The 125005-nt window shown below is 39.8% G+C and overlaps 2 protein-coding genes, 1 non-coding gene and 1 pseudogene across 7 annotated transcripts; 1 reads left to right on the top strand and 3 right to left on the bottom strand.

Moving 5' to 3' along the window:
- Positions 1 to 7390: 7390 nt before the first annotated feature.
- Positions 7391 to 38205, bottom strand: CERS5 (ceramide synthase 5). 5 transcript variants are annotated; one of them, XM_045554945.1, is made up of 11 exons: positions 37808 to 38112; positions 18617 to 18722; positions 17877 to 18007; positions 17155 to 17212; positions 14773 to 14823; positions 13958 to 14050; positions 11871 to 11999; positions 11657 to 11763; positions 10737 to 10893; positions 9618 to 9726; positions 7962 to 8284 (listed from the first exon to the last, which is right to left on the bottom strand). In XM_045554945.1, the coding sequence occupies exons 1-11, from the start codon at positions 38002 to 38004 to the stop codon at positions 8277 to 8279; spliced, it is 1146 nt and encodes a 381-aa protein (XP_045410901.1). In that variant the 5' UTR covers positions 38005 to 38112; the 3' UTR covers positions 7962 to 8276. The 5 variants fall into 5 exon arrangements, with proteins under 5 accessions (XP_045410900.1, XP_045410904.1, XP_045410902.1 ...); XM_045554944.1 differs by lacking the exon at positions 9618 to 9726 and having other exon boundaries at positions 7391 to 8284; positions 37808 to 38124; XM_045554948.1 differs by lacking the exons at positions 9618 to 9726; positions 17877 to 18007; positions 37808 to 38112 and adding an exon at positions 38179 to 38205 and having other exon boundaries at positions 7391 to 8284.
- A 3251-nt stretch (positions 38206 to 41456) lies between these two features.
- LIMA1 (LIM domain and actin binding 1) lies at positions 41457 to 122909 on the bottom strand. Its single transcript, XM_045554943.1, has 11 exons — positions 122738 to 122909; positions 94707 to 94848; positions 82575 to 82620; positions 73430 to 73894; positions 65034 to 65118; positions 63066 to 63214; positions 60350 to 60457; positions 56694 to 56751; positions 54928 to 55037; positions 46551 to 46684; positions 41457 to 43813 (listed from the first exon to the last, which is right to left on the bottom strand). The coding sequence occupies exons 2-11, from the start codon at positions 94823 to 94825 to the stop codon at positions 42808 to 42810; spliced, it is 2280 nt and encodes a 759-aa protein (XP_045410899.1). The 5' UTR covers positions 94826 to 94848; positions 122738 to 122909; the 3' UTR covers positions 41457 to 42807.
- Positions 63914 to 64613, bottom strand: LOC123640383 (annotated as a pseudogene).
- On the top strand, positions 106409 to 106470 carry LOC123640898. The gene has a single exon (XR_006736131.1). It is a non-coding gene; the product is annotated as a U7 small nuclear RNA (small nuclear RNA).
- Positions 122910 to 125005: the final 2096 nt, after the last annotated feature.

Genomic DNA, 125005 nt, shown 5'->3' with positions numbered 1-125005 from the left:
TAAGTGGAAGACTAAATACCAAACTGTAGTGATTAGGGTGAATGGGGACATCATGTACTTCCTTACTTGAATTTTTCACAATGAGCATATATAGCTTTTATAGTAAAAAATATTTGAGTTTCAAACATATACAAGCTGAGGAAATAGAAAAAAAAACCCATATACCCACCCCTCAGTTTTAACTGTTGTCAACATATTGACACTCTTCAAAAATAGTTTTTTTTGTTTGTTTCAGAAAAAAAATATATGTTCATTTTCACCACATCTACTAGTCTGTAAGCTTCTTAAGGTCAGGACTCAATATATGGATATATTTTCAATGTAAGATATTAAAAAAATACAGATAAGTAAAAGTGCCCCTTGTCACTCCTCCCTCCTCACCCCTCAATTCCCTTTCCCTACTTAGAAATAACCAGTGTAACCAGTATTCGTCTAGACCATTTTTAATGTGTTTACATGTATATAAAGAAATATCTGTTGGTTTAATTCTCTTTTCTTTGGTATCTTCTATTCAGAGGCCAAAGACTTAAAAAAGGCTGAGTATGGTGGCTTATGCCTGTAAGTAATCCCAGCACTTTGGGAGGCTGAGGTAGGAGGATCACTTAAGCCCAGGAGTTTGAGGTTGCAGTGATCTATGATGATGCCACTGTACTCTAGCCTGGGCGACAGACCCTGTCTCTGAAAAACAAAAAAGCGACTCAAGAAACACTAATGGGCAAGGCCAGGGACACCATGGCTTTCCCCACCCTGTGTAATCAACATCAGCTTTGATGACAGGGTTACAGCTTGTCCTGGGAATGCTACTGGAGGGAGAGGACAGTGAAGGAAAAAGGCCAGGCAGACTACTAAGAGACACAACAAGGAATCCAGACAGTTATCATCTGACAGCAGAGCCATGTTGCTGCCAGAAAGCTTGGTATTGTTTTTGAAATTGCTTTCATAGAGCAGTCATTTGAGTGAAAGCAGATCCCAAATCTGCTTTTTTACTTTTATAGGCCTGAGGCTTGTGGCGAAACTCTTCTTGATGAGACCTGCCCTATGAGAGACCTTACTGAACAAGAAGAAAAAGCAGAACTGTATGCAGATGGCTGAGGTGAAGGTGATATAGATAACCATAACCTTACTATGCATTTATTCTCATACTTCTTCAGACCTTCAAGGAGCCAAATTCATAGACCCCCCTATTTATAAAGTCATTTCTCATCTCTCTCTAAGGTCTAGTCCCAGGTCCTATAATAACCTCCATGACTGTTTTTAGAAGACTCATTTTGCTGCTTTAAATCTTTGAGGGCTCCCTTGACCTGCCAGCTATTGAGCTCTTCAGCATGATATTCAAGGTTCTTCACAATCTAGCCCCAAGCTTCCTTCCTATTATCTCCTGCCACTTTGGTCTGGCTCCAACAGATTACAGTTCCCCCAAAATGCCACATATTTATTTTTACATTTTTTAAACTTTGAAATTATAATTCCAAACTTATTGAAGACCACCAGAAATTAAATATACTATGTACTCATCTTACCCACATTATCTCTCCCCAAAGATGAACAGTGTCCATCCTTAAAGTTGCTATGTGTTTCTATACTTTTACTATAGAAGTACCCTTATTATTATTTTTGGATTAAAAAGTAATGTTAATTGTATCAGATGGGACATATTATTTTGCAACTTGCCTTTTTCAGTCAAGTTTATGTTTCTGATATTTGTCCATTGTGATGGTTAATTTTATATATCAACTTGACTGGATCATGAGGTACCCAGACATTTGGATAACATTATTCTGGGTGTGTCAATGAGAGCGTTTCTGGATGAGATTAACATATGAATTGATAGACTGAGTAAAGCAGATGTGAACGGGCCTACTGAGTAAAGCAGATGTGAACGGGCCTCATCCAATCCATTGAAGAACAGTATGGAACAGAAAGGCTGAATTCTCACTGGGCAGGTGGCTTGTACCTGTAATCCCAGCTACTCATGAGGTGGGAGGATCACTTAAGGCCAGGAGTTGGAGATCAGCTTGAGCAACCTTGCTGAGACCCAATCTCTAAAAATATTTAAAAAATTAGCCGGGCATGTTGGCACACTTGTTTTTATTTTTTCTTTTTATTTTCCTAAGACTTTTCAGAAATAACATGTTGGCACACTTGTGGTCCCAACTGCTTGGGAGGCTGAGATGGGAGGATCACGTGAACCCAGGAGTTGGAGGTTGCAATGAGCTATGATCATCCACTGCATCCAGAGCGAGACCCCCATCTCTTAAGAGAATTCTGTCTTTGAGCTGGAACACTGGTCTTCTGCCTTCTGACTTAGACTAGCACTGGAATTGACATCATCAGCTCTCCTGGGTCTCCAGCTTGCCAATTGCAGATCTGAGACTTCTCAGCCTCAAGAACTGCAGAAGCCAATTGTAAATCTCTTTATCTCTTCTATATATCTTATTGGTTCTGTTTCTCTGGAGAACCCAGACTAATACATCCATATTGACAGGGAAACGTAGTTCTTTTTTTTTTTTTTTTTGACACAAGGTCTCACTTTTGGCTGGGTTAGAGCACAGTGGCATCATCATAGCTCACTGCAACCTCAGACTCCTGGGTTCAAGCAATCTTCCTGCCTCAGCCTTCTGAGTAGCTGGGGCTACGGGTGTGTGCCACCATGCCCACCTTATTTTTTTAGTTTTCGTTAGAGATAAGGTCTCACTATATTGCTCAGGCTGGTCTCGAACTCTTGGCCTCAAGCAATCCTCCTGTCTTGGCCTCCCAAAGTGCTGGGATTACAGGCATGGGCCACTGCACCTGGCCTTCATTCATTTTAATTGTATACTATCCCACTGAATGAGCATATCAATTTATTCCATTCCCCTAGTGAAGGATCATTGGGTTGTTCCCACTTTTTTCCTCTTATAAATAAATAGTAATGGAATGAGTATCTTTGTATGTTTTCTTGGGTCTATGTGTTAGTTTGTCCAAAAGAAGAATTATTACTAATATTTAGCTTTATTAGTTAATTACTTTTCCAGAGAAGGTATGTCAATTTCACTGTCATTGGCATTTCCCTGTTTCGCATGAAGTGGCTTCTATTAATTTTAATTTACATATCATTGATTTCAGCTAAGTTTGAGTACCTTTTTATTGGCCATTATTTATTCACCCTCTGGGAATTGCCTATTCACATCATTTGCTCCTACCTCCCCTTTTTCTTTCTAGTGGGTTCCTTTTCTTTTTTTAAATTGGTAGGCAGTTCCTTATATATTCTAGATACTATTACTATTAATAGTATTTTGTTAGTATATGTGTTGCAGGTTTGACTGAGATAATCTTTTGGAGGGAGGTGTAGAGTTCCATGTTGTCTGCATCATCATGCACACGTCCCTCCAGAGCAATGCTCTGGATAGCTAATCAGACCAATTTTTATGCAAGTTCTTACCTGGGGATTTGGTGGGGGTGGTGATGGACCCCAGGCCACACAGAAAGTATACTCAACAACATGAGGAAGGTTCTTGAAATCACATAAGGTGCAGGTATTCAAACTTCCTTGCTTTCTCCCTTTGCCAACTGGGTGGATTTTTTGAGTTTCCCCTGCTCCACTAAGGCCATTGCTGTTTCAAGGGTCCCAGCTTTAACTGGGGGGTGGGTCTCAGTTCCAGCTTCCCACTTGGAGCTAGTCTCCTCTCTTTTTTGAGCGTTAAAACAGGTTCTTAAGTTTCCCTTATCTCCTCAGTAATTGCATCAGTTGTTTTGCTGTTTGCTCTAGATTTCAATTCCTTTGTGTCTTTTGTCTCTTTCTGGGAAGCTCAGCTATGCATTTTAATTTTTTTTTTTTTTTTTTGAGGCAGAGTCCCACTCTGTTGCCCTGGCTAGAGTGCCATGGCGTCAGCCTAGCTCACAGCAACCTCAAATTCCTGGACTCAAGCAATCCTTCTGCCTCTGCCTCCCAAGTAGCTGGGACTACAGGCATGTGCTAGCATGCCCGGCTAATTTTTTTCTATATATTTTTAGTTGTCCAGCTAATTTCTTTCTTTTTCTTTTTCCTTGTTTTTTTTTTTTTTTTAGTAGAGACGGGGTCTCACTCTTGCTCAGGCTGGTCTCGAACTCCTGAGCTCAAACGATCTGCCCGCCTCGGCCTCCCAGAGTGCTAGGATTACAGGCATGAGCCACTGCGCTCAGCCTCAGCTATGCATTTTAAAAAAACTTAAAAAAAAAAATACTTTATCCACCATTTCTAGGTGTTTGTCTCAGTTTATTTTAGTTTGCATTAAGCCAGAACTGATCTCTTCCATATACTCTCACATCTCTTCTAAACATAATACCCTATCATTTTTTGTCTGGCAAAACTCTACTCTTATTTAATGGCCCAGCTCCACTTTCAAGTTTTTTTCCTCCTTGCCAAGAACGATTTAGACTAGTTATTGTGTTGGGTTATCTTTTCTTTTTTCTTACTGGAGCATGAGCCCTTTGAGGATAGAAACAGATCTTGTACATCTTTGTGTCCTCAGCTTCTGCCACAATGCCTGTAGGCACTTAACAAATGTGTTACTGAACTGATAATATCTCCCTGCACGAAGACTGGATCTTATGTCTGAAGAACCTGGTTTAAATTCAGAGTACTGGGGCCAAATGTGGTGGCACATGCCTGTAATCCCAGCACTTTGGGAGGGCTGAGGCAGGAGGATCCCTTGAGGCCAGGAATTGGAGGCTGCAGTGAGCTATTATTGCACCACTGCACTCCAACTTGGGTGGCAGAGTGGGACCCTGTCTCTAAAAACAGAACAAATCCAGAGTACAGTCATCCACTAACTAAACTCAGATGATTATTTTTAGAATTAGGATGGGCAATCTAAGAGTTTGTGTTTTAAACAACTTCTGTAACTGTTTCTTCTTTGTGGCAGATTGAATTTTTCTAAGATGGCTACAACAATGTCTCCCATTCCACACGCTCTTCAGTGACTTTGCCACTTCTCCATCAAGACGTAGAGTCTATTTCACCACCCCCTTGAATATGGGCAGTCCCTGTGACTCCTTTGATCTCTAGAATACAGTGAAGGTGATGTGTGTCTGTTTAAGTTAACACTCTTAAATGGCCTAGCAACTGGAACTCAGCCACCTGTGCAAGGTCTAAGACAAGGAAGAGGCCATGTCTCCACTGTCTTGGGCTTTGGAGTAGGCACTTTGGTTGACAGCCCTGACTAAGCTCCTAGGGAACAGCCAGCATCAACTGATAGCCAGGCAAGTAAATTATCCTGGATATCAAGCCCAGTTGAGTCTTCAAATGACTCCATTCCCAGCTGCTATCTGACTGTAACCACATGAGATACCTCCAGCTGAGCTCAATCAACCAGCCAAACCATGAGAGAGAATAATAAATTGTCCTTTTATGTTTTAGGGTGGTTTGTTACATAGTAATAGATAAGCATAACACTCATTTATGGAATGGAACAGTAATCCCTACTTTTATGGAAGTGTTTTAAAGTTTAGTTATTGATATATGTGAAGTCACTTTCTAAGCAGTAAAGCACAATACAGACATAAGTTACTTTTCAATAAATAATAAAGTTAAAACCCTTATATAGTAAACAGAAGGGGTAATGCCTTGTTTCTTTTAACAAATACTCCTAGTTCTATGGTAGGGATGATGTGAGTCGGTATCTAACCTATGCTACACCAATTTGAGTCCTTCCTCTCAGGCATGAAACCTTCCCATGGCCAGCTACCAAATTGGCATTATGACAATCTTGCTGTGCTGGTAACACCTTCCAGCTCTGTATTCAACCCCCACCCCCCCCCACCAGGACCCTATCTCTCATTCCACTCCAACCATATACACACAGTTCCTTCTCAGAACAGGATCCTGGTCCTGTAACTGATCCTCATCTCAATTTACTCATCCAAGGGAAACTATAATCAGTCTGTGCCTCTGGCTAAATGTTTCTTCAACATCTGTTCTTCCTCACTATAAAGTCTTGGGAAGTGGTAGTATAGATAGTATAGTGGTTACTATTGTGTATAGTGATAGGACAGTGGTCTGGCTCAGAGGCACACGCCTGTAATCCTAGCACTCTGGGAGGCCGAGGCGGGAGGATCCCTTGAGGTCAGGAGTTTGAGATCAGCCTGAGCAAAAGCAAGACCCTGTCTCGACTAAAAATAGAAAAATTAGCTGGTCGTGGTGCGTGCCCATAATCCCAGCTACTCAGGAGGCTGAGGCAGGAGGATGGCTTGAGCCCAGGGGTTTGAGGTTGCTGTAAAGCTAGGATGACACCATAGCACTCTAGCCCTGGCAACAGAGTGAGCTTCTATCTCAAAACAAAAAACAAAAATATCACCAAACAAAACAAGAATAGAGACAGTGGATTCTCTTTTTGCCTCATCTTTAGCATATGTGTTTAATACAGTGTCTGGCATGTATAATAGCTATATATTTGCTATTTTTTAATTATTATACCACTTGGTTGCATCTTTTGTTAGATTAACTGGGCCAGCCAACCCAGTTTGTATTAACAAGGCAATCTGTCAAATTTCAAAAGGCAAAATACACATGTCATCTGACTTTCAAAAGCATTTTCATTCTTATTTCATAGTGATTAGTCTATTCAACAATATGGCAAGTTGAGGAACTAAATGTAAGGACCTGCCTTGCCTGACTTTTAGCCTTCCTGATTACCTCTGACTAAATGATTACTTAGCACTTAATTTTCCTATGCCCCACAATTGTCTTTTTAAAATCCAGTCTTTTGGTAAAGTAAGTTTAATAGGGTCAATATCCCTACAATGTCAATGAACATCAATTGAGTATGTGATTCTTAGAATACTAACCTATTTCTTTCAATTTTCATCCATCTCCCTGACATGAGGCTCTCTGTATGTCATAATGTACGTACGAGCACTTGGAAATATTCTGATAATATGAATGAATATTCACTAAATGGAAAATTATTCTGGGAGATGAATACTATACTTGGTAATTTTGCCAAGCTTTAAATAGAGAAAAATTTGTATTAGGACTACTGCTTCTCCATGGGCTAAAAGAGAAAACAGAAAACAACTGCTCAGACTCATTTATCACAACCTTAAAGTATTAATTGGCAATCTCTGGATTGAATAAAATGAAAATACAGATATCTAACTAAAGGTGACTTAACTTTTCAACCAAAGCCTTTGTTGGTTTCACTGTATACATCTTTTAATCTGCTCAGTATTGTTCTTGTGATCCACTAAATATGTTTACTTTTTCTTAAAACATAAAGCCCTAAAATGTAGGCATTCTGGCTGACTCTTCCCACCATGAAGAGAGGAAAAAATTTGGTGTCCAGGCCCTCTTGAATCAGACCTGAAAAACCTAATTATTAGCTTATGGATTCAGGGAACTGGGGACAGAGTCACTAAAGAGGTTGAGACAATAGAGGAGGGTTGAAGCACTTTTATTCACAGAAGAGTAAACAATATATAAAACCATTAACAGCTCACCCAGTGGCTGTTGTCCTCCTCCAGCCCTTGGCTCACCCTCTCCCACACTCCCCCCTCCCTGCGTACCATTGAGTAAAAAGCAGGGTATCAGCAGCTATCCCTGTCACTATCAGGTGATAGGAAGAGGATCTAGTGAGGGCCACAGCAATCCTGGCCATCCATCACAGTTCTGTTTCTTTACAACTTCATCTTGTGAAATATTCCAGCTCTGAAAGAGGACCAGTGCAGGAACTAGGAGCTGAACTTGGCAGCTCCATTCAGACGGTCCGGGAGTCTCAAGAGCCATGGGCAAAAAGGAAGGGGATAGTCTGGAGCCAGCATAATTCAAGATGCAGCCAACAAATCTGGGATTGACGTGGGTTCAAAGGCAAGGCCTAATGGCCCCAGTCCAGAATTGTGCCCCAACTCAGGCAATGAAACTCATGCCTATGCACAAACGCACATGCATAAGCACACACACAAACACACACACAGCAAATAACATTACTGAAAGGATCTGGAGGCTATTAAATATAAAATGGCAGCGTTTTTTAAAAAAGTGAAAATATTTGCTTCTTTGAGTCTCCTCAGTGCCTGTAGTCCCCCAGTCACAGGAGAGTAGATGTTGGGAGACCCAAGATGAGTATGTTGCCAGTGGCCCTGTAAGTCCATGTATGCTTAAGTCCCCATACCAACCACCTTACTCTTCAGCCCAGTAGCTGCCTCCCATGTGACCATTTACCCAATTGGCACCATTGCTGGAGCTACTGTCACAGGGGCTTTTTGTGCAGGTGGTCCCATCTTCTTCTTCTGAGCTGCTTTCCACATCACTGCGATCATCCTTAGATACCTGGGTGGGATGGGACCAAAGGCAGGAAAGTGAGGACAGAACTTTTTTAGAGAGAATTATAAGACAGACTAAGCTCAAAGAGTCCATGTTTGGGCACTGTTCCCAATCTGGTCTACTTTCTGGTGACAGCTTACTCAAAGTATTATCTGGACCATGGCTACTATTGTATGTATCTTTTGCCTACTCTCTGGCTTTTTTCTCTTGTCATCTCTGATTCTCTTCTCTATGGAACAGAAGCTGCTTTGGTAGAGGGGTGTATCTTTGAGGACCAGCCTAAGAGAACTAATATCATTCACTAAGACCTGACTGCATTAGGTTTGAGGGAAACTTTAGACACCCTTTGTCTTCTACCTCAAATAGGGAAGGCTGACACAAATAATACCTGTGACTGTCAGCAGTGTGTCTAACTTGGTGGTTGTAGACACTGCATTTATTCATATTTGTTATCCTGAGTTTTGCTTTATCCCCAAAGCTAATCTATAACAGGCCCTTTTTAAAGCAGTTTACTATACCTGAACTCAATTCCCACTACCCACCCTATGACACTGTTTCCCAATCTTTTCCCCTTTCCCAATAGCAAGATCACTTGTGAAACTTCAGCATCCCTAAGATGCACAGTTATGGTGAAAACAAAAATGGATGAGAAAAGAATCCCAGTCCCAATCATGTTACCATCTGTGAATCTTTACCTATTGAGAGCTATTTTGTTTTGTATTTTCAAATGAAGTGTTTGAATTAGAGCAGTGTTTTACACTCTAAATTATCCTGCGTATCAAGCATAGTATTTCAAATTCTTTACCATGGACCATAAAAGTAAAGGACTGAAACCTAGTTCAGACTTCTGACCTCCAGAACTGAAGGATAATAAATGTGTGTGTATGTTGTGTTTTTAAAGTAATGGAATAAAGGGAGTGAACAGGAACAAAGCTATAATAGATGCAGGCAGGGAGGCAGCATTTGCTTTGGATTAGCTGTTTGGATTTGTACTGGATAGCTCTTCTGTAGTTTATTATAGCTGTCGACCTCTGAACTCAGATGACTAATTGATTACCTGATCTTTAGGAAATTTCCACCAGAGGGAAGAGTGTCTCTAGATTCGAGGTGAAGGGAGACACAAAAGAAAAAAAAGAAAAGAAAAAAGTAGACTCAACTCTTGCCTCAATTTAGGAAAAGAATCTGGCAATTCAAGGCCAGTCAACAATAGCCCTGTAAGTTCAGGATAGAGGGCATGCTCTGAGACAAACACAGCGGAATAGAAAGGAGAGCAGGAAGGAAGAGAAATACCTTCAGACAGACATGCTTCACTGAATACTAGAAGAACAGATACACTTACATGCAAGAGATGAAACTGTCCAGCTCCTGCCAGGCACAGAAAAAGAGAAGGAGGTGAGAAAAGAGTGGAGAGTATAGAGTCTGGGTCTAATCCTTCCTGGATAGGTCACCTGTTCAGGAAAGAAAAGCAGGGAAGAACAGAGATGTCTAGTAGCTACAGGATGCACAGTAGGCACACTGAGCAAGTTCTGAAACCAATTGCAGCCATAAGAAACAATGACATAGGAGATCATAAATACTTAGGTTACACTCCATCACAGTTTGTCCTAGCATTAATACCTCCTCTAGCAGAGCCCTTCTCACTTGGGAATTTGTATTACTTTAGGCTGAAATCCCTAGCTCTTGGACTAATCACAGTCTGACTGTTTCAGAACTTATAAAATTCAATTATGAGTTTTTTTTTCTTTTTTTAAATTTGAGATAGGGTCTCACTATGTTGTCCAGCCTGGTCTCAAACTCCTGGGCTCAAGTGATCCTCCCATGTCAGCCTCTCAAGTAGGTGGGATTACAGGTAATTGTCACTGCACCCAACCAATTGTGAGTTTTATCATTAAATGGCACCTTTCTTTGGCTCTTGGTATAATAAGGACATTGGAAACACTACATACCCATTCACTTAGGACCCTTGCCTCATACAACAGTGGGGTGAAGAAGGTATTAGTTCCTTATGTAAATCAAACCTTGAATATCCCAGCATGGTCATCTTGGGGTGGCTTGTGAACTACCATACTGCTCCTAGACAACCTAACAATCTGTTTTACACAATTTATATCTTGGTGCTTTGCATATGATTTCCTTTAACAAAAAAAGGCTCCCATGTTAAAAACAAAAATATGAAATCCACTAATGTAGAAAGGATAGGAAAGGTTGAGGGCATCTCTAAACTCTTAACCCTACTCATTCTTTAACAAAAGCCATTCTTAAGGGACAGGAAAAAGGTAGATCCTTCTTCTTGCATCTAAGTTATGTCTTATAGGAAAGGCAAAAACTCCAGAGCCCTAGGCTTTTTGCTTGGCCTTCTTGTGTAGATGGGGCTCACCAGGCTGGATGGAGAGAGATCTGTTGAGTAATACCCATCTTCCTACACAGCCCAAAGAAAGAAGCCATCTTTCATCCTTACCTTTCCCCGCATCAAGGCTTTGAAAGCAATTCGTGCAATTAGATAGGACCAGATGACATGCAGAACCTGTAGGGTCAGAAGAAGGCCATTGAAGAGCCACCAGGAAGCATAGGGCCCGATCATCTCCCAACTCTCAAAGAGGGTCGTGTTCAGTATCCTAGAAGAGGGAGGCCAATAGTCAGATTGTGGAGTCAAAGCTAGGCGGACAGATGAAACTGAAGTTCCAGGGATATTCATCCATAATGAGAGAAGAACAAAGAAAGGGAGGAGCCTGTGGAGTTTTCTATCTTTAGGGACTGGGGAAGAGAGAGAAATCTTAGGAACTGATGGATTAAGTCACATTATTAATCACTTCAAATATGCAGAGTTTCACAAAATTGGGATGGCACTGATTTTCTCAGACTAAGCAGAATCTCCACCCCAGAGTCACTGACTTTGTACCATAAAGTAGTCAGTGTAGAACTGAAAGGGAGGGTGTGTGTGTGTGTGTGTGTGTGTGTGTGTGTGTGTGTGGGTGTGTGTGTGTGTGTGTGTGTGTGTGGGTGTGTGTGTGTTGATCAGGAATAGAGCAGGAACACAAACAAGAAAGATCCTGAGAATTCTATAAACAGTACAAAAGAAAGCAAAAGGATTACTTAGGCACAAAATGAGGACTGTTCCTCAGAGATGAGTCAGGAAAGCCACAAGCCAAGTGAGTTGGATACTGAGTCTAAATCAGACCTTGCTAGAAATATGGTGTAAGACAGCTGGGAGGTCCTGTGAAACAAAGTCCACAAGGGTCAACTTAGGCCAAGGAAAAAGCAGGGTTATAGGGTTCTTGGTGTTCTATTGGCAAAAATAGAATAGAATAGAAAAATTGAATTGGCAAAAAGGTATCATTAGCTACATAGCTACCACGGCTCTACAGCCCTAGCACTTACCAGAATGGATAGATTCCTAGACGAGTGACCATAAAAACAGCACTGAATATCACAAAAAGGGTGTCACAGAGCCGCTGATACTTGGCATAATTTGCCAGCTTGGCTGCCTGAAGAAAGGAAGATAAGAATTGAGTTGGGAACAAAGTCAGTTCTCACATAGGAAGAAAAGGGGAGAAAAAGAGGAATGATGAAGACAGAGGGGTTGGGTTTTTACCTCCAGCAAGAAGTCTGAGGCGTCATGTAGACACATGATCAGAGTTCCCACTCGAACCATGTTGTTGATGTAGGAGAAGGTGATAAGCCCAATGGTGACCAAGTGATGCATAAACATGATCAGGAAGTCCTAGGAAGGAATGAAAATAGAAGAGGCAAGTAAAGGCAAGGCCACAGAAATGCTAGCCAACTCAATAGCCTGCATTATTCTGAGGCTCTTACCCCACCCCTTATAGGTTCCATTCTGCTTAGGGCATTTAACCCAATATTACCTACATCAGTGACGGACCCATTATCTGTTAATATAGCTCAGAACACAGAAAAGAACAATTTCCTTTGGTAATTGCAGAATATATAGAGCATGGATGCTGAGCTGATACTTGGGAGTAATTTCTCAGTGGGCCTTAGATATCCCTGAGATTCTAAGACTCTTCTGCTTTAATGACAGAAATTTCAACCAAAGGGACCTAACAGAAAGGAGAGGTTTGTGGAAGAAGAGCAAAGCTAAATTCCAAACGTTTCAGAAAAATGCGTATTAGTTAAACCATTTTACTGCAAGCACTTTCTGCTTTCAGATTTAAGGCTCTGATTTCCGCTTGGGTTCAAATGCCAGGGTTAGACCTGGAGAAATCTCCAAATACTTGAGTTATCATATACATCTATTAAATACTTGTCAGCCCACTAAGGCACAAAGGGTGGGAGAAGGCAAGTGAATTTGAGTCAGAGAAACAAGGATGAAAATTCTATGCTCCCCACATACATACAATGGTATTAATGATGTTCTAGTTCTTTAGTTGGGTGATGGGTTCACAAGTATATAGTCTATTATGTTTTAAAACTTATATATGTATTTTAAACTTTTTAATATGTATCACTAAAATAAAATTTTAATAAGGTGATCTGTGTCTCCTGACTATAGGAGAGTGAAAGGCACTGGAATTGAGTATCAAGTTTCTACTTCAGATAACACTAACAACCCAGTTTAGTTTTAATCCATTCCCATAAATGCTAACCCTGTTTTTCCTGTTGACCCTTCTTTTCCTTACCAAAGATAACCCTGATTAGTGGCAGAGTAGGGGTAGAGCTGCTGGAACCACATTGTATCAGGTGGACACCAGTGAAAAGGTAAAGATTCTGTCCTTTCTGTCTGGTTATATAAAACTTTTTTTTTTTTTTTTTTTTTTTTTTTTGAGACAGAGTCTCACTCTGTTGCCCTGGCTAGAGTGAGTGCCGTGGCGTCAGCCTCGCTCACAGCAACCTCAAACTCCTGGGCTTAAGCGATCCTACTGCCTCAGCCTCCCGAGTAGCTGGGACTACAGGCATGCGCCACCATGCCCGGCTAATTTTTTCTATATATATTTTTAGTTGTCCAGATAGTTTATTTCTATTTTTTTTTTTTTAGTAGAGACGGGGTCTCGCTCAGGCTGGTCTCGAACTCCTGACCTCGAGTGATCCACCCGCCTCGGCCTCCCAGACGGCTAGGATTACAGGCGTGAGCCACCGCGCCCGGCCTGGTTATATAAAACTTAAGTCATTTCCAATTCTGTCACTATGTGGGTAAGTCAACTCAATTTTCTCAATCTTTGCTTCCTAAACAATAGCAGGAAGAAAGTAAACTAAATCATCTAAAACCCCTTCTATTTGACATTCTGTAAGTAAATGGGGTAATCAAAGGGAGAACAGAGAGAGAGCGAGCAAGGGTTCCTAATACCACATAAATACCAGATCAAGCTTTTCTGGAATCAAGTGTTCTTTCTGAATCAGACTTTGGTGTCTCCAAGTTCTGACTAGTTTCCTGACATTTAGAGGTGTAAGAACCTTGGAGAAGAATAAGGAAAAAGGTATGCTTCTTAGCTGGTTAACTGTTCTCATCCTAGGGCTTCCCTGAATATCTTAAATATACTTCATCACAGGTTAAGTTTCATTTATGAGAACATTACAATCAGCTAATAGTCCCATCAGACCAACTTTCTCTTTCGTTTGTGGTCCTAGTCAGGGAAGAGAATCCATCATCACAATGGCAGCAATGGAAAGTGGTAGAAAGGAAGATGCAACAAATTAGGGAACTGAGGGAGCCCATGTCCTTACCTTTCTTTTAATGTCTGTAAACTGAGAAAACATAAGAGACCAATAGAAGGCCAATTCCATGATATAATAGTAATAAAGCCCACGTGAGAGAGGCTGGAAGAGAGAAAAAAGTAGTTAGAATACCAGCTAGTCAAAGGTGCATTCCAACTCTGCAGGTTTCTCTGTCTTGGAGGACCAATACCCCAAATTATTAGGTATTTTTCCTTTCCCATTAATTATCTCCCAAGATCTGCAATAGTTAACAGACTTTGGATTGGTGTAGAGACTTAAACCTCTTCCCTCTGTATCTCTGCATACCATCGCCAGCTCTCATCTATTAGAGATAAGATAATACATACTGTAGCACAATCCAACCAGTATGTCTAGAATTGTAGGCAATTAGTGCTTTTCATGGGATGAAATACACAAAGGCCTTCGAGCCTTCCCTTCTTCTACCCCTTTAGCAGTTCCCTGACATTTTTCTAGTATAGATTAGAACCAAGATGTTCTTTAGGGGATTCCAAGTTGCCCTTGATACAAAAAGGACACCTGAACCAGAAAGCACCTCATTAAATGCCAGGAAACTGCTTTTCTCTCTAGCCCAATTAGGGTGAATATAATGGGGAACTTGGAACAAAAAGGTCACTGGGTTTCACTGCTATGGGGGCCTCAGAAATAGAAACCCTGAATATGTGACTCAGAGAGACTCAGCCCCTAAATCCTCAATACCAAGGAAATGTGCCATCTGTCCTGGGACTGGCATTGCACTCTCACCCACCCCATCTTATACCTTATGCACATACAAGGCACCTATCTTGAAACAATTCAGATCCTACCTGAAATGGATAGCCATGCCAGCACTGTCGGATGTCCCAGAACCAAGGTGACTAAAAGAAAACAGATAATCCAGGTCAGCCTTCAGGATTCTCACCTGGCTTCAGGATCTACCCTGTATAATCCCCCTTCTCACTTGGCTGGGGCAAGAGACAAGAAAGGGCTCCCTCTTAACAGGTTTTAGAGATCCCTAAGGGATGAATAAATGGCTAGATTTTTCTTCTACATTAAGAAAGTGTTATAAATAGAAAAACTATGCTTTGAGGTAAGTAAGAGCAGGGAGAGCTCTAGGATAGTTATAGGAAACATCACCACCTGGGATATATATATGGAGGCAGGAAGACAACGATTCTGTTTGATAACCAAGAGCAAGATCTCTGTGTCAGTTCAAAACTCAAAAGTAATCATCTCTAATGGAGTTACAATTATGTCTTTTAAGGACTTTGTTTCACTTATGCCATTGAATTTATTACCTTTATAATTGTTTTATTATCCTTTCAATGTCTATAGGATCTACAGTTACAAGCTCTTATTGATAATTCATATTTTCTTTTTTCTTGGGGTTTATCAATTTTAATCAGACTTTCAAAGTACCAACTTTTGGCATTATTAATTTTATCCATTGTCTAATGCCTATTTCATTATTTTCTGCTTATTCTTTATTATTTCTTTCCTTTAGCTTACTTTGTTCCTTTTCAAGATGCTCAAGTAGAAACTTTTACATCATTGACTTTAAGCCTTTCTTCTTGTCTAACGTAAACATTTAAGGCTATTAATTTCCCTGTAAGTATGCTTTAGCTGCATCCCAGAAATTTTGATATGTTGTATTTTCAGCATCATTTAATTCATAATATTTTCTAATTTCCCATGTGATTTATTTGATCCATGGGTTATTTAGAAGAGTTGTTTAACTTCCAAATATTTTCTATATATCTTATTGACTTCTAATTTAATTCCATTGTAGTCAGATCACACATTCTATAAGATTTCAATATTTTGAAATTACTGAGACTTATTTTATGGCACACCATAATCTATCTTAGTTGATGTTCCAGGCGTATTTGAAAATTATATGTATTCTTCAGCTGTTGGTGTAGTGTTCTATACATGTCAATAAGGTAAAGTTGGTTGACTCTGTTGTTAATATCTTTTACATCCTTAGCGATTTTTTTTTACGTCTAGTGATTTAGTCCATTACTGAGAGAAGAGCATTAAAATCTCTAACTATGGGCCAGGCATGGTAGCTCATACCTGTTATCTTAGTGCTTTGGGAGGCCAAGGAAGGATTGCTGGAGGCCAGGAGTTCTAATGCAGCTTGAACAACATAGGGAGGCCCTGTCTTTACAAAAAAATAGAAAAATCAGCTGGGCATGGTGGTGCATGCCTATAATCCCAGCTACTTGGGAGGCTGAGTCAGGAAGATCCCTTGAACCCAGAAGTTTGAGGTTGCAGAAAGCTATCATGATGCCCCTGTCCTCTAGTTTGGGCAACAAACCAAAAGACTATCTCCTCCCACTCCCCAAAACCAGACAAACAAAAATTTCCAACTGTGACTATGTATTTGTCTATTCCCTTCCTTCAGTCCTACCAGTTTTTGCTTCATCTATTTTGAAGACACAATTATATCATTTAGAGAAAAATAGTGTGAGACAGGGAAAAAAACATGAAATTAGGAGAATCAAAATGCCTGAAATTTTTCTTTTGACTATGACAACTGAAAAGCGAGAATAATACCTATTTTGCCCACTTCTTAAATAAATGAATTGGTTGATTGATTGAGACAGGGTCTCACTCTGGTACCCAGACTGCAGTGCAGTGGTGTGTGATCATAGCTGACTACAGCCTCAAACTCCTGGACTCAAGTGATCCTCTTGCCTCAGCCTCCTGAGTAGCTAGGACTACAGGTGCACACCACCATGCCTGGCTAATTTTTTTATTTTCTTGTAGAGACAGGATCTTGCTATGTTGCCTAGGCTGATCTTGAACTCTTGGCCTCAAAAATCCTCCCACCTCAACCTCCCAAAGTGCTGGGATTATAGGCATGAACCACTATGCCCAGCAGTTTCATCCACCTTAAAGTGCTATTGATTGCCTTGGAGGAACAGGATTTTTGTCAAGTACTTTGTAAGCTACTAAGTACTATGCTGATTTAATTATTACTATTATTATTAGCATTGTTTAGGGGAGAAATAGTAGAGTCATGAGGTTACTGAAGTCAGGCCCCAGACAGAAGACAATCTCTTAGCATATAAACCTGGGCTATGGTTATAACAAAGGAGGAAAACTTAGGGAAAAATAAAGGTCTAAAGGTATTTAACTCTTATCTCTAGAGATCTAGGCACAATTAGAATCCAATCAGAGGACCAGAGAAAGTTCAGACTCACCAACCAGAGAAATCTAATTCCATAGCAGAATATACATAAATAAAAAGTGAATCTCCACCTGGGTGAGCAAAGAGTAGAGGTTAGACAACTGTTTACTCAAACGAAGTCTTCGAGGTTAGGGAAGTCAAAATAGCAGATCTGGGGATAAGACAGTTACTGGTGAGAAACAGGCTAAATTCCCAGAATAGGGACAAATACTATTACCTAAAAAGCCAAAGACAGTCATCTTCCAGCGTCTGTGTAAAACAGATTTCCACAAATGTATACTGCTTTTAATCAACTTTTCTTCCCTATCAGACTCCCTGATGATAGTGCTCTATTTCTAGAGGATAATTAGTAAAAATTCGTGAAATGAAGTGTAGTATTTTCCAGAAGAGGGATGCTTCCCACAAAAATGTCAATTTACAGCAATCTAGTACTGTTTCTGTCAGGGTGTACAAGGGTATGCATATCTACATACCTAAGTGCAGTTATAGGAATTTATTCACAGTCTATTTGGGCAAGGGGGATAAAATGGAACCACACCTAGCTCGGTGGCAAGCATGTCCAAGAAACTCAGGGTGACCAGTCTTCCAGTTCTCTTTCTTCCTACCTATAGTAGACTGAGTTAGCCCTCCACATCCATCAACTGTTGCCCTAACAACAGAAGTGATTTCCAAAAAGTAAACCTCAGTCCAGTTGTATCCCCACCCTCCTCCTCATTCCCTCCCTTGGACACCTACATGCTTTCACAAAATTTAGTGAGCGTTGGGGGCTTGTCCTGATTCCTCCGATGGCGAAACCAGCATTGGATTTTTCGGACATCCCAGTCCAGTTGCTTTGATAGACCCTCCAGCCTTTTCTTATCAGGATACTGTAGGTGTATAACCAGAGTCAGAACACTCCTTTCTTCTCAAACCCATCATTAAATCTCTTTGACTAGCTCAGTGGCAAGGGATGATCACCACAGTGGCTCAAGTGATGTTTATCTTTCCAGGTTTTATCCCAAAGTCATTTTTAGTAAGAAATCCTATCTCGCACGTCAAGGACTTTTACTGCTAACATATACACATTTTTGTTTGGTCTTCTTCCTCCAGCCCAAGCTAGGTAAAAAAGTATATTAAAACCCAAACTGCAAAGACTATCAGTACCTTCCCCATCTTTATCACACAACTAGGTAATGACAGAAACTAAAGCAAGGAAAAACAAAACCAAGATATTATATGGCTCTGTCTAGGGAAAGAGGAGCAGAGGTGGCTGCTGGGCCTAAAACTCAAAGGTGTCTAAATTTGACATACGTAGGGACCCTGGCACAAAGGTTTTCCCTGAGGGGATAAATTCTCCATATAGCTATATGGACTACCCAACGTAAAAGATCATCCCATCCTGTTGTTATCCTTGGAGATAGGTGTTTTCTATCCTCCCTTGTCCCATGGAGCAATACCTCCAATGAATTTTCCTCTCTATTTCTTTGCCCACTTACCTTGGTAATAGATATGAACACCTTTTCAAGGATGGCATTGGGTTGGGCCTGATAAGGACCACTGTCCTCGATGCCAACATGGAGTGCACAAGGTTTGGCAATAAACCTGTAATGGAGAACACCCAAAAGCCAATTCTTTTTTTGTTTTTATTTATAATTGACATATAACAATTGTACATATTTGTGAGGTACAATGTGATTTTTTTTTTTGAGACAGAGTCTTACTCTGTTGCCTGGGCTAGAGTGCTGTGGCATCAGCCTAGCTCACAGCAACCTCAAACTCCTGGGCTTAAGCAATCCTTCTGCTTCAGCCTCCCAAGTAGCTGGGACTACAGCCATGTGCCACGATGCCCAGCTAATTTTTTTTCTATATATTTTTAGTTGTACAGCTAATTTCTTTCTGTTTTTTTAGTAGAGACAGGGTCTCACTCTTGCTTAGGCTGGTCTTGAACTCCTGAACTCAAACGATCTGCCTGCCTTGGCTTCCCAGAGGGCTAGGATTATAGGCGTGAGCTACCACGTCTGGCTACAATGTGATGTTTCAGTGCATGTATACATAGCATAATAATGAAATTGGGGTAATTACCATATCCATCACTTTATTATTATTGTTTTTTAGACCTAGGGTCTTACTCTGTTGCCCAGGCTGGAGTGCAGTGATGCAGTCATAGCTCACTGTAACCTCAAACTCCTGGCCTCAAGCAATCCTCCCGCCTTGGCCTCCCAAAGTGCTGGGGTTATAGGCACAAGCCACTGCGCCTAGCCACAGCCATCACTTTAAACATTTATCATTTCTCTGTGGTGACAACATTGAAAACCTTCTCTTCTAGCTATCTTAAAATATAAAAGACATTGTTATTTGCTATAATCACCCTACTGTGTAATAGAACACCAAATTTTTTCTTCCTAACTGTATCTCTCTGCCCACTGACCAACCCCTCCTGGTGCCCCCGTTCCCAGCCTCTGGTAACCACTATCCTTCTCTCTACTTCTATGAAATCTACTTTTTTAGATTCCACATATGAGTGAGATCATGTGGTGTTTGTCTTTCTGTGCTTGACTTATTTCACTTAGCATGATGTCCTCTGGGTTCCTCCATGTTGCTGAAAATGATAGGATTTCGTTGTGTATATATATACCACATTTTCTTTATCCCCTCATCATTAGATGGGCATTTAGGTTGATTCTGTGTTTTGGATATTATGAATAGTGCTGCAATAAACATGGGTATGCAGATGTCTCTTGACATACTGATTTAATTTCCTCTGGACTTAATCTAAGCCCCCAAACTATGAAACTGCTAGAAGAAAACAGGGAAAATGCTTAATGAAATTGGACGAGGCAAGAATTTTTTGAATAAGACTTCAAAAGCACAGACAGGCTGGGCACAGTGGCTCATGCCTGTAATACCAGCACTTTGGGAGGCCAAAGTGGGAGGATTGCTTGAGGCTAGGAGTTTGAGACCAGACTGGGCAACACAGTGAGACCCCATCTCTAAAAAGAAAAAAAGGCAACCAAAGTAAAAACATACAAATGGGAATAGTTTTCCTTATATCAAAAGGCCAAGAAATTTTTTTTTTTTTTTGGAGATAGAGTCTTACTCTGTCACTCCAGCTTGAGTGCCAGTGGCATTGTCATAACTCACTGCAACTTGAAACTCCTGGGCTCAAGTGATCCTCCTCACTGAACCTCCCGAGTAGCTGGGACTCCAAGGGTGCACCACCATGCCCAGCTAATTTTTTTCTATTTTTAGTAGAGACAGGGTCTCGCTGTTGCTCAGACTGGTCTGGAACTCCCGACCTCAAGTGATCCTCCCACCTCAGCCTCCCAAAGTGCTAGGATTACAGGTGTGAGCTACCGTACCTGGCCTTGTATGTGTTCTTTTGAGAAGAAAACAAGAAGGGCTTAATTGGAGAGGAAAGTAGTACTGGGAGACTGAGCTCTTCCTAAATACAGACATCCTGGGTCATGGTCACATTCCTGCCAGAATTTTCTTGGGCTTGTGCCTGTTATCCCAGCACTTCAGGATGAGGGGAGGATCACTTGAGGCCAGGGGTTTGAGACCAGCCTGGGCAACATAGCAAGACCCCACCTCTACAATAAAATTAAAAAATTAGCTGGGCATGGTGATACATGCCTGTAGTCCCAGCTACTTGGGAGGCTGAGGTGGGAGGATCGCTTAAGCCCAGGAATTCTAGGTTACAATGAGGTATGAGCACACCATTGCAGGTCAGCCTGGGTGATAGAGCAAGACCTTGTCTCTGAGGAAAAGAAAAAGCACTTAAGAACTTTCAGGAGTCCCGATAAAAGCAATTATATGAGATGATTTCTAAGATTTTTTTCTATATCTAAGATTCTATGATGTTATCATTGATTATAATTAATTTCTAATTTTTAGATCTTTGAAAATTGAGGAACTACTGTTTGGTTCTTCAAGAAAGATATCACTCTTCCTTACAACCAGAGATTTTTGTGAGCATCAGCTCTAGGAAAAGTTCTGTACAGCCACTTTCAGGATAAGTCAAAACCAGGTTTAGCCGTCTTAGCATCTCAGGGAGTGCCACAGTGAAAATATTACTGGGAGGTGGAAGATGGAGTGCTCTTGACCTGTTTTCTTGATCTGCATTTGAATCCAGAATTTATTATCTCTAAAGGCAGGATTGAGAATAAGAAACTTCATCTTCCTCTATGAAAACAACTTCTTTTATTCTTATCAACAGAGTTCCTGAGCCATAGGGAAACTTTTATTCCGAGCACAAAGTTAGCCACATCTGTAACCCATTCTCTTTTACACAGATGGTTAAAAAAGTTCCAAAGACCAATGCTAGGACCAGGTGCAATGGCTCACGCCTGTAATTCTAGCACTCTGGGATGCCAAGGTGGGAGTATCGCTTGAGCTCAGGAGTTCAAGAGCAGCCTGAGCAAGAGTGAGAGCCTGTCTCTACAAAAAAATAGAAAAAATTAACCAGATGTGGTGGCGCACGCCTATGGTCCCAGCTACTCTGGAGGCTGAGGCAGGAGGATCGCTAGAGCCCAGGAGTTGGAGATTGCAGTGAGCTAGGATGATGCCACTGTACTCTACCCAGGGTGATGGAGTGAGATTCTTATCTCAAAAAAAAAAAAAAAGCTAGTAGATACCTTAATTTACATTTACTGGTACATTATTCTGTATACCAATAATATCTAAACTCCCAACTCATGTTTAAATTCTTTGTACACACTGACAATAGACTGCTTTTGTATTTACTAAGGTTCCATGCTCAGCAGTTGCTCAGTAACTGACAAGTGATAGGCCTATCGAAACCCATTCTTGCTCTATTGGAGCTCAGTTTGGATCCAGGATTAATCAGCATTCCGAAGTGTAAATAAGGTAGTCATTCTTTGTTGTTGAGTTAGTGCCCTGTCAGAGATAAAAATCACCTAATCATCTCTCTGTCTCCTCCCATGTACATAACTGCATGAGGATACAAAAGCAGAAACAGCCTTTCCAATTCCCACTTATTCTTTTACCCTGGTGGTAAAAAAGTTCCATTCAAAGGCCAGTGCTAGCAGAAACCTTAATTTACATTGACTGGTATATTATGCTGTGTACCAACAGCCCAGGCCCCTTCCCCAATCCAGAGGCAGTCATGTGATTAGAGTTGAGAACCAGAATTAGATTTTACCAGCTGAAAGACCTCATGAATGTCACACACCTATAGAAGAGGGATAATAATATCTACCTTACAGGGTTATTTTAAAAATGAAATGACATGATACATGCCTAGCCCAGTACCTGACACTTATTAAACATTCATTAACAGTTAGCTATTATTATTTTCACTAGAAATATAAAGTGAGGCCGGGCACAGTGAGTCACACCTGTAATCCTAGCACTCTGGGAGGCCAAAGCAGGAGGATTGCTTGAGCTCAGGAGGTCAAGATCAGCCTGGGCAACACAGTGAAACCCCATCTCTACAAAAAATTTAAAAATTAGCTGGGTGTGGTGGTGCATGCCTGTAGTCCCAGCTACTCGGGAGGCTGAGGCAAGAGGATCACTTGAACCCAGGAATTCAAGGTTACAGTGAGCTATGATCATGCCACTGCCTTCATGCCCAGGCAACAAAGCAAGACTCTGTCTCCAAAAATAAAAAGTAAAAAAAACCCAAAAAACAACAAACCAGAAAAGAAATATAAAGTGAGAAGCAAAAGGAAGAGCTGTGTGCTTTTCCATGGTCCTAGCTTGGGAAACTAAGTTGATTCCTTGGGAAACCAAGTAGGGAATAAGAAAATCACTTTTGCAAGTGATAGATGAGTTGAGTTTTGTGTACGCTGAATTTGAAGTATCCACGAGACATTGAAATGAAACTGTCTGGGAGGCAAACAAACTTGGAAAAGGGGCTTGGGTGAGATACATATATAGAGATATATATCTATATCTAGATACATATACACACCCCCACACAGACATAGAGAAAATATGAATATGAATGAACGAGGATTTAAGTGGTAGCTAAATTTGTGGGGGTGGATGTGCTTGCATAAGAAAGGAATAGAAACTCAAAAAAGAACCCTGGGAAACACCAACATAAAAGGTGAATTTAGGGGACAGGAAGACCAGAGGTAGAGTTGTATCAAATAAGGCAGAGATCAGGTAAGACAAAGACTTGAGTATCCACTAGATTTGGCAATTTGGAGATCTGTAGTAACCTTCACCAAAGAAATTCCAATAAAATGGAGACTCTAAAAAGATAGTAGTGAGTTAAAGTAGTGAAAGATATAGGAGAAAGAAAGAAGTGAAAATAACCAAGACCCTCAAGAATCTTGGCTAAGAGAAGGGAATGCTCTCAACCTCCTGCATCAGAACCACTCCATCTAAAACTAATCACATCTAAAACTAATCTTCCTATGCTTTAGCCCCACTCTTTTCCTGATCAGAAATTTCATTCTGTGTATCCCTTTTTTTCTATTCAGTCCTCACTCTCTGCTTGTTTCTTCTCGTCAGACCTTAAACACGCTCAGGTTTTCCCCATCTTAAAACAACTCTCCCTGTCTCTAGCACCCTCTGGCTTCTTCCTACCTCACAACTAAAGTTGTTGAAAAAGTTTTCTCTTAATGACTTCTTTTCCAACTCCCACTCATTCTTCAACTCTCCTCCATCTCTCATCTGACTTCTGCCCCTACACTCCACTGAAGCTGTTCTTGCCAAAGTCATCAGTGATCTCCTTATCGTGAAATCGAATGGATGCTTTCAGTCCTTTATCTTACTTGACCTCTGGGCAGCATTTTACATTATTGACCATGACCTCCCTCTTGAAATGCTCTCTTCTCCTAGCTTCCATATTGCTATACTCTTCCTAGTTTTCTCCCTTGACCTCTGGCAGTAGAACTAAACTGCCTGGTATGCATTGCTAGTGGAATCACCTTGGACAAGTTACTTACTTTCTCTGTGCTTCAGTTTTTCTCATCTGTAAAATGAGGGTAACATTAGTGCCTACCTACCTCATAAAGTTACTGTGAAGATTCAATGTTTAGCACTTAGAACAGTGCCTAGGACAAACAAAACACTTATTAAATACCAGGTATTGATATCACATACTGTATGGCTGTCATTCCTCTATCTCCTTTGAGGTTTATTTTTCCTCTGCCTTTTCTAAAATATGGTGTTTCCTCAGGGTTCACTATACAGGTTCTTTTCTTACTCTACACACTAGTCTCATTCAGTTACAGCAAAGGGTCTCAAAGTATGGTCTACAGACCCTGGGACACTCTCAGGGGCTCTACAAACTCAAAACTATTTTCAAAACAATATTAAAAGATTATTTGCCCTTTTCACTGCATTGACATTTGCAATGATGGTACAAAGCAAGGATAGGTAAAACTTAACGGCACCTTAGTCCAAATCAAGGCAGGGGCACCAAACTGCACAGCTGTGTCATCTCAATTTTAAAAAAGTGCCAGTTTACTGAAGAATGCCTTGATGAAGCAATTCAAATTATTTTATTAAATCTTAACCTTGAGTATATTTTTAAAAAGTATTCTGTGATAAAATGAAAGTACCCACAAAGCTCCATACCAAAGTACTTGATTGTTATGAAAGAAAAGCATTTATGCAACTGTTGTGAGCTAAATGAACAAAATTACTTTTTTCATAGAATACCATATTTACCTGAAAGAATGACAGACAAACTAATGTTATTCAGATATGGGTATTTAGTAAATGTTTTCTCAAAACTGAATTGAGTCTGTCACTTCAAGAAAAGCATTGTTGGCTGGTCCTATGGTAATGTGTTACCAGAACTTACTAACATTAGTGTCACTAAAGTTGGTATACAACCCCCCACAGCTAAATTTGACTGGCTTAAAAAAATTTTTTTTAAGTTAAAAAAAAAAAAAAGCATTGTTATCAATGATAAAATTCAAGTTTTCAAGTGAAAATTACAATTTTAGGAAACATATCTGCCTTTGAGCTTGACAAGTTCCCAATACTCTAAGACTTTTCTGATGAGATTGGTTACGAGATTAACTAATATGATTTAAAAATATTGTATAATGAAATGTATTAACATATGGAAGATCGAGATGTGTATAACCCAGTGTTTTCCAAACGACTGATACATGATGTCCATTCAAAATGTAACATAGACCAATGGATTTTAACAAACGAGAATCAAAAGCTCATCGATATGGTTTCAGATTCTACACTACACAGCAACCAACTTTTAGGAAACTACTCTTGTGTTTTGGTGAAGCATCAAAGAAAAATATCAAATTATCTGAAGGGCTGGCCGGGCGCGGTGGCTCACACCTGTAATCCTAATACTCTGGGAGGCCAAGGAGGGTGGATTGCTCGAGGTCAGGAGTTCGAGACCAGCCTGAGCGAGACCCCGTCTCTACTAAAAATAGAAATAAATTATCTAGACAACTAAAAATATATATAGAAAAAATTAGCCGGGCATGGTGGCGCATGCCTGTAGTCCCAGCTACTCGGGAGGCTGAGGCAGGAGGATCGCTTAAGCCCAGGAGTTTGAGGTTGCTGTGAGCTAGGCTGATGCCATGGCACTCACTCTAGCCCGGGCAACAGAGTGAGACTCCGTCTCAAAAAAAAAAAAAAAATTATCTGAAGGGCTATTAAAATACTTCTACCTTTTCAATAACATATCTGTGTAAGGCTAGCTTTTCTTCATATACTTCAACCAAACAAAATATCACAAGAGATTGAATGCAGAAGCCAGTGAGGAGAATCCAGCTGTGTACTATTAAGCCAGACATTAAAGAGATTTGCAAAAATGTAAAATCAAAAATGTTCTTCTACTAAATATTTTTTCTTTTGGAAAATAATATTTTTCAAAAATAATTTATATTAGCATGTAAATAGATTATTATTTTTAATGAATTAACAAACACATTTCTTAAGTTTCTCAATTAAAAAAAATTTATGGTATATGTAACCCGTATAAACAATAGCTTCCTGGAGTCCTCAATAATTTTTAAGAGTGAAAAATAATCCCAAGAACAAAAAGTTTAAGAATTATTAAATTACTCTAACACCATTTATGTGCAGGTGACTCCCAACTATATATTATATGTTCCCACTGACATATTTATGTCAGTGTATTTTTCTGAGTAAATTCTTAAAAGAAACACATTTCTTGCATGGTCTGTGCTCAGGTAATCTTTGCAGTTTCCTTTGAGGACCATCAAAAAAAAAAAAGGCAAATTTGCTCTTGAAATAAAGCAGAAATAGACAAAAAGCAAAAGGACCTCTATGATCTATACTATCCTAAACCATGATAAGGCACACACTATGGAATTATATCAGACCATCCTTCATTCCTTTCCCCTGTTGTAGCAAAATTATCTACATTTAGACCTATGACCTGGCTGTAAAGAATTAAGGTGACTAATACGTTGTTCAATTTGATGAATGTACTCAGTACTGTGATGAGAAAGATGGATCAGTGTCTTGCTTATACCCATTATAAGGGTACCAAGTTTGTTTTTTTTTTTTCCTTTGGAGACAGGGTCTTGCTTTGTTGCCTGGGCATGAGGGCAGTGGCATGATCATAGCTCACTGCAACCTCAAACTCCTGGGCTCACGCAATCGTCCTGCCTCAACTGCTCAAGTAGCTAGGACTACAGGCACACACCACCATGCCCCACTAATTTTTCAATTTTTTGTAGAAACGGGGTCTCGCTATTTTGCTCAGGTTGGTGTAGTAATAAGCCTTGAGACTTACAATAAGAATTACTGTACTTTGAGTATACAAACAAACGTTAAAATGCTTCAGATAGACACTAATTTAAGACTAACTTGTAGTTTTATTGTACAGTAGCTAGTGAATATTTTACTTTCTGTAGAGCAGCAGTTCTAAAAGTATGGTTGGAGATCAGTTGGGAGTCCCTGAAACTCTTTGAGGATGTTTCTGAAGTCCTCCCTTTTTCACCTATTAGTACATATTACATATACAGGCAGTCCCTAAGTTACCGATGATCAACTTATGGCACTCCATGGTTCCAAAAGGGCTCCTGAGGCTCCCCATAAAGACAATTTAAAATTACATAATTAAATTAATAATTTAGGAACCACTTTCTTCCGCACATGTAAACAAACCCACATGGTATACGCGGTTCGTTGGCACATCTTTACCCGAGAGGCTAGTCTCCTTTATAGTCACGCACAGTATCACTTTCATCTTAATTTTTTTATTCGGTTTTGTGAGTCTGTGTTTACCCTCATGAACATGCCTCCAAAGTGAAAGTCCACTGCAAGTCCAGGTGAGCTGCAGCAAAGAGAAAGGTCATTACAATAGAAACAAAAGTAGAAATAATTAAGTGTTCAGAGAAAGGCCAGACACCCTCATGCTTTCAAGTGACTAAAAGCATTAAGCTTCAGTCACTTGACTATCAGAACAATTATAAAGGCTAAAGTGAGAATAATGGAACATGTGAAAGGTATGCTTCAATGAAAGCATCAATTATTACTAAGCAGCATAGTGGATTAATTATTGAAATGGAAAGGTTATTACTGATTTGGTTAGAAGATCAAAAGAAGTATAAAATTCCGACTAGTCTAGCGATGATGCAACATTAAGAGAATATTAACCTTTAACACTGTTTTTTGAAATTTCTCCTGTCTCCTATCTAAACCTTTTGTATGAGTTTGTTTTTATGTTTGTTTGTTTGAATTAAAAGAGCACAATAGTTTCTGTAACATTATTACAGTACAGAGGTATTATTATTATTATAGTATTATACTGTATTATTATCACATATGAGCCATTACAGTACTATTATTGTTATTATTATCACTATATATGTGCTGTTCATCAGGGATCCGACCTAAAGACGATTTCAGGAACCTTTAACACTCATCTGTAACTCATCTGTATCTCATCTGTAATCCCAGTACCACCTGTATATATATGGCCACATTCTATTAATATATGTGTGTATGAAATATGATCATATATATATGGGCCTAATTATCTTCATGTTCTTCAACCAAAACAACATAATAGAACAGACTAAATGCACAAACAGATATGGGAATCTAGCTGTCTTCTATTAAGTCAGATAATAAAAAGATTTATAAAAGTTTAAACTAATGTCACTTTTTTTTTTGGGGGGGGGACATGTTACCCATGCTAGAGCACAGTGGCATCATCATAGCTCACTGCAACCTCAAACTCCTGAGCTCAAGCCATCCTCTGTGATCCTCCTGCCTCAGCCTCCCAAAGTGCTAGGATTATAGGTGTTAGCCACCACACCTGGGCTTAAATTTTTTTTTTAAAAATTAAGTTACTTTCCATTAAAAGGTTATTTATGTTAATATGTGCTGGGTTTATCATTTTAAAATGACTTAACAAATACATAGTTTTAAAATTTCTCAGTCTTAATTTCCAGTACAGAATTTTTAATTTTTATTTAATTTTTATTTTTTTGAGACAGGTTCTTGCTCTGATACCAGGCTGGAGTGCAGAGGCACAATCAGAGCTCACCATAACCTCAAACTCCTGGGTTCAAGTGATCTTACCACCTGCTTTAAGTGTGCTTATAAGCAGGCCTGTAAATAGCCACTGTACTCCAACCTGGGCAACTAAGCAAGACCTCATTTCTTAAAAAAAAAAAAAAGGAATTACTATACGGGTATCACAGTATCTCAAGTGGAAGTAGGATTCAGAGTCATTTATTCAATGAACACTATGAATAGCTAATATGTACAAAGCAATACATTAGATACACAGTTTTGTGGGGGAAGACAAGCCCAAAAGCAGAGCCCAACCTGAAGGTCATCCCCAAAGAACAGGGCAGTTCAGAATCTACAGTACAACAGTTACATTCAAGATCTCTGAAACTGTTCCGCTCTTGAAATTCCAGCTGTGACCTGACACGTTTCTGACATCATTCACTTTACCTAGCTCCTTGATTTTACAACAAACATACTACGGGGAATCTTAGTAGATGAAGAAAAAGGAATATGGAAATTGCCCAGAAAAAAATTACCAAACCTGAAACAATAACTGAGGTTATCTAGATAGAAGCATAAGAATCTACTATAACATGTTTTTCTCAAGGAGTGTATGTAGATTATATTTTTTGTAAATCCAATCATTCTAATGTACTAGAAGAGTTCTATTGAAAGGAACACTCAAGACTAAAGTGAATTTATGCTGAAGTGGTAGGATAAACCCACTCATTCCTTCATCTTTTTTAAATGGTTGAATAATTACATAACTGAATGCATTTGCTTAAAGTAGAAACACAAACGAATCAATGATAACCACTGATTTTCCTGTTTTCTCCCTGAGGGTATATAAACCATGATTTATTTACCTTTTTATCTTTGGCACATAGTTTAATATCTGACATAGCCAAAGCTTCAATAAATAAATGTTAAAAAATGAACAGATGAACAAATGGGTAAAAACTTCTTAACTAAAAGCGTTTCAAGGAAATGAAATTCGAACTCAGCCTTGTCCTCCTGGGTCATCAGATAGCCTAGCTCTGTGTTTATCAAGTGTAGGTGAAAGTCACTGATTTCTGGAGAATCAGTAGAAATTCAAGTTAACCAATTTCAGTCTATAACTGGAGATTTCCTCAAGAAGAGTTAAACACAAGACCCTCTGTGCCTATAATTGAGACTTCTTACAAATGCTGATACTACTCAAAAGCTAAAGACTACAAAGTACATACCCTTTTAAGAGATCTACCTCTGGAGCCCATTCTTCAAAGCGAAGTATCACAAGAATGGAAAAACAAGCACATGTACTCACCATTAAATTGGTAGTAATTGATCAACACTTAGGTGCACATATGGAAGTAACATTCATTGGGTGTTGGACAGGTGGGAGGAGGGAAGAGGGGATGGGTAAATTCACACCTAACAAGTGTCGTGCACACTGTTCCGGGGTTGGGCAGGCTTGTGGCTCTGACTCAAGCAGTGCAAAGGCATTATATGTAACCAAAGTGTTGGTACCCCTGTAATATTCTGAAATTAAAAAAAAAAAAGAGAGAGAGAGAGAGAAATCCTGGCTTGGCGCAGTGGCTCATGCCTGTAATCCTGGCACTTTGGGAGGCTGAGACAGGAGGATCACTTGAAGTCAGGAATTTGGGACCAGCCTGAGCAACATAGCAAGACCCTTAGCTGGGCATGGTGGCACATGCCTATAGTCCCAGCTACTCGGGAGGCTAAGCCCGGGAGTTTTGAGGTTGCAGCAAGCTATGATGGTGCCACTGCACTTTAGCCCTGGCAACAGAGTGAGACCCGGTATTAAAAAAAAAAAAAAAAAAAAAACAGGCCGGGCGCGGTGGCTCACGCCTGTAATCCTAGCCCTCTGGGACGCTGAGGCCGGTGGATTGCTTGAAGTCAGGAGTTCGAGACCAGCCTGAGCGAGACCCCGTCTCTACTAAAAATAGAAATAAAAAAATTATCTGGACAACGACAAATATATATAGAAAAAATTAGCCGGGCATGGTGGCGCATGCCTGTAGCCCCAGCTACTCGGGAGGCTGAGGCAGTAGGATCGCTTAAGCCCAGCAGTTTGAGGTTGCTGTGAGCTGGGCTGATGCCACGGCACTCACTCTAGCCTGGGCAACAAAGTGAGACTCTGTCTCAACAAAAAAAAAAAAAAAAAAAAAAAAGGAAGGAAGGAAGGAAGGAAGGAAGGAAGGAAGGAAGGAAGGAAGGAAGGAAGGAAGGAAGGAAGGAAGGAAGGAAGGAAGGAAGGAAGGAAGGAAGGAAGGAAGGAAGGAAGGAAGGAAGGAAGGAAGGAAGGAAGGAAGGAAGGAAGGAAGGAAGGAAGGAAGGAAGGAAGGAAGGAAGGAAGGAAGGAAGGAAGGAAGGAAGGAAGGAAGGAAGGAAGGAAGGAAGGAAGGAAGGAAGGAAGGAAGGAAGGAAGGAAGGAAGGAAGGAAGGAAGGAAGGAAGGAAGGAAGGAAGGAAGGAAGGAAGGAAGGAAGGAAGGAAGGAAGGAAGGAAGGAAGGAAGGAAGGAAGGAAGGAAGGAAGGAAGGAAGGAAGGAAGGAAGGAAGGAAGGAAGGAAGGAAGGAAGGAAGGAAGGAAGGAAGGAAGGAAAGAAAGAAAGAAAGAAATTCTGTATTTTCAGAAGAGATATAATACAGTGTCATTATTCTCACTGCTTATCAGGGCTGTACAGCTCCCCATGTACATTTATAATAACTACTTGACAAACTTGTTTGTTTATAGATCATTAACTACTGAGAAGATATATGCAGAAATGCAAAAATAAAGCAATGCTTGGCTAGAAGCCACTGTCAATTGGAGATCACTCAACAGAATATATCAGGAAATAGGCCGGGGCATAGTAACTCACACTTGTAATCCTAGCACTCTGGGAGGCTAAGGCGGGAAGATCGCTCCAGATCAGGAGTTCGAGACCAGCCTGAGCAAGAGTGAGACCCTGTCTCTACTAAAAATAGAAAGAAATTAGCCAGACAACTAAAAATATATAGAAAAAATTAGCCAGGCATGGTGGCGCATGCCTGTAGTCCCAGCTACTCGGGAGGCTGAGGCAAAAGGATTACTTGAGCCCAGGAGTTTGAGGTTGTTGTGAGCTAGGCTGATGCCATGGTACTCTAGCCCAGGCAACAGAGTGAGACTCTGTCTCAAAAAACAAACAAACAAAACAATATATCAGGAAATAATTTACATTTTAAAATCTCACTTTTACTACAATGTTTTAGAAAGACCTGTTGCTTAAAAGCAAGCCTAAGATACTTATATTATCTTTTGGTCCTAAAAACTGTATCAAATGTGAATTTACATTAAAAAAAATCTCTTGGCTGGGCGCGGTGGCTCACGCCTGTAATCCTAGCACTCTGGGAGGCCGAGGCGGGTGGATCGCTCGAGGTCAGGAGTTCGAGACCAGCCTGAGCAAGAGTGAGACCTCATCTCTACTAAAAATAGAAAGAAATTATCTGGCCAACTAAAATATATATAGAAAAAATTAGCTGGGCATGGTGGCGCATGCCTGTAGTCCCAGCTACTCAGGAGGCTGAGGCAGAAGGATTGCTTAAGCCCAGGAGTTTGAGGTTGCTGTGAGCTAGGCTGACGCCATGGCACTCACTCTAGCCAGGGCAACAAAGTGACACTCTGTCTCAAAAAATAAAAAAAATAAAAATAAAAAATAAAAAAAACTCTTCTCAGTTATTAATATTACTTGTTTGAATCACTGTCATCAGCACTGTCCAATAGAAATATAATGGGAGGTCATCCTCCACTTGTAGAGACTGACTAGTTCCACTGTCTCTGGAACTCTATTTTCTATTTTCACTTTGTGTAGCTTCCTTCTGTATCTTCATTCTTTCTTTTATGTGATAAACTGTATTAAAAAAAAGGAAATATAATGTGAATCACATATGTAATTTAAAATTTTTTAATAGCACTTTTAAAAAAGTGAAAAACAGGTGAAATGAATGTTGATAATGTATTTTGTTTATCCTAATAAATTCTTATCTAGCAAAAGTGGTCTTGGATTTTTTTTTTTTTTAAGAAGTGGTTATGGTTAAACTCTTTTTGCAGTAACACCTTAATTAACTTCCCTAAAGATAAAATAGGACTAGATCCAAATACAGAGGCCAAAACTTGGTGGATTCTTTAGAAGACAGCTTTTATTTACCTAAACATACCCTTGGAGAAGAAGACGGAGTCTCGCTGTTTTGCCCAGGCTGGTCTCAAACTCCTGGGCTCAAGCAATCATTCTGCCTCAGCCTCCCAAAGTGCCGAGGTTACAGGTGTCAGCCACCATGCCCGGTCTCATTAATCTCTTTTTTACCCATCTGAGAGACCCTAGTTTTCTGAATCAGCAAGTGGATACAGCAAAAATATCTGACATGTTTCTTCTCAATGATGAATACACTGTCTCCAGAGATAAGTCAGGAACCTGACTTTAGGCATGACAGAACCATCTGTGGAGCATCAACACCCACTATGCAGAAAGGGCCAGGGAAAGAAGTTTTACCAGAGAAAGGAGGGACATAGGAGGCTTCTGACCATCTGGAACTTATTAAGAGAGGTGAGTTCTTAGATAAGGGTAGGGCCATGTGCCTATCTTTTCCAATCTGGCTCTGCTGGATCTGCCAACCTCATTTAATCCTGTGATTTACAATTCAGTAATGCCCAACAGAATACCTTTAGGGATGCAGTGGAATGGGCTGTCTCCCTTACAACTAAGTCAGCAGCTATGGCCATTCTTCCCAAAGCCTCTCTCCCCCAGCTGGAGGACCTACTAATATTGGGTCACAATGCTGTGATATGACATGAATCTGGAAGGACAGCAGCAGGCCTGTCAGGAAAAGGAAAAAAGCTTTTCCTCCACGCAGACAGGAAGTGGGGAGAGGAGGGGAAAAAAAGGCAGTATGCGGCAGAGGTAGCAAGGCTTACATGAGGAAGATGAAATGAATCGTTAAGAAACACGCATAAGAAAATGAGTCACTACTGTTGTCCGTTATGACAGGCCAGCAAGTATGTCTGCTTAGTCCTTAGTGAGAAAGAATGGTATTAAGAAGGCTCTTTAGACAGCCCAGTGAGGTTGCCTTGAAGTAACAAGAGATAAGAGGGGAGTGGAACAATGAATGAGCAGCAGTGAGGGCTCTCATTCTCCTCCTGTATAATTCACAAAATAATTCTTTTCTGACAACATAAAGCTCCTATTACAATATTAAATTCAAAATGGATGAGCCTATATAGATCTGATGGTATCAATATTAAGTCTCAAGCTTCTACTTGATCCCAAGGAAAAAGTACTCAAGAGACTAGATACTAAGTTTCAAACAATTTTAAGATTTAGCTTAAGTCAGACCCAACAGACCTAAATTGGACTACAATTTCCCTCAGGTTTGAATCAGCAACATAAAATAAGCAACAAGTGGAAGGGTTTATCTCAATCTCTCTCTTTTTTTTTTTTGAGACAGGGTCTTGCTCTATCACCCAGGGCTAGAGTGCAGTGGCATCAGCATAGCTCACTGCAATCTCCAACACCTGGGCTCAAGCGATTTCCCTGCCTCAGCCTCCTGAGTAGCTGGGACTACAGATGCGCACCACCATACCTGGCTAATTTTTCCATTTTTTGCAGAAATGGCATGTCATTGAGGCTGGTCCCAAACTCCAGGCCTCAAGTGATTCTCCTGCCTTGGCCTCCCAAAGTTCTAGGATTACAAGCATGAGCCACTGCACCTAGCCTATTTCTTTTGATAGGATACAGGGTGGTAGCGTATGTGTAAGAGGAGAGGAGAAAAAGAGAGAAGCTATAGAAAAGTGCACAACATGCAAATACAGTGTGGTGAAATTTAACTACAGAAACAAATTATAATTTTACCTCTCTTAAAGCAAACATCTCTTTCAGATTAAAGATCTAGATTCTGGGTTACTCCTCAGGGCATCTGAATAGATAAGGGTGGACCCTTCTCAATCATTAAGTATTTACTGACCACACACTACACTTAGGCACTGTGCAAGGGTACAGGCCACCACAATGCGACCAGTTAATAGAGGTCCACAAAGGAAAGCCTCAATTCTTTGGTAGGTAATAATTGCCTCTCTGCAGTTCTTTAGGAAAATAAATAGTTAGCTAGATACAAACACTTATGGCAAATGGCTTTTCAAGTCATCCTCATCAGATAAGGCCGCAGTTCTCTAGGGAATGTGGAAACTTAAAAGATAAATGCTCAGTGTGGTTGAAGAGAAAGGGAAAATGAGGCCTAGTTGTAAAGTCTACATTTATTCTTTGGGAGATTTCTGAAACAAATAGAGACCATTTATCAAGAGGCATAGTGTAAGTCTCATTAAAACATGCAGTAACAATCTGAAACAAATAAAAAATGCAAAATTCAAGTCAAACAAGTTATACTAAATAACCAAGAATAAGATTAGTATGAATTTGTTTTCCAAATCCTAGAATACTAGGAACAGAAGGTTAAATCTTAACACTTGAAAGGGGATTTAAGGAACAGGAAAAAATGGCCATATCACCCAGTGGAAAGAGCACTGGGCTGGGGAAAATGACCTGGATCCTGGTTCTAGCTCCTCCCCCAGGTGAGTATGGAACCTCTGAAAAGCTATAGGATGTTTCTAAGCCTTAGTTTACTGTCTGTAAAAGAAGTAGGAGTTCTAGATCTTAATGTCTATGACTACCACATGAATTGCTTCTACAAACTGAATAGGTGGGATTTGGGAAATGAGAAAACATAGGTAAGACGACTAATTGTCCTGATATTTCCAATATGTCTTTTATTACACTCTGGTTTCTGTTCCCTTTACCGGCACAGTAAGAGAGGAATTGGTAATTCAGCAGTCAATTCTATTACTGAGGTAGTGAGTCTTAAACAGAAACAAAATAGCAAGACTGTTTCTAACCTTTCCCAAGAGCAAACATGAGACAAAACAAGGTACCTGTCCTTACTGGCCAAGAAATAATCACACTAGAATGCTTTCAGCTCAGTATTCCCATCCACTTGCACTCCCTTGACAACTGGGGCACCATAGAAACATTCAGATAGAATTCCCACAGGTAAAGGATCCTTTCCAGCCACTCTGCCAGGAGATATGTAAGACTTCAGCCATCTGGGGGAACCCTCTGGATTCTGAAAAGGTACAAGTTCCTGAGGACCTAGGAAAGGCATTTAGATCTTTGAGTTTCATTTGCTTCAGTGTAAAAGCATCCTTATTTTTGCACTTGAACATCTGGCAAAGCACTTTGATGATAAACACAATGAATAAATGGATGATATGATGATAAACACAATGAATAAATGGATGGGTGAGTGTCTAGCTAAATATAACAAATATTCTGAAAGATTTTTGTGTTAAATATAATAGGTTGGGTGTGGTGGCTCACACATGTAATCCCGAGAGGCCGAGGATCAGTTGTGGCCAGGTTTTGAGACTGGCCTGGGCAACATAGTGAGACTCTGCCTCTACAAAATTTTTTTTTAAAACTTAGCCAGGTGCAGTGGTTCATGCCTGTAGTCCCAGCTACTCTGGAGGCTGAGGCAAGAGGATCACTTGAGCCCAGGGAGGTTGAGGCTGCAGTGAGCAGTGATCACAACACTGCACTCCAGCTTGGGTGAAAAAAAAAAAATATATATATATATATATAGTAGGCAAATCAAAGAAGCAATCTAGCACAGGTAATATTATCTTTTCAGAAAGATACAGATTATTTTATCTGTAACATATTCCCATCCTAGAAAGGTATTCCTGCATTACAATCATTTATGCTCTGGATAAAGGCAAAATGGACAGAAGATACTCACATGCCACCCTCACTACCTGAAACCTGTGCAGAAAGAAGTCTCCTTTCCTGGTCTGAGTGGACTTGATCAAAATCACCCACAGCTATAAGTTCATTATTACAAAATCACCACATCAAATCCTCAGTGAATATCTTTATCTTAGACAGCAGATATTATCCACCCAAAGAAAAGTGAAATCACTTTTACCAAGAGCACATGGTTAGGCAAAGTATGTTGCAATTCTGCTAAACTCACTTAGAAGCTGGCTCAAGGCCGGGCATGGTGGCTCACGCCTGTAAGTAATCCTAGCACTCTGGGAGGCCGAGGCGGGTGGATCGCTCGAGGTCAGGAGTTCGAGACCAGCCTGAGCAAAAGCGACACCCCATCTCTACCAAAAATAGAAAAAGAAATTATCTGGCCAACTAAAATATACATAGAAAAAATTAGCCGGGCATGGTGGGGCATGCCTGTAGTCCCAGCTACTCGGGAGGCTGAGGCAGTAGGATCGCTTAAGCCTAGCAGTTTGAGGTTGCTGTGAGCTAGGCTGATGCCACGGCACTGTGAGTGCCCAGACAATAGAGTGAGACTCTGTCTCAAAAAAAAAAAAAAAAAGAAGCTGGCTCAATACAGGTGTCCTCTAATAAGCCCTACGGCTCTCAGTTCCTTCAAGATGACCACTCCTCCTTCCATCTCAAGCCCTAAGGCCTGTTCTGTAGCTAATCTGACATCTTTCCATATTTTGGAAGCCTCAGGCTCCAGCACACTCTATTCCAACCAGAATACAGAAACAAATTACATCTATTTCAGATTAAAGATCTAGATTCTGGGTTACTCCTCAGGGCATCTTACTAGATGAGGGTGGACCCTTCTCAATCATTATTTACTGACCACAAACAAACGTCCTATCAACAAACAAACGTCCAGAAGTTGACAAAGGCTTAGGGCCTAACTAATCCTGTTCCCCTCAACTCTCAGAAACTAAAGTGTCCTCACAAATCTTGGATTCTGATGAACCCACTCCTTTTGCTTGGAACGTCTGGCTCCTGCGTTGACCTCTCAAGCTTCCATGGCCGCAACTATTTCTGGTTCTCCTGGCCCCTTCCTGTCCCTCGCCTGGGGGTCTCTGCCAGAGCTCACACTCAACTTGTTTCCTCGTCTGTAGGACCCTTGGAGGTTGGGAGGAGGCGTATAAGAAGACCGCAAGCGACCTCAGGGGTCTGGCGTTGAAGGGGCCCAGCGTTCTCACCCTTTCACGTGCCCACGCCCGAACTCCCTGTCTCCACCCAGGTTTCACGACCACCTCGACCACGCTGCGAGCATCACTCGCCACGGCCCAGGCTTCCCCAGCCCAGCTTCCGGGCTTTCCCTTCAGTTCTGCTTCCGGCCCTCGGCCTCTCCCGCCGCGCCGCGCCCCAGGCCGGCGCCCAGCCCTCCGCGCCTGTCGCTCGCGGGCTCTCACCGCTCGAAGAGCAGTCTCACGGAGAAGATGCCCGCCGCCACCGGGAACACCGAGAAGATGTGTTGGGCGCGCGGGTAGCCGTAGCCGTCGCCTGGCCCCTCTAGGTCAGCCCAGCTCACGTTCTGGGGCAGCCAGAAGCGCTCGCTCCACAGCCAGCCCCACAGCAGGCCTAGGAGTCCCGCCGCCGGTGTCGCCATCTTACGCCCGCCCCGCAGCCACCGCCGCTACAGCCTCAGTGGCCGCCACAGCCAACGGAACCCACGGGGAGGAAGCCCCGGGGCGGGGCCGGGCCGGCGGCCACCCTCTTCCGGCCCCTTTTTGTCCCGGCACGGATTCACCGCCCATATCGCCTCCCCGCCCACCTCCCTCACCGCAGCCTCCCGGACCGCCTCCGTGGGACCCAGTCTTTCCAGCCTGGCCACGCCCCTTCCCGAGCCCCCGCCTTGGCCCCTGCCTGGCCCAGAAGCCCCGCCCCTCCTCGCCCCGCCTCTGTGCAGCCCTGGCCCCACCCACCACAGGCCCCTCAAATCTCGCCCCGCCCATTTCTCGCTTATTCTGCCTCGCTTAGCCACCCAGCCACGGCCACGCCCCTTATTTCCGGGCTGGCTGCCTTAGGGGACGCTCCTCTTTCTGAGCCCGGCCGAATCAAATCCGTTCCCGCTCCCAGCCAGGCCATACCTTCGTCGTCTCCACTCCCAGTCTCCCTCAGGCCGGGGCTTATCTTGCCACCTCATTGGCCCCGCCTAGTACTTTCGACCACCAGCATTCTTTTTGCTTCCCATCTTTTCCTCCCTTTGGGCCCCTCCATGATCTCAACTCCCTTTCACTGCTTCATTCCTTAAAAACTATAGTCACTTTTCCTAAGAAAAATGGACTTATAAAAATCCTTTTATTTTTCTCATGGGGAAAAGGAAATGGAAGACAACCAACATGAAAAGGGAGACACCCAAAGGAAAATACACGTAAAGGCAAAAGAAAAATAAATGATGGCCAGTGTTTAAAGGAGGTTTCCTACATGCCAGATACTGCACGGAAACTTTTACACAGATTATTTCCCTCCTTCCCCATGAGGTAGATATTGTCCCCACTATTTTATGGATAAGTAAACTGAAGTCTAGAGGCCAAATAGCTTGCCCAAATTTATATATAAGTAGTGGTAGCCAGAAAGTCTTTAGACTTCAGAACTCTGAGCCCTTTATCCCATAAACCACCTTAATTGTGGATTATCAAACCGAACATTGAACTCTTTTGTGGATCTTCATAAACAGGGACGGGAGCCATAGACAAGGCACCTTCAAAAGGCTAAGCTAAATTGTCCCCCGAGTGCCCAAGAACCCTGAAACCTATGTGCTGTCTGTTAAAACCTGGCTACAAGGTTAATTACTAGAGGCTAACTAGAATGATCTTAAAAAAAGATTAAAATAAGTAAATCTCTACCTCTTATCTGAGGACAGATAAAGTAACTTTATAACTAATAAGGCCTGCTTATGCCAGAATTAAAGGGTTTCCAAGGAAGGAAGAGGGAAAAAACAGCAGTGGCTGGGCGCGGTGGCTCTCGTCTGTAATCCTAGCACTCTGGGAGGCCAAGGCAGGAAGATCCCTTGAGCTCAGGAGTTTGAGACCAGCCTGAGCAAGAACGAGACCTGTCTCTACTAAAAATAAAAAAATTAGCTGGGCATGGTGGCATGCGCCTGTAGTCCCAGCTACTCGGGAAGCTGAGACAGGAGAATCAATCGCTTGAGTGCGCAGGAGTTTGAGGTTGCTGTGAGCTAGGCTGATGCCATGGCACTCTAGCCCAGGTGACAGAGTGAGACTGTCTCAGAAAAAACAACAAAAAAAACAGCTATCCCAAGGAGTAAACTAAAAGGTTTGCTTTAGCTCAGTGCTTCTCAAACTTCAGTGTGCATCAGCTCAGACATTAGCTTGTCCCATCTCCCACGTGGAGAGTTTAAGTTTCCTGGACCCCATCCAGAGAGATTCTTTCCAGAGGTTGGGGGTAAGGCCCATGAATTTACATTTCTCATTTCTAGCAAATTTATAGGTGATACCACTGCTGCTGTTAACCATGGCCTGAGCCATTTTCATCCAAACCCAGCAATATCTTCATGGTATAACTACACTATATTCAAGATATATTTTAAAAGGAAGTAAACTCCCCCTACCCCTGGGTCTCATGAAATTTAGGTCAGAGCCCCCCCAAAGAACAGAGAACATGCTAACTTGGCATGTGCACGATCTTGTTCTGAGACTATTTACAATTCTATCCCCAGAAAAATGCACTTGTACCTACAGTTGTCAACCTCTTGGCTGTTAGAAAACATATTGCTAACAAAATACATAATGAAAGCAAACTTTGTACAGCTTTCACTTTGGCCAGGAGTGATCTGACTGGCATGCTGCTGGAACCAAGTTGGCCTTATAGCAGTCATGAACAGTCTCTTTAATCATCTCAAGTCCCAAGCTGGCCCCTTTTTCTGCTTTACCAACAGAAAATTTCACATCATCCTATTGCCACCACTGACATACCAAATCCAAACAAAGTTGCCTTCATTTAAAGAGCTTAAAGAACAAATGATTAACAGTTTTTGTTTGCCTTAGGGTTTTTTGTTCGTTTTCTAAAAATGTTTATTTAGTATTTAGTATTATCTGGTCCTTTCATTATATTGAATCTAGACCTACTACTTGTTCCTATTCTCTGTACCTAGAATATGTCTTTCTCTGCCTGCATAGTAAGGGTAATCTCAGTCCCCAAGAACCTGATATATGGTGACATACTCAACTTATATCCATAGGCACTCAGACTTTTTTGTGTAAAGTCAGTGCATATAGTACCATGTACAGGTTAGAGTAGCAAAAACCATGTCACACAAACTCAAGCCAGGACTGGATATTTTATAAATGTCAGTAGGGGGGTTTGGGTTAATTGTTCAGTAAACAGGGTTTTTTTAATTTTTTAATTTTTGATTTTTTTTCTTTGTCCAGCAGGCAAGAAGAAGGGATTTCTAAATGACTTCAGTCTGAGGTGGGGGCAGGAGCAGAAAGTAGTATCCTGCCATCAAGTCAGAAGACCAGGCAAGACCCTGGAACACACGGGACCCTGGAAAATCTAACAGATGACTCAAAAAGCACACCTATCTCTCCAAGGAAATCCACATTTCCACCCTACCATAAAAAAACAAAACAAAACAAAAAAACCTTACCAATTGGGGCAGTTACCTCTACTGGCAAGAAAATCAAACAATCAAAAACACATCTTCCCAGAGTGGAAAACAAGTCCATTTTCAGAAGAGGCATTTGGAACTTCCATTTAGCGTGTTAGGTGTGACTGTGAGGTGAATTATTAAATGTTTAGTACAATAAATAAAAACAACCACTGGATTTTGAATTGGTAAAACAAGTAGCTCATTTTGAATACACACTTTAATTCTCTTGCCAAGGTGCTTGCAATTTTCCAGAAAAATGTGTCTCCCTGCAGAATGAAAATTCAAGATTAGCTCAACACCACCACCTAGTGGTAAAATGTATTGATAGCACTTCTCTTCCTAAAACATTACAGTAGTCCCATTTGTCTTTTCTTCCCAAACTGCTCAAGTAGACCCCAGGAGATTGTAATAACGTAAAGAAATAATGGAAAAGGAACATTGAAAAGTTCAAACTTTAATTAAAAGCTTTATTGAATAAAAATGTTTCAGACTAAGCAAGACTATAAGAAAGCAGAATATTTTACATCTCTAAAATATATTAGAGCTAAATCTCTATAAATGCAGTACAAAGAAAAGCCTATAGCTTAAAACACCTCTCCCTCCCATACATACAATTTGGAATATCGATTATGTACAAATGTACTCAAATTTATAATGTTCCAAAGCCTTAATACTAGAAAAACATCCCAAGAAAAAGGCCTATAGTTGGTTTAATTTCACCCTGGGAATACTGTCTACCATAAAAATCAATATATTTCAGAGCTGGTTAAGTATATAATGAAAATGTCCTTAGAAAGGAGACATCAGAAATAGAATCCAGGGTTCAGGGTTCAGCTCAAGTGGTATAAGGCGGTTCTTTCTGTTATTCCTCCTTTTAACTCCTCACACTTTGCTCTAACATGGAGTGTGGGGAACAGTGATCCCAAAGGTCTTACAAACGTTGCAGCTGTCAGTGAGTTATGAGAAGCAATATACCACCAGACAAGAAAGCAATCACTTGGGGTGTAGTCAAACTCATTGGCAAATACCATGGCTTATATGGAAGACAGTGGATCTGGATCTCTTCAAGCACCAAAGCATGTGGGTTGGTTCTTCAATTGCCTCAAAATGTGCTCTGAAAAGATGGCTGTACCATACCTCAATAATTCAGTTCAGGATGTGGTTTAGAGAACAGGATACAAAGCAATAAATTTCCCATATGTATATATCAGAGTAAGAAAATTATCCTAAAAATTTTTTTTTTCTGAGCATTCTTGTTGCTACATAAACTAAAAAATTTTTTAAAAAGACTAAATATTTGATCTCTTAACAAATGAATACTAAAAAAATTAAATTGATATTCATGTAAAAATATACAAACTGTGCCCTTTATACTAAAGTGCATTTAGTCATAATATTTAGGCCTCTAAATCCCTTCTGTATGTTCTCCAATTCAGTATTTGTAGTGTAACAATGTACTACTAATTATCTGTCTACTTTAATATTGCCTTTTGGGAATACAGTGGAATCTGGACTATATCAGTTGGAATATTTCCCCACTTTTAAGACCTTAAAACACTTATGCCTATCTTTCACTGCTAAAATGGAGGATTTAAGTGACATTATCTCTAGCATTTAGATTGGTTATCTTAAGCTGCAGTATGGGCGTTTTTTGGAAGCAGGAACTCTTTTCCAAAGTTACTTCCATATAAATTACATTTCATGCTAAAATACTTGTTTATGTGCATCACACTTGGATAAAGGGCAGTGGCTCACTAACACTAACATGAATTTAAGGCCGAGCACCACTGTAATTTATCATTCTTCATCCTCATCTTCATCGTAGTACCGATTTCTCTTTATCTGTTCTTCCACAGAGAGCTCTTTCACCACTTCTTCCTCCCAGAATCCCACATCCTGGGATTTCTGATTCTGAGTAGTGAATTCTTTAGCTGAAGTGTTGTCTACAAAGCTGGACCAATTTGGAGACTTGGGTTCTAGTGGAGACTGCTGTTTGAGGAAGTTGCTATCATTCTCATCTAAGTTTGCACCATTTTCTACAAGGTTCTCATTCCCCATCTCAAAGCTATGAACCTCCTGACTTCTACCTGCCTCTCCTCCTTTAAATTCCTTGTTTTGCCAGGTTATTTTTCCCACATTCCCATTCTTCTTGGAGGCCTTGGCATTTTCCACTTGTTTCCTCTCTGCTACTATTCCTCCTGCAAACTCCTCACTCTGCTCTGACATGCTCCAGCCTTTCCTCATAGGTGGGGACAAAGTTTTTGGGCTCTTGACAGAAGTGGTTCGAAATGAAGCTGCTACAGTGAACGGGCGGCTTCTTTCCTTCAGTGAGGAAGATCGTCTTAGCTTCTTCAGATCCAGATCTACATCCTCAGGAGTTTCAGGCTTGCTCATTTCATCCTCAGGAGGCCATTTGGGCCTCGATACTTTGATCCCTTCCTCCAAAGTGCTTCCTGAACTGCCAAGTTCAGTTGGGGGAGGCCAGGCAATCCTCAGCTTCTTGGTTTCAGCTGGCTTGTCTTCTTTCTCCTGCTGAGAGGAGGCCTTGGCTTCCATACTTGCAGCCAGCACACCCACCTTGGCAATGGGGGCATCTTCTACCCCTGGGCTCTGAGGGGTCTCCCTTGCATTTGGAAACTGGGCTGGTCTCTCCACAGTTTCTTCATTTTCACTTTTGCTTGCCCACAGATCCTTGTGTGGTCTGTGCCCAAAGCCTTCATCATAGTTGCCTTTAGATTTAAAGAGTTGATTGAAGTGAGGCTTACAATAGATTCTCCCATGTAGAGATGCATATGTTCCTAGACTGTCATTAAAAGAAAAAGAGCATAAAGTTAGCAAATCTTCATACTCTCATTTACACCAGCAGGCTAAAATCTGGCAATTCCAGTATTTTCAGAAGATGCTAAGTGAGAAAAATATCTTTAAAGGCACCTCAGTGACCTAGGATTCCCTATGCACCTTTAAGTACATTAGTTTACTTATTCTTACGCAAAACATGCTCACTTCCAAGACTGAACCTTCACAAGTCATTCTTCCACCTGGAATGTGCTCCCCATTTTCAAATGATTTCCTCTCCTGTGAAATTAAAGAATTTACACTTAAAGTGGTTGGAACTTTATTCGAACCCTTGAGAGGAATGTGGCTATGCAACCTGAGTCACACAGCATGTAGCTGCAACTTTTTTTCCCTATAAATAATTAAGACCAAATGCCATGAGAGATAAGACCCCCTCAGATCACTACCCATCCTTATGGAGTAATAAAGTAATCTTCCTTGGAAGGTAACGATCTGTAGCCAATCAAATTGCCTTGGCACATGCTCTGGTCCTGTATGGAAAAGGTTGTAATCCTGCTAAAATTTCTACATAAATAAAACCTTAACTTCTCCACTTTGAAACGCTGACCCCATTCATTTGGAGTCATTGTTTCCACATGGCCATTCTCAAGCTTTGCACTCAAACTCTATACTTAATCATATTTTTTTTTCAAGCTCGAAAATGAGGTTTATTGAGGAGAGATAGGATTATAGGGCAAGAGCAAGATATAGGTTTACAAAGCATGGTACATACACCATATATGATGACCGAACCCACTGTCGCAGCAAAGGGAGAGCCAAATGAAGGGCACAAAAGGGCTTAATCATATTTTCTGAATCTCATTAAGGTTGACATTCCTCTGTTAAAACTGTTAACAAATTACTTTTTCTGGGAAGTCTTCCCTAGGTAATACTACCTAGCTCTGATCACTCATACCTTTCCTCAGTATTTATAACCTGCAACTACTTATAATAATATTCCTTTGTAAAGCTGAATCATTTCCTCCTAGGTTCCCAGTTGTGTTATGATTTAAAAGCATAACTCTATAGGAATAGGTATGATGCTCTGCAAATGGTTGACACTCAATAGCTACTACTGAGTGAATAAAAGTAAGTTATGGTTAATAGGAGAACAGCAAGGAGTGACCAGGAGGTAGGTCTTCCCTAATGTTAGTGCTGGACAAGACTTTAGGAGATACAGTGTCTCTCAGAAGGTAATACATTTTAAAGAGCGTATAAAATGACAGCATCTCCAAAGAAGAAATAATGTGCTTTAGAGAAAAAATTAACATAGTGGGCAGAAAAACAACTAACGAGTAACAGTTATAGGGGAAATTTTGGCTCAATATAAGGAAAAATTGTCTAGCTAGAGCTATCTAACACTAGAACTAGCTGTAGTGAGGTACTACCCTGCTAGAAGTGTCACACAGATGCCAGGACGTCTTGAAGAGTATTTTAGAAGGGATGCTCTGGAAGGAAAGCTAGAGAAAGTGACTTCTTGGTTACTTCCTTCTGTAAAACTCTGATTAAGATGAGTTAATAGGCCAGGCACGGTGGTTCATACCTATAATCCCAGCACTTTGGGAGGCCAAAGCAGGAGAATTACTTGAGGCCAGGAATTTAAGACTAGCCTGGAAAACATAGCAAGACCCAGTCTCTATGAAGAAAATTTAAAAAATTAGCTGGGCATGGCAGCACATGCTTGTAGTCCCAGCTACTTGGGAGGCTGAGGCAGGAGGATGGCTTGAGCCCAGGAGTTTGAGGCTGCAGTGAGCTATGATTTGTGCCATTGCACTCCAGCTTGGGTGACAGAGAAAGACTGTATCTCAAAAAAAAAAAAGTTAATATGGAATATTTCCCCAGTTTGTCACACTTACATCCATATTTTGAGTTACCTGGGAGAAATGACACATAATTATTTTCTCAGAAACATATAAAATGAGGCAATATAGAGAAAACAACATGTTCTTTGGAGATTATCATTACTGCTATTATTACCGTTTATTCAGAGCTTAGGACATTTTGAAGTAAGGACTTAGGCAAATAACCTTATCATTCTATGATACCAAAGGAAAACATTCTACTAAATTAGGTCCATGGTGGGGGGTAGGGGGGTGGGGAGAGGGGTTTACCTGCAATGGGTATTATTTAAGCTTCAGTCCTAACACATAAATTAACATATCAATGTACCAAGAAGTTTCAAACACCATTATTATTATTATTTTTGAGACATAGTCTCACTCTGTTACCCGGGCTAGAGTGTCGTGGCATCAGCCTAACTCACAGCAACCTCAAACTCCTGGGCTTAAGCAATCCTACTGCCTCAGCCTCCCGAGTAGCTGGGACTACAGGCATGTGCCACCATGCCCGGCTAATTTTTTCCATATATATTTTTCAGTTGTCCAGCTAATTTCTTTCTATTTTTTTAGTAGAGACAGAGTCTCACTCTTGCTCAGGCTGGTCTCGAATTCCTGAGCTCAAACGATCCACCCACCTCGGCCTCCCAGATTGCTAGGATTACAGGCGTGGGCCTCCACGCCCAGCCACAAACACCATTATTATTTGATATGAAAGACTTGTCACTAAATGGTGCTTTTAATTTTATTCAAGAGCCTTCAATAGAACACCAATAGCATACTAACTTTTGATACCAGTGCTCTAAAAGCCGAAGACTCCCTGTGGACGACCAACCATACAGAGAGAGGGCTAGTTTTGGTCTGGCATACCTAAGTTTACTGTTGCAGTAGGAGCAACGGAAGCAGCTGATGTGAAACACCTGCTGGTTGGCCAAGAGACGCTCCATCGGGTAGACTGTCTTCTGACATTCCACGCAGGTCTCTCTTGCAGGTGCCTGAAACTTCTGGGAAAAGGAAAAGAACAACTTTAAGTAGCACAGGCAGTGATGAGTTAGTACTCTGTTGAGACGGGCCCTAGGATTTACTTTATGTAAGGGCTCCCTTAACTAGTGAGTCAATTCTCATAGGAACACTAAACCTGCTACAATTCCATCAGTTGACTCTTGAAAAACAAGAGGCTCTTCTGAATTCCTTTCCCAAATTGTCTGGCTGCCCCAAGTGTAGCAGCCTCTGAAGACAGGTGGAGCTAGGGCTGGATTACAGAGAAAGGCTTAGACAAGCCACCATACACACGAAATATTAGGAGTAGGGGACAAGGAGTAGGGGGAAGGGATTAGGAGAAAATTTCATCACATACAGAGAAAAGACAATTGATTCAAATGCCAAGTAAAAGCAGGACAGACTACTATAAAAACAGATTCTAAAGGAGATAAATTTCTAGGAGAGGAAGTGTATTTGGCTTTGGAAATGAGAAAAAGACATTCAGTAAAGCATCTTTTATTCTCCTCTGCTTATAATCTTGACTTGCTCAATCAACTAGGTATAACATATTTATTTTTATTTATTATTTATCTATTTTGAGACAGAGTCTTGCTCTGTTGTCCAGGCTAGAGTGGCATCATCATAGCTCACTGCAGCCTGAAACTCCTGGGCTCAAGCCATCCCCCTGCCTCAGCCTCCTGAGTATCTGGGACTACAGATGTGCACCACCGTGCCTGGCTAATTTTTTCTATTTTAGTTGCCCGGCCAATTTATTTCTATTTTTAGTAGAGATGGGGTCTCACTCTTGCTCAGGCTGGTCTCGAACTCCTGACCTCAAGTGATCCTCCCACCTTGGCCTTCCTGAGTGCTAGGATTACAGATGTGAACCACCATGCCCAGCCAGTATTTCAAAACAAGTCAAAACTGACACACAAATGGAACAGTTTATGAAACACAAACTATTTTACTAGGACACCAGAAGGAAGCATAGCCCAATAAAGCTATAGGCTCCATAATATTTATAAAAACCAACAGAGAATAAAACTAATGCAATGGAAAAACAAGTTTCTTAATGCATTAATGTCTAGGAATTCATGGACTGCTAAGTATGGAATAACAGTGGGCACAGTGGTTCTACCTGGTAAATTCAATCCTAAAGAATATAAAATTGGTATTCTAGCACTGATAAAAGCCAGAATTCCAAAAATATTATATGCATTTATGTGATAAGAAATGGTCACATGGCTCTAAGGGGTGGGAGTAAGAAGTCAGGAGGCGTGTGTGTGAGTAACCCTTGACTTGCCCCAACACCTCAACAGATACCTCAACCTGTAGGTGCAGGAAGCAGCTTAGGTGGCCAGGAAGCTCTCATTGGCAACTAGGTAGCCCTCTTTGCTGCCAAGACCAGTTTGGACTCTCACCAGAAAACACATGATGAGAAATAATACAAATTAACCCCCAAGGCCAAGGGCCTGAATGGTTAAGTTAAGCCTTCAATGAACCAGGTTATGAGCAAGATAGAATTTTGATTTAAAAACTCAAAATTAGTCCCACAAAAAGTTCAGACTGCTGGTTCACTTGCCACACGATTCACTAGGAAGTAAAGCAAAAAATAGGAATGGTTTTCCAAGTAGATTTGGGCAGGAAATGAGAGCAGAAAATGAGCAGAAAATGGAAGTAAAGGGAAAAATCTGTAAAAGGGAGTTTAATAAAATTAGCAAAGCCTGGGCAACATAGCAAGACCCTATCTGTTCAAAAAATAAAAAATAAAAAAATCAGCTGGGTGCAGTGGCACAACGCCCATATTCCCAGCTACTCAGGAGGCTGAGACAGGAGGATCACTTGAGCCCAGGACTTTGAGGCTGCAGTGAGCTATGATCATGCCACTGCATTCCAGCCTGGGCAACAAAAGAGCAAGACCCTGTCTCAAAAAAAAAAAAAAAAAAAAAGAAAGAAAGAAAGAAAGAAAGAAATTAGTGGTAAACTCCAAATATCACCCAAGGGATTTAAGAATGAAGGAGCAAAACTGAGTGGAAATGGCAATTAACAGCATCCCACTTCATTCTAAAGGTAGAGTCCTTCACCATCAAATTGGTTTCACTGATCATCACCTAAGAGCACATTTAGGAATAACATTAATTGGGTGTCAGGCAAATTGGGGTGGGGAGGGGATGGGTGTATACATACATAATGAGTGCGATACTCACTGTCTAGGGGATGGACACACTTAAAGCTCTGATTGGGGGGGAGCGGGGGCAAGGGCAATATACGTAACCTAAACTTTTGTACCCCCATAATATGCTGGAAAAAAAAATAAAGGTAGAGTCCTAAAAACAAAACAAAACAAACAAAAAACCCAAAAAACAAAAAACGCAGGCTACAACCTAGTTTACCAAGCATACGGATGGTATTAAATGTGACCAAAGGTTATTTTATTGAATGCCATTATAAGTAATTAAGGCCTGACAGTATTTGGAGCTCAGAATTCTTTTCCTCTTATACAGACATTCTAACATGACCTAAATGGAGATGTCTTTGCATGGTTTTAATTAGATTTTCTCTAAAAGGATGGGGTCTTTGTCTAGCAAGCAGGAGATACATTAAAATGCAGAATAAAATCTGGGTGTAATAGTACAAGTGAACCCATTGGACAGAACCTGTGCCAATCACAGTTCACATAATGTAAAAGGACTAAGACAAATGTGTTTATCAGATCGAAAATCTTTTTCAGTTGCAGAGAGGAGATTCTATATTTTTAACACTTGAAATAGATTTAGGAGACTAAGTACTCATTCTGGGCAGGAAAGATGCAGCAGGAGACAGAAACTTCACATGGTGTAAGAGGAAACGGATACTATTCTGCTGAAGGGGCATGGAGGGATACCGAGCACACCTTCACAAACACACCCAGGGAAAGGACACACTGTAGGAGAAGGGTGCAGCCCAGGGGGTGGAAGGAAAGGAGAACCTGAGAGAAAGCTGAAAGTTGAGCTCACATTAGGAGGAAAGTGGAAGGCAGGAGCAGAAATTAGGTACCAGGAGCAGGAAGCAGAAGCTGGAAGAGACAAACAGGAACCTTCAATGAATACACAGCATTTGGCATGCCCTGGAGTGCTTTACTGCAGCTGAGCTGAAACTCAGAGACTCAGAGCCAAGAATAAGACCACATTTTCTTTCATTTTCGAGAAAACTCCGCTGATCCTGGCAAAATCAGCCTCGCTCCTATTCACCTGAGGCTGGAGCATATCCGGCTCAGGCGAGAGGACTTTTATGATCTCTCGTGCACACAAGGAGTGTCTCTTTAGCAATTCTTTAGTGTCTCACTCCCTCCCCACACCTGACCCACAGTGGCTTTCTCTTTCATGGAGCCTTTTACCCTCACCTGTCCTCCTCCTTAACATCAAATTAATGGATGGCTAGTTCAAACAACTGACTCACCCAAAGCCAGACCTATCAGAGGCCCATTATTCCCATTCATTTCTCACACAAACCCTTTTTGATATTATTTAAGGTTTATGCAGCAGCTACCCAATGACCCTTATGGTTTCATAGACACAAGGGGATCCTAACATGGTAATATGCAAGTCACAGCGGCTGTGGCTCTGGCTTCCCTTCATTTCTCCTGTCCTGGGCTCTCAGCCACTTTTCTGTAATTGCCCCCATGTCTATTCAGACAACAGGAAGCATAGTCAGTGCCCAAAAATCTCTACCATTATCATAGGCCTGGCATACATCCTGCCCATGCCTTCATGGCATGCTCAGACTTGGCACAGCCACATTATAAACACTGCTAATATGAGAACGTTAGACCTTTTTTATCTCAACAATATACTTTTTTCAGTTAGTAAGAGAAGACTTTTTTCATTCCCCTTCCCCCACCATTTTGCCCTTGACCACGTAGAAAGTAAAGCACCAGGATCCCAGGTGCCTTATCAAAGTTCACGCAGTTAGAGAATTAGAATGAAAACTCTGCAGGAAACCAGCCTGTTGCATGGCAAGAGTGATGCCATCTTGAAGTGAAACCCCCATGATATGTTTGATTCTTGAAAACCAAGATGTTCCGCAGCAAGGTCTTTAAACAATGCCTGTAGCACAGATAACCCTCTAATCCCTCATAAAGAAGCAATGCCTGTAGCAAAGATAACCCTCATAAAGATGTTTATCTAGCCTCCCCAGTGGTCACGAGTTACATAAGAAAGTCTGAGATGTGACCAGCTGCACACGTTTTACCAAAAACCTTGCTATATAAAGGATATTTTCTGGAGGGTGCAGGGATCCACCATCTCACAGCTTCCCAGACATGGCTTCTGTTCATAAGTCCCCATTCAATGTTTCTTTCTGAGAAACTGGATTTGTCAGCCTCTTTCTTTGGCCTCTCAGCTCCCTTGGCCTTTTGAGGGTAGATTTACATATACCTGCTAACTGCAGAACAAGCTCAGAACTCCTGACTCACAAAGCAATAGAGCATCTTCTAAATTGTCCTGGAATGTTAAACTTCCATAACTAAAAGAAACTCTGGGGGAAGAGAGCAGATGCTAACCCAAATGAAAATAATCTCACTATAGCACTTTGAACAAACTAGTCTTCACTTTGTTTCAAATTAAAATATATAGATAATGTCTTCAGGATATTCTGGAATGAATGAGATAATATGTAAATAATTGATGTTCATAAACACTATCTTTCCCACATGAGGGATATCATAGACCCTCTGTTGATAGCATATACTTAAAGTTATTTTCCCAATAAATGTGCATGGCTTTATCTACATTCTTGTACCCTCTTGTCTTACATATATTTTTTAGTCTAATAAAGGCCCCAGTTGGGATATATATGTGTGAGGGGTTGGGGGGAACAGCAGCTGGCGATAGGTAGTGAAGTTAACTAGCTTTTAGACATAGTGAAATCAGAAGAAAATTCTATATTGATGTGAAGCCTCCATTCCTCAGATAGAACACCACAAAAGCCTTTCATTTCCTCCTTCCAATTTGTACAAAATATATAGGTAATGAAACTGAAATTCCTCACCACACAGTAAATGGTCGGGCCAGCTCTCTGCAGCCTTAACTCTTCCCCTGGCTTACTGTGAAACTCTTTGTAAAAGCATTTTGGGGAATATTCATATTTTAAATAGACTGCTCTACATGTAGAAGAAAGGTTAGTGCTCTGAGGAAGCAATAATAAGTAGATAAGTTAGAAAAAAATTCTAGATGCCTCTCTAGGATAATTCTGATAGCTCTGCAAAACAGCATAAAACTTCCTACCCTGTCCACAGGGGGAGGGACAGCTGGTGGGCACTGAGAGGGACATTGTAATATGTGCCCTCTAATGCAGTCTGCCATGTTTTCTCCTAACATCCGTCAGAAGGAGCAGCCAAGGAAGCCTAGAATCGGGCTGTCCTGGACATAGTGGGGATAAGCTGGTGTTCCCTAGGGCCACCTCCTTGCCTTTTCCTCCCCTAGCCTCTCCTCTGGAAACATTTAGGGAATGACTTCTTTCAAATGGGAGGGCATAAAGCTTAAGAGATCTTTGAGTCTCTCTCTTCCTCCCCACCCTTTTTCCAACTTTACTGAGGTATATAGTTGGCAATCAAAAACCTCAGAATTGCCAGGCATGGTGGCAATTCTGTAGTCCTATCTACTTGGGCAGCTGAGGCAGGAGGATCACTTAAGCCCAGGAGTTTGAGGCTACAGTGAGCCATGATTGTGCCACTACATTCCAGCCTGGGTAACAGAGTGAGACCCTGTCTCTAAAAAAAAAAAAACAAACCCCAAAACAATGCCTCAGTCTCTTGAAGTAGTAGAAAGGGCCTGATCCTTCTCACAGGGTCCACTGAGCTCCGCTCTCAGAACACCCTTTTTGATAACAAACCTACAACTTTAACTTCATTAGCACCAAGTCTCAGCAACTGAGCTCTGTGGCCAGTGTCCAAAGCATGCAAAAATCCTTACTTTTAAAGATCTTTTTTATTTTTTTACTTGATTAAGCTAAAATTTGAAATGATTTGAGTCTCTACCTTAGATGTCCTATCTTCAATAACAGACATACAGGCACTAAGGAACAGTTTTTTCCAGGATGTGTGGGATCTAAAAAATCTATTCTGAGTGAACAAGTTTATTCTTAGCTGTATGTAATTTCCCAAAGTGGAGAAACAACTTCTGTGGCACAGTCTATAGCCATGAGACCAGCCATCAGGGCTTCCTATAAACATCTACTAAAGTATCTATGTAGTCGCCTGCAGACTGTAAAGGGCAATTAGAGGACGAGCAAACAAATTGCCCTGAAATAAAAGTGGAGATGTAAGTGGGTCCCTCCACGCTCCGTACATCGTGACCATTTGAACTTAGGACCACAGGCAAACATGGGGAACTTACTCCAGTCCAATTTACCCAGGCTCATTTACTCCAGTCTTTAAATAACACTCAAAACCTAAGCTGCACGTCTGTGATGGCAGCGCTGTCTGCATTCTACTGCTGAGTGACCAGGCCCAAAGGAGCAGGAGTGGGTCTGAGGAAGGTGCAGAGGGGGCTTTACCTCCATCTCTTCTCCCTGGTGCCAAGGAAGACCTAAGTGAGGTATGTTCCTTCACACACCACTCATCAGCCCAGACCCTGGAGTCTGAACCAGGACCAGGAGGGATCCCAACCCAGTACAAGGAGGTTTGGCCTAGCAGCTGAGGGAGGAAAACAAGACTGCATTGAGAATTCAAATATTCTTTAGAATTCAGATAGTCCTAAGAAAAGATCTGAGTTCTTAGATTAGCCTGGAAACTTCTCCAGGTCCCTTGGTCACACAGAAATCATGACCAAGTCAGATCCGCTAGCCGTTCTTGATCCAGAACCACAACCCGAGCACTCACATCTGGGCAGGATGGCTGCTGGACAGGAAAGGAGCCCCGTGGCTTTTGCTATCTTCGTGGGACTCCAGATACTGGAAAATAAAAAGTGCTGCTGGCAGCACTAGCAGATCTTCAAGGCCAGAAGGGCATTATGCTGCCTACATGTGCAGATTCAACCACCATGACTCCGTTCTTTCTTCTCAGACTTGCTTTCTCTTGCTACTTTCTTCACCTTTTGTTCCTTTTCAATAAACCTTACTCTCCTCACAAATCTCTGCTTCCTTTAAAATTTTCATGTTTATCTTCTTCATCTGCCCCCCCTCCGACCTTTTTAATCCATCCTTTAAATCCTGGATTCCCTTTTCCTTTTTGTTCTAAACCCTTTTCTGTGTCTTCTTCTCAACCTTTTTGTGCACTAAAACTTTCAAAGACCAATTATGCACCTAGTTAAGAGATACATACAAGCATGGCAGATATGCACATGAGATTGGAGCATCATACATCACCTTAAAACTAATTCTACCTATTGAGTTTCTCTCCAATGCTAAAACTTTTGAAACACAACTCAGCTACTTAAAGAGAACACCAGAGGAGAAAGACACCAGAGAAGTGTGGGTATGTTTGGTTATTAATCCAAATAGGTGAAGCAGCATTACATTAGCAAAGTAGTTAATTAAAATAAGGCAGTTAACAAGCCTAAAATAAGTTTTGGAATTTAAAAAAACATTCTTTTGGTTTATTTTTATGGGAATATATGTTTGCTCATAGAAAGGGAAAAGACAGGTGATTTTTTTTAAATTGGGGAATAAAAGCACATCATAGATTGAGAAACCTAGTAAAATTTTAGCATATAAAAAATCTGTACACTCCTTAATATTTCATATACCCTAGTATAAGTGTTGCTTGAATGCCAATTTTTACAAAAAATGGGCTGGCCAAACCCCCATTCCAGTGGATACATTCTTCCTTTAAAAATGCTAACTACCAATCGGGTTATGGTTAAGCTCCTCAGAGCAGAGAATCATTATCTTTAAGGTGACATTGCACATCTCCGTCTAATGTGCTGATTTTAGTTTAACGGATTTCTCATATTTCTCATTTTGTGGGCTTTCCCCCATTCACAGATTTATGAATTTGAACATTTTTTAAAAATCACGTTACTAACTTCAGGTTTTTAAAAAAATCTTTCATAAGTTTTCCAGATTCCAAACCAAGAGTCATTAGTGAGCCTTCCTCCTGCTGGCCCAAACACCTGAGCAGAAAAGAAGCAAGATTCCAGGGAAAATGATTGGCTTTAGTGTGCCCTTATTTCGCATTATCATCCCTAGGAAAGCAAAAACAGGTTATAACCAACATAATAATAAAAAGTGCAACCAGCTCTACCAGTAAACCAGCGTCAAAAAGCTCAGAGACAAGTTGCCATCATACCTTCACTGCTTTGGGAGGAGAACTTTCAGAAAGGCTGGAGTCTCTAGCATCTGGACTCAGCGGCTTGGGATGAACAGGCCGTTGGAGCTCACTCTTAACCTGGGAGTTACCTGTGTGAGTCACAAAAGGACGACATTTTATAGTGTCTCATGGGAAGTCTCAGAAAGGGTTCTTTTGAAAAGCAAAATCTGGGCACTTTCTGCCAACAGTAGGTCCTCCAGGAAAAACATAGCTTTTCTGCTGAAGAAGATTCCAGCACTAAAGGCTATGCTCCTTAGGTTTCCTCAGGTCCTCTCACAAATCAGGTTCTTGGTGAGGAGGCTTTCTCACCCCTTGCCACACATAGCAGAAATCCAAACCACGACATAAAAATAACTTTTTCCCCCTGTACCATTTGTAATTTTTAAAGGCTGTTTATAGACATTGATGTTTTTTCAGTAGTTAGTACTCCTAATAACTTCTGGGGTGCTTCAACTGAAGTGGGGAAAATGGGGGTACATAAGGGCAGAAATTTCATACCACGTGTGCACATATGCGTGTGTGCATGTGTGTATGTGTAACCTGACACTGTCTTTTCCGTCAGTCCTGCAGATGATTATGTAAAAGGGCTCTATTAAGTTTTTTTCATAATCACTGAAGTGCCAACTGCATGAGTTAATTTCCTGCCAGTGTATTCATCCCATGGAACTCAGAAGAGGCAGAGAAAAATCACTTACGCAGCCACTAAAGAACCACAAAAGAATTCCTTAAAATCTAGAGTTGAGTCAACAACATACTAAAAGACTAAGGCTTATTTTTCAAAAAAATTTTTAGCAAATCTAGTCAAAACTCAGAAACATTTCTAGTCCAAGAAAAATGATTGCAAAAAGGAATGTTCCTGGATTCCAGCAGCAAGAGTTTTTCTCTGAAATTTTAAGTTAGGGTTTACTAGAGATCTGTTTAACTCATCCTTCTACTTTAGTTGTGGAGTTTTCAGCGTCTAGTAAACTAGCCTGGGGAGAAGCTGGAAATCCATATATATATATATATATATATATATATATTTTTTTTTTTTTTTTTTTTTTTTGAGACAGGGTCTTGCTCTGCTGCCCAGGCTGGAGTGTAGTGGTGCGATCATAGCTCACTGATCCTTGAACTCATGGGCCCAGGCAATCCCCTTTGCCTCAGCCTCCTGAGTAGCTGGGACTACAGGTGTGCACCACTATGCCCAGATGATTTTTAAATTTTTTTATAGAGACGGAGGTCTTGTTATGTTGCCCAGGCTCGTCTCAAAAACTCCTGGCCTCAACGATCCTGCCACCTTGGCGTCCCAAAGTGTTGGGATTACAGGCATGAGCCACCATGCCCAGCCAGAAAAAGATATTTTTAACAGGTTACTCAAATACCTATTCTTTATCCTAATAAATGAATAAAGTGCTTTTATGCCAAACTTCTATTAAAATGACACTTTAAAATTAGTTTATACAGTTTTAACCCTGAAAGGGTTGGGTACAAAAGGTAGGATAAGTTCGATGAGAGAAGCATCAAAAGTATTTAGTTTGTCCCAAGTTAACCATATTTAATTGAATTTAACTTCTCCTCAAGCCATGAAATGTATAAAGAATATTCAAGTATCAGCTCTTAAAACGAAGTGAAGGATTTGATCAGTTAAATGGGTGGATGTAGCATGTTACTTTCTCAGCGCTGACAGTAATGGGAATACCCCTGAACCAAATACGGGTAGAGAACACGGACCTCACCCTCCAGATCTAAGAACAAATGCTTACAGGAGTCATCTTCAGCAGGGGTGGAACGGATTGCCAGGCTATTCTCAGTTGCAGAAACCTACAAAAAAAGGGGGGGGGCAGGGGATTAAGAATCGCATTAAAAATAAAAGAGCAGACTGCTGTTAATGCCATAAAAACCTGCTGACTCCAGTCAGTCACTGGCTGCCTGGGGGAAATAACGGGCATCAGAACAGCTGAGCATTTAAACAGGAGGCAGCAAAATGTCTTTTATGAGGATATTAACATGCCTCTCAATTATAGAGTAATGTGAGAAACAGACTGCACTCAACTGCCAAAAGTGCGCATCATCTCCCTTTATAAAAGAACTTCTAAACCATATCTTTCCATTCTCGAAAAACAAAGCAAAAACAAAACCCTCTATCAAGGAGAGAAAGGCTCCTCACCATATAACCATAACTCACTCAAAGGCAAGATAATGTATTTAAATATAGGAACTATTCCTATTTTTTCATTTTCCTAATTCCTATTTCCCAAACACATTCTGTAGAAACAAGCTTGCCCATACAGAAGACCTTTTAATAGCTAGAAGACAAATTTACCTAAAACCAACCTCTGGTATTAGCTTCAAGGATAGTTTCCCTTTTAATCCCAGTTTAAAAATGGCAGTGTTTAATAAGACAGCGGATCTTATGTATAGGTGTATATATCTTTTTCCCCCAAACCATCAAATTTAAATAAAAGAACTCTCTATTAGCTCTCCCCCTCCTTTCTACTGGTTCCTGTGACTTCCTGGTATCTTCCTCCACACCCAAAATCTTGAAGGGTCCACAAAGTGACCCAAAGTACACTCTTCATATAATTTTCTTTCATTCAGATGTCAGGGATTTTATGGGCAATACTGAGTGTTTATACCAGGATGTCTAATAAACTGAATAGATTTACAGTGGAGATTAAGTTGTTGGCTGAATGTATCTGAATTTCAGCATGGTCGTTTTTTCCACTATTCATTACAGGAATTCTGACATGGCATAAAACAAACCAGTATAATAACAGCCAACATTTATTGAGTGTTTACTGCAAGGTATTAAACTGATCACCTTCCTTGTGTTATTTCATCTAATGACATGAAATAAATTTTCTGAAAGTTATACATGGCCGTAAAAAGTTCTTCAATTCTTCTTGTTAATTAGTAGGTACGTCCATCCTAGAATGTTCTTCTCTCACCTCTAATTTGGCCACCTTGAACCTGTGAGATAAACTTAATGCCAATCATGACATCATTCACATGGCCAACCAGATGACTTCACTGCAGGAACAGCCAGGGGAGCACAGAAGATTTTGCTCAAACATTTCATCAAAGGAAAGCACAAATTAATTCACAAGAAGAAAAAGGGAAAAACAATACCTTGACAAAATATTCCATTTCAAGCAAGTTTATTCTAGCATTAATGTCCTTTTCTAACAAGCCAAAGTTCAAAGAGCACTTAAGTATTGGTTAACAAAAGCTAGGTAAACAGCCAAAAGGACATCTAAAGCTCTGAAAAATTTTGCAAATTTTAAGGCAGCCAAGGGTTTATAAACCTGCAGTGTGTGTTTGAAGAATATGTACTATCTTTGTCCCCTTTCTTTCCCACCCACTTCATGATTCAGTTGCACTAATATCCTTTTAGGCTATAATTAAAATGTTCTGATCCTCCAGTTCAGTTCAGAGTTCTAGTTTCAAATCAGCATGAAGACAATCAAGAAGGAAACATGAAATTATATATTGGGACAATCCAAGCATTATTTTCCAGATGATTATTTCTAAGACTCCTGGGGTAAAGATGGGGGAATTTCAAACGCTGGGAATATTTTTCTCATAAAATTTCTTTCTTTCTTTTTTTTTTATAATATGTACAAAAAATTCCAAACATATTTACTCAGTTTTTTAAAATTTATTTTTAAATTTTTATTATTTATTTATTTTTTAAGAGACAGGGTCTTGCTTTGTCTCCCAGGCTAGAGTACAGGGGTGTGATCACAGCTCCCTGCAGCCTTGAACTCCTGGCCTCAAACAATCCTCCTGCCTCATGCCTCCCATTATAGGCATGAGCCACTATGCCCAGTCTACTCAGTTATTCTTAAGAAATAATCACCCCTTTAAAACATGGAAAAACCAGATAGTTTAACAAGAGAACTCATTTGATACATGACATGTGATCCATGGACTAATGCTTGAGCCCACTGTCACAAGGATATATGCAATTTATTTGAGATTATATGACTATGTAACACATGACTATCAAATATTTTGTCTTATTATTTCAACATACATTTGTGATATGTTTTTATAAAATGAAGTGATTTAACTTTTCTATTTTTCTTTGGTTCTAGTCTATGAATCAAATTTTGTAGCCATCAGATACCATTTTTCTGTGTGCCTACTTTGATCCATGTGTGCAGTATCTCTCATGAGTTCCTGTTAGTGTTCTGTCAATACATCACACTACTTTGTAAAGTCTGCTGTAGTCAAATAAGTTTGCAAACCATTGCTCTTTACCCATTTTAATGATCTCCTCACCTTTTGGAAGCCTGGCATCAAGGGTATCAATATGTGTAACAGAAACAGTGGCTTTTCTCCTAAGATTAATCAATTTAATAGATTTGAAAGCCCTTTCTCCTCACCTCACTTACCATTTGATTAATACATCGACCGAAAGATTAAAAAGATTGGGTAATGGATTGGCAGAGAACATGATAAATTTGCTTGACATAAATATTGTGACATAAATATCCAACTAAGCCATTCATTTGAGGATTAATGCACAAAACACAAATATGATTTGCTTAAAATCTTTCAGTGGCTTTCCCTTGCTGCATGACTACATCCAAACCTTTAAGGGTGGCATATAAAGCTTTTCCAGACCCTGGCCCTCTCCCTCCACCTGTCTCTCACCACTGCCCATATGTACCACATGCTCCATATAATAGCCAACAAATCTGCAATACCTAAGTAAGCTACCAGTTTAGTTTCCAAACCTCTCTTGTATCCATCTGGATTGCCCTTTTCCTTACTCAATCTTCCCCTTATTTTTGGCCTATTTCCACACATTCTTCAAGACTCAGCTCAGACATCACCTTCTTGAGAAAGTCAGGTTAAATGTCCTTAGATTGAGCTTTCATGGCCCTGTATACCTCTCTCACAGGACCTATCACACTGTTTTATGATAGCTAACTTATTATTCATCTCTCCTCTACTCTGTCTCCTTGCACATAAAGACCACATGGAATGGTTTGTCTGTAGTTTTTAAGCTTAGTATTCCCTATGCTTAGCATAGTGCCTACCTTTCAAATACTTTAAGTGAAAGAATGAGATTTTCTTGCATAAAATGTACTAAATATGTACTTAAGAATATACAAGTACTTTGAAGATAATATCTCTAATCAAACAGGTTTTTAAAAATCACTTCAGCTCTACACCCTCTAAGTATCTGCTGAGCAAAAGACTTTTCCAATGAAGGCACATTATTTGGTCAGCTATAAGTTGCAGAACTCCCCAGCCAAAATTATGTGACCTGCAAAAATGACAATCTGTCCTGGCAGCTGTTACCAAATTCCCAGACACCCTACAGCCTAGAGTTAGAGCTTCTAATTTTAAGCATCTAATTTAGAACACATGCCTCCTTGGCAACTGGTCATCAGACTTTTCAACCTACCTTTTCTCCTTCCTGATGAGAGATGCAGACCTCAGGACCTGGGGGCACATTCTCCTTTTGCTCCAATTTATGAATTTTGACTTCACCACCACTGGCTTTCAATTCATTCTACAAAATAAAAATAATCTGTGAATTTTTAAAAAAAATTCTCATCATTCCATTCTCTTCAGAGCACATCTATTAAATAAACTTGAAATGTTAAAAAACAAATTCTTCTAAGAGGCCTCAGGTCAAATCAACCCCCTAACTCTCACAAGCAAAACCCATTGACTAGTGAAATGACAAAAGCAGCTTTGTGGACACATATCTCAGAGTTAAATATTTGTATACTAGTCTAAAACTGGATGCTCATTAGAATACAGACACACACAGACACACACACGTGTGCACACGCACAGATCGCCCCCCCACATACAATGTTCTTGTGATTCACTCTTCTAGCAGCAGAGCTTGTGGGAGTGCAAAGCTTGTGAGTTTTATCAGAAAAGACCATTCTGGAGCAGGGGAAAGGAGATGCCAAGTGCCAAGAATTAAGAAAATATACTAACCATATATATAAAAATGCCCGCCCGGCCTGGAAAGAGAGACAGGGATGATGTATACATATAAAAACTGAATTTATATTTAATGATACCATAAAACAATCTTTTTCGTGGGACTTTCAAAAACATGTCTTTCACATAAAACTCATATATTGTACTAAAGACATACCTTATTCTACTTTCCATAACAGAGCCTCAACATAAAAAAGCATGCATTAATATTGTCATAAGGAATAAGTGTAATCACATTCTTTTCCTTGCAAAGGACACTTGGGGCAGAATATTAAAATGGACTCATCTACTAAATATAAAATCAACATAGAAGTAGATGAATATGGACATTTTCTACTTTTAGCCTGCTTGTAATTTAGTAATCGAGTACCTTTCAGTTTTCTGTGATTCTTTAGGCATGGAGGAAACAAGTAAGTTATGGCCACAGGGCCAATGAAGGGAGCGTGGCTGACTCACTCAGGTATGGTATTCTGGGTTAAGGCACACAGCTCTGGAGGTGAATCTATGAGTAGGAGCTGGCAGGCAGCACTGCAGAAGACATTACACCCAAACAACTCGTTTCTGACCCCATCTCCAAAACCACTGTGCCAAAAGTATGTGCCTTGTTACGACCATATTCTGTAAGGGGCCTGGGAAATTCTTTTGGGATGAGATAAAAAGTACTTTTTACAAGAATTCCTGAAGACTTTTCAACTCTTATAATCTCCAGAGCAGGCAAACTGTAATGCAGAAACTGTTAGGAGTTTTAAAAAAGTCACTGAACAGGTTTTCCCACTTAGGGAGTCACCTGGTCAGAATGTTTACAGCAGGAAGGGACCAAGAAGCAGCAAAATCCTGTAACAAGAGGAAATTAAGCTTCGCAGATCATCTATCTCCTGACCTGCCTTCTAACTGAAGTCTAAATTTGCTCATTTTCACACAGTGAATAACGAGCCTGTGATGTTCCACTTTGCTATTGATTTACACAAATCATCTCTTCTTAAAACTACAGTAAAAAATCAAGATGAAATTATTCATTGCCCAGCAAATGAATCCACCAATACTGCTGGAGAATTAGGTAGAGGAAAAGATTTAACTCCTGGAATGCATGTTATGATTTCTAATATGCACCAGTTTCAGTCTGCCTAGGAACAAGTAAAATTCTTCTAACTTTGTTAAAAAAATTAGAATATCAAGCAATTAATGGTTTGTAATTTGAACTCTTAAAAGAAACAAATGTTTGAAAGGTACATATGTACATGTGCGTATATGTGTACATATGAATAAATGGTCTTTAAAAGGTAATTTCAGTTAAGAAGTTCCATAGTATCAGCTTGTCAGTTAAGCACAGGACGATGTAAAATGAAAAGACCCTTTTTTCTATTTATAGTATCAAATTTTCACGCTTACTGAGCATGTCATCTTCTTGTCATTTCTCCCCCTTTTTCTTATCCACTATTCTACCTCTTTAGGAAATCATTTCATCATAGGATTAAAGATTAAATAGACCATATATGATATGATTACTTTATATGAAATGTCCAGAATAGGCAGATACATAAAGACAGAAAGATTAGTGGTTTCCAGGGTATGACAGGAGGGGGCATTGGAGCTCGCAGAGGTATGGGGCTTCTTTTCAGGGTGATTGAAAGGTTCTGCAATTAGGCAGTGGTAATGGTTGTATAACCTTGTGAATATACTAAAAATCACAGAATTGTATACTCTAAAATGGTGATTTCCATTATGTGAATTATATCTCAATAAAATACAGCAAAAAACATCCCACATTAACGTTGAACGCATCTGCTATTTCTCACCAATATTCTTCCTTCTTCCTTCAAAAACCAAAATAAAATAAGTGTTTCTGTTAAAACTAATAAAACACTACTTCTTTAATAACAACAAAAGATTAAGTAGAAGATCTAGGAAAACTCTCAATGACACGGCTGGCTGAGAAAAAAAAAAATAAGTGGGGTGGGAATGAGGACTAGGAAAGCAAAGTCAGGATTAGACCATGGTAAGAATTACAAATGAAGTGAGGGTAGTATTTATGTGAAAAGAGAACGGTTAGAGAACCAGGGAAAGAGCCAGGGCTCACACATAAGGGTCTGGGTGACATTTCCTAGTCCCAGTACTCAATGACCATTTGCTAGATAAGTGAGTGAATGATGCAGAACACATACTGTGTAGTTGGTTGAACTGCTTTGTTTGGACACAGCTGCCTGGTACTTGGCCATCCGATCCTTTATGGAGGTTTCTGAGAGGCGTGGGAGTTCCAGATTTCGCCTACTCTCATTTTTTTCTGAGTTGAATGAAGAAGATGACAATTGTCCTGGAAGCATCCAAATAACATGTTTTATTAGAAGATAAAACCTGATTCAAATGATTTCAAGATTCTACATTTTGGGCTATTGTAATGTAATGGCCAATTTCTTCTATTACAAGTACAAAGAAGGGAATTAGGAATATTTTTGTCATTTATAAAGTAATATTCACTCACTTTCCTAACATTAAAAGGAGAACCCTTACCATTATTGAGCACTGCATATTTTAGAACTCGATGCTGTTTTAATTTGCATTTCTTTGATTACTAGGAGGCTGATAATTTTCCTGTGTTTACTAATGTTTTCTTTTGTGAAATGCTTACATATGCCCCCTCATAATTCCATACTCTCAAGGTGTTAACGTTACCACTGGTAATACATGATAACCAATTTTTTTTTTCAATTTTAAAGCAGTCACTGTTTATTAACTGAGAAGATTACAAAAATAATCATGGTAGACACCATAGCTCATCCTTTAAAAAAAAGGAAAATAGAGACTAGGCCTCTCTGTCTCCCAGGCTGGGCTAGAGTGCAGTGGCCCGATCATAGTCACTGTAACTTCTAATTCCTGGGCTCAAGCCTCCCACCTCAGCCTCCAAAGTAGCTGGGACCACAGGCACACACCACCATGCCTTGCTAATTTTTAAATTTTTTGTAGAGATGGGGTCTTGCTCTTTTGCCCAGGCTGGTCTCAAACTCCTGAGCTAAAGTGATCCTCCCACCTTGGACCCCCAAAATGCTAGGATTACAGGTGTGAGCCACTGTGCCTGGCTAGTTCATCCCTCTAATAAGCCTGTTGATCTGGTCTTCTCTGTTGTCAGCATCTCCACCCTCTAAAAAATGGCGGTCTTTTTCTTCATTCCACCTTGAGGAGAAGATAATTTGAAGGACCACAGGAAGTTACTTGTTTTTGAAGCATTTTCTAACAGTACAGATCTCATGAATCAGATCCTTCATGCAGACGATACCATATTTATGAAGAGATCAGGCATTCAAAGTGTTATCTGTCAAGACAATTTACTTCTTATTGATTTTGCCAAAATCATGTTTACCTACAAGCAATATATGGTTCTACAATCCTCAGCACGTTAACTGAAGTCTTATTGAGTTTAACAAAGCTTCTATTGAAGCTTTGGTGAAGGAGAAGCTGCAACACCTTTCGGACCTTTGGACTCACACCACTGATATCTCTGATTCTGATGACAAATGCCTGCCAATTTGCATTCTGCAGGTACATAGAAGTTGCCAGCTTTTCTTGCCATCCTAGCCATTCAAACCACAGTTCTGTACATCTGCTTGGATTCCTTGTGCCAGCACTTAGTGTTTTCATAGATAAGCTTCTTCTTTGCCTTTTGAAGCATCTTTTGGGCAAACTTCTTTTCAGGCACTAGACCTTCAGCTCTGCAAAATTCCTTCACTTTTTCTTAAGGGTTCTGGCAAAGCAGGAACCTTTGTTTTCTTCTCTTTGACACCCTCATGATTCCAGCCAGAAAAGAACAGGATAATCAATCTTGATAGGGCACATAGTCCATCTATTGAAGCCCTCAAACCCCATGTGACCATGGAGCCAAAACTGACTGTAGCACTTCACTTGTAAGCCCTCAAAGGTACCCTTAGGTTACCACAGGTTACCATTGACAAGGATAGTTTAAAAAGACAAGAAATGCCATTTATCGAGAGCAACAAGATTTGAGAATGGCTTGTATAACAGACTTCCTTTTAATTTGTGTCAACCTTCCTTTAAACGCATGGGCTTTGAGTCCAAAAAGAATTGCTACTAATGAGTACTTCCTAGAGGACTTCACACACATGCAACTCCCTGCTTACCTGGGCCTATTTCCAAGTCATCCAGAGAATAGCTGTTTTCAGAGATCCTCCTTCCACCAGCACTTCGGCTTTGGGCCCGAAGAATCTGTTTGGAAAACAAACCCAACAATAAGCTTTGCAGAAAAGATGGTTAATCTTGAGGCAATGTTCAAAAAGGAAGCTTGCAAATCTCCTTTATAAATAAAATCTAGAAGAGATGAGATTTATATTGGTTTTTATATTCCATAGATTTTTAAAAGATATTATAAATATCAAGCACTACATATTCACAGGTGCCCAGGGAAAAATAAGTAACTCCATATATGTAATGCTCTCTGCTAATGATCACTGCCTAACCAGCAAGCTTTGTAATATAAACAGTCCTTGGAGGGGAATCCTCACATCCCAGACGATAATGACATGTCCTCCAAACTGCCAAGCCCTGATGGCAGTATCTGCTGTTTCCTTTCTTCTTCCACTTTATCCCTGCTGCTAGTGCCTTGGTTCAAGTCTTCATCATCTTTTCCCTGGACTATTGCATTACACCTTTTTAACTGGTTCTTCTTCTTCCAATCCAGTCTCTATGATGCTGCTATTATCTCAAATAACACAAAGTAATTATCCCAAAATATAAATCTATTAATATTTTACTCTCCTGTTCAAAATTCTTTCAGAATTCCCAGCCAATCCTTGAATTAAATCCAAAGTGCTTAGTATGTCACAGAAATCCTGTTCTGGATCTGGTTCCTACCTACTCAGCTTCCTCTCTAGGTATTCTCCCCGTCATCCTTTACCCTCTAGGAAAAGCAAATTGCAGTGAGGTCCCTGATACTGTAAATGAGGTTCCTTCCACCCAGATTACCTTTTGTCTTTCTGTTTTCCAGCAAACACCTGTTCCTTTAAGACTAACTGAGTGTATGCAATATGAGGTCTGACCTACCTCACTTACATAAATTTAGGTAATCTTTTCTCTGTTCCCAAGGCATCTGGTCACATTTCTGTTACAATGTTTATCAAATTGTTATGTGACTGTCCTTCTACTGGACTGTAAACTCACTGAGGGACTATAGTGACCATGCCTTTTCACCCATATATTTCCAGGACTTAAAAAAAAGCAGATGGTACAGATTTTTTGAATACAGTATTTTGTGATTCCTATAAATCACTACATTTGTATTGCTCATATCTAGGGTAGATCTCTAATTAAAGTTATAAATTATAATTTTTAAGACTGGAAAAGTAACTCAAGAGAAAGCTATTTAGTGTCAAAGAATATTCCCAGACATAGTACACAGGGCGTATGTCATGTTTATTTAGCTTGTAATGACAGCCTTCGACCAGATTCTATCATTCAAATCTCAATTTATTTCCAGGCAACCTAAAATTATAGACATCTGAAATCCAGTATGACAGGAGATAAGAATAAAACACTTAGCACCCTTTTGAATTCAACATTAGTAAATAGTTATTAAACCTTTAAGTTCAATGGTTTAATCAACTTAACAATAAAGTTTAAGAAAGTAAATTATCACTTTTACAAGTTTTTTTTACACCCCCTGCCGCCACAGATAGAAAATGTCACTTCAGAAATCAGAACCAAGGATTGGTTTGTTTGTACCACACCAAGAAGAATAGTTTCTTACAAATTCAGTATACATTTACTATAATTTATCTTCAGTCAGCTTTGCTATTTACATTAGTGAGTCTATTTTTAAAAAAAAAACTAAAATAATCTGTAGCAACTCTAACCCTGCCATATCATACTCAGGCCAGTGGCACCAACATCAACTGCATCCCTACGACTCCCACTACTCCACACACTCTTGCTCTGGGAGCACCTCCCATCTGAAAATAAAGATCTTCAGCCACGGAGGAAAGATAGGTGTGGCAGGACACCCTGCATCTACATTTTTTCTTTTGTTTTCAAACACTTTTCATTTGCTGATCAGTAGAATAAAGAAAATTCCACAGATTTATCCCAAATGCTGCTGTACTATAAGATAACCGCTACAAAAATTAGAATTCTCAGGACTCAAAAAGGGAGAAAGCCTGGAGATGTACTTTTTTTTTTTTTAACCAAAAGGAAATGCATTCTGCATTCTTAATACAGGTATTCACATTCTGTCAAAGGTAAAGTTGAAGTACAATTCCACGAATATGTGTTACATGTTGCAACCTGCAGAGAGCTCAGTTCTGTCTCTTTAGTTCTAGATACATATCCCTTTGCAGTCCTGTGTGAAGCCCCTTCACTGGTGTTATTGGAAACACAGACATTTAGAACCAGAACACACATCCTGCCAGGGCAGAGGCTTTCTTTGCTTTTAGATGCATAAAATTTCCCATCTTTGGTAGCTTTTTATTTAAATCCCTGGGTTAAATAAAATAAAGGCCTGTGTTTTTTTTAAAAGCCTTTTGATCCACAGAGGTATCAATACTCTGAATTATTTTCTTTCAAGTACTAAAAAAGTGAATGTGCAAAGCTATTTGGTCTTAGAGAGAACTGTATGAAATTCCGTTATACTTGACTGTGGTTCTGAGGAGCTCCGAGATAAAACAGATTTAATGAGATCCCAGGTGAAGCACTGAGCATTACTTTCAATACCTTTCACTTCCAGACCACTCAACCATTAAGAATAACAAGATCTCAAAGGCATTAAGATGAATTTTATGATCTACATTTCACAAGTGGTAATCTGCAGCACAGGAAGAAGGAGGGGTTTCCTCCAGTTTTTCTCAAGGAAGTAAAGGAGCACAAAACAAAAACACGCAACAGGAGTTCTAATACCCAAAATACTCTTCTGTGATAGACTTTTTATCACATGTCAGTGCTTTTTACTCAGACACTTGAGGGAGCCTTAATCATTATAATGTCAAGGAAAGAGAAAAAGACAAGACACTCTAAGATTTTCCGGAATTTCCTAAGGCTTGGCCTCACCCCACCCCACAAGTCCTCCTTCCTGTCAGCTGACCATAACTCTCATTAATGTGATGCCTCTTAAATATTTTTTGTAATCCATAAATCAAACACACCAAGTACCAATAAAAGGATAAGAGTTTGGGGCTTTTGGTCTGCAGTCTGCACAATTTCTTTTTTCTGTAATTTTTTAAAAGAAATAAAATTTGGTACGTACTAAATAAGTCACAAAGCAGGATTTCCTGTCTCCTCTACCCCTATTTTCAGGAAAGATTCTCTTTAAAAGCTGATTCTCAACCCTTCAATTTACTGAGAATCTCCTACCTTACTCAGCCATTTCCTTCAACCTTTCAACTTTGACCTTCCTTTAGACTCTCATCCCTCCACAGTGGAGAAGGGTGGCTTTTAGGGGAAAATGGAACTTTGCTGAATTATATGCATGGGGATCATGAGGTACAGATAAAACCTAGCCTTCATTTCTCAAAGTACTGAAGATAAAAATTTCCTTCTTCAGGAAGAAGGAAAATGGAGTTCATGTAAGTAAAACAATACACATAGAAAGAGCACTAATCTCCAGGTGGCAGGATTTCTCTACATTTTCTGCATTTCTAAGCATTCTACAAAAATTATGTGTTAGTCTTACAATTAGGAAAAAAGAAAAGGAAGGAGAGTAATATTTCATATCTATTAAATTAATATAAATAGATAAAAATGATAAAAACCAAATGCTGATGAAGCTTTGAGGAATGTGTCCTTAGATTGTGCTAGAAGTATTAGAAAATAGTACTATCTTTGACAAGAAGCTGAAAATATGTAAGAATAAATAAATAAATCATATCTTTTGATGTAAGAAGAATGTTTAATGAATTACATCTTTTTTTCTACCCCTCCCCACTCAAATTACAACTTTTGACTATGATAATATCACTTCAGTAATACACTCCAAAGAAAATAAAAACAAAACATTTCTGCCAAGATGCTTAGAGCTTTTCTATTATGCTAGAAAAGAATCTAATTATTGGAGAATGATTAAACAGTATAATGAAATGTATTGCCATAAAAGGATAACTACATGAACTAGGAAGATACGTAGGAAAGAGTATGTGAAAAAGCCCAAACAAAAAATAAAGAACACAAAACAATGAGCATACAGTGACCAAAACTATCTAAAAACTAGTTATGTAATGATAAAGACCAAAAAGGCTCAAGAGTCTTGTGCACAACTGATGAGTTACTCTTTTTTTCCTGGCTTACTTGGCCTTTTCTTCTCTCTTCTAGTGAAAACAGAAGAAAAAGCTGTGTGTGTGTTGTTCAGATGACTATTTAATTTACATGATAAGAATAAGAAAAAGTTCCAAACCTATAAGCTTCTGGAGTTTTAGCACACATTTCTTGCATTCCAATGTATTTCTTCTGTTCATTGCCATGATGCTTTTCAGTTAAACATAAAATGTGAGAAGAGGGAGAGCTAATGTCTTTGTTGATATGTTTTCAATTTTTCCTAGTTTCCTTAGATTTCAAAGACGTGTAGGGCCATGCCAGTTGTTTCTATCCAATAAACAGTTATGTTAATATCCATGAAGATAATGTTATATGGTAGGAGTACTAAATTTCAGTCCTGTTCTGATTTAATTAGCCACATGACATTGGGCATATCAATTAACTTCTCTGACCTCATCTGTTCTCATCTGTTAAATTGGGATTGTAATATCCTGACTGAGAGCAGTGAGCTGGATTAAATAACCTCTTAAAGTCCCTTATGGTTCTAGGATCTATATGTCAACAATTTTGATGGGGATTTCTAACTCATTGTAACTCACTGATGAGTTAGAAAGCTAGAGGAAATGACTCTTTATTATATTCATCTGGATATATACCTATGTTGTCTAATTCAGGAGTATAATAGCTGGAAGATAGAGGTGGTTATGTTAGTATTTGAGGGGGCCAAAATGACTTCATCTGCCCCCCAAATATCACTATGGCATTTCTTTTTTCTAGTAATAGTAATAGGTTACATTAATTCATCTACCACACATTCACTCATAGGAATCAGAACCATCATATTCAACTAAACCACCTGACCAGAATATCCTATCTGACCTGAATAAGCTATCTATTTACCAAAGATAGAGAATAAGTTATCTGAGTCATTTTATTTAACAAATACAAATTATTGACCACTGGGGGATAAAAACATGCTCACTTTGAAGGAAATTATAGGCTGGGGAGTATACAGATTCATACATGACTGTTATAGGGAACATGATATAAGTGCCCAAAAAGAAGTAAAAAGAAAATTCTATAGGAAGAAGAGAAGGGTGAAGTTAATTTTATTTGGAAGAAATTGAGGTAAGCCTTCACAGTCTTGACAGAACTTCAGGAGTAAGATTCAAAAGGTAGTACTTGGGGGATGGGCATGAAATTGAGAGAATGAAGAGTAATCCAAGGTTTGCATATACAATTGTCTATGAAACTAAAAAGACAGGTTGAGCTCAGACTATAGAATACCTCAGTATTAAATATGGATTACTTTTGAGGCATCAAAAGTTCCTGATCAAGGGTAACATAATTTACAACTATGTTTAGAAAAATAAATAGCGACGGTGTGGAGAAAGGATGGGAAGAAAGAAATGAGAGGCCAATGAGGGAGGTTCTGGCAACATTCTAGGCAAGATGTGATAAGGCCAAACCGTGGAACCAGATATAAGACCAGAAAGAATAGCCCATATCTGAGAGATGTCTAGAGGGTGGGCTTATTTAGAGGGCTTAGTAAGTGACTGACTTGGGGAGGAGGAGGCAGGCAGGGAAGAACTGATTCCGAGACTTATAGATCAGAAGACTGGGTGAATCATGATGCTTTAAAGGACACTAGGAGTAGAGCAGGTTTTGGTTGGTAAGATAATGGATTCTTTTTTAGCCTTCTTGAATTGGAGGGCCTAAGGGGTATTCACAAAGAGATGTCTGATCTGGCAGAAATTCAGAAATATAGGGCTAAAGCTTGGGTTAAGATTTCAGGATTAAAATCTACAGTTGGGAACCACCTCTTTAGAATCAAGGAAACAAATGAGACTACACAGGGAAAGAGAAAAAGACAAAGCAGAGACCGGGAAGAGAAATAAGCGGACAAGAACAGAATCCATCTCAGACAAAAGGGAGCAAGAGACACTAAGTGGAACTCAAGCCAGTCAACTTCACCTCCTGTAAATAACTCTGATAAAAAGATTTAGGAGGTTGAGACATTAGACCATGTATTTCCATTGACTATGTGCTCCTTCATCCCACTCCCCTAGTTAGTTGAGATTCAGTCCGGTTCTCTAAAATTCAATTACAGAACCAGAGTCACACAATTTGCACCCAATGTATTCGTTTGTCACACTGAAGGACTAATTTGTTAGCTCTGAGATATACATTCTTGTATAATCCTGCTCCTGAAAGGATTTCTAGTGTCCTTACCATATTTCTCAGAGCTTCCTTACAAAGATCCAAATAGGTAACTTCTTATGAAAGACTCATGCCTGTTAAAGCTGAAATTAAGTTAACAATAACCATAATCTAGTTTCGAGCTCAAACTGATTAGTTATTTCTTAACCTAAAGTAGACCAAACTTTTCTTGACGGTTATTAGATAAAACTTTTTACAGTAATCTAGGCTGTTTTCAACATGGATAATGATGCTCGGATAGAAACAGCTATAAAGAACCAAGGATGGCTATGCTTTGAACTCCCTAAGCAGTCCATTAAGTAATAAATGACTAATCAGGAAATAAAAAATGGTACACACACAAAAACAACCAAACCTAAAGATGCCCAGATGAATCTTAGAACTCTTCCATCTTCCTATACCTTTAGCAATCAAGTTGCCCAGTGCCATCAGCGATCCAGTAGGATCTTTATATGGGGAGTATGGAGAGCCTCTCCCACCAGGCATAAAGAGATAGGCTTGTTCTGACCTATCTCTCCCTAGACATTTATGAGAAAAAGTTTCTCACCAGATCCTTACACATAATCAGCATTTTTGTTTGCTGCAGTCCCAGTCATTTCCTACCTTAGGCCAGTTTTGACATGCACCAGCCTTTTGCACTGAATCTACATTGTGTGTACTGGCATGACATCAGCTGTCCTGCCCCTAGCAGGGTCTGCGAGGAGGAGACTTACAATGGTGCTTTGAGTCATAACAAAGCCCCTTCCTCTCTATTTAAAGATTTCTGACATTTTTCCCTTCTATTTAAAATTCTTCTTCCTATTTAAATAAAGGAAACATTTTTTAAAACCATAAAGGGGAAAGAGGGAGTTGGCAGGACTAAAAAACTAAAAACTGAGAGGGAAGAGTTTCAGAAAAGTTACAAAACTGCTTTGTGGTTAAAACTCTTGCCAGCTGGTTTTAAAGAAAAGATAGAACAAATCTCCAAAAATTCTTTCTGTGTCTTCAAACATAATCCCAAACACTCAAGAACTTTTCTAATTCTAAGCAGAGAAGTGACTGGCACTGCTAGTTATGGGAAGGGATTGACAATGTCAAACCTAACATAACTGAGGACTACAGGATGAGTTATCTATATTTTTTTAATCTCAGAAAGACTGCTTCAAACTATTTACAGATACAGGGATTTGAGCCAAATATTTAGCTTAAAAAATTGAGCTTTCCTATCTAGATGGAATCTAGAGTAAATGATGGCTTTGCTCCCCCTCAGATCTGTTTATTTCATTATAATGACTGTTGTAACAAACCATCCCTGTGTACAAAGCCAGATATGTAGGAAAGTATGAGAAAACTGGAAAAATTTACCAGCTCTGTGGCCTCTGGATTGTGTTATAAATCACCAGCATATGTAACTCATTTTCTAGTTAAGTAATTCCCTCTGGGGACTGGGTCTGCAATCCACATGAAGAATCAAATTTCATTAGCAGTTGTAGGAAAATGCAACCCGTGCATTTGCAAGTCAAAACTCCTGAAAGTATTGCTAGTCTGGCTATCTTCATTGATTTTTCCTGGGAGAGGATTTTAGCTGATAGAAAACATTTGTTGGAAGGCACAGATGAGGAAGTTGAGAAGAAGAGAAGGGATTCAGCTAGCAAAGAGACAAGCAAGCCTCAGTCTTAATGTTAAACTCTGGCCTTAACACTCAGTCTGCAGCTGTGTCCAAGCAGAGAGAGATTCAGCAAGTAATTCCACCCCCCAAAACTCCACATGACAAAAGGCACAGGAAGACAAATTAAAAGGGCAAGTGTACAAAAACACACAATCCAATCAGTATCAAATTTTCTTCATTTCTAGATATTAACTTGAATCTCAGTGTGAGCTGGATTTAACAGGAAATTGAGTTGCAGACTCGCAATTCTTAGCATCTATGTAAATAATTCATTTGAGACTTATTAACTCATCTAACTCAATCAAAAGACAAACTGACCACATATTTGCCTCTACTCAGAACGTCTAGATTAGAAAAATCTTTGTTTAGAACTTGAATTGGCTTTCTCAAGTTTTAAACCCTCCCAAGTCTTACCTTGGTTTGAGTCGGTTCACCTTTCTCAAACATCATCTTTAGCCTGTTCAGTGGAACATTATATTTCTCAATTTTGCCTGAAGCTTCTGTGTTTTCACTGATTTCAGACTTTTCTACTTCATGCCTGGATTCTCCCAGACAATTTTCCATTTTTTTACTTTCCGTTGAGTGGTCTTTAAGATCCTCACTGTTCTTGATGCGGGGATGCCGATACTGAATATGGGCTTCAGGAGATGACCCGAATTTAGGTCTGGGGTGAATTTGCTCCTCTTGATCAGCTTCGGCTCCAGAAGCAGTGTTGCTTGTCACTTGAGCAGGAGGATGGTCGACTCTGTGCCTGATCTCAGTGCTGCTGTTTCGAAAAGAGTCGGTGTGAGACTCTGTTCCCAGCCCTGGGTTCTCCCACTTCTTCTTTAGCACAGTCAGGGTCCCCCTTCTAAAGTGCTGGGGAAGATTCTCAGTGTTCTAGAAGAAGAAGTAAGTGCCAGTTATAACTTGCCTGCTGAAACGTTCCAACATGTTGCTCTTTGTAAAATGAAAGTTAAAACTCCAAGCTGCTCCTGGTCCACTGCTGTTTCAGACAGCTGTGAACAGTTACAGCCTTGCCACATGGAGAAAGCATCCACCCCAGGAGAGGGAGAGGGGAAAAGAGAAAAAGTCAGGAGCTGAAGCAGGAAGTGATAAAACAGGATAGCCTTATAAGGACAAAATGAGAAGAAAGGCGAGTCCAGCTCTAATGATAGTTGCATGGGAGACAAGAGATTTTTATCCAAAGATTAATGGTGAAAACAAGAAAGAAAAAGCAAAATACCAGGCACTTTAAACTCTGTAACTGTGCATTAACAAAAGTTCATTATTACCTGCTTTTTTTTTTTAAATAAAACAAAGATGCAGCAAAGCTGAAACTATACATAACCAATAATTATGGGTAGGAACATCAAAAATTGAAACTATTTGTAGAAACCTAAAGAAGTCACCAGACTTTTCCAAGTATTTGCATAAATATTTAGTTATATCTGACATAATTTACATGCATATGAATAGGCAAATTTTATTTTTACCTGAGAATCCTTTTTTTCCTGCTCTACATGTTTACCCATGTATAAAGTCTTAGTTATCAGAAAATTCACTGTTTTACAGATCCTTTGGTTGAAAAATATGCAGACTTCAAATGAAAACACCACCGTGGCTCACTTTCATGATCAAAGGCCACACATTTACGCGTCTAAGAGACCCACTTTTACCTGGGGCCAAAATGGAATTAATTTATACATAAGACAGATTGAAAACAACCTGGACATTGCCTATTATTGTTGTTCTACAATAATAGAAGAAATATGCTTGCTGAAGTGCAATTAAATGCTTGTACTTTGAAAGTACTGTACTCCTAAATAAACTGAACAGCACCACCTTCCCAACAAACTGCAAACTCCAATACCTTCTTATTCTCCATTCCTGTAGTCTGTGACTCACCGGTCTTTCAATGAAGAAAGAAAAAACAAACAACCTAGGACTGAAAGACTTCGGGGAATTAAACAGGATTAGCAGCTATATTGGGAATTAAATCTCTCACCCTGCTACTCTTCTGAATACACTATGAGAGCCACTTCATCAAGTAGCAACAAGGCTTGAAAAAAAGTGATAGAAGAACAACTGCTTGATTCTAGTGTTTAAATCTTAGCTTACAAGATGATCCACTGGGGGAAGCATGTATTATTGTTCAGAGGTAGAAGAAGCATAAAAAGTTTTCTCTCTGGAAAAGAGAGAATTAAAAATCAGCTCCAGAAGCTGGTGCTACCTTAACCGCCAGCAGCATTCTTGGCTCCACATATGTCCTGCCACACAATGGATGAGTCACCTAGGCCTCCGACTTCACCTGCCCTACCTTGCCCACACAGGAGCCCTGAGAAGCAAAGTGGCATTGTACCTTGGGAACTGGACACTACTTTTCTCAGATACATATCAGGTGATCCAAGTACACTTACTGACATGGAAAGATGCTCAGAAGATACTTTGAATGGAAAAAGCAAATTATAAGACAGCACGATCCCGTTTTATAATATGCGTGTATATTTATAAATATAAGCAGAGAAAAGTAGAAGAAAAGACATCAGGATGTTAACAGGTTATCTCTGGACAATGGATTATGGGTACTTGTATTTACTTTTTACAATAAATGCGTGTTCATTGTATAATAAAAATGAATGCAAAAGTAAAGTTATACATCACGTTCATATCACAAAAAACTTCTATAGAACATTATATAATTTTGATGTTACTGTAAGCAGCTTGAAAATTGTCATTTCTACTTTACTTGTGATGACCAGGGAGAGATTTGGGTGGGGGTACCTGCAGTGTTCCAAACAAGTACTGGGTGGAGGATATATCACTTAGGGGGCATTTTCAGGAGGAGTAAGTATGCTCTTTTATTAAAAGGAGCTCTCTTAAGCATAAGGTAGGGATTGCTGGGGAGGGGGGAGGCAAGAAGGGGCAGGGCAGTGTGGTCTGACAGCACTAAAGGCCCCACCCCCATAAATCACTCCCAGGAGCACTGCCCAGACCATGGCAGTTGTCCAAATCTTTAGGACCTAAGGCAATCAAAGATGGGGAAAAAAAGAGAAGAAGGTATGGAACAAAAACAATAGCTAAAAGCATTTTGGGCAACACAATCAAGAGTATTAGACTGATAAAACCTAGGTTATCATTGGATAATAGGTTACAGATCACTTATATTTTCTTCTCTTTATTTCTTTTTTTTTTTTTTTTTTTGAGATAGGGTCTCATTCTGCCACCCCAGCTAGAGTGCAGTGGCATAATCATAGCTCACGGCAATCTCAAACTCCTGGGCTCAAGAGATCCTCTCGCCTCAGCTTCCCAAGTAGCTGGGACTACAGGCACGTGCTACCATACCTGGCTAATTTTTTCTATTTTTAGAAGAGACGGGGGTCTCACTGTTGCTCAGCCTGGTCTTGAACTCCTGAGCTCAAGCGATCCAACCTACCTCAGCCTCCCAGAGTGCTAGGATTATAGGTATGAGCCACCACGCTAGGCCCCTTCTGCTTTTAAAATGAAGATATCCATGCCAAGATTTCAACATTATAGCTCATTTGACTCAGCCTCTTCATTTTACAGGTGGAGTGGCTGAGACTCAAAGAAGGGAAAGGACTTATCCAAGGACATACATTTCAGAGTCACATCCCAATTTCAAGTCAAATGCTCCTGCAGGAAGGACACTGTATTAGGTCTCCTGGGTATGATCTGGATTCAGGCAGCCAATTATGGTCCAGAGGCAAGAGCTGCCAAGATTCTCAGCTTGCCGGGCAGAATGAACAGTGTGCTGGATGTCACTTTGAGAAAGGAGGCTGTGGTAGTGTAGCAACAAACCTGGCCCTTTAATCTCATTGCCTTATTCTAGGAAGTACTTAGGAAAAAGTTAAAACCTTGATACAGATGATATCAATAAGAATTTCACTTTATTCTGTGCTCCCCACTTCCAGCTTGGAACAGTAGAGACTATAGAGAGAGTAGAAAAAACAGTAAGAGACTATAACCCAAGCAGGATTTGGGAGATGACTGGCACAGTGGTTGACTATGGTTGATCACCATTGTGAAGTGTGACTGGAGGAGTAGGGAGGGCCACCCATTTAATAATAATTGTCACCACTTACTGGGTGCCTATTTTGTTGAATACTACACTACATGTTTTAATATAGTCTCACTTATTTTTCATAATAGCCCTGTAGAGTAGTTTCCAGAAATTAAGAAACTTGCCCAAGGTCACTTGGCTGGATGGAGCTGGATTATACAAATATTTAATAATACATGGTCATTGTAGAGAAAACAGAAAAAGGGCTGGTTGAGTTTGAGACCAGCCTGAGAAAGAGCAATACCCCGTCTCTACAAAAAATAGAAAAATTAGCTAGGCACGGTGGTGTGCACCTGTAGTCCCAGCTACTGGGGAGGCTGAGGCAGGAGGATCTCCTGAGCGCAGGAGTTTGAGGTTGCAGTGAGCTATGATGATGACACTGCACTCTAGCTGGGGCAACAGAGGGAGACTCTGTCTTTAAAAAAAAAAAAAGAAGAAGAAAAAAAAGGCAGAAGGCTGTTTGGTAGGATACAGCGGTGGACTTGCAATCATGGACTACCTGGAGGTAGGACCTCTAAGGAAGGGAAGAAATTCCTAGGCTGACAGCTCCTGAGAAAAGTGGTAACTGGTATTATGGAACTGAGTGCCCACATGGCACAGATTCAAGAAGTAGCATAATCTATGCTTGAAAAGAACCTGAAAATATATCCGATGGTGGTTATTAGTGGTCTGTGTTCCTGTGTCCTTAGGTGTAAGTGGAAAATGGAGAGAAAAAGAGCAAATTTCTGGGCATCTGGGCTATCATATAACCTGATCTAATACTTGCTAAAGGAACCAAATTAACTCACTGTTTTCCATGGAAAAATGTAGGGCTTTTTTTTTTTTTAAGAGATAGGGTCTTGTTCTGCCTCCCAGGCTGAAGTGCACTAGTGCAATCATAGCTCACTGCAGCCCCAAACTCCTGGGCTCAAGTGATCCTCCTACCTCCGCCTCCCAGGTCAGGTGTGAGCTACCATGCCCAACTCTAATGCAGGTATTCTTTAACCTGGTCAGTTATTTCATAAATCTATGTGAAAATTTCCCCCTGTTCTGCAGCAGGAGACAATGTAAACTTTTATAAGTCTAGTGGATCTTAAAAGCAACCCTCTGTCATTAGCAGAAAAACTGGAGAAATGTGAATAAAGCCTGCATGTAGTTAACAGTGTTGGACCAATGCTAATTTCTTAGTTTTGAGAAATGTACCATAGTTAAATAAGATGTTAACATTAGGAGAAGCTATTTTAATAACTCTAAATCCAAAATTATTTCAAAATAAAAAGTTTGTTACAAAAAAATTTACCCCCCCCCCAACTTATGTCTCCCTCTCACTATTGCCATCTCCTGTATTTCACAGTTAAGGGTCCTGAAAGCACAGGCTATAGCTGCCATTTCCACTTTATCAACTTCCATTCACTCTAATTTTACTATCAAAACACCTCTGAAGTAGCTCCAACCAAAATTACCAATTCTTTTAAATTTTCATTATCTGATTTTTAATTTATTATCTTTCTCCATTACAAAAGGAATAACTTTGGAGGAAAAACTCATAATCAATATAGGAATGTACACATGATTTGAACAGACACTATAACTTTCCCTCCTTGACTCCTACCCTTCCCAACCAAGATGTCCACTGCCAACAGTTTGGTATACTCTCTCAATTTTTTTCCTATTTTTATACACTATAATTTTTTCCTACATCATACTGTACTGTACTTACTATTCTTTTTTTTTTTTTTTTTTTTTTTTGAGACAGAGTCTCGCTTTGTTGCCTGGGCTAGAGTGAGTGCCTGGGCTCAAGCGATCCTGCTGCCTCAGCCTCCCGGGTAGCTGGGACTATAGGCATGCGCCACCATGCCCGGCTAATTTTTTCTATAAATATATTTTAGTTGGCCAGATAATTTCTTTCTATTTTTAGTAGAGATGGGGTCTCGCTCTTGCTCAGGCTGGTCTCGAACTCCTGAGCTCAAGCAATCCACCCGCCTCGGCCTCCCAGAGTGCTAGGATTACAGGCGTGAGCCACCACGCCTGGCCTATGTACTTACTATTCTTGACTTTGCTTTATTTAATTACTTTGTGTGCTTCTGATATCTTCCATGCCCATACATACAATCTTAACCAGATAGTATATTACATTGTATGCATGTACCATAATTTACCATTCTCCCACTGATGAGTATCTGCATTCTTCAAATTCTTAGATCCAACTGTTTAGATTACAATTTATATCTGTTACTTAAATTTACATTTCTTTGATTATCAGTGAGGCTAAGCATTTTTTCACATATTCATTGTTTCTTCTTCTTTAAATACCTATTCACATCCACTTACCTCAACTGCCAAATGAAATGGACACTTGTGTTTTATTTGATCTAACTACAGCATTTGACATTACTGATCACTCCCCCTTTTAAAAATTCCTTCCTTCCTTTCTGTGACGTCCCTTTTTCCTAGATTTCTTCCCATTCCTCTGGCCACTACTCAAGATGTTGTTGTTGTTTTAAACAGGCTTCTCCACCTCTACCCCTCCTTTATATGGTGGAGTCCCTCGACGTTTTGTCTTAGGTCCTCTGCTTTGTCCACTCTACATATTCCCTGTATACAATGTCATCCATCCCCTGGTTTTACCCACCAGCTGTCTGTTAATACTATAGATTGTAGCATCAACAGATTATATAGATAGACCTATAACTCTAACCAGGTATCTCTCCTTATCTACCAGTTCTACCTGGAAATCCTATAGGCATTTTAAACTTGTCCTTGCCTAAGGCTGAAGTCTTCCTTTTTCTCCCTTCACGCCTTACTCTCTAACCTGTTTCTTTTGGTGAATGCGACAATCATCTTTTCATTGATCAACTACACCTATTCTCTTATGCCTTCATTCTGTGCATGTGCTGCTTCCTCTGTTTAGGATACAACACCTCTGCTACTCCCTTGTCCCCTTTGTTTAGCTAACTCCCGTTAGTCCTTCAGGATTCAGCACCTGGAACATAAGAGATGGTCCATAGATGTTTTTCTATACTCGTGGTGTTGACTTTTCTCATCCCACTCTGTCTTGAACCTAGTCCAATCGGGCCTTTATCCCACCATTCCCAAACAGCATAAGGTGACCAATGACTTCCATGTTGCCAAGTCTGATGGTCAATGCTCAGCTTATCTGTATTTGACTCTGTTAACTCTCCTTCTAGAAATAGTCTCTCTTCACTTGGTTTCTGGTACCCTATTCTCTTGTTTCTACCTCTATTTTGCTGGTTGCTCCCTCTCTGTCTCCTCCCTTGACTCCTCCTTATCTCTCTAACCTTTAGACACCAAGGTGCCCTGGTGCCCTGGAGCTCAGTCACAGGACCTCTTCTCTTCTCACTCCCTGGTTATCTCATGCATCTCTGAGCTTTCAGTGCCGCTGATACTTTGATACACACTTTAGCCTGGATCTCTTCCAATTCCAGATTTTTATATAGTATCCAAGTTCCTACTTAATATTTCCACTTGGATATCTCAAAACACTTCATGTTTAACATGTCCAAAACTGAGCTTCTACTATTTTTCCCTTGCCAAACCTGCATTTACTGTAGCCTCCCCCATCTCAATTAAGGGCATTTTAATTTTACAATGCTTGGGCTAAAAACATTTTGCCATTCTTCATTCTTCTCTTTCTCTCTACCTTCATTATAAATCCTGACCACTTCTTGTTAGCTATACTGCTACTACCCCAGTCCAAACCATTATTATATCTTGCCTAAATCATTACAATTGTCTTTTAATTGATCTCCATGCTTCTGCCACTGTTCCTCTACATTTTCTTCCTCCTCATTTAAAAATTTAAGTCTCATCACTTCACTCCTTTGCACACAAACCCTCTCCAAAGGCCTCCTTGCATTCAGAGTTAAAGCCCAGGTCCTCACAATGACACTATATGGCCTTTTGCTTCCTATTCCCCAGACATACTAAGACTGATCTTGCCTCAGGGCATTTGCACATGCAGTTCCTTCTGTCTGAATCTTTCTTCTCCCTGGCTCATGTCCTCAGATCTCTGCTCAAACGTCTCCTCATCAGAGGCCTTCCTTGATCACCCTACGCTCTAACCTTCTTACCTGTTTCATACTGTTTCACTGTACTAATCACTACCTGACACAATTTCTTTGTTGTCTGTTTCTCCTACTAGAATGTAAACTCCATGAGGGCAGAGATGTAGTCTGTATTCTTAGTGCCTAAAACCGTGTTTGACATGTGTAGGTGCTCTGTGAAAACTTGCTAAATGAATGAGTGAAAGAAGGGAGAAAGGGCCGGGTGCGGTGGCTCACGCCTGTAATCCTAGCACTCTGGGAGGCCGAGGAGGGAGGATCACTCGAGGTCAGGAGTTCGAGACCAGCCTGAGCAAAAGTGAGACCCTGTCTCTACTAAAAATAGAAAGAAATTATATGGACAACTAAAAATATATATGGAAAAAAATTAGCTGGGCATGGTAGCGCATGCCTGTAGTCTCAGCTACTCGGGAGGCTGAGGCAGAAAGATTGCTTGAGCCCAGGAGTTTGAGGTTGCTGTGAGCTAGGCTGACGCCACGGCACTCTAGCCTGGGTAACAGAGCGAGATTCTGTATCAAAAAAAAAAAAAAAGAAGGAAGAAAGGAGGAAGGGAAAAAAGTAGGCAAGCAGGCAGGAGAGAGAGGACGGAAGAAAAGAAACCAGCAGTTGAGTGAAGTAATGGTAGCTTTTTCTTATAATGCACCAGAGGAGATCTATTTTCAAATTACAGGAAAGCTAAGCCAAGGACCTGGTCAGTATCACCCCTTAGAGAGAACAAATTCATAGGGGCATGTTATACACTAATTTAAATAGATTAGGTACTGAAAACTGCCAGGAGGTTGTTTTTGTAATGTCAGCCAAATTAAAGAACTCTTTCCCAAATACATGAGTTTTTTTTTTTCCTTGTAAGATTAAATCAAGTAAAAGTTCAAAAGACACGTATTATCCAGCCCAGCTGGAAGTTTGCAAGCAAGGAGAGCAAAGAATGGGTACTAGCAGAGAGCTTATTCTGTATGTTTTTGCCTTGGATGGATCCTGCAGCTAGAAAACCTGCTAACTAGGCTGGGTCAAGAAGTTTGCTTTAACCAAAGGACCCAGAGGATGAAAACAGCTGCACAGCTACTACCATTTAAATGCACAGATACAGAAATTCTGGTTGTTTGTTTGGAAGAAAGGATGACAGCCTAGGAAACCCTGTGTTCTAATTTTAGCAGAAGTACTAAGCCATTTCACTAACCTCAGGCAAAGCACTTGCCCTTTTGTCCTTCGCTCAACACAAGAAAGAAAAAGTGGTTCAAAAAGAGAACCTCAGTGAAAAAATAAGATTCCCTGCACCTGAGCCAAGTTCTCTTGAGCAAATGGCTCACAAATCAGACCAGCTGGCACAAATGTCCACTCAGCTGATGCGAAACCCAAGCCACACAGAGGCTGCAGGTGGCTTGGCCACACAGGCTCTGCTCATGAAGTGCCACGTGCCCTTCGGGTTCTGAATACTTACGCTTCTCTTCTTTTCCATGTTTGTTTCTTCAGCTGCTTTCTGGTACCTTTGGAGAAGGAAGGGGGAAAAAAAGAGAATGTCTTCAAATTAAACTTGTATTTTCACTCTTTCAATCTTTAAGAAAACCATGTCCGCATAACTATTTCTGCTAGCAGTTGTTTTTGATCAACTCTATCAGAAGAAGCAGAGAATCAGAGCAGCCCTCACTTCCTGTGGCTGCATCTGCTCTGCTATAACAGCAAGATCCAAATGGATGAGGTCAAATGCTGGGAAATAACTGGCTAGAGAAGAAAGTCTGGGGTTTAAGTCCCAGTTTTGTCACTTATTAACTATTTTCTCTGGAAAGTTATTAACCTCTGTAAGCCTCAGTTTCCTTACTTAGCAAATGGCTTTACAATCTACTTTCAGGGTTGCTGAGAAGATTAAATGGATCAAATGTATAAAAATGCTTTGGAATTAGTCAAGTGCATACAGCAATGCATTAGTTCTAAAATGCACATTTCTTCTCCCATATTAATGCCTCTGAAATCTTACAGCTGTTGTCAGCCAAATGGTCAAGAGGTAGTCACACTGCCTGTACATGTGTGAATTCGGTCTAAGTTACTGATATTAGTCAATAACTAACTTTAGCTCAGTGACATGTATTTGATGGTACTGCATGTTTTAAATGTCACTAAAAAGATTACACCATGATTTGGCATTTAAGAAAAAATGATTTTACTTTTTTATTTATACACAAGAGTGATATATAAGTTTATGTGATAGGCAAGCATTGGTCAATTTAATTAGCAATTTTTCTTAATGATACATAAAATTGTGGCACAGCCTACATAGTTGATCACATCTTAGATTTGATAAATAAGCATATAACATTGTATTTAAAATTTCTTATTGCTTTTATTATTTTAATTACATGGATCAGAAAATCCCTGAGAAACAAAGTCCCAAGGCTTTTCAGGAAGGATCAGGTTTTTTCCATTTAAAGACTAAGGAGACCTGGCATGTCCAAGCTGCAGCAAATCTCCTGACCTCCCCAGAACAACCTTAACCTGGCTTCCTCCAGGTCTCTGGGTCAAGCATGGAAGGCAGCATCACCACTTGCAGATCCACACTATGTGCTTCTCCTTCAGCCTGCATGTCTAGAACCCAGTTAGCACCAACCCTAGAAAAGGGCACTGTTCAAAGGGCACTTGTTCTCTGACTTACAGTAGAATTTCAGAATTCACAAGGCATCAGGGAAGGAGGCAACAAAAGAAGAATAAAAGCAGAATGGGAAAGGGCCCATTCCTCTACCAAAACCAACTTTCAATTCATAAATGCTTTCATAAACTCATAACTTTTTTTAGTGTGTTAAATAGCATGACCTCATGTAAAGTGGAAGCCAGAGAATAGTCCTGGTTCTGGCACCATTGCTTACCTGCTATGTGACCTGGGTTATATAGCTTCATTTACTTAGGGTTAATCTACAAAATGAAGTGACTATGTGAGAGTATTTCTTCTATTTTATTTTATTTTTTTTTTGAGACAAGAGTCTCTGTTGCCCAGGGTAGAGTGCCATGGCGTCAGCCTAGCTCAGAGCAACCTCAAACTCCTGGGCTCAAACGATTCTACTGCCTCAGCCTCCCGAGTAGCTGGGACTACAGGCATATGCCACCATGCCTGGCTAATTTTTTCTGTATATATTTTTAGTTGTCCATATAATTTCTTTCTATTTTTGGTAGAGACGGGGTCTTGCTCTTGCTCAGGCTGGTCTTGGATTCCTGAGCTCAAACGATCCACCCGCCTCGGCCTCCCAGAGTGCTAGGATTACAGGCGTGAGCCACCGCGCCCGGCCATGAGAGTATTTCTTAAGGCTCTTCTAGTCCTATCACTGTTTAATTTTAATCATCAGATATTAACAGCATCTCATTCACTAGCTGGGTATTGCCTTGCAACTGAGCAGAGCTTTCCAATGGGGCATAAGGACTTCCAAAAATTTCTGGGTACTTCATTGACCATAAATAGGAAAAAAGTGGGATTAGAACTCCTATGATTGAAAGGACAATCCCAAAAGATATTTGTAATTTATATTACAGACAAAAAGCTAATTTCCCTAGAATACAAAAGACTCCTACAAATCAGTAGGAAAAGGACAAACAACTCAATAGAGAAATGGGCAAATATATAAACATTCAGTTCACAAAAAGAACATCAAATAGCTCTTTAACAAACAAAAAAGATGTTCAAGCTCAAAATGCAAATTCAAACAATACTAAGAAGATATTTTACCTGTCAAGTAGAAAAATATTTTTTTTAAAAAAAGCTAATATGCTGCATTGGTGAGGGTATGGGGAAACAGGTTCTATCTTACAGTGCTGGGGGGAGGATAAATTGGTAAGACATTTTGTCAATATCTGCCAAAATTACAAAAGCACAAATGTTACAATTTACCAATTTTGCTCCCAGAATTTATCCAATAGATACATGAGGGGAAAAAAAGATTTTTATATCACATTATTTATCATAGCATCAACTGCAATAGCAAAACACTAAAAGCAACCTGGAATGTTCATTAGCAGAGCACTGGCAAATAAATTATAATCTACTCATATAATAGAATACTATATAGTAATAAAAAGGACAAAGGGAAGGTGGTGATGGCTGTACAATAATATGAATGTACTCAATGCCACTGAAGTGTATACTTATGAACGCTTAAAATGGTAAATTTTAGTACGGTATTGGCATAAAAACAGACATATAGATTAATGGAATAGAAAAGACAGCTCAGAAATAAACCCTCACATATATAGTCAAATGATTGTTTTGCTGATGGTTCTTTGTAAAAAATTATTCTCTTTTTTTTTTTTCCTGAGACAGGGTCTCATTCTATCACCCAGGCTGGAGAGCAGCGGTGTGATCATAGCTTACTGCAGCTCAGACTGGGCTCTAGGGATCCTCCTGCCTCAGCCTCCAAAGTAGCTGGGACTATAGGAGCATCCTACCACTCCCAGCTAATTTTTCTTTTTTGTGTGTAGAAACAGGGTCTCGATATTTTGCCTAGGCTGGTCTCAAACTCCTAGCCTCAAGCAGTCCTCGGCCTCAGCCTCCCAAAGTGCTCGGATTATAGGCATGAGCCAACATGCTTGGCCTCAAATGATTTTTGCCAAGACCATGCAATGGGAAAAGAACAGTCTTTTCAACAAATGATGCTGGGAAAACTGGATATCCACATGCAAAAAAATGAAACTGGACCCTTACTTTATACCATATAAAAAAAATTAAGTCAAATGGATCAAAGATCTAACTGTAAGAGCTAAAACTATAAAACTCTTAGAAGAAAACAAGGGAAAAGCCTCATGACTTTGGATTTGGCAATGATTTCTTGGATATGACACCAAAAACAGAGGCATAAAGCAAAAAATAGATAAACTGGACTTCAACAAAATTCAAAACTTCTGTGCATCAAAGAACACTATCAACAAAGTGAAAAAGCCCTATGGGATGGGAGAAAATATTTGGAACTCATATCTGATAAGGGATTAATATCTAGATTATGCAAATTTTTAAAATAACAAAAATGAGATAATATTATACAAACTATTCTATATCTTTCATTTCAGAGAAATTCAAAACAGCTGTTTTCATTCAAGAAATATTAATATTTATTGGTGCCCATTATGTATCAAGCACTAGAGAAAAAGTAGTAAAAGAAATAACCAAAAGAGACAAAATTCCTGCTCTCAGAGAGCTTACAGTTTAGACATTAAAACACATAAGAGCTGGGCATGGTAGCTGCAAAGCCTGTTCTCCCAGCTACTTGGGAGGCTGACGGGGGAAGATCCCTTGAGCCCAGGGGTTTGAGGTTGCAGTGCACTATGATCTCGCCACTACAGTGTACACTACCTTCCAGCCTGGGTGACAAATCGAGACCCCCCCCCCAAACTAAACAAAACACATAAACACACAAATACGTGTGTGCATGCACACAGAGCAACAAGTGCTTTGAAGAAAAAGAACAGTGTTATAATTAAATTACTTAACAAAGGAACCAAATTGAGAAAGAGTAGGGGGTCAAGGAAAGCCTCACTTGTGTTAATTAGCCTGATTTGATAATTCTGTAACGTATTCATGCATGGAAACATCATGCTGTACCCCATAAATATGTACAATTATTGTCAATTAAAAATAAAATTTAAAAAAAAAAAAGGAAAGCCATGTTGAGGAAGTGACTTTTAGGCTGAGACCTGAAGTTTGACAAGAAGAAGCTAGCCAGGCAAAAAGAGGAAAGAAAACATTCCAGACACAGAAAAATAGCACGTGTAAAGGCCTCAAGGCAAGAAAGTGCCTCCTGTGTATAAGGTACACAAAGAACTCCAGTGTTGCTGAAGCACACTGAGAATGTGAAAGGGCAGGAGATGGGAATGGGAGGCAGGGGCAGGTCACACAGGGTTTGCAGGCCACACTAAGGATTTTGAATTTAATACTAGGTACAGTGGATGGTCATTGATTCAATTCATGTTTTTGAAAGAGTGTGGAGAATGGACTGGAGGGGGCTGAGAATGGAGGTGGCATTAGTGAGAGATAACACTGGCTGGGCCCAGGGTGGTGGCACTGGAGGTAAAGAAAAGTTACTAGATTTGAGATAAATTTCGGAGGTAGAATTAACAGGTTGGTAATGAGGGGAGGAGGAAGAAGGAAGAAGTCAAGAATGATTCCCAGGTTTTTGGCAGCTGTGTCAGTGGAAGTAATGTTTACTCAGATGGGGAATTCTGAAGGAGGAGCAAATCTGGAGTTGGGGAAGATTGAAAGTTCATTCAGCTCTAGCCATGTTAACTAAAACTTCCATCTGGTGGTTGCAGTGATTACATACATGCATCAGAAGAGGAGTCTGAGTTAGTCACACAAATTTAGGACTTGTCTGCCCATAGATGGTATTAAAGGCATAGGAGTAGATAATATCTACAAAGAGTGTGTAGTGTGAGAAGACGCCCAGAGCTCAGTCCTGGAGACCCTAACGTTCAGCAGTCAGAAAAGTGATAAGACAGAATGACAAGGAAGGGACTTCCAGAGAAGCCAAGGGAAGAAAAATTTGAGAAGGAAAAAGTGGTGAGATGTCATGTAAGATAAAGGCTAAGAAACATCCTCTTGATTTAGCAACACAGAAGTCTTTGGTAATCTCGGCAATTTTCTTCCATAATAAATATAATTAATTCATCCACACTCCTTTAATGGGCATTTGGATTGTTTCCAGTTTTTCACCATTGCAAGAGTGCTCCGGTTTCTGGTACCCCATTGTCTTTGTACATATATTTTTCCCACTTGTACTGATTATTATACGAGGGCTGTCCGGAAAGTATCCAGCCAATATTAACACATTTTTCATATTACACGGCTGGATACTTTCTGGACAGCCCTCATGTATCTGTCTGAGAGAGTCCCTAAAAGTGAAAACTCACATGGTGCACAGTAGCTAAAGAATAACTTAGAACTGGCCTTGAACTTGTTTTCCACACCCCTTGGATAATCATCTACAGTATATTACAGCAATAATATAATATATGAAAGCTGGAGCCAATCAGCAGACAAATGTCTACTTAGTCAATTGTTCTCCAAGGCAAGGTATTTATACTGTGGTTAGATAAGTAAATAAGTTCAGAGGTTCCCTATCCTTTACTGTGTAACAGAAACATAGATTAAAAAAAAAAAAAAAAGATCAAAATAATTCTCATCTTCAGCCATGTCCTTTCAGCACCGAGGAATCTATACAATCAGGTGTATACACCAATGGCTGTCTTGAATTCTGTTTTGAAACTTCTACTTAAATATCTCCACCCTTAATTTGTAATGAAGTACTTGCTAAAGAATAGATACGCAGGGAAAAAGGCTCCACATGATTACTTTTTTCTAAGTTAGGTCCTTCATATTTTTATATTTTGTACTCTTAGAATGCTAAGAGACTCTGAGGCTCAATACTTCTGCTTTCAGTGTTCAACCAGGATTCAGGCTTCAGGCCTCAGACTTTTACCAGAGGCACTTAGAGCAACTAGCATTGTTCTGACATAAAATGTGGAGGTCACCTATTTAGGGAGGTGGGCGAGGCATTTTGAAGATCCAAATTTGAGGAAAAAATATTTGCAATAAAATTTCTATAATTAAAATCTTGTCCCACTTGCCTTCCAAGATTTTCTTGTAGTCCAGTCTCCTTTTCCTCACATATGGAATTTAATCTTGCAACTGCTCATTAATGCTCAGCTGTGAGGCAGGCAGCTGATGGAGGATGCTAAAATTATCTGGGGAGTAATAACAGTATCTCAAATTTTTCTAAGGCCAGAAAGCAGAGTTCCTGAGCCATGACTCTTGCCTGTATGCCCTCAAATAGAGCAAAGGGAACACTGAGCCAAAAAAGAGAAAATGGAAACTCCCAAGATTTAGGCAATGTATTTTCTTCTGGAACAATTTCACCACTAAATGTTACAGAGAAGCAAAAGAAGTTAATCATGGAGATCTGAAGGTCAATTTTTTCTTAATGAAGGAAGAACAGTCACATAAAACTAAACATGAACCCTCTTCTTTCCTGGAACTAGGAATGGGTGAAGCTAAGAAGAAGCAGGAGGAGCTGTGATAAGATGGAGGCATGCCGGCAAGGGGTGTGGGGTCTTTGGGCTAGGTTTATCCATGCCACCATCTTGGGGTGCGACCTTCAGTTATAATTGCTGGACCTCAAGTTCCTTATGTGTCGAAGGAGTGGGACAAAGCTGAGCTAGACTGATGGTTTTCAAACTCATCTAGCTGCAGAACCCTCTTTTTAAATGTTGTCCAATTTAGAATCTAACATATAAAAGGGATCAAAGCAGGACTGCCAGAATGGGAAATCTAAAGGGCTGAGCCTGGGATTTGGGCCTTTTAGATCTTCCCATCTTTCCAGAACTGGCCCCTGAGGTTCCTCTGAAGAACTTGATTAAGATAGTTTAAAAACTGCTGGGTTAGATTCCCTTTAATTCCAAAAATATATGAGTCAGGCCGGGTGTGGTGGCTCATGCCTGTAATCCCAGCACTTTGGGAGGCCAAGGCAGGAGGACTGCTTGAGGCCAGGAGTTTGAAACCAGCCTGGGCAACATACCAAAACCTCATCTCTAAAAAAAAAAAAAAAATAGAAAAATTAGCTGGGTGTGGTAGTGCACACCTATAGTCCACCAACTGCAGAGGCTGAGGTAGGAGGATCCCAGGAGTTTGAGGTTACAGTGAACAGTGAGCTATGGTGTGGCCACTGCACTTCAGCCTGGGCAACAGAGACCTTGCCTCTAAAATAATTAATTTAATTAATTAATTAAAAATTTAAAAACAATTAGAAAGTAAAGCCCAACTATCTACGAACATTGGCCAGATTAAGCTTCTTCTAAACTCTACTTTTATGTTAATCTCTGATCACAAACCTCCTAAGGTTTCCTACAGTTCTTAACTAGGCTTATATAGAATTTACTTATTCTAAACCCCATAATATAGAGTATTTCAAAATAAGAGAAAATCCAGTCCACTAGGAATTGTAAATAGAAATTAGTATATGCTTTGTGGAAAACAGTCCTGCAATCTTTTTTGGGAACCTACAGTGAATGAACCCTAAAAACCTTAAGCAATATTAACAACATGTTTCCACTGAGTATAAAACCTAGAAAAGAAATCCAGGCTGATTCCCCAGTTTTCACTCTAAGTATACAAGACCACCTGTCTTACTTCTGAGCCTTTACATCCTGTTGTTTCCCTTTCTCTGGAATGTCTCCACCATTCTCATGGCCTACCAAGTAAAATTCTATTCGTCTTCCAAAACCAGTTCAATATGTTAAGATAAACACATTGAAGAAAGACATTAGACAGAAACAAAGCCAAATATTAACTTGGGCAACTTACTTTCTATAACTCAGTTTTCTCAACTACAAAATAGGGATGATGCCCCTGCTTCATATAGTTTTTGTTAAGATTAGAAATAGTATATATTTCTATGAAGAGTCTAGCATGGTCCCTGGCATACTGATTCTGACTGATGGGTTCAAGATTTATAGTTTTGCATAATTCCCATTTGCCCTTATAACCTTCACGGAGAAAAGACAGTTAACCTACTATGCTATGAGAAGGTGACCTCTGAGGTCTCTTTGTATTTTCTCTAAGATTAAGAAGGATATGGAGGATCTGCCTCACTCAAAATGCTAATAGCACCCACAATGAGAATCACCGATAATTAAATGACTCTGGAAGCCAGCACCCCCAAGTGAAGGCAAGGAGCGTGGCCCAGAGGCTGGTACAGCAATAAAGGGGGAGATAAGAAGAGTGTGATATAGTTCAAAGTGAGCCTCAAAGCACAGGTTTAGAAGTTCAGAACCAGGCATGAGAAACAATGCATGGGAAGCAGTATTGGAGATGTAGGGGAGCAGCAACCCTGACCCCTGGGTCCAGAATATTTCAGGGAAGCAAGTGCAGAAAGAACAGGCAGCCACTACTCAGAGACAAGATTCATGTCAAAGGAAAGCATGTTTACTTAAACATAGGTGGGGCTAAGAAGAGTAAAAAGGGTAAGAATGTGGAGAAGTTTCTCTGCAGAATAGGGAGTTTCCAAGTCCCATTAATCACACCTTAACACTGTCTCATATCCTCCCCTTCATTTTCATTCGTGTTGCCTTCCACTCTCAACAGCTTTCATTTGGGTTCCCAAGAGAGCCTCACAAATGGTCTCCATGTTATCAATCTCTCACCTTTCCAATATACCTTTTACACTTTGCCAGAGCATGTTCTAACATACAAGTCTAATCATGTCATGCTGTCTACATGAAAACCTTCCATTACATTCACTGTTTGTCTGACTAAATCCCAACCTTAGCATAGTATTTGAGACCTTCCACCATCTGGCTCTGACTATACAGTACCAGTCCCTTCTTGCCACTGTATTTTTTTTTTAATTTCAGCATATTATGGGGGTACAAAAGTTTAAGTTACATATATTGCCCTTGCCCCCTGCCCCCAAATCAGAGCTTCAAGTATGTCCATCCCTAGACAGTGCGCATCGCACTCATTATGTATGTATACACCCATCCCCTCCCCCCACCATCTGCCCAACACCCGATTAATGTTATTCCTAAATGTGCTCTTAGGTGATGATCAGTGAAACCAATTTGATGGTGAGTACATGTGGTGCTTATTTTTCCATTCTTGGGATACTTCACTTAGTAGAATGGGTTCCAGCTCTATCCAGGAAAATACAAGAGGTGCTATATCACCATTGTTTCTTATAGCTAAGTAGTACTCCATGGTATACATATACCACATTTTATTAATCCACTCATGTATTGGTGGGCACTTTGGTTGTTTCCACATCCTTGCAATTGTGAATTGTGCTGGTATAAACATTCAAGTGCACATGTCTTTTTTATAGAATGCTTTTGTTCTTTTGGGTAGATGCCCAATAATGGGATTGCTAGATCACCCTTTCCATGCCAGACTGCTTGCTTTTCTAGTCCCTTTATTCATGTTCAGCTTCCACAATCCTCTGCTTGAACCTCCTATCTTAGACCTTATTCATTCTGCTCTACGTTCAAGTTCACTGCTTTGGTTTCACAAGTCCGTCTCTTCTACTACCAGTGCTTCCTAAGTTTCCCTGAAGGTAAAAATCACCTAGGATACTTGTTAAAAACACAAATTCCTGGCTCCTATCCCAGATATATTGAATCAAGGTCTTTAGAGGAGGAGCCTGGAAAGCCATATAGGATGGTTTTAAAACATGTCCAAAAAATCTTTGACGTTCCTCCTATCAGAAGGTACAGTCAAACCCCTCTCCCCCTGAATATGAGCCAGCCTAGTGACTCACTTCTAAGAGGGGATGTGGGAAAAGTGATAGTGTGTGGCTTCTGAGGCTAGGTAATAAAGGGCAATACAACTTCGTGCTCCCTCCCATCTTTGTTCCCTCCCTCTCTTCGTCTCTGGATGCTTGCCCTTGGAACGCAGTCACCAAGCCAAACAGCCACATGGAATGGCCATGTGTGTTTCAACAATGTCCCCGGCTGAGATCCCAGATGACAGCAAGCATCAACTGCCTGACTTGTGAGTAAGTGAGCCTTTAGATGACTATGGCACCCAGCCTTTGGGCTACCCTGGCTGATGCTGAGTAGAGCAGAGACAAACCCTGCCCAAATTGGAGATTCATAAGAAAAAAAAAAAAAAAAAGCTGTCAGTATTTTAAGCCACTAAATTTTGGAGTTTTTTTTTTTTTTTTTTAAATTAAGAGATGGGGTCTTGCTACATTGCCCAGGCTGGAGTGCAGTGGCTATTCACAGGCCCAATCATAGCACACTTCAGCCTCGACCTCTTGGCCTCAAGAGATCCTCTGCCTTAGCCTTCTGAATAGCTGGGGATATAGGTGCATACCACCTTGCCTAGCTTGGAGATTTTTTTTTAAACATAGCAATAGATAACTGGAACACCATATTATGAACACTACCCCAGGTGATTCTTAAGATCAGGAAAGTTTGGGGACCTAAACTAAGTTCCTTGAAGTCAGAGATTAAGTCTTAATAGCTTTCTAGCTTTCTGTCCCCTTTTTCTGAAATATCTTTATTGATTTTCTTTTCTTGATAAGAATAATATATGTTTGACATAAAATTATGGCAACATAAAATATATAATGTAGAAGCAAAAAAGACTCTGCAGTTTTGCTCTAACCTCCACTCTACCTTAAGTGATAACCAAGGTTAACAGTTTGGAAAGGCAGTGTTTGCCACATGGCAGGTGGTTAATGAATTTTTTAGTGAAGAAAAGGTGACATTGTTGATTATAGAAACCTCCTATTGATATTTAGCTGTGTCCTAGATACAGCTTCCAGAAATCACTTTCTTTAAATCTTTAGCATCTTTCTTCTCATAAATGTGCAGTATCTTCCTATCAACAACCTCTATTTATTAGCAGGTAAGCCTACCTCCTGCCCTAGCCTCCTCCCCACTATGGCATCTCTGCTTGAGTGAAGTCAATGTGTTTGCCACTCTGGGACATTATTTAAATATACCATTCTTTGAACATGTGTTGAATGCCTACAATATTCCAATCACTGTGCTACACACTAGGGATATAAATAAGCAGGAAAGGGGCCCTCATATCAAAGAACTCATGGACTAGAGCAGGAGTCAGCAAAATTTTAATTAAAGGGCCAGATATAGCTGGGCATGGTGGTGTGCACCTGTAGTCCCAGCTACTTGGGAGGCTGAGGCAGGAGGATCATTTGAGCCCAGGAGTCTGAGGCTATGGTGAGCTATGTTGACACCATTGCACTCTATCCTGGGCAATAGGGTGAGACCCTGTCTCAAAAAATAAATAAATAAATAAAAATAAAGGGCCAGATAGTAAATATTTTAGACTTTGAGGGTGATAAGGTCTCTGTTGCAACCACCTAACTCTGATATTGTAGCACAAAAGCAGCCATAGACAATACACAAAAGGGCATGGCTGTGTTTACTAAACATGCAGTCAGTGGGCTACAGTTTGTCTGTGTAGTGTGCACTGTTCAGTGGAGCTTTACACAATGATGAAATGTTTCTGTGCTGTTCATTACGGTAGCCACAAGCAACAAGTAGTTATTGGGCACTTGAAATGTGACGAGTGCAGCTGATAAACTAAATTTTAAATGTTATTTAATTTTAATTAATTTAAACTTAAATAGCCACATACATAGTGGCTACCATACTGGAAAGTGCAGGTAGAGAGTGCACCTAATGTTCCCTTTAACCAAATGAAAACTTGCCTCAAAACTCATCTCAGCCAGAGAGGATTAGCTCCTGCCTACAATGGTCACTCCCTCTCTTAATCTGTATCTAGTCCTCACTCCTTTCATTTTAGACCTGCTGATATTTTTGCTTTAAAATTATAATTATCTTTTGTGTTTTATAATTATCTTTTGTATTTGTAACTTTTCTTCCTCAAACTAAACAAAAACTCAAAAACAGAGAATGTGTTTTTGACTACTGCCTTTTCCACAGTGCCTTGTTTAGTGTTTGAAATCCGGGAGGTGGTCAGTAAAGCCATTTTTACATCATGTACTTCCTCCACCAATGTCCCTGACAGGTGGTAATGTGTGCTTCAGACAGATGGTCCTTTTGGACCAGGATCAGCACTTACTTGGAGAATATTTCTACAATAGCCGATGACTTGTTCTTGTTGACAAGAGAAAGTTCTTTGGCTGTTACCCTCAATGATAGTGAAGTCCACTGCCGTCTATTAAATGGAGTTGATTCCATCTTGTCTACAGATACCGAAATACCTAGGCAATAAAGAAAGTCAGAACATTAGACACGTAAGAGGTTTCTCCAGCACCCAAGGATTGGCAGCAGTGTGGTACAAGTGAGAGAGCTAAGAGCTCTAAGCTTACAGACCACACTCCTCTACCAATTTTCCCCAAAACTGTGTAACCTTGGTCAAATGATTCAATATCTTTGGGTTGTAGTTTTCTGTAAAAGGAGAAGGTTAGACCAGATGATCTCTAAGGTCCCTTCCAGTTCCATCATTTTATGACTGACCCCACTGTGCAAACATCAATTGGCCTTTCCCTGAACTTAACTCTGTTCCAAAGTCACATTTGGAGTGAAATGTTCCCCTTCTTCTTTCTGAATTACATCCCAGGAGAGGCACAATCAGCATCTCAGTAGAACCAGGTCCAAATTAGGTTCTCCTGACATTCAAGTTTCTTTTGGCTGCCCTCTCTCCCCAAGCTCTGTGGCACCGGCCACTCGGAGACAGGGAGAGAGCTGGGGACACAGCATGGTATGATAGCAGGGGCTTTAAGGCAAGACATACTTGGGTGAAACTGTAACTTTGTTACCTTGAACAAATTATGTAATCTTTTCGGTTTTAGTTTCTTCAGCTGAAAAATGAGGATGATACCTATTTTTATAGCACTTTGATGTAGATTTAAGGAGATAATATATTTAAGATACCAGGCATGTTACAGTAGTATTAAGAACACTTTAAGTGTAATACATTAACATTGGCTGTTGTTATAATTCTTATTACTTTAAAGCTTTTAAAAATTGGGGAAAGTATAATATACTTTAAGTTCAGGAACTAAAACCTCTATATAAAATTCTTTTCTAAAGTCCCTTTAAGCCAAAGAATACATAAAGCCATACCCTTGATATCATCTAGTCCCCATCCATCAACCTGGATTGTTTGGTTATTTTGCCCCAGTAATTACCAAAGGAGTTCCAATCTTTGTCCAGAAGAGGCGAGATTAGAAATGAGTCAATAGTTTCCTTATTTGAAGAGTGAAAAATATAGATTAAAGCACTATACTTGCAGCTCTCTTGACAACTGCAGAGTATAACTGATCTAGTAGAATGTATAGTTATCAGGTACTGCTCCAACAGCCTTGACAACAGTAGAACACAAGGGTGTTTAACTGACCAACTTGGGCGGCCATTTCACACTAAAAGTCCTATGACACGAAGTACGTGATGGTCAATCCTAAGAGACCACACTACTTTTCCAACGTGTAATATTTGTTCTTCCAACTAAAACCTCATCTGAAAATAATACTAGTTTTGTTGTTTTTGTTGATTTGTTTTTAATCCCCATGTTGGAAGGCAATATAGTACCCTTCAATGTACAGAGATAAGTCTAAGCATGGGTTTGGCTTCATCACTCAAAGCGAAATTTCCCTAAAACTTAGATTTCTCTCCATAATAATAGTACTTACACTTCATAGTATTCTTATGAAGAATAAATAAGATAAAGAAGACCCTGATACAAAATAAGTTAAGCAATAAATGTTAGTTTTTTGTATTATCTCTTCTTTATGGATAAAACAATATTAATTCTACACATGTATTTTGAAATAAACCTGAATGTACCAAATAATATATGAAACCTATTTGTCTATCTGCTTTCCAGTATGTAACTGGCAGACCCACCAAACATTGTCAGCCTTTTCTCTAAGGAGAAAAAGACACGGAAACAACAATCAATTCTGCTAAACTTAATTATGTAAAACCACAATAGTGACTCCATAAGCCCAGTTTGGGAAATGCTGACCAACACTGTAAGACATTATTTGGTACAAATATGCTTCCAACATAGGTGTGAGTATAAATGTTGTCAGTTCTTCTACAACAATCAATTCTGGATCAAAGGGGGAGAGAATACACAAGATATTTTCATAAATCTGTTTATTAAAAAACGAAAAGCAGTCTGGGCGCAGTGGCTCACGCCGATAATCGCAGCACTTTGAGAGGCCAATGCGAGAAGACAGCTTAAGGGCAGGAGTTCAAGACCAGCCTGAGCAAAATGGCAAGGCCCTGTCTCTACAAAAAATACAAAAATTAGCCAGGCATAGTGTCGCACCTGTAGTCCCAGCTACTTGTGAGGCTGAGGCAAGAGGATCACTTGATCCAATAAGTTTGAAGTTGTAGTGAGCTATGATGATGCCACTGCACTCTAACCTGGGCAACAGAGTAAGACCCTGTCTCAAACAAAAAAAAAAAGGAAAAGCTGAGCATGATAAAGAAAAAAGAGTTAATTCCCAAGTCTAAGTCCATGGTTTTAATTACTCTCGGCCACAAAGCCAAGGAAAGTTAAAACATATACAGGTAGAGGAAGCACACCTTACACTGAGGAAATGAGGTGGCCTTCATCCTGGCCACACTTGTCTTCACAGAAGCATACTGTTATTTCCTAGCAATGTGATTAGCACCTATGAAACATATCAAGGTGAGAATCAGTATGTGATTTTTGATAGACTCTGGTATCAGGTTACTGAATAACTATTTCCTCCAAGACATAGGGAGAGACTCCTGCCCGAATGGTGTGTATAATCTATAGTACACAAATAATTACAGCACAAGGCAGAATGTAGCTAGAGAAAATTAATGGTCTAGGAATTCAGAAGTTCATTTTCTGGCTTGGTGGGAGGGAAAGGAAAAGACATCAGATTGAATTGGGATGTAGAGAATGTGTGGAATTTCAACAAAGTTAGGGCAGGAGGAAGAAAGCACATCTCAGGCAGGAGGAACAGCACTAACATCTTTGAGGAGTGAGTTAAACTCTAGGTACAAAAGAAGTTGAAGATAAGGTAGGAAAAGACAGAATGAGGCCTGACTGGGAAGAGCCTTGAAAACCACACTAAAGAGTTTGGGCCATATTCCAATAGCAGAAAAACTAGCCTGTGAGTGAGCGGAGATGAGGTCTAGTCTTAATGTGCTATTCCTCGCACATGCATGACCTTTACGGCGAATACAAAAAATAATTTCCCTGAACTTCAATATCCACATCTGTAAGATAAGATCTCTGTAGTGGATTACTCTGTCTCTATGGTGGAACACATAAAGTTTCTGAAAAAGTAAAATAATAAACATTATGCTTTATAAAAAGACTATTGTGCAGCAATGTGCAACTTGCTAAGAAAAGACTGGAGTCTAAATTACCAGTCAAGAATATCCTAAAACTGTCTAAGTGAGAGGTAATCAAAGTTTAAATTCTTTTTTTTTTTTTTTCCTGAGACAGAGTCTCATTTTGTTGCCCAGGCTAGAGTGCCGTGGTGTCAGCCTAGCTCACAGCAACCTCAAACTCCTGGGCTTAAGCGATCCTCCTGCCTCAGCCTCTCAAGTAGCTGGGACTACAGGCATGCGCCACCATACTCGGCTAATTTTTTCTATATACATTTTTAGTTGTCCATATAATTTCTTTCTATTTTTTTAGTAGAGATGGGGGTCTCGCTTTTGCTCAGGCTGGTCTCGAACTCCTGACCTTGAGAGATCCTCCTGCCTCGGCCTCCCAGAGTGCTAGGATTACAGGTGTGAGCCACCACGCCCAGCCAAAGTTTAAATTCTTAAATTAAATTAGGGTAGGTCAGAATGGAAAAGTGGGAAGAGAGAATTGACAGTTCTTAGAATAAAATGGATTTAGGGTAAGAGAAGGAATCAAAGCTGGCATCATCAAACCTGAAAGACTAGAAGGCTGTTGTTGATGCTGCTGATGCCATTAACAGAGAGTAAATATAGAAAGGAGAGAGACAATGATACGTTTTGCTGTACATATGTTGAGATACACACATCAGCAAGAAAAATCCAAGTGATGCATAACAGGAAACTACAAATTTAAAAAGGTTAGAAATCAGACTCTTTGAAGGAAACAAACATTTTAAAACATCTACTTTATACAAAGCACATATCTCACTTAATCCTCATAACCACTCTACATGATTGGTTTTATTATCTTGTATTTATGATAAAGAAACTGAAATTCAGCCATATTAAATAACTTTACAAAGATCATTTAGCTATAAAGTAGCAGAGCTGAGATTCAAACTCATAATCTGTTTGACTCCAAAGTCCATTTTCTTTCCACTACAAGTAATGAATAATGATTAAATCCACCTTTCCTGTTTTCAAAGGCTTGTATTAAAAGTGTGGTATCTCCACCCACCTGGTATCTCTGAGATAAGAGTCCCATTTTCAGACCTTCAGACTCTAAAACCCCATTCTCTTAAGTCACATGCATTCTACTACCACTTCAACTGTGAAGGAAGAACTGCTGGATTGGTAGACGGCAGTGTGTAAGAGTTAAAGAAAATGGATATAACAAAAATAAACTCTAAGATTTTTAGCCTCAGAGATTGGAATAATAGTGGTATAACAAATAGTAATGGGTTACACATTATAGAAAGGGGAGCTGTTTGCTGAGAAAGAAAATGCCCTCAATTTTAGACACAAACTGCAGATTTTTTTCATCAAGAGAGTAGCTTACAAAACAAGTAACTAAATCCCCTTTTTCACAGTGAGGGAACTGAGCCACATAAATAAAGGTCAAATGATTTTCTCAAAGTCACCAGTTAGTTACTATTAGAGCTGGAGTTCTAACTCCCAGTTTAATGTTATTTTTCCAAACCAGGTAGCTTGAGGTGGGACAGCTAAACTGTCCTAGAGTGAGCTGTGGCCTGGAGATAAAGCTCTGTCAACAAAGGTCCCTGATAAGTTTAAGAGTGACTCACTGGGAAATTTGGCCCCAGGTGTCTGCTTCATCAGGCTATTGCTTAGGGTGAGGCTGGGAGCTGCTCCAGGAAACCTAATAAATTCATTTACAGACTCACCTGGCCAAGAGAATTCTCTTTCAGAAACCAGACTGGAACAAAAGCAAACGAGCTGCCCCACAATCAGCTCTCCCCAAAGCCACTAAGAAAATCCTGTTCTTACAAATCCAATCTCAGTTGCCTTTCTTTCTCTCTTTTTCTTCTCCTGAGATGGTTACTTATGCAAGTGGTATAGCTGCCTGAGCACAGCCTCAAAGAGTTAGAAAGAACAAAGTACAAACTCTACGAACTCACTCACTAAAACAGTTTTTAGAAATATATTGTAGAGTTTTAAAGTTTTTCTACCAACAACTCTTACCAGTCTGAATGTCAACAGGTGAAAGGGAGCAACTAATTAAAAGAAAAAAAAAACAACCTAAAAAACTTCAAGTTGCAAAGGGGAATTTTAAATAAAAACAACATGAAATATGTCCCCACATAATGTTTTTCAAAACATAAATTACAATTATTTCTAAGGTTTTATATATATACATATATATATTTCTATTTTTAGTAGAGATGGGCTTTCACTCTTGCTCAGGCTGGTCTCGAACTCCTGAGCTCAAGCAAGCCTCTCACCTCGGCCTCCCAGAGTGCTAGGATCACAGGCGTGAGCCACCTCGCCCGTCCAGGTTATATTTTGTACAAAAAATAGTGACTACATTCACATACTTGAAAAATTTTTGGAAGGGAACAGTTCTTTAATCTTTTATTTTGAAATAATTGTGCATTTACACAAGAGCTACAAAGAAAGCACAAGAGTTCCTATGTACTCTTCATCTAGCTTTCTCTTACATTACCAAAGCACAATTATCAAAACTAAGAAATTGACAATGGTGCAATACCATGAACTGTATGTAGACTTTATTTATTTAAGTTCTACCAGTTTTTCTACTAATGTCTTCTTTGTTCCAGAATCATACAGTGTATTTAGTTGTCATGTTTCCTTAAGTGTCTTCCAACCTATGACAATTCCTCTGTTTTTCCTTGTCTTTCATGACCTTGACACGGCTGAAGAGTAGCAGGTCAGGTATTACATTGAATGTTCCTCAATTTGGGTTTCTCCAATAAAAAGAGAGAGGGATCCTTAGAGAAATGGTTGATTCTAGAACTGGGGTGGGATAAATATAAGATCAGCCTGGAATATCTTGCAATGCTCAAAAAAAAAAAAAAAGTGTTTTTTTGTTTGTTTTTTGAGATGGGATCTTGCTCTGTCACCCTGGCTAGAGTGCAGTGGCATCATCATAGCTCACTGTAACCTCAAACTCCTGGGCTCAAATGATCCTCCTGTCTCAGCCTCCCAAGAGGCTGGGACTACAGGTGGGCACCACCACTCCCAGCTAATATTTCTATTTTTTGTAGAGATGGGGTCTCACTGTGTTGCCAAGGCTGGTCTTGAACTCCTGGCCTCAAGCAATTCTCCCACCTCAGCCTCCCAAAGTGCTAGGATTACAGGCATAAGCCACCACAACCAGCCAAAAAAAAAGTTTTTATTTTTATTTTTTTTTATTTTTTTTTCTTTTTTTTTTTTTTTCTGGGAGGCCGGCTCGGGCCTGGGTGGGGGCTGCCCGCCTCCCCAGTTTTTTTTTTTTTTTAAACATAATGCTTTCTCAGATTAGATCGAGGTTATGGATTTTTAAGAATAATACAGAGCTGATGTACCTTTCTCAGTGCATCATATCAGAGGGTACATTGTGTTGACATCTCATTACCAGTGAAGTTAACCTTGATCACTTGGTTAAGGTGGTATCTGCCAAGTTTCTCCACTGTAAAGTTACTATTTTTTCCCTTTGTAATTCATAAATATTTTGGGGGAGATACTTTGATCCTGTTTCTCCTTAAACTTTTTCCCAGTAATTTCCGCATTCATGGGTGGATTTTGCCTACTGCAATTGTTACTCTGGTTTTTTTTTTTTTTTTTTTTTGAGGCAGGGTCTCACTGTCACCCTAGGCTAGAGTCCAGTGGCATCATCCTGTCATCCTAGTTCACTGCAACCTCAAACTCCTGGGCTCAAGTGATCCTCCTGCCTCAGCCTCCTGAGTAGCTGGGACTGACTACAGGTGAATGTCACCATACTTTGCTAATTTTTTCTATTTTTGGTAGAGATGGGTAGAGACAGGGTCTCACTCTTGCTCAGGCTGGTCTCGAACTCCTGAGCTCAAGCAATCCTTCTGCCTCAGCCTCCCAGGGTGTTAGGGTTACAGGCGTGAGGCACCGCGCCTCGCCATTATTGTGGTATTCTAATGGTGATTTCCTATTGCCCTCATCCCTTTTACCTTTATTAACTGGAATTCTTCTATAAGAAAGATTTGTCCTTTCTCACCCATTTATTTGTATTATATTAGTATGGTCTCATAGACACTTATTTTATTCCCTAGGTCATCATCCAATACTGTCATTCCAGCTTTGGCCATTTGGAGCTCTTGCAGCTGGGCTCCAGTGTTCCTTCTACATGTCCTCTTTTTTTTTGTTGTTATTTAAGCACTTCCTTACTTTTTAGAACTACAAGATGTTCCAGGCTCATCTTGTATTTGCAGTGCCCCAGTCCTGGAATCAATTACTTCTCTGAGAAGCCCCGTTTCCTTTTATTGGAGAAACCAAGATCTGGGGACTAGTATGCTCATTGCTACTGAGATGTCACTGCTTTTTTCACAGGCTCTCTTTGTGGACAGAACCAGGAAATATAGGTATGTATCCTAACTGATGTATATACACATTTCTATATTTATCTCTGTATCTGTCTATATGTATTTTATAAACTATAAATTCATACAGATACTTCTGACTCCAGCATCACAAGATCCATTGTAGTGTTCCCTCTTTGCTTATTTGTAACTTCCTTCTCTGATAGTAAGAAGCCTAGCCCCACAGAACTCTGATTTCTGAAAAGAGATCTAGAATCTGTGAAATCATGCCATTACCAGTTTCTCTTCCCTTGATACACCACACATTTTTTCACTCCACTTGGAATGTCATGCCCTACTCAATCTATTCACCTTTAAAGACTCAGCTGAAGAACTATCTCTTCAAAGGACCCTTTCCTGAACTGCCCCAGCCCTATTCCTAATCACCATTGGTCCCTTCCTCTGCCTTATCATAATTTTATAAATCTTTCTCAATAGAAAGATGCTTGAGGTCAGGAGACAGATCTTTGCCTTTTGCCCTTCTGGCATCTAGTATATTGCTTTCTAAATATAAAGAACCCTATAAACATGTCTTGAATGAATTGCACAAAGCTTTAACCTTTATCTGAAACACAATTAGTATACAAAATGAATGCTTATCATGCAGTCCCAAGACCAGTTGTTGAGAAAGCACATATTTTTCAGAACTATGAATGATTCAGTAATTTTAGCTTATTCAAACTCTGATACAAACTCAAGTGATATGAAAAAAATGGAGCCACTAAATAACTTCAAATATTATACATAAAAGACTCACTATTCTATTATTCAGAAATATGATGATAGACAAATCTGTAGGCATGTTAGAATAATCATTGCTACTGTTCTTGGAAGAGCTTCAGCAAGGTATCTGTAGAAACATATATCTAGACAATAGGACAATTGTAACATTGACCAAATTCCCAGGGGTCAACAAGGATGTAGATATTTGCATCAAGACACAGTCACTACAGTAACATTCAATTTCTTTTAAAATCTCCTTTTAAGGATGTTTTTGTGCCTTAAAAAACACTAGGATCTAGAGCAAGAACAACAAAAAAGAGGTTGTGTAACTGAGAAGCAATTTCACCTCTCAATCTTCTCACAGAATCCTTTTTCTCCCTCCTGTCATCCTTGCTCCCAGAAATTACTCAAGGGTCAGTTTCTCTCCTCTGAGTGAGTTCACCTATTCTCAAGTTATCAAAGGTGACTTATACCAGATGATTCCCAAATCTGGATGGTAAGACCTAACTTTCTTGACTTCCAGTCCTAGAATTTCCATGGCATGCTGGACAGTTTCATATGTTCTCTAAATATACAACATAACACAACCCAAGTCATAGGTATTATCTTTTCTTAACCTCTAGCCCTCAAATTAAATTTAATCACAAATAATTTTTCTCCAAAGAGTTGGCATATGAATTTTTGCTTACATCATACAAAATAACATAACATGGAAGATAGTATAACAAAATGTACACAAGATTTAAAGTTAAAAAGGACTTAACCAGGTGCAGTGGCGAGCTTAGAACCCCAACTACTTGGGAGCTGAGAAGGGAGGATCTCTTGAGCCCAAGAGTTCGATACCAGCCTGGGCAAGACAATAAGACTCTGTCTCTAAAAAAAGAAAAAACCAATAATTCAGTCCAGACAAGTGACAGGACCAAAAAAAAAAAAAAAACAAAACAAAAAATGAGGTCTTATAGGTTCTCACTCTGCCTCTTTCTAATTACAGTGATCATGTGCAAATCTCTGAGGCATATACCACCACCTACCTTAACTAGTCAAAAATTCTATATAAAATGCCTAACACAGTGACACGTAGTGGAGAGAAAATGGGAAGAGGTTAAGAGCACAGGCCATGGATTAGAATCTAGTTGTTTGAATCTCATACCACTTACTAGGTGTGTGATCTTGGGCAAGTTATTAAACTCTGAGTTTCTTCATCTGTAAATTGGCGATCAAAGAACTTACCTCAATGTTGTGAGAATTAAACAAGTTCTTAAATGTCAAGTATGTACAACACTACCTAGCACCTGATAAATGCTTAATAAATCTTTATTAATCAATATTTTTACTCCCTTTCCTGCTTTATTTTCTTTCACATACAGACTTTGCACAAATGTTTGCTCACTCCTTTAGGGAGGCCCAACTTACCTCCTGATTCAGGCCTTTCTGTGAGCACACTGCTGCCTCTGAGCATACTGCGACCCTCTGTCTGCAAATGCTTGAGCCCTTGCCTGGCCTTGTGCTGTAGGTCCCAGCTTAGAGGAAACTTTCTTCCGGGTGTCTTTTTTTTTTTTTTTTTTTGAGACAGAGTGTTGCTTTGTTGCCCTGGCTAGAGTGAGTGCCATGGCGTCAGCCTAGCTCACAGCAACCTCAAACTCCTGGGCTTAAGCGATCCTACTGCCTCAGCCTCCCGAGTAGCTGGGACTACAGGCATGAGCCACCATGCCTGGCTAATTTTTTTCTATGTATGTTTTAGTTGGCCAGATAATTTCTTTCTATTTTCAGTAGAGACAGGGTCTCGCTCTTGCTCAGGCCGGTCTCGAACTCCTGACCTCGAGCGATCTACCTGCTTCAGCCTCCCAGAGTGCTAGGATTACAGGCGTGAGCCACCGTGCCCGGCCCCAGGTGCCTTTTTTGATCCCTCAAGCTTGGGCTAGGTCAGGTTCCTCTTAAATTCCCAAAGTACTAGACCCAATCCTGATTGATCACATTGTAGTTTTTTCTTTATCACACCATATTTTAACCTTCAGAAAAGTGCCTGACACAATCGTGGGCACTCAAGCATTTGTTAATGAAGGGAGGGATCCCAGGTATCTGAACTCATTTGTTGGATTCAGCTATTAGAGGCTAATGTTTTGGGGTAAAGAAAATGAAAAAATCTAATAGGTTATTGATACAGTTTGGATATATGTCCCCTCCAAATCTCATGTTGAAATTCCATCCCCAGTGTTGGAGGTGGGGCCAGGTGGGAGGTGTTTGGGTCATAGGGGCAGATCCCTCATGAATGGGTTGGTGCCCTTCGCCCTTCTCACTTTATTAGTTCATGTGAGAGGTGGTTGTTTAAAGGAGGCTGACACCACCTTCACCCTCTCTTGTCCTTCTCCTGCCATGTGACAAGCCTGCTCCCCCCTTCACCTTCTACCTTGATTGGAAGCTCCCTGAAGCCCTCACCAGAAGCAGATGCTGATGCCATGCTATTCATACAGCCTGCAGAACTGTGAGCCAAATAAACTTTTCTTTATGAATTCTTACCCTGTCTTAGGTAATCCTTTATAGCAATGCAAAAAGGACTAACACAGTTGTGTCTATTTTAAAATAAATAATTCCAAATTATGGAAGAGCAGTGGACATAGCCATCAAAAAATGCTCTCCGGCAGTAAACTCAGGTAGAATAAGACTGAACCCCATCAATATAGATTGTTGTAGTTAAATCTCTCTGCTGACATAATTCAGGTGTTTTCTTACAAATTCTAATGAATAACTGTTTGGCTCTACAGGTAATAAAGCCAAATAGTAATTCTAGAAACCAAAGAAATAAAAGGGAAAAAAACTGAATTCAGTAGGTCACAAACTTGAGTGTACACAGACTCACCTGGGAAACTTGTATAAAATACTAATTTCCAGGCCCCATTCCATGATTCTGACTCATTAGGTCTGGAGAAGGGCCCAGGAAGACTACATTTTAACAAGAACTTTGAATTGACTCTAATGTTAGAGCTTCCCCCATCATATGTTGGAAAACTCTGAATTAAATGGTTTAAGACCTATAAATATTCCAAGATAAACAGAAAAACAGCAACATAAATTTTTTTATAGTGCCTACTTCAATTTTAGATTGCCATTCAAATTTGGCAGTGTAAGGAGAATGGATGACCTTTAAAGGTACACTGCGGTTTGGTCAAAAATGAATCTGGGACACTGAACTGATAAATCTGATCTAATTTGATGCCCATCATCTAGGTTCATTTAGAACTTTCTGCTTAGACAGCACAAAAATCATTGTGTAGACAAATGACTCATGATAATAAAATACAGTTCTTTTCATTCTTTTTTCTCTATTCTGGTTTGTTGCTGAATTTAAAATGCTGCTAAGTGTTACAGCTCTTTTAGAAATTGTCTAGCAAGTTTTCTGGTCTTTACCAGAAGACCCTCACCCAAAAAAATTATTAAAAAAAATGCTTCTTGAGAAAAATATAGAAAGGTTAAAAAAGTTATCTAAACAGAAACTCTATTTTATTTTTATCTACTGAATATGAGGGCAACTATAATTTATTGAGATGTCAAAGTTAAAACAGGGAACCAACAGGCTTGGGCTCTAATTTTGGATCTGCCACTAATTAGCAGTGTGATCCTGAACAAGCCACCTCTCTGGGTATCTTTTTCCTTTAGAATAAAATGAAGGAGGTAAAATAGCCTAGGATTTTTCTAACTGCAAGTCACAATTATCGAGTTATGAAATCAATTTTAGTGGTCAGAAGCAGCATGTTTGTTTTAATAAAAAAGAAGAGAATCCAACAGAAAATGTCAGAGTGCATCACACATAGTACAAGCAAATATGCTTTCATAAAGCTTTTGTTTCAGTTATTTTTGTGTGTAAACTGAGTAGGAATGTAAAATATTTCTTACTGTGGGCTGTGGTTAAAAGAATTATAGTTTCACAAGCATTGGCGAGGATGTAGAGAAACTGGAACCCTCATACACTGCTGGTATGGATGTAAGATGGTGCAGCCACCCTGGAAAACAGTTTGGCAAGTCCTCAAAAGATTAAACACAGAATTACCACATGACCCAGCAATTCTATTCCTGCGTGTGTGTGTGTGTGCACGTGTGTGTGTGTATACACACATGAAATGAAAACATATATCCATGCAGAAACTTGTACACAAATGTTCATAGCAGCATTATTCACAATAGTCAAAGAGTGAAAATAATCCAAATGTTCATCAACTGATGAATGGATAAACAAAACATGGTATATTCCTACAAAGGAATGTTATTCGGCCATAAAAAGGAATGAAGTGTTGATACACGCCACAACATATGAAAGGTCTAGAATAGGCAAATCTATAGCGACAGAAGAGGATCCGTGGTTGCCTAGGACTAGTGGTGAGAGGAAAGGGGACTGACTGCTAACGGGTATGGGTTCTTTTTGGGAGGTGATAATGTTGTAAAATTGATTGTGGTGATGGCTATACAACTCTGTGACTATACTAAAAACTACTGAATTGCGTACTTGAAATAGGAGAATAGTATGGTATGTAAATCCTATTTCAATAAAACAGTTATTAAAAAAATTATAGCTTGAAAGTCACTAGACTAGATGATCACTGATGTCCCTGAGAATTCTCAGTGTGCCCTCCACACAGAGCTCACATCACCCAGCCACACTCCATGTTTACTGGAGGCAGGGAAGTACAACGGAACCAGCTGGTTTCAATTCTAATTCCAGTGCTTACCAGATGCATGGCCACCTCTCTGTACTTCACTTGCCTTTTATATAAAATAAGGATGAGAAACCTGCCCTACAGGGTTGTTTTAAACATAAAAGGAGATAATAAATGCAAATCAGTACCTGGCATATTGCTTGAGGTCAGAGCCAGATCTTGTCAGTCTTTGTATGCCTCAGAGTCTAATCCACTTCCAGTAGGCATTATTCCAAAGGGTTAGTTAACAGAACACATATTTGGGCTTAGCTTATTTTATGTGTCATACTGTCCTAACAAGGCCTATGTCATAAGGCTCTGATAAAAAATAATTCATAAATGTTATATTTGCTTTGGCTGTTTGACTTTTTAAGTGCAAAAATTGCCCTCTTTATAATATTATATAATGGAGGTAGTAACACTAGTTAAAGAGAAATTAGTGGTCTCTTTAAAACATCAAAATTTTTTAGAACATGTGAAGAAATGCAAAAAAATTAAAATAAAATAAAACATCAAAATTTTGACCAGCCTGAGCAACACAGTGAGACCCTGTCCCTACAAAATATTTATTAATACAAAATTAGCTGGGCATGGTGGCACGCAACTGTAATCCCAGCTACACAAGCAGCTGAGGCAGGAGGATTGGTTGAGCCCAGAGTTTGAGGTTGCAGAGAGCTATGATGATGCCACTGCACTACAGCCTGGGTGACAGGGTGAGACTCTGTCTCAAAAATATATATATATAAATTTTTATTTATTAACTTCAATCCTGTTCCTTCTATACCATTTATTTTTAAATGTTTTTTTTGGGTACTTTGAGCAATAACTTTCTATAGTATTTATTCACAAGTCAAATTAAACACAAATCACCTTTTTAGTATAAATGTAACAGTGAATTATAAAAAAGATAAATCCAGATAAATGTTGGATTTCTTAAGGTTCTTGTGCAATTTAAAATTTTAAAATATTTAATTAGGTCAGGGGTTTTCAAAAAGAGCTTCAGTAGCCACGATGGAATCTATCAACATCCTTCCCATCTCCCCACACCATCACCCTCCTTTCCCTTTCTCCTTCCTTTGGGGAATCTCTCTTCTGAAGGTCTCAATGAGCACCCCAAACTGGAGCTGCCGTTTTCTTCACTGTCTAGGCTCCTAGCTCAAGAATGACTGGTCAAGGATGGGCCTGCCCATTATAAACAATTATGTGGAAATATACAATATAAGAAGTCCCTGCCTGCTCATGTCTGCCCCCTCCCCAAGCCAATTCTACTTCTCAAAGGTAAACTGTCACGATTTGGAGTATAAACTTTCTGATATTGCCTATATATTAATATAACAATAGTAACAGCAAACACATAGCACTATGTGTCAGTCAACGTTCTAAGCACTCTACCTAGGTTATCTCATTTTATCTTCACAAGTCATGAGGCAGATACCATTATCATGCCTATTTTACAGATGAGAAAACTGAGGCATAGAGAAATTAACACACAACATGTATAAACATACACGTTTTAAAAAAATACGATGGTTAATGTGCTGTTCAGCAATTATTTATTTCCTCTTGGACATCTTCCCACCTCATAACATAGAGATCTATCTCAGTCTTTCAGGACCACATAGTATTTCACTCTGTAATATTTTAAAATCTTCACACTTGTAATCCCAGGGACTTGGGGGGCTGAGACATGAGGATTGCTTAAGCCCAGGATTTTAAGGCTGCAGTGAGCTATGATCATGCCACTGCACTCTAGCCTGGGTGAGAGAGCAAGACCCTACCTCTAAAACAAACAAACAAGAAAAAAACTTATTTAACTAGGCCCCTGTCAGTGAATATTTAGGTTGCTTTAGGTTCTTCATTATTATGAATAAGACTGCAGTGAACATGCTTGTACTATTGCATACTTGGAGGTGTGCATCTATGGTATAAATTCCTAGAAGCAACATTTTTAGTTTAAAAGGCCTATAGGCCTATGCATAAAACTTTTTAATAGTTCCAGATTTCCTTCAAAAAAAAGTTGCATCAGTTTATATTTGAACCATTCTCTACACGCTTGTCTGAGCATTATTTTTACTTTTTCCAACCTGATAGGAGATACATCAAAAACGGTACATTATTGTTTAGTTTTCATTCCTTTAATTATGCTCAAGGTTGGGCATATTTTCAAACGTGTATTGGCCACTCAATACATTTACTTTTTGAAACTACATTTATTTTTTAAATGTCATGTATAAATTATTATCTCCACAACTTAATTACTTTTTTTAATTGCATGAGGACTTTCTGAATATCATGTGTAACTCCTTGTACAATTAAAATTGCCTCCCACAGCAGCTGTCCTTTCCTGGTGTCTGATTCTTATCCAGATCTCATTAATATTCTTTCCAAATAGAAATGTTGCTCGACTATACGGATGAGAGCCTCGTTTCTGTGGAGTTCCCTTTTGTAGGGCACCCACCCCTTGACTGCTCATTAATATTCTAAACAGAGCACAGCCCTGTGAGAAGCCCAATGACACAACTCGACATGACAACCCAGGCATTAAGAGATCACTGTTTGGGGTTGTGCTTCAGCTGCTACCCTCTAGCAGCCAGTCTAGTGCTTCTCAATTGGGTGGGGGCAGGGGCACACTCTGAATATCAGGATCATCTATGGAATCTGAATCTCTCATGTGGAATCCAACATGTCCAATTTTTGCAGACACAGACCCTAACTGCCCACCATCTAGATAGACTACGTCAGAATCAGGTAAATTTTGAGCCACTTTAGCATAAGCCTGAGGATTGGTTATCAAGCACTGGCCATATGCCAGGTGCTTTACACGTTATCTCATTCCCTTTGATCTTATTCACTTAATCCTTAGGATACCATGAAGCAAATATTATTCTCATCTTACAAAGAAAGAAACTAAGGCTCTAGAAAAGATCAATAACTTGCTCAAGGTCACACAGCTATTAAGTGGTAGAACCAGGATTTGAAACAGTCTGACAGACCTTAATGTCCATGTTCTAACGACATAGTACAAATGACATCGTCCTGTTATATAGGGGCCATCTGGGTCAGTCATCCTCCAAGGGTCTTGAAACTAGAAATGGTAAGGGCTGGCCAGATGCCCCAGCTGTTCCATAGCCACGTGAACTCTGCCCATGGCTCCTTTCAGCTCAGGCCTACGTACTGAGTCTACCACTCACTTACTGGGTAACATTAGGAAAATTACTCTAAGCCTTAGTCTCCTCATATCCAAAATGTTCTTTTAGCACATTGCTAAAATAAATGCTTAATAAGTTATGATAGTGGTAGTGGTAATAAAAATATCTAACATGTATTGAGCATTTACCATGTGTCAGATACTGTTTTGTTTTGCATATATAAATTTATTTAATCTTCACAGTAACACACTCAGAAGTAGCATTACTGTTCCACTTTATTTGTTACTGAGTATTATTCAGATGAAGACACTGGGACCCAGAGAGGTTAAATGAATGTTAGCGCTCTTCCTTTTTTAGGAGGCTGGGCTAGAAGCAAAAACGACCTCCAGCACAGAGAATAAACCAGAAAATCAGTTCTACTGTACATGGAATTTCAGGGTCAACTTATTTCCATTAAGTCATTGACACAAAGAGAGCATCTCTAATGTCATCTCTGAGAAACTGGTAGTTACACCAGACCTACTCAAAACCCTGACACCATTTCTCTGCATCAGAAAGTCTAAATCTGTCAAATTATATCTTGTAAGGACCAAATTTTAAGTATTATCAACATCTCTGTAAGAACTTTCAGTTAAAGCTCACATAACTATAATCTTCTTGCACAGTTTCTGTTACCTTATTCATTCATTTGAATATCTTATTTTCTTGTACTTTTGAAACCCAAATTAGCTTTTTACATAATTGTGGTAATCTTCACATATCTTATTTATACAAGTAAAAGAGTAACCCCAATTACAGCCTTTAAAAACTGACTTTGGTCTAAAATTTGTAAGTCATGAATAACCACCCCAAAATTCATCTTTTTTTCCTTTAAATTAAGGAATTACCAGCTCTAATCCAAGTCTAAGGCTCCCTCTCTCCCAACTAATCTGTTATTTACTCATTTGGTTCCATCTCCCCCCTCCCCAGTTGATAATTAATTCGTTGTGAGGGCAAACATAATGCAAAAGGTTTTTTTTTCCCAGTAGTTTTTCACATATAGTAAGGAAAATCTCTTTCAGTAAGTAGGAAAACAGATCATTATGTCAATAACTTCAAATTTAAGGTGAAAAGTAGAGAAAAGCATAGTTAATTAGAAAAAGAATGTGGAAATCCATAGTTGGCCAAGGCCATTACAACAAAGCATAGATTTTCTCTGAACAGCCTATTTCTCCTTTATTCTGTGCATCTTTCCATACTTCAACAGCAGATGCATCAAATATCAGTGCCTGGCACAGTGTAGTGGCTCAATAAACATCTGTCATATGAATAAAAAACAGTGTTATGCTACTACTCCGTTGCCACACATTTCAACAAAGCCCCAACTACATAACTGAATATTTGCATATAAACTACATGTTCACAGGTCTTGCCAATTACGTGCTTAATACAAAGTAGTTAATCAAAGAGTATTCTTTACAATCTCAAAACAGAAGAAACATATACTTATTTTAGGAGGGTTGCTTCTGTTAAAGATATAACCTTCTTATACCAGTCCTTGTCCTTAATAATTAATCAAGTTTTCTCCAAATACAGGGCTTCTTAGTTTCACTTCTGGCCATTTCCAGGAAGGGCCTGGCTTCCATTCTTCTTATCTGAAATTTTAGATGATGTGTCTTTTTCAGGACTTGCTCAATCTGTAGAGCCAGTTTGGATCAATTTAACCAATCCCTTCAAGCAGAAGAATTAAAATGGGTTTACTGAAAAGTGACTCTTTAGGCAAGTTCTCCAATCTTTCCATTCTTTAAAAATCTGAGAGGCTAACACAGAACAATGCTTTAATCAGGGACAAGCATAGCCAAGGCTGGTCACATAAAGAATTACCAAATTGCACAGCCACAGAAGTGACAAAATCTTGCTACTTACGTGGACCAACGCTATGCATCTTACTTCTTACGAGTTTTACAAACATATAAATGTTTTAAGTGAATTTTTAAGGTTTATATCCTAAAAGCTACATCAAATTTATGACCATAAAAAAAGTTTTTTGTTGTTGCTGTTGTTATTGTTTTTGGAGACAGGGTTTTGCTCTGCCACCCAGGCTAGAGTGTAGTGAGTGGTGCAATCATAGCTCGGTGAAACCTTGAACTCCTGTGCTCAAGCAATCCTCCTGCCTCAGCCTCCTCAGAAGCTGGGACTACAGGTGCATACCAGCACCTCTGGCTATGTAAAAAAGTTATTAAGAGGCATTTACTAGGAAGTGGTCTTTTAGTTGGCAAGGAAAAGTCAGTCGACTTCCTTGGGTCTCAATTTCTTCATCTCAAAAACAGACATTAATTCACACAGGATGGTTATGAGGATTAAATGAAAGGATAAAAGCAAAAGTACTTTGAAAACTATAAGCTGCTATAAAAAGCATTATTTTTAATAAAATTTCAAGCCAGCATTAAGAAAAAAATAATGAAATTAAAAAATAAGACTAATCAATGAAAACTAGGAAGAAATTAGAACTAATTAGTCATAATGTCTGGTTCGATTATATGTGAATAAGAAACCCCGTATTTAAAGCTGTTGCTGAAAATCAGAACATACAGTATGATGAAAATCATTTCACCTTTCCTTGAAGATTCTATATAGCTTCCTTATTTGTTTCTTAGAGAATGAAAGCAGAAGAGAACTTCTGGTTGCTTGAGGATTTTAGCTAGTTGGATTCTAATTTTGCTATAGTTGCTTTCAAAAATGTAATTGAGAGTTGATAGACTAGTATTATCCAGCAGTAACAACCCTGGAAGTAGATGGCTACAATAATAGTAAAATAGTGGCCTAGATCCTGGAAACACCTTGGAAAACCTGCACTCGGGTGGAACTGAAACTTGGTTGTCACAGTATCCAAACCTTTGTCCTGCTACCTTCAGAAATCCTCAGAGACTGCTACCTGATTTGAACCCCATGGAACTACCTCAGCTGGTGTCCTCTTAAAAAAAATACCAGGCCGGGCGGGGTGGCTCACGCCTGTAATCCTAGCACTCTGGGAGACGGAGGGTGGGTGGATCGCTCGAGGTCAGGAGTTCCAGACCAGCCTGAGCAAGAGTGTGACCCCGTCTCTACTAAAAAATAGAAAGAAATTAACCGGACAACTAAAAATATATAGAAAAAAAAAATTAGCTGGGCATGGTGGCACATGCCTGTAGTCCCAGCTACTCGGGAGGCTGAGGCAGTAGGATTGCTTGAGCCCAGGAGTTTGAGGTTGCTGTGAGCTAGGTTGACGCCATGGCACTCTAGCCCGGGCAACAGAGGGAGACTCTGTCTCAAAAAAAAAAAAAAAAAAAATACCAACAACACTTTAGATTGCAAACTAAAACAAGACTTGTTAAAATGAGAAGTCTATCTCCAAGGCTTATTCATTCATTCAACAAATATTTACTGAGCATTTACCATGTGTTGGGCAGTACAAGTGCTAAGGACATAATGTTAACAATGACAGACAAGGTCTCTGTACTCATGAAATTTCCATTCTACTAGGGAAGCAGGACAATTAAAGACTGCGATTAACACTGTGAAGTAAATACAGAAAGAGTAAGAAAGGGGGCAGCTACTTTAGATAGTGGTCTGGGAAGCCCTCTTTGAGTGAATGACATCTGAGCTGAAACCTGAATGATGGGAGGATATAGGCAGCCAGAAAAGAAGAGATGGGTGAGTTTTCCAGGCAGAGGAAATAGCAAATGCAAAGGCCCTGAGGCAGGAAGAATCTGGCTAGGGAGTGAGTTAGAAGTATGAGATAATAGAGATGAGTGTCAGCCAGATTAAAGAAGGATTTATTAACAATGGTTATTGATTTTAATTTCATTCTAAGAGTGACGAAAAGCTGCACACTATTAATAATAGTGTTTGTAAGATGAGATATATTTCATATACTATATGAGTATTATGCATATAGTGATTGCTTACCTTATGCATAGGGCTACAAAATGAAAAAGAAAGGCAAGATTTTCACACTTACAAGGTTTACAATCTAACAAGGAAGCAATAATTCATAAATAGTAACAACATTAAGGTAAGAAGTGAAGTAAAAATAAAGGGCTAAGATAGGGGAGGGAACCACTGATTCAAATAGAAGAAATTTTAAATTTTTTTTCGTTAAAAAAAAAGATAGGATTTGATTTGGGCTCTTAAGGAAAAGGATTTCAACAGGAGTGTGGGAGGAGGGAGGAGCATGAGGCTGTGGGAACTGCATGAGCAAAGGCACAGAGGCAGGAAAGAACAGGGCGGGTCCAGGAAACAGTGAATTATTATATGGCCACAGTGCCAGGTGGGTGGAGAGTGTTGTGGGAGATAAGCCTGGAAAAATAGGCTGTCAGAGTGGGAGTCTTGAAGGGCACACACAGAAATTTAGACTTAATTTACTTGAGTATCAGTTCTCCTTAAATTTGTATATGAATCTCTTGAGGTACTTGTTAAAATCTCAGATTCCCTGGCCCATCCTCCAGATATACTAATTTGCAGGTCTAGGTGGAACCTGAGAATCTACCTTTTTAACCAACACCCAGGTGATTCTGATACAGGTAATTGAAACAATCACACTTTGAAAATCAGTGCTCTGATTTTTTTATGACAACACAGGATTGAAAGGGAAAAACTGAAGGATTGCTCTAAGGATTGCTCAAGAACTCTGGCAAAAGAGGATCTAAGTTAGAAGAGTGGTTAAAGAGCCCTTCATCACTATTGGGGTACAATCAACCCAATCTGGTGAGTGATTGTTGTGGGAGAAGGACTGAAGTGTTAAAGACAACCACAGTCTTTCTCCTCAGTGAAACTAGGTGAGTGCAGATTCTTGGTGCATAGGGACTAGCCACACAGCCTAACAGGCAGTTGGAAATAGGGATTTGGAGCTCAGAAGATGTGCAAAGCCACTAAACATATTGATTTGGTACTCTGAAGTAAATTCAAGACAAATTAAAAAATAAAATATAAAAAGTAAAACCATAAAAATTAGAAGGAAATGAAAGTAAATATTTAACCTATCTCTGGATGGTGAAGGACTTCTAAACATAAAAGCAACAGATGAAATCCAAAATAAAAAGATCTATAGAGAAGTAAAAAATACACTATATACAAAATTAAAAGGCAAACAACTTGTTAAATATTAACCGGTTGTTAAATATTTGACCATAGGACAAAGAAGTAATATTCTTAAAAATGAAGAACTTGACCCGACGTGGTGGCTCATGCCTGTAATTCTAGCACTTTGGGAGGGCAAGGTGAGATCACTTGAGCCCAGGAGTTTAGGACCAGCTTGGGCAACATAGCAAGACCCCATCTCTAAAAAAAAAAAAAAAAATCAAAACATTAGCTGGGTGTGGTGGCATGTGCCTGCTCCCAGCTACACGGGAGGCTGAGACCAGAGGATAACTTGAGCCCAGGAGTAGGTTGTAGTGAGCGCAGGTTGTAGTGAGCTGTGATCCTGCCACTCCTGCCTGGGCAACAAAGCAAGGCCTTGTCTTTAAAAAAATTAAAAAAGAAAAAAGAAAAGCTTATACAAATCACAAAGAAAAACACTAAGAACAGTTTTATGTATGGAATAGCAGAAACTGTTAAATAATTTGGCTTGGCAACACAAACCCTCTTGCCAAAAAAATGAGACCTGCTTCATATCCGCTAGAGATAATGGGGTTGTGTGGCATAGATCAGCAGAGCTCCTATGACTTATTTTACCAGGTTCCTAAGTGTCAGTCTATGGGAGTGCCTAAAAAATACCAATCTTTTTTACTTCTATTGTCCTGAAAGTTAAAGGGCACAGACATATTAAATTGCCCCCAGGCTCCATTAAGCCTTGCTACTCCAGGAGAAACTACCTTTACTGCATCCAGTCTTTCCTCAGGCTCTATGTGTCTAAAATAGGTGAAGGGTTAAGGATGGGACAGAAAGTAATTCCAGAATGTCTGGTGAACAGCAGCTCTAAAGTCATCCTGTCAGCACAAAGGCTGTATGGACTTTGGGTTCAGTAGCCCAACCCTCTCATTTTACAGATGAGGCTGAGGCCATGAATGACTTGTCCAAGATCACCTGATTGGCTGCTGACAATACCAGGTTGGGAATGTTGACTCTCAAGCAGCACTCTTCACTCTGCAGTGCTGCTTCATTGATCACAGGCTCTGGCCCCTCAAAACAATGGGCATTGGTAACACCACAGTTTCAACTTCTGTACACTTTCCACTTTATCACTGCACTTACTCAGTTTGTGCTTCCCCCAAAAATACTCTAAATAAATGAATACCAAACAAACAAACAAAAAACCCAACATAATTAAAATGTTTAAAACTCAAAGAAAATGGGAATGAGATTAACCAAAAGACAATTCACAAAAGAAACAGAAATGGAAATGTATGAAGAATGTTCTCTCATTAGTAATGAAATACAAATTAAATCACTTTTGCTTATCAAATTAATAAATATTAAAAAAATGCAGTGTTACCAAGGATGCACTCAGATGGGCACTCACAATCATTGCAAGTGAGAATGTTAATTATTCTAGTCTTTATGAAAAGCAATTTGGGAGCAAGTTTAGTATTTTTAAATTTTCGTGCCCTTTGGCCCAGTAATTTGACATCCGGGATCTAATCTAAGGAAATAATAAGCAATTTCCACAAAGATTTATGCATAAATCTGTTCTCACTTTTTTCTTATTAATATGAAATGTAATTAAATTATGCAACCTCAATACAATAGATTATTAAATAGGTTACAATAAGTATTGAATATCCAATAAAATTGTTTTCAAATAATTTTGATATGATGGAAAATGACATAAAGTGAAAAAAAGCAAATACAAACTATATCTACTGTAATAGTATGAGCCTAATTATCTGTGTGCTTGTGTGTATGTATATGTGTGTGTACACCAAAGAAAAAAAGACTTGTAGACCTCTCTGGAACAGATTATGGAATATGGGTTATTTTGTTATTTGTCATTTTATTTGTTTTGTCCAAGTTTTCTATAATGAATATATATATATATATATTTTTTTTTTTTTTTTTTTTTGAGACACGGTCTCAGATGTCATCCAGGCTGGAGTGTGGTGGTGTCATCATAGCTCACCACAACCTCCAACTCCTGGGCTCCTGCATCCCTCTTGCTTTAGCCTCCTGGGTAGCTAGGACTACAGGTGCATGCCACCACGTCCAGCTAATTTTTCTATCTTTTCCAGAGGTGGGGTCTTGTTATGTTGCTCAGGCTGGTCTTAAACTCCTGGTCTCAGGCAATCTTCCTGCCTCAGCCTTGCAAAGTGCTAGGATTACAGGCATGAACCACCATGTCAGCTGTATAATTTTTAATTTATAATAAATAATATAAATATATTATTACATAATGTAAATATATTTATAATTTTAATTTTTAAAATGTGTATGTATTTGTATATGTGAAAGTAAAACAAGAATTATACATATAATATGAAAAATTTTTTAAAAAGAGAAATTTGCAAGTCACTCACATGGAGGTGATAGTTGAAGTTGGGAAACAGACCAGATTACATAGGGAGACAGTACAGTAACAACAGGATGCTGCACAGGGATATGGCAAATGCCCTCAATAGGGGGCAGAAAGCTTGTGAGTTAGTGAGGGAGTATGGAAGGAAATAGTTACAGGTTCATGCCTGTAATTCCAGCACTTGTGGAGGCTAAAGCCGGAGGATAGCTTGAGGCCAGGAGTTCAAAACTGGCCAGGCAACATAGCAAGACCTTGTCTCTACAAAATATTAAAAAAAAAAAAAAGAAGAAGAAGAAGAAGAAAAAACAAAAAAAGAAAATGGAGAACCAGGTAGTCATGTGAAGAAAACCAAATGAGAGGAAGAATTAGAAAAGTTGTTCACTTGGTCAAATGTGGCCAAGTGTAAGGAGGAGGACAGTGAGGGGCCATTAGAGGGAAATCACTGGATGCTATGTATAGACAGGCAGGTTTCCCTTAGTGCTGGACCTGGAAGCCAAATCTGAGCAAATGTTACCTGTTTTGTAAAATTGACTATGAAGAAAAAAAGTGCTGGAGCATTAGCCTGAATTTCAGTTTATGAAAAAGAAATGCTTATGGAAATCTAAAACTAAGTAAAACCATATCAGGGCTACTAATTTATGGTTAATGAAACAAAAATTGGCAATACTTTGTACAAGACAAAACATGTTTGAAGGATTGTTTTCTATATCATAAGCTCTGTTATACAATATATAAGGAAAAAATACCTCCACCCTTGTTATCAGAAGTACAAAAAAGTTGTATCTTTTTTCCTTAAAGATCAAAGTTCTTATTTTCAGGGTAGCATTATTAACAAATTCTTTAAAAAAAAATCAAAAGTATGTAAATTTTCATGGTGTCACGTTAACTTCTTATGAGTGGACATGTGAAGTCTCTAGAAATGGTTTCTGTGTGTCCAGAAATCATTTGACATACAGAATAATGGATTCCTTGTTGGGTAAAACCCATCCTTTTCATAAAAAGAGATCTGCATTAGCACAATAATTTGACTGAGTCTCGAGGACTTTGCATCCAGCCACAGAATAAACTCATCAGTATGGTCCTACCAAGAGTATCATTTACCATAGAACCTCAACCTCATAATCATTAAGTAGAAATCAATAATTTACAACCAGTGGTTTGTTAACCTTGAAAGTCTGTGTTAAGTAACTTAACCTCACCTGGAGATTACTGTACACAATCTAAAATGAAGTACTTTAACTTCCTATCAAAAAACTGGCTGGGTGCAGTGGCTTACTTTGGGAGACAGAGAAGGGAGGATTGCTTAAGGTCAGGAGTTCTAGACCAGCCTGGGCAGCACAGTGAGAGTGAGACCCCATCTCTACAAAAAAATAAGAAAAATTAATCAGGTGTGGTGGCACAACCCTGTAGTCCTAGCTACTTGGGAGGCTGAAGTGTGAGGATTGTTTGAGCCCAGGAGTTTGAGGTAGTAGCAAACTGTGATGGCACCACCATATTCCAGCCTGGGTAACAGAGCAAGACCTCATCTCTAAAAAACGAAAACATACAATGAAAGACCATTAGAAAACTTTTTTCAAAAATCAGCCTTTTCTTATGGAAATTATTGACTTAGGAATCAAGTTAAACATTTTCCTATCTGCAGAAAGGGTACAATTCCAATCTAAATGAAAATCATCTATCTCATAGTGTATGGAATTAAGAATGCTTGAACACTAGTTTTGCTGTCAACTTAAATAATGACAAATTCTTCCAATTTGTGGTTAGGAGTCCTTTTATGGCAAAGATGTTTAATGATCTTTCATACTCCCAACATTATTTTGTGTTTGCGTGTGTATTGTCTTTGATGAACTTTTCTGGTACAGGGGCTCTAAATAAATTATAGTTGATTGGCAAAAAATACCAGAGAAAAGACAAGAATTTAAAACCCTAAGAAACAATTATTAAAATTTTGTTTTGTTTTGGCCCTTCATAAGCCATGGCAGTAATTATACTTGAAAACATTCTAAGAAAACAACATAATCATTGTAGATACCCAAAATACATGCAAATATACCTGCTGCCTTTCCAAAAATTTCTGTGGAGACCACTATCCTGGAGTGTAAACAGAAAGAAAGGAGATAAACAATGTCAGAGAAATATGTTTATCAAGTGCTATGGCTCAAATAATCAAATGAAACAACCACCATCTGTATAACTAACCCAAAACCTCTACTTAAAAACATAATCATAGAGAAGGGACCTTGTCATGTTCCTCCTCCGTATATCAGAATACTGGCACACAGCAGGCAATTAATAAAAGCTTGCAGTTATATGAAGAGCACTCAAGACTACTGTAGACTTCAAATAATCAAAACTACAAAGATTCTTCAAACACTCTGATCCTTTCCTATACACCCACCTGTCTATCCTGTCTCCTCTACGCAAGTAAAAAAAGAAAAAACACTTTGAGGGCACCTTAGCAGAAAAAGGTATCCTCTGTCACTAAGATGTGCTGTTAATAAAATTGTTTTCACTTCTGAAGCTTTCTCTTTTTAGAATTATTAGGCTGAAATTTGGCCCCACCTTTAACCAGAATCTGGAACAAAGCTTGAATGTACCAAGTTAAACAAAGTTATACAATGAAGTAATTTTTACAAAATGGCACTGCTTTGCTAATGTTGCCAATAGACTGTTTTCTTCCTGGATACTCTACAGTTCAGGGACTACCTGGTAACACCACTTCTGGGCCCGATACAGAACAGTGAAAATAGCTCCACCAACTATTTATTGAACTGTCACAGAATTAATGACATGGTCTAATCCCACCTTCAAAACGTCATGGAGTTGGAGGAAGACGAGGTAAGGAATATAAGAGTGATACAATTACATAAACTGAAGAGGATCACTCACTATTATCCAAACGTTGTTATTGTTATTGTTTATGAGTTTTTGTTTTGTTTTTAAGGAAAAGCAGAAGAGGGAATTTTTTAAAAAAATCTATATCATCTGTGCTCCTACAGTACCTTAGGCTAACTTCTACTGTAGAAATTACATCACTAATACTTTAATTTGTATCTGTGGATCTGCCTAACCCATTTGATTTCAAGGTCTTTTAAGATAGGGATGACTGGAACTTTGGACTGACACAAGAGGCACTCACTAATTGTTTTGTCCAAAGAATGAAATAAGTTCTTAAAGTAATTACCTAGTACCACATTATGTGTTGTTTCATCAATGCAAAACAAGAAAATATATATGCACACACACTTTTTTTTTTTTTTTTTACTTTCTCCCCTGCCAACTCTATAACTTTTTGAAGGTCTACCTAAAGCATGATTATCCTTCATCCAGGCTATAATGCCATAAGAACTTAGAAAATGTTTGTTCAGGGTCATCTTCTTTTGTGTCTACATCATTCCTCAGAAGAAAGTGTTATTTCATGGTTCCTGAAATATTTATTATTTGTGAATAGTATTAACAACTATGCAGATAAAAACTGCTCTGTTGGACCACTTAAATAGAGAGCAAGAGAAAGAATACCTAATGCAAAAGAAGATCACTCCCTAAAAGGGGCATTGTCTTAAAATTTGATAACTCTCTAATACCTTTGACTAATTTGAAAGTCAAGTCAATAGAACCATCTGGATTAGGCAGACTTCTGAAAGCTGGAATTAGGTGCAAGACAATAGTAGTTCAAATATCTCTCACCAAGACCACCTAAACTTGTAAACACCAATAAGGAGGCTAGGAAGGGCGCCAGATGGTTCGCTCCTAGCACCCACAACTTTGAGCTTTAGTATGTGTAACCAAGAGTGTACAGTTACATTAACACCTACATATGTTGGTGACAAGTGCCAACAATATATGCACGACTGCGATTTGGGGATGACAAACCCAGCTGCAAGGACTGCTGTATTCTCAACATTCCTCAAAAGCATGTAAGTGTGTTAAACAGAGTTCAGCTGGTGTAATGGAAGGAGAGAAAAATTAAAGAGAGAGCGAATGGCTGCAAATAAAGACGGAGGAGTAGTTGAATATTATAATATTTACCTGGGAGGGTATTTTGAATTTTGATGAACTGCCACCTTCCTCTACCACACCAAAGTAGAATATAGTTAGAAAGGAGAGTCCCTGATGAAGGAGGAGGGGGTCCTTTCAGCTCGGGCCGCAAAGGTTCAGCCCTACATAGGCAATCCCAGCCTCAGCGAAGTACCCCCAGAAGTGAAGAAAAAGCAGAGGATCAGTGGCTCCTCGACCTGACCCTCTGTCTCGAGGGGGAGGGGCTCACGTTCCTTGGATTCCACCCCCTGCCCCAGAAGTCGCGGAAGAAAGAGGGTGTGGAGGGAAGCCGGGGTCTTCGCGCACTCTCTGGTTGTGCAGAATGTGGAGAGGGAAGGCCTTACCTGGCTAAAAGCCGTCTTTTCTCTACTTGCTACGAGTCCTGCCGCAGGTCCGGGCGCTCTGCCTCGCGCACCTGTCGCGACCAAGCTGCAGCACCTATTGCTCCTGCAGCCCCGCCCCGGTCCGGCTCAGAGCCCCGCCCCGAACCCCGCCCACCTCCGCGGGGGCGCGCACGCCAGCCAGCCTCCCGCGCGGCCTCGGGGTGAGCGTGCGCGCCGCCGGCTGCGTGCCTTGAGCCCACGGCTGCTCCGGTGGCCTCCGGCGCGGGGCGCTGGCGTTGCGAGAGGCGTGGCTCCTAGCCCAGGGGCTTGGCCGCCTCTCCGCCCTCTGCTGCTCTCCGAAGCTTCCGCGCACCCTGACGCCCTTGGGCTTTGTGCTTCTCCACGTCGGCCTTAACCCCTCTGACTCAAAGTTACCGCAGTTTGACCCAGGAGCCACTCAGAGCTTTTGCCTAAACTCAACCGTAGGCCAACTAGGTTCCTGGTGTTTTCGGGGTAAGTTCTGTGCAAGGAGAGCGTTTTAGAGGAGGCCGTGTGGTATAGTGGAAAAAGGTATAAATTAATCCTGGTTCGGCCACTTTACTTTCGTAGGTCGCTTCACCTCACTGGAGCTGTTACCTCACGCATGGAGTCTGACGAGGGCAGATGATGTCCAAGTTCTCCAACAGCTCTAACCGTCGTCTATTCCTGCACTGAGAATGGGAGCTGTGCGAAAGCTTTAGAGACCGCCTAGAGGCCTAGCACTTGGCCATACTGCCCCCAAATTCTTTTCCCAGTTCCAAGCAGCTGCACAGTGCTCTTTGATGGTGTCCTTTCTTGTACCCCAAGTCTAGTAGGGTTCCAGAGCACAAGTTTTCTGAAGCTTGTTGGAACTCATGAAGCTTGCAAGTATGAGAAGGGACTAATGGTGGTAAACGCTTGCATGTGCACTTCCTAAAGGAGTTGATGAAAATGTTTAAGGAGACGGGAAATTTCCAACAGGAGATGAACTGGCCAACCAGTTGCTCCCTTCTTCCTTCAGCTATCCAGCCTAGACTGATTTCTGGATAGGTATTGAAAGAAAAACTTTGGACAAAATAAACTTAAGAGTTGATTTGAGCATTAAAAGATTCTTGAATCTGACAGCACTCAAAACCAGAATTAGTTCAAAGACCTCTACTCCAACAACTTAGGCGACAAGCTTGATAGCCTGAACACAGTTTGCTTTTTTTATTGTTTTGTTTTGTTTTTGAGAAAGAGTCTCAAAACTCTTGTCGCCTTGACTAGAGTGCAGTGGCGCCATCGTAGGTCACTGCGACCTCAAACTCCTGGGCTCAAGGGCGTCGCAGCCTCCTGAGTAGCAGGGACTATAGGCGCATGCCACTGACACCAGGCCAATTTTTGTATTTTTAGTAGAGATGGGATCTCGCTGTTGCTCCCGCTAGTCTTTAACTACTGAGCTCAAGTGAACCTCCCGCCTCACCTCCCAGAGTGCTAGGATTATAGGGTGAGCCCCCACATGCCAGGCCAGCCTAGCCTGAACACAAAATAAAGAAATTACTTGATTGGCTACAGCTAGGCATTCGCCTTATTTGGGTATGGTCACATGGGAGGTCCCTAGTTATATAACCACTTGACTGGTTGAAGCTGGATTCAAAATTAATCAGTTACTTAGTGGAATACCTCTAAATTTTGGTTTGCTGTCTGGCTAAGAAACAACCCCAGCCTAATGGCCTGCTGCTTATGTTGCATTAACGCTATCAAGCATCAAGACTCTAGCATGGCCGGGCAGGGTGGCTCTTTGGGGGAGGATCCCTTGAGTCCAGGAGTTAAAGATCAGGCTGGGCAACATATCAAAACCCCGTCTCTAAAAAAAAAAAAGCCAAAAAAATTATCCAGGCGTGTTGGTGTGTGCCTGTAGTCCCAGCTACTCGGAGACCGCAAGGTCATGGTTACAGTGAACTATGATCCTGCCATTGCACCACTACATCCAGCCTGAGCAACAGAGCAAGACCTTGTCTCTTTTCAAAAAAAAAAAAAAAAACCTCTAGCAAAATTGGTAGGAAGCTTGGGAATGTTAAAGAGTGTGCAATATCAATATAGGATGCTACTTCAGAAAATACTTTACCTTGCATGTGGAGTTCCTTCAATAGATGTCCCCCCCAAACCCCACAGGGCCTTATTCCTAGCCAAGAAGACTTACTCTGGACGTTGAGGCAAGAGGATCGCCAAAGACCAGGAGTTGGAGACCAGCCTGGGCAAGATAGCAAGACCCCTTCTCTTAAAAAAAAA

Source organism: Lemur catta, chromosome 6, assembly GCF_020740605.2.
Source record: "Lemur catta isolate mLemCat1 chromosome 6, mLemCat1.pri, whole genome shotgun sequence".
Lineage (NCBI taxonomy): Eukaryota > Metazoa > Chordata > Mammalia > Primates > Lemuridae > Lemur > Lemur catta.
This window is presented reverse-complemented; position numbering and strand designations above follow the sequence as displayed.

What these genes read in the sequence shown, in the direction of transcription:
- CERS5 (XM_045554944.1), bottom strand. Translation starts at nt 38,004, where the DNA reads ATGGCGACACCGGCGGCGGGACTCCTAGGCCTGCTGTGGGGCTGGCTG. An exon ending in ACTAAATTTTGTGAAAGCAT is followed by an intron (nt 17,213 to 17,876) that starts GTAGGTGTCCAA and finishes TTGCTCACCCAG; the next exon opens with GTGGAGATTCACTTTTTATT. An exon ending in GGCATGGCTATCCATTTCAG is followed by an intron (nt 14,051 to 14,772) that starts GTAGGATCTGAA and finishes TCTCTCTTCCAG; the next exon opens with CCTCTCTCACGTGGGCTTTA.
- LIMA1 (XM_045554943.1), bottom strand. Translation starts at nt 94,825, where the DNA reads ATGGAATCAACTCCATTTAATAGACGGCAGTGGACTTCACTATCATTG. An exon ending in GCAGTTCAACCAACTACACA is followed by an intron (nt 60,458 to 63,065) that starts GTATGTGTTCTG and finishes TTTATTTTGTAG; the next exon opens with AATGAATTGAAAGCCAGTGG. An exon ending in CCCTGCTGAAGATGACTCCT is followed by an intron (nt 55,038 to 56,693) that starts GTAAGCATTTGT and finishes TGACTCACACAG; the next exon opens with GTAACTCCCAGGTTAAGAGT.